Source organism: Podarcis cretensis, assembly GCF_951804945.1.
Source record: "Podarcis cretensis genome assembly, chromosome: 16".
Lineage (NCBI taxonomy): Eukaryota > Metazoa > Chordata > Lepidosauria > Squamata > Lacertidae > Podarcis > Podarcis cretensis.
The window spans coordinates 17,069,398-17,170,752 of NC_137186.1; the positions used below are offsets into that span (position 1 = coordinate 17,069,398).

Sequence of the window (101,355 nt, forward strand, 5' to 3'; positions counted from 1 at the left end):
GGCAGCTTTGAGGGCTTTGCTGTCCCTGAATGTTGTGGCCTCAATGAGCCTTTGTAGCCAACAGTGCAGTTTTAAAGCCACGAACTGGGAGGGCGGACGAGATTTGATGCTACAGAATGGCAGAATTCCAAGGGGAATTTCTCTGGGCCAAGGCACGAACCAGTTCGGCTGCCAAGACTTTGCCCCCGTTGAGTTTCAGGAGAGTAAAAGCCAAGCCCTCAGAGGCATGGGGGCCAAATTGAATTCAAAACACTGAAAACACCAGGAGGGCCCCTTGCCTGCATAGAATCAGAGAGTTGGGTCATCTAGTCCATGCCTGCAATGCAGGAATAGTAGTTAAAGAATCCCTGACACATGACCATCCAATCTCCACTTTAAAATCCCCAGTGAAGTCCACCACCTTCAAGAACACACTTGATAGTTTTGTGCCAGCCTAAATGGCTACCGAGTCCCTGGTGCAAAAAGCCATGAGGACCAGCAGCTTGTTTTCCTTTTTGAAAGACTTGCAGGATTAGCTCAGCCCCTGGGCTTTGCGCATAGGAGGTCCCAGGGTCATTGTCTCCTCGCCAGAGATTCTGGAGAGTCACTGCCAGTCAGTGTAGGCAGGCCAAGGGTTTGAGAGCATCCCCTGCTCCTGTGCCCAGTCCTTGGCCAACCCTTCTATGCTTCCTCCGCTTGTCCCAGTGGGGCCTCAGAAATGGAAGGACATCAGTTGCCGGTTGCCAACACTGCCATGCACCGACTCTGCTTCCTTTGTAAAACGGTGGCATGTTAAATCCATTTTCTGCCCTTCGTGGGACGCAGGGAGTGGCCTTCATTCAGACTGTTACCTGCTCAGCCTTCGTCTTGGGTCAAGGCCTGTCAGAAGGGCATGGTGGAATACCCAGATATTCCTTGCTGCTTGCTTGGGCATGGGGTGTCAGCCACACTCAGCTTACAAGCCCATCTTATTTGTTTTAGGCAAGGCCTGAATCAATACCACAGGTGTGGTTCTGTTTGTGTTCTACCTTGGCCCTTACACCTAGCCTCGATAAGAAAATGGGTGGTGGCGGCGGGGGGAAATCACACCCTGAGTCCATAGCTGCTCCTATGTTGCTCTTTGCAAAGCATCCACACTGTCCTCCCTTGGTTTAACTGGAAAGGGGTGAGTCAGGGTTTGGAAACCTGTCGAGCAACTTCATAAAGGTGCCACTTCCACCCGCCCCTCCCCATTTCAAGGACTTAAGAGCCTTGATGGATCGGGCCAGTGGCCCATCTAGTCCAGCATCCTGTTCTCACAATGGCCGGCCAGATTCTTCCATCATGGGAAACCTGCAAGCAGGACCCAAGCACTCTCCCATCCTGTGGTTTCCAGCAACTGGAACGCAGAAGCAAGCGTTGCTGCCTCCAACTGTGGAGGCAGAGCCCAGCCACTGCGGCAAGTAGTCATTGATAGCCTTCTCTTCCTCCATGAATTTGTATGATCCTCTTTTAAAGCCACCCAAGTTGGTGGCCATCAATGCCTCCTGTGGCAGGGAGTTCCACAGTTTAAATACATACTGTGTGAAGAAGCCTTCCTTTTATCCATCCCTAATGTTGATTCAGCTGCACTGGATGCCCCCAAGATCTAGTTCCATTCTAGAAATGGATCTGTGTCGTTCCTTTCCTTTCCAAAGGCCCTCCCTATGGACACCGCCATCTCTTTTATCCTTTAGGCACAAGGCAAACACATCCGTTTCCCCAGGGGTTAAAGAACTGCTCATGCAGGCATTCTTAAAATGCAAATCAGCTAGACTTCCCCCATCCTATTTAAATATAGTTATTTAATTATTCCATTATTCTTATATTTAAAATTGTACATTGATTTCTCTCTGGCCATCTTGCAAGACAACTCAAAGGAGCAACAGGCCTGCTCCCAACTTGTGCTAATGGGGAAAAAGCAAAGTGAGAAACTTTCACTAGTTTCTGACCTTTCACACACCCCAGGACAAATCAGGGGGCTCCTCTATCTGGCAGGTATATTCTAGGGCAGTGTTTCCCAACCTTGGGCCTTCAGCTGTTTTTGGACTACAATTCCCATCATCTCTAGCTAGCCAGATGAGTGGTCAGGGATTATGGGAATTGTAGTCAGAAAACAGCTGGAGACCCAAGATTGGGAAACACTGTTCTAGGGGAGCTGGAAGCAGCCAGGGGCAAGGGCCATGCTGTGGGGCGTAGAAAGAGGCTGCCTTGTAAGCCAAACTACTATTTGTAACCGCCTTGAGGAGCACAAAAGGAAATGTTGTCCCCTCCTCCTCCTCCTGGCACTGAGGCCTTCCACAGCCCTCCTGCCCCCAAGCACAGACTGGACACTGAAGCTACTAGCACACTTGGGTTTTTAATTCGCGTCTTTGAATGTCACGACGTCTCTCCCTGCTGAGTTGTTTCTAACGGTGGCAGGAGCTCTCACTGCTCCTTCGGAGACTACAACGCCCTTCCTTAGGTCCATGGTTTTGGGAACAGTCCCGCCCCCCTCGCCAGCTCTCTGGCCGCATCACTTGAAGATCTTTCCCTGGTTGAAGGCTTTGCCGACGTGCTTGAACTCGCCCTCCCACAGGAAATACTCCTTCACCATCGTCTTGCACTCCTCGCTCTCCGGGTCCAGCTTCCGCCAAGTGTAGGATTCGTAATCCACCTGCCAGTCGGGGCTCAGCTGAAGGAGACACGGAGGAAGCAGAGTCAGGATGGGCAGGGGGCGAGAGAGAAATAAAGGGGCCACCTCCCTCCCCGCTTCACCCGTTAACTGCAAGGGCAGCTCAGCCCCGGCTGCCGAAGCCCAAAGTGGAAATCACCTTTAAATATTTAAACACTGGCACTGAATCTTGTTAAGGCTGCTTCCGCCAACCTGGTGCCCTCCAAGTTGTTTCTGGACTACAACTCCCATCAGCCCCAGCAAGTATAACCCATATGTCAGGGTTGATCGAGTTGCAGTCCAAACTACCAGGGTGGCACCAGGTTGGCGAAAGATATTCTTCATCAAATCTGACCATTGTGAACAGAAGTCAGTTTGCAATGGTATTCTGCTTCTCTTACGTATAATAAAAATGCTGCAGGGTTGTCACACTGCAATTTGCAGTTCCACCGGTTTGTGGCCAGGCAAACTACAATGTGGATGAGAGGCCCATGTCAGCTGTGGAGGGACAACCAGAGTTGGCTGTTGCTAAGGTGTGCATAGCCTCACACTTTTTCTTCCTTCCATGTGTTGTTGGACTACAACTCCCATCAGCCCCCAGCGAGCACAGGTTGGCAAAGGCTGCTGTAAAGTGTTCCTGGCATGGATGCCCACTTGATCACTCTATCGTGGCTCCTTGATTGTGGGAAAGCAACATAAATCTAGCCTAGGAGGGCCTGACTAAAGATCCAATGAGGAGCCACCTGTTTGAGCTGCAGTGATAATGGCTAATGGCAATGCTGCGTTTCCCTGACCCTCCTGCGAGAGAAATAGCTGGGGAAGCTGCCAAGCTCAGCTCTCCCAAGAGGTCCGGTTCCTCACAGGTCTCCCTGAGGTGCAAACTCACCGGAAAGGCTAGCTCCTGCCCACGGAAGACCCAGATGCCAGAGATGCAGCTGGCGTTGTTGGTGCCAAAGAGGATGACAGAAGCAAAGGCATTCTTGCGCAGCTTGTCTAGGCGCTGGAACATGCCTGCCAGGAAAGAAAAGGGGGGACAAAGAGGTCACTTGACTGTCTGGCCCAGCTCAGAGGCCGCCAGCCCAGAAAACAATGGAGGTGACGGCGACTGGGGTCACGGCAGGCTTACCTGTGATGAGGTTGCAGCTCATGAAGGTCTGAGCGAGCTCCTCGGGGAAGCGATACTCTGCATACCAGATGGACCAACCCTCCTTGTCGAAATGCTCCCAGAAGTGGGGTATTGCCACCGTCAGGGTGTCCTCGTTGGAGTACTTCCTCTTGAACTCGTCCATGACGAAGGAGCTGAAGGGAAAAGGACAGGAAAGGGTCGTAGGGAGCTGCGTTACGTCGGGTTGGACCAGAGGCGCATCTGGCTCAGTACTGCCTGCACTGGGTGGCAGCAGCTCTCCAGGGCTTCAGACAAGGGCCTCCCCCAGCAATACCTGGAGATGCAGGCAGGGACTGACCCTGGGGGGTCCTTCTGAACGCAGAACACATGCTCAGGCACTGAGCCACAGCCCTTCCCCGAAGACACCACTCAGCCTCGGCCGCACAGAGTGAACCTACTCTTGCTAAATTAAAGCGATGCTTTTAAGGCTTACTTTGATACCACAAGAGAAGGGGCCAAATGGAGTTTTAGGGGAGGGAATTCTACCTCTGTGTGTGTGTTGGCAGGGGACACCCAACTGAAAAAGCCCCGTCTTTGGTTCTCTGACACTTGACTTGTTTAACAACAAGCAGCAGCAGCAGCAGCAGCAGCAGGGTCTCTCGAGGCAGGCCTCCAGGTCCAGGCAGGCCCACAGGCCTCCAAACAAACCCCATCCCAAAGCATTTAGTGCTTCTGAAACGTTAGCAGCAGAACTCTGAAATGAGCCTGGAGATAAAGGAGCTAACTGATGCAAAATGCAGTTGACATCCCAATAAGCAGCCTGGCAGGGGAATTAAAAGCCCCAGTCTCTAAAGGCAATTGTGCGTAGAGAGAACAGTAGTCAATCCATCATTCTGCACAAGAAGAATAGAGGGAGGGGCACAGGTGAGCAGCTGCTGTAGGAAAGGTGACTGCCCTAAAGTGGGAGACCAGAAGGTGTGGCTGCTACCCTTGTTTGATAGACATTGCCACAGCTTTTTCCAGAAAGTCGTCCACTTTTGTGTGTTCATCACGGGTTCAGGGGTGGGGGCATCTCAGCAAAACAGGCAGAAATTCTGTAGAAGCCCACTGGGTGACTGGGTCCCAAAGATGCTGATCCCAAACAGCAGCCCACCCACATCCAAGTTCACACTCACTGCAGAAGGGAAAAGCCAGCTGAAAATCTAGAAAAACCTGTTTTCGGGGAGAAGGGAGGGATCGCGTGGATGAATAAAACCAAACCAAAACTCAAGTGGTATTATGACCCATCTGCCTTCAGAATGACGAACGCTATTAATTACGCCTGATACAGAACACATGGGGTAGGGGAGGGGGGGTTCCAAAAACAAGTCAGCTACTGTTTAAGAGTATATTGGCTCAGAGGATGGTTTGTGTTGGTAACAGCTGCAGTGTTGCATCAAGGCCAATAGTAGCGGTGTGATTCCTCTTGTAGAAACACACCATGCTCTGAATACAGCTCGGCAGGGGAACATGTTTTACATGGGGGTTGGGGGGGGGGAGTTGGCTGTCCCACCCAACCCAAGACTGGACAGGCCTCCTCTGCCAGATGCTTCAGGGTGACAACATACATTTGAACATAGAAGGCAGCGTCTACACTGACTGGCAGCAGCTCTCCAGGATTTCAGCCAGGGAGTCTCTCCCAATCCTGGGACCTTCTGCACTCAAGGCAGGTGCTCTGCTTCTGAGCTACGGCCCTTCCCATCTTCCGGGGCCAAGCCAAACCCAGTTTTCTAACCCCAACTTGTTTTGCTCTTTCACGCTTTAAAGTTTTGACACTTTCGCTTTACACTCTGCTGCCAGAGCTATTCAGCCTCCCAACCATTCCAAGAGCTGCAGCTGACAGGGGTGTTGCAGCCCCAAACATCTGGAGGGCACCAGGTTGGCGAACCACCCAAGAAGCAAGGCTCCTTGCCGCCGCCCAGTGTTTCTTCCTCCCAAGCAGGGAATGTGGGCTCAGCCTGGCTGGGGCAAAGCACAAAAGCAGCCCTAGCACGTGGCAAGGCATGGGATGTGGGACAGCCAAAGCACAGCTATGGGCTGCCCCCTAGTGGGTAAACCAGGAGAGGGCGCCCATGTGATTTTAAGGAAGTGTGCAAGTTAAGCTTGTAATTTTAGGGGGCAGGCTATTTTCTTACAGCTGCTGTTAAGCCACTATTAAGCAACTGGGAATCAGAAACACTTGCTGTGGGGGGATTTACTTTCTGAACATATCTGGATTCCTAAGTGTCTAACAAGGGCAGCTAGGGAAACAAGGGAAGCTTGGGTGAGTGGAGAGGCCAGTCCCACTAGCTCTACCAGTTGCATTTACTGCTTTTGGACAGAACTTGAGCTGCTGTGCTTGGCCAAGCCCCACATACAAAGGAGAGAAGCAAGTCCGTTTGCCAAGCCCTACAGTACCTTGCCCTTCTTCACAAGGTCCACTGTGTAGACCACCTGAAAATACTGCTGGCCAGGATCCTTCCTACAGAACCATCTACTATTAACTCAAAAGCCTGCTGCAGCTGAACAATCCTTTCCCAAGGCCAAAAACTGTCCTGTGCATTATAAGGTACATGGTTAGCACCCACAGGCTTTGAAACAGAAGGGAAGCATGCAGCAAGCTACACACTCCCCTTTGGCTTGGAAAGCCATCCCTGCAGTTTTTTTTTTTTTGGGGGGGGGGTCCTTTGCCTGAACACTGCTCTCCCCCTGCCAGGGTTCTGGGGGACGGCTTGCATGCGTAGAACCAGGCCCTCACCACCTGGGAAGCAGCTGAGGGTCATTCAGGAAAGGGCACCTCAACCTTCCTCAACAGAGAACCTCCTTCCCTATCCCATCTCACTCCAAGCAAGCTGCACACAGGGAGCCTGTAAGGGCTGCACACCCTGGGATGCTGCCCGACACTCCCTGCAAGTAATTGAGGCAGAGGTGGATTCTGAGCAGAAGGCCTATGCCAATGGCAGCCTGCCCTGCATGTCTTCTGACACCACCCATAAAACAAGGGTCAGTCACCGGATTTAGGAACAGTCCAGGAACAAAAGCTTGGCTAGAACACAGCTTTTTTTTTTTTTTAAAAAAAAGGAAAACTTCTAGACCTTATTTCAGAGGCAGAACCACTTGAACAATGCACGGGAAAAATTGAGGAGCCTCCAAAACAGCAAAATAAAACATCAAGTGGTTGGGAGAAGGAAGACCTGGTGCCTTGCACAATTCTGGGACTTCCCCATTATCACAAGTTGGGATTTTCTGGGTCTTTTTTTTAAGGTGGAAGGGACTCAGAACTGATTTGCTAAGCTGCCTCCAAGCTTGTACAATGCCCCCCCCCCATTCTCTGGCACTAGGGACGGGCTACATATCGATATGGCATGCAAAAACAGTTTGAGGTACACATCATGAGAATTGCTTCATAATATTTCAGCTGGCAAAGTATCACAAAACACAATGTGTGTAAGGGGCTAGGCGATATCTGGTTTTCAACATCACGATAACTCACCAGCTAAACATCGCAATAACTCACCAGCTAAATGTTGCAATGTTATCACCAGCTAAACCTCTCAATATCACCTGCTAAACATTGCAACAGGAGTCTAAAACAGATAAATGACATTATTAATCATTACACACTCAGTTTCATCAGTAGGCTAGCCAAAATGCATCCCAACAGGACTTTTGGTTTTGCTGGCAGTCCCAAATTATTTGCATTCACTATGACTCATCACCATCCTTTGGATTGTCCTGAATACCACCATTTGGTAGTCAAGCCCCAAACCAAAAGTCTCATATGGATGCATTTTGGCTTGCCTGCTGCTGAAAGTGACCATGAGATGATAATACCATCATCTTATAAGTTTTAGACCCTTAAGTTGTAACAGTTGCCAGGACACTGTCCTGTTCACCTCTGCATAGCTCCTTCCTTATTTCAGATATTATGATATATCAATAGCACAATGTTTAGCTGGTGATATATCACGATATTGAAAACCAGTTATCTGGCACCTGGACTTTTTCCAGCTACCCAGAAACTGACGATTGTCCAAAGGCTTTCCCAATCCATCACCGCCACCCTGAGCAGGGCCTCACCTTTTGGGGAGGTGAGCAAAGGGGTCTTTGGATTTGGGCTCAGAGGCCAAGGCCTCATCGCACTCGTCCATCTCCTCCTCAGGCTCAGGCTTCTTCTCCTCTTTCTTCTCTGACTTCTTATCCTCCTTGGGCTGCTTCTCCTTCTTGGGCACCTCCTTCTTGGGCTGGTTCTCAGCAAACTTTTTGGCTGCACAGAGAGGGAATGAGGAGGAAAACGGTATGTGGGGTGGGGGCACTGTCATATGTTGATCCCAGCCAATCATCTGGCATTATGGGAAATGCAGTCCCAACATTTGGAGAGCCACAGGTTGGCCACACCCACGCCAAGCCACTTACTTCAAGAAGGGACTACTGCATTGCGCTCAGTGTGGGGCTTCCCGCACACTTGATATGGAAAAGCTGCAGCTGGAATGATTGATTGCTGACAGGGGTGAGACCCTGTCTGCATGCACCTGGGCTCAAGGGACCTGCACTCATTGCCAATATGCTACTGGGCCAATTCAAGGTGTTACTATTAGTCTATGAAGCCCTGAACAACTTGGGACTGGTTTACCTGCGAGAGCGCCTTACCCCATATATGCCCATTCAGCCACCTGGATCTGCAAAACTGACACTGTTACAGGGGACACATAATGCCCATTTTGCACCCACAATTTGGAACTCCCTGCCTATTAACATCAGTCAGGCTTCTTTGCTGTACTTTTTTCAGAAAACAGCTAAATGCAGTCGTACCTTGGAAGTCTTGGCTCCCGAACAAATCGGCTCCCAAACGATCAAAACCCGGAAGTGAATGTTCTGGTTTCTGAACGTTCTCAAAACCCTTCCCCTGTCTGATGGCGCTGCCACAGCTTCCGATTAGCTGCAGGTCTGGTTTCCGAATGTTTTGGAAGTTGGGACTTCCTGAACAGATTCCGCTCGACTTCCAAAGTATGACTGTACCCTTTTGCTTAGGCCAACCTGCCTAGATACTTCGTTATCTGGTTTTTCACACTTATTGCAGATTTTAATTTTCAAATGCTTTAAATAGCTGTTTCTAACTGTTTTTACTGATAATTTTATTGCTTTATTATTTCGTGAACTGCTCTTTGAGGAGGGGGGTTTCCCTAGCCATCAAGTGTTATAAATTTTTAATGAAATAAATAAATAAAAATAAGCCAGCACATTGGTACGTACAAATGGCAACTCTGTTGTTAATTCCAAGCAATTTCTTTGGGTAGGCCGGTCATAAATTTGTGGCTGCCAAGCCAAACAGCACCAAGTTTTTCAAAAGCACCTTCTAGTTTTCTACTCTGCTCAAGACTTATTTTAATCTATTTCAGCAAACAGATTTCATTAATTCCTAAGGCCGCAGAGGTGCCAAGTCAGCAGATCTGAAAAAGCATAAGGATGGAAGGTGGATTAATGGTTTAAGAAGCCAAGCTGGGTTGATTCGTCTAAGATCAGGTAGCTGAATCTGCAGATAACACTGGTGAGCTTTTTAAGAACACAGTCACTTGTGATTAAGCATATGCTGCTGCCAGCAGAGGAACACAGTAAGGCAGACCATGCCCTTGGGATTAGAGTAAAGAGGATCTTAAGTTTCTGAACCACCCCACTTTCCAGAAGGAGGGCAGATGGCGTAGGGAAGAGAGATGCCATCTTTCTGTACCCGTGTCTCATTTCTATAGCACAAGGAACAGAACCAGAGAGGGTGAAGACTGCCCAATACAGGGCACCAGTTCTCACAGAGCGCATTTCTCTATATTTATAAATCACCACTTTTTAGCAAGGACAATTCACAAACTATTTAAAGGCATTTTTTACAAACAAAATATGAATTTAAGTAGAGGCCTCTAGTTCCCTTACCATCAAACTGTGCCATCTTCTCGCACAGCTTCACCTCTCCCAAGACAGCCTTGAACTGAGGCTGGTTTATGCAGGTCACAAACCAGCGGTTGACGTTTTCGTACGGCTGGCGGAAGGATGGCTCCAAAACCTGAAGACAGCAAGGGGAACCAGATTGAGTGGCACATGCTCATCTCCCCTGCCCCCGGTTTGGTCTGGGGTAGGTTGCAAAAGACCGTGACTTCTGGATTAAACACGAATGGTTTGTAGCTTGTGTGAATAAACCGCAGGCTTCACATGACAACAAGGAGGATCAGACATCACCCAGCCCAACCATGTGTTCAATGAAGGATGCTAGCTAGGGGTGATGGGAGTTGTAGTCCAACAACATCTGGGGACCCACAGGTTGAGAAAGGCTGGTGTGGCCTCAGCCTTAGCTTAAACACCTCCAATGGAGAGCCCCCCTGAGGCAGACTCTGTCTCACTGCTGCAGTTTCCCCAGCCTGCAGATTACATCTGCTTCCCTGCCATTTCCACCAACCTGTTCCAGTTCTGCCCTCTGGAACAACAAGGAGCAAGCCTGTTCCATCTTACTTCAGTGTGAGAAAGTTCTTCAGCTAACTGGAGACAGCTACCATGTCTCCCCTTCATTTCCATCAGTCTAAAGAAGGTTAGAAGCTTTCACTTTTAAACCAGGGTGGATAAAAATCAATGTTTTTTTAAATTAAAAATTGGATTTTTAAAATTTAAATTGGATTTTTAGAATAAAATGCTTTTGGAGGAAAAATCTTTCTAAAGAGTTTTCTATTTAGGTTATATTATAGTCCAAAGGCTATTCATCAGGAAATAAGGATTTGTTTTAAGTTTTTCATGTGTGCTAAAACCCAGTGTAAGTTCTTTAAAAATTGTTTAACCACATCAGTTAACAAACATGGATACATATGCTATAATGTTATGTAGTTAAATTAGTTATTTAAGTTGTTATTAAGGAAATGATTATTTTTCTCCTTCCAATAAAGTACTGCAGAAAAGCTGATGAAATATAAACAGTTAACTTATTAAACCGCACAATAATTTCATAATTATCTGCCTATGTATTTCTAATAGTATAACCAAATCAGTAATTTTTGATATAACTGTAAAACTACTCTGAAAATTTATTATTCCAAAAATGAAACCTTCATCTGCTTGTAAATATTAAGATTATACCAGCAAGAATGAGTCTTTCTGTAAAGAAATGATTTATATCAAGTCTTACTGACTAGTGATTTAAATCAATTTGATTTAAATCAAATCCACTCTGCTTTATACTAAGTTGCCCACTACAGCTTGGGGGATTTGGTAGTCTGAGCCATGGTTTGGTTCAATCAGTCATGGTCAAACCACTGGTTGTGATCCCGACTTGTCTGAACAAACCATTGTTTTGGATAAAACAGGGAGTTCTTGACATTTTAAATGTGGAAGTGAAAGCCCTCCCCTCATGGCCATGCCAGAGAAAAGGGATGGTGGCAGAGAACTTGAGCCTCCCCACACCTAACAGAAGTAAGATTATGAAGGGAGATGTTTTACATATTGCATAAGGCTCTTCAAGCAACTGTGGAGCATAATCTGGGTTTTTCTTCTCCTGACATTTCAGTTCCATCACAGCAGACCCAACAGCCTGCTCCTTCCATGTTTTTCTACACTCTTTTCTATCCAAACTGCTCTTAACAGCCTCGTTCAAAGCATGCAACCTGCCAAACAGTGAGGATAGGACACTTCACCCCCCGCAATCAGGTCTCGACCCGCCTCAGCTCTGCACTGCTTCTTCCGTGGTTACCCCTGATTCAGAAGAGGTACTGTTTCAACCCTGCCGCCAAAGGACTCCTTGCCCTGGGCACGTTTTGCCCCAGAAGGCAGAACTGCTAATCTGGCCCTCACAAGCTTCAATTACTCTCCCGAGTTGCAACTGGCCAGAGAAGTGGAACCTTGCTGCCCCTCCCCAATACCTACTAGGAGCAAATAGCACATAGGTTTACCGTGCCAGGAAATATGTTTACCACCATGCCCAGACGCTTCTGTCCCATGCTCCTCAGCCAGTTCTCAGGAACTCACCTGCTTATAAAGCCAGAGAAGTGTGCAGACAATCGTGATGTCAGCCAGTGTGATGCATTCCCCCACCAGGAACGTCCTGGTCTTCAAATGGGCATCGAGGAGGGCCAGAATCCGCTTCACTTCCTCCTTGGCATACTCTGTAGCCTGGGGAGAAAGGGGGATGCACAATTTAGAAAGAAATCCTGAAGGGATAGCAGAATCTGCTGCAGCCAAAACAACCCTGAATTAAAGATGGAGTTAGGACACTCAGGAGACAGCAAAAAGGATAAAAAACCCCGGAAAATAGACAGCCAGCCCCGCTATACAAAAATCCACTGCAAAGTGCATTTAACATGAATCAATTAAATATGCAACTTTGAAATAAGATGGGGAGTGCATCTTCTATTTTTAAGTGTCTGTCCTGTCCCTCCAGCTCTACATGAACAAAGAACACCTGCCTAGTGTTCAAGGACATGCATAGCACATGTAAGACCCCTGAGTTCAATCCACAGCACCTCCAGTTTAAAAGACCTCTCAAACAGAGGAGTCTAGCACGGCACGCTAAATGGGGCCTCTGGATTCAGGGGCAGTTTACCACCACTGAGTACCAGTTGTCAAGGGGAGGAGAAATAGCAGCAGGCTACTTGTGGGATTCAAAGAAGCCATCTGCCTGCAGAACATGTTGTGGCTTGATCAGGGCTAGGTAGAGAAATGGATATGTCAACAGGGCCTGTTGAGACACAGCCAACCTTCTGTGGCCCATGTCAATGGGTAGGTGGGGCATGCTGCCTGCCAATCACATGACAGTGCAAACTGGGGTTGCAAAGGAAGAATCGAGGGCGCAGTCTAAGTTGGCTCTGCCGTAAGAATTCAGCATTTTTTCTCCCCAATGTAGTACTTCTTCTTGTCACATGACACTTCCTTTGCAGCTGTGGCTTGAACTTTTTTGTTGCCTGACATAATATGGCACAGGAAAGGTAGGTGTGGTCCAGGAGAACTACCCTTATAGCTGGGAAATAACTGGCCAGAAACCTCACAGAACTAGAGCAAGGGGAACCTGCAGGGGCCCTTGAGATGCTGTTGGGATGCCAGTTTCCAGAAGCCCCAGCAGCCAGGGATGATGGGAGTTATTGTCCAGCAAAACCTGCAGGACCAGAGCCTTCCCAACGCTGCACCAGGTGAGCCAATGGCCTGACTGTGCACAGGCAGCTTCACCTACGTCCAGCACTCACCTGTTTGTTGTAATGCATGATGCCCAGCGTGGGGAAGACCCACGTGCTGGCAGGAGGGACAATGTCGCTGTCCGCAAAGCTCACCCACTGGATGACCTGGGCAGCTGCCTCCTTGGTGGGTCCTCGCAGCTCCTCGTTACTGACTGGAGGAGGAAAGCAACTATTACTGCAAGGGCAAAAACCCGTCTCCCCACCCCATGGCTACCTCCATCTTATCCATCAGACTCTTGTTCTGCCTTTCTGTGCATTTTCCCTAAGGCAAAGACTAAAGCCACCAATTGTAATAAAAAAAATGAAACTATAATAGCCAGGATAAAGTAAATCAGAAACAAAACAACCAGAGGAGTTTTAAACTCAGCTTCCGAAAGTCAAACAAAAGATGTTGACCTGTCTTCAAAAGGATGACCAGGGGGAAGGAGGGTAGGAGAGGAGGGTCACAAGGGCCTCTCAAGGACAGCCTCTAGGCTGCTGTATTCAGAATCTCATCTGTAGTTCTTAAGAAAGCAGGTGAGGCATTTGGAAGAGTGAGCAAGTGCAAAACTCAGGACAGCGAGGGAAGGTGGCATAACAAGAACTGGCAGTTGCCCCAGGCCACCCACAGTTCCCTTGCACCTGCCACTTGCAGTCAACCAACCTCAAACCTTCTGCCTTGCACAGGAGTCCCCAACCAAGGAATTCTTGGTTCAATGCCCACAAACCCTGCTCCCACTTTCTATTAAGTTATCAGAAGCAGACAGAGGTGACTGGGGTTACCATAGTGTGCAATGGCGTTGCTCTCAAACACACAAAATCCATCGTCCCCTTCGAAGGCTGGAACCTATGGAAGAAAAACAGCCTCTCTCAAGCCACTGGCTGGTCAAATGCAAAGGTCCCATTTGAAGCACCCACAACGCTAGGAAGCCAGCTAGTGCCCCCCTGCCAAGACCAATTCAACCCCACTATTGGATGCTTGCAAAATACGCATAAAATTATAGCTTGACATTTGACATCACTACTGCATGTAGAAATCCATGCACAGCACTCCAAAAGTGGTACAATGGCAATACCAAATCCGGATTGTACAAATGGCCCTGTTTGTAACCAGAAGTCAAGAGGTGGGGCTACCTTGTTGCAGGTGCGAGGCTGAATACTTCCCTATTACAAAAACACAACTCCTTGCATATAAGAAAACAAGCGTGTTTCGGAGAGTTCAGCCCAACCTTTTCAACACGCAGTTTCTCCCAGCCCCGCGAGACTTTCAGGATTGTGACTCCTCATCCAGAACAGAGTGGCAGCTCTTGAGGATTGTGCCAAACAAACATCTGGGTGTAACAATATGCTCTACATGACTATATAAACATTGTAGTAAATGTATTTACCATATTGGTCCGAATATCAGCCGTACCCAAATATAAGCCACACCTTTAAAATTCAGCAGCTTGGGGGAGGTGGATGGGCGCCGTTGCCCTGCACTCCCAATGGCCATCATGGGCAGCTGTTTCAGCAGCGATATCGTATGGTCAAGAATATAAGCTGCACTTTAACTTTTCACAGTCAGAATTTGGAAAGAAGTGCTGCTTATATTCAGGCCAATACAGTATATAAATGCCGATACAGTATATAACTTGCCGAGTTGTCATACTTAAGGAGGAATTCCCTGCAGACCAAGTGAGGAGGGATGGAGAGAGCATTGTCCTTCCTCCCTCTCCTGCCTGTCCACAGGACACAGTGTGTTTCTCAGGCTCACAATAATTTGTAGTAACTTTTGCCAACTTATTTACAGAATATACATATTAAGAACATAACAAAGAGCTTGCTGGGTCTATCTGGCCCAGCATCCTGTTCTTATAATGGCCAACCAGATGCCTCTTACAGGAAGCCCACAAGCAGTTCCTGAGCACAAGAGCCCCCTCCCCTCCTGAGGTTTCCTTCACCTGGCATTCAGAAGCATTGCTGTCTCTGTCTGTGGAGGCAGTTCTAATGTAGGGATGCTGATGTTTTTACCAGGCATATCTAGAAAACATTTGCCACTATGCACAGTCACCTCCTGGCAAACTGGGAACAAGCCAAGGTGACCCCAGCAGGCTCGTAGGCAGCTCCCCTTTCACCAACTCTCAGCAAGGAGAGGCAGCTGGAAGACATCAGCCCAAGTGGGGCCAGTCACTCACCTTCCCAGCTGGGAATTTCTTCAGGAACTCCGGGGTCTTGTTAGTCTGCCCAAAGTGGAACTGTGGTGGGGTGGAGAGGACCTTGATCTTGGCGCCACTGTACTGGGCAGCTATGAGGGCTTTGAACGCCCGCCAGTTCTCGGGGTAGGTGTAAAGAGTCTGCGAAAGAAAGGATCAGTGTAAGACACAATGCAGAACACAGCTTTTATATGCAAGAGAAGATTCCTAGCACAGTATACCAGCTCCTGCTCTCTGGAAAACCCCACCCCCCAAAATATATTTTCAAGTGGTGCTATTTTAGAACCAGAGATTTAACTGCTTACAGTTGACTGTACAAGATCTTATGGTTGTAGTATCCTACACTGCCATCATACCTCATCATTTCCTGCCTTGTCACTGCAACTTTGACACTGCAGTACTGTAGGAAATCTTGAGCTTACCACACCCGCAGCATAATGCTATCTCATCACTATGAACTAGAAACCTCAGCAGCCTTCTATTCTTGTATGCACCCTCCCCACTGCCCATATAAACTACTTCCTAGACACTCACTCCACCACAGAGCCACACCCACCAATGAGCAGCCTCCAGGGTCTCCAAAAGGTTGCACTGCAGCCTGCTTTTCCATCAGCCTAGTCTCCCCCTCACAAAAACCCACTCCAACTATACAGGAATCAGCCTTGTAAAGTCAAGTTACTGCTCTATCCAACTCTGCTACCCTGACTGGCAGCTAATCCCCAGGATTTTATCCAGGGGTCTTTCCCAGCCATACCTGAAGGTGCTGAGGATTGAACCTGCAACCTTTTGTATGCAAAGATGCTCTACCCCTGAACTACGCCCTTTAACTCAGCGCCAAGCAGGCTACCCACCTTCTTCTGTATCCCGCTCTGCACTCAAGACTTCCGACCCACAAGCCCCCACTCCCATTTCACAAGCCATTTCCCACCGCTCCCCAGCAGTGCAGCAAGGCACCAGGCCCACCTCTCCTCTGACACACCTAATCAAGGCCTCAGACCAGATCTAGATTTAATCCAGCTTTCTTTTCCCATCACCTGACAGCCAGAAGCAAAGTCTCCCTTCTTCTGCGTAGACTGCTGCTAAACATGGAGGTTTCGCTGCCCCACCATGGTTAAGAATCACTGAGCTATTGCTCTTTAGATTGTTTAAGAGTCCCACTAGTTTACATTTCTCAGCAGCAGCCAGGGATGACCCCAGGAAATGCCAGAAAACCAACAGACCCCATCCTACTTGTTCGCTCTCTAAATCAGCTGCTATTCTGCAGTAGACTGCCCCTACACACAGAGGATCAATGGCATGCAGAACACGCCCCCCCCCCATGATTCCAGCACACACAAAGTCCATTTAATACTCCTGCACCCCATAAATAAGAAACAGCATGGGAACATTACCAATGCCTTTACAAGCCCACCAGGGGCATCAATTTATGGGGAAGCTTAGTGTAAGAGAATCTGCCTTGCATGCAGATCAATCTCCAGTTAGGGCTGGGAGAGACTTCAGACTGAAACGCTGGAGAACCACTGCTGCCAGTCAGTGTAAGCAATACTGAGTTAGATAGACCAATGGCCTTCCCACGGCGAGGTTCATAAATCCCCCATGTGGCTCCCTGGCACAGTTTAGCCACCCCAATGAGGCAGCCTGAACCGAATGACATTAGAATTGGGGAGGGGAGGAAAGAAAGTATCCCTGACACTCCCACCTCGGCCCTTCCTGCCCCTCTTCTCCTACCCCAACCGCCTCTCCCCAGCAATATACCCCCCAAAACAACTGGCTAGGGTCATTTTTTTCTATGTGCCCCACTTCCGGCGCCCAAATGCTACCCCCAAAGTCGGATGCAAACGGATTGCGAGGGGCCCCCAGGTGTAAACGCGAGCTTACCCCGGCCGCCGCCATCTTAGCGAGGAAAGGAAAAGGAGGAGCGTCGCGCGAGGCGGCCGTAAAGCGAGTCGGAACGCGGCCTATCCAGCGAGCGCGACGACAAGGCCACGCGCGCCCCGCCCCCTCTCTCTTATAGTGCGTCACTGGAGAGGGGCGGAGCCTCCTGGTGACAATGCTGGAGGGTATGGACGGCGCCACGTGGGAGGGGGCGGCGACAGCTAGAGCACAGAGATAAAAAAATCAGAAGATACTTCCATTGGTTGGATAGGTTATTTCGTGGTTCCCATTCTTGAAAGTGAGAGTTGCCTTATCGAAATTCATGTGGGGAAATCCAATATGTTGACGTGGTTGTGATTTAGTAATTGAGCATATCTGCACTCAAACGGACGGTATAATAATAATCAGTGTTTTTTTTCTGGGGGGACGCAAGGATACGCATACCCTAAACATTTTGTAAATCTAAGTTTGGCCTCATTGAGGGACAGTATTTCAATATGAGTAGGAAAATGAGAGTACCCCTAAATATTTTTTTAGGAAAAAAGCTCAATAATAATAATAAATTATATATTATAATATTTATTATATAATATACTATTATTATATGGTGGCAACAATGAAAGGTATTTCTGCTCTTTCTAACTTGGATCATATTCCATATGTTTTTAAGTTTGTAACAGAAACTGGCCCTGTCAATGTAAATTCCAATTTATTTATTTTTTTACTGTATTCCTGATTAATCAACTTAACACACCACCCATGCAGGCTGCCCTCGAAATGCCTCAATCATGGGTCTGCATTTGGCAATGGCTGCCCATCTCTCCCTCCAACTCCCCACGTTCAGATGTTGCTCCTGCCACCCTCTCAAAAAGGGTATCTTCCCAGCAGGTCCAAAGTCAGCGCATGATGGCACCCCTGTGAGGGTATTGTGCACCCCCCTCTCCCCCAGCACACACCCTGAGGGGGTGGGGGTGGCAGCCCCAATGCCCCTTGCCCGTCCCCCCCTCACTGCTGGGCATCTTGCAACCATATATTTATCTCAGAAGCAGCCTTCTTCCTTTTTCTCCTCCCACTGTTTATTATATATGCTCAGCCTTGGATGGTGTCTTGGATGGTGATATAAAAAACGGAACGTGCTGAATATCTATGTGTATATACTAAGGTCACCAGACGTCCCCGTTTCCCGGGGACAGTCCCCAGATTTACAAATCAGTCCCCTGACAAAACTGATCTATTTAATAGGTAAAGGTAAAGGGACCCCTGACCATGAGGTCCAGTCGTGACCGACTCTGGGGTTGCGGCGATCATCTCACTTTATTGGCCGAGGGAGCCGGCGTACAGCTTCTGAGTCATGTGGCCAGCATGACTAAGCCGCTTCTAGTGAACCAGAGCAGCGCACAGAAACGCCGTTTACCTTCCCGCCGGAGTGGTACCTATCTATCTACTTGCACTTTGACGTGCTTTCAAACTGCTAGGTTGGCAGGAGCAGGGACCGAGCAACGGGAGCTCACCCAGTCGCAGGGATTCAAATTGCGACCTTCTGATCAGCAAGTTCTAGGCTCTGTGGTTTAACCCACAGCGCCACAGCGCCTTGATCTATTTAATAGGAAGTTGCAAAATGTCCCCGGATTCATTGAAAAAATTCTGGTAACCTTAGCACTTACAGGAATTTAACATTTTTGATGATACTGTTTAATGGCAGAGAGAACCAGAGGCTTAGCGTGGTTGGGGCTGGGGGAACCTTCACCCCAGGTGCTGTTGTGGTTTTTTTTGGGGGGGGGGCATTCCTCACGACACCCTGCCAGCCTGCAGGGTGAACATGGCGTCACGAGCTGTTGCCCCCTTCTCACGCCACCCTCTAGGTGAAGGACTCAACAAGCGTGTGCCCTGCCAGCCCTATGCAGCTTTTGTGAGTCTCACAAAGCAGCGCTGGGCTCGCAGGGAGCCATGACTGTGCCCATCTCTGGTTTGAAGGGTGTATTCCCACCATGGCCACCGCCCTGCCAGCTCCACACCAATTTGCAAAAAAACTAGTGAGTTCTGGGATGTAATCTATACGGAACTTAAAAGAATGTTTAAAGTTTCTTTTTTTAAAAAACCAGAGGCTTTCCTTTTGGGAATCTTAGGCCCTGATATACCCAAGAATTCAAGGGAGTTATTTTTATGTGCCATCGTGGCGGCGAGAATCCTGATAGCCTCCAACTGGAAAGGAGGAAAGGAGGAAAGGTGGCAACAAAAATTAATGGAATATGCAGAGGTGGCTAAATTAACAGGGAAAATGAGAGACCATACAGATCAAATGTTTATTCAAAAATGGGACATGTATAAAAACTATCTTAAGAAGTACTGTAGTAACATAACGTCTGTGGCAGCTTTTGAATAACTTCGGCATTACATTGGATATGTATAGGAAAACATAATCCTCTTGATAATTGGTAGCAAGAACTGAGATAAACGGCGCAATAAGGAAATGAATAATTTAAAATATATGGAGCTGATGTGAAGTCAATGGAACCTCAAGAAGATGATGACAAAATGTAACAAACCTGTATAATTTTGTGTTATCTAGAAATAATTTTTAGGGACGCGGGTGTTGCTGTGGTTTAAACCACTGAGCCTAGGGCCTGCCGATCAGAAGGTTGGCGGTTCAAATCCCTGTGACGGAATGAGTTCCCGTTTCTCGGTCCCAGCTCCTGCTAACCTAGCAGTTTGAAAGCACGTCAAAGTGCAAGTAGATAAATAGGTAAACAGCGTTTCCGTGCGCTGCTCTGGTTTTGCCAGAAGCGGCTTAGTCATGCTGGCCACATGTCCCGGAAAAACTGTCTGCGGACAAATGTCGGCTCCCTTGGCCAGTAAAGCGAGATGATTGCCGCAACCCCAGAGTCGTTTGTGACTGGCCTTAACTGTCAGGGGTCCTTTACCTTTTTTTAAGAAATAATTTTATTTTGGATTCAATGTTACTTTGTGTTAAGTTCAATAAAGCATTAAAAAAAATACTGCCAGGCTGCCAGGCAGCGTCAGCCATGTCAACCCCACTGATATGGTTAGGATATATGGTTTTCTTTGCGCATATAAACAAGCTGAGTCTAGGATGGGGGCGCTCCCAGCATCAGCTCCCTAACAGATCTTGCCTTCCCATTCTCCTTCACAGGAAGAATTGGCATCCAGCCAGGTGAGGTGGGAAAAACCCACCCATTTGTCTCTGTGGCAGCCTCTTAAGACCGTCTCCGTACTTAACAGATTGGAAGATGGCAGGATGCCAAAGGATATGCTCTATGGGGAGCTGGTTTCAGGCACCCGGCCAGTTGACAGACCATCTCTGTGTTACAAAGATGTCTGCAAATGTGACATGAAAGGTGGAAACATCAATCCCGCCATATTGGAATCCCTTTCAGACGACCACAGTGCCTGGAGATGGACATTCGAGTCTTGCATCCATAGCAGTGACCAGAGGAGGAATGACCGCTGGAGGAGCGCAGAGAGAAGGAATGCCACAATGCATCTGCAGCAGCACAAGCGGACGCCTTCGTCTGCCCCAGCTGCAACAAAACATCTCCACCCTTTATCAGTCTCTACAGCCACAGCAGGCGCTGCAACTTTCCAATGGTTTGACTCCACCCACAAAGACAACCTCCTCCATTGTCTCCCAAGACAGATGGATGCCAACCACAAGGGTTGGTTAATGTTTCTAAATTTGCATCTATGCCTGTGCAAATATTTTGTACATCTTTGTCCTTCCTCCCTCCTTTTTAGTGATGCTGGAACGGCCACCCTAACAGGTAAGGGGAGCTGAACTCACACACCACCTTGTGAAGAAAGGAGGAATCTGCCTCCAGCATTCCTCTAAGTCAAGCTGTTATGTCTCTTCCTCCCCATCTCTTCAAATGCAAAAAAGGGAGGCTACTTAAGATGCTTACCTGCAGGACCTGAGCAACTGACTCTGGATCTTATTGGTCAGAAAGATGCAAGGGTCACTCTTCCCAGGAGAGGGGAGAGAGTAATTTAAAAACCTTTTAAAAGCTGAACTGCCCTACACTAGAGCTGACAATATTTGCTGCTTACTTGTGGGCAAACCAGAATGACTATAGCATGGGTAGGCAAACTAAGGCCCAGGGGCTGGATCCAGCCGAAAAGCCTTCTAAATCCGGCCCGTGGACGGTCCAGGAATCAGCATGTTTTTACATGAGCAGAATGTGTCCTTTTATTTAAAATGCATATCTGGGTTATTTGTGGGGCCTGCCTGGTGTTTTTACATGAGGAGAATGTGTGCTTTTCTTTAAAATGCATCTCGGGGTTATTTGTGGGGCATAAGAATTCGTTCATTTCCCCCCCTTCAAAATATAGTCTGCCCGCCCCCGCCCCCCAAGGTTTGAGGGACAGCGGACCGGCCCCCTGCTGAAAAAGTTTGCTGACCCCTGGACTATGGTGTCTAGGATAGGATTAGTTCAGTTTTAGAGCCACAGAGCTCCTTAACTTTGAATTCTGTTTTTACCCACCTGCTTTTTCTCTACCTCTTTCTTTAAAATAAATAAAGTTTATTAATTTGGCATGTGTGTGATTGCCAGCCTCAGGGTTTTAGAATCCTCATGTGCTTAGAGGCTTGGAGTTCATGCTTAGGATCAGGATTGTTAGAGACCAGTGAGGTCTCTCGCACTCTGAGTAAATAACTTGGAAACACAGGAAGTGTTGGTCTCAGAGTTCCTGGGATTTAGGAAGTTTAGTGTGGGTTTGGCAGGGAACAATTCTTTATAACCCAGCTGTTCAAAGGGCGCTCTGGCTTGGAGAAAATACCCTATTGCCCCATCATCAAACAGGGATAAAGACCTAGCAGAGCACTGGCCAAAGTGTCAAGAGGCAGCTCAGGAGGAATGGAATTCTCAACCGGGGCTTGGCTCTGTCCTTGAGGCCACACAGCCGCCAGTTTCATTCCTGGGGAGGCATGGCTGGGTGTGGAGTGCGCTGGCAGTACATTCTTGGGGCTGCGCTCTCCGGAGCCCTGCTGCTTACCGCTGGGATCTTGTTAGGGCACTATGCGATCTACAAAGAACCCCAAACCCCGGAGTGGCTTCACAGCCTCTCTAGAGACCTGGACCCAGCTCTGCTCGAAGACTTCATGAACCAGGTGGAAGCCGCCCGCATTGGACAGAACCTCAAGTAAGGCTGGCGGAGGAAGAGGCAATGTCCTAAAGTTCTCTTTTTGTTCTGGGAGAAATGGGATTCCTTCCCAGGTCAAAGAGTCTAATAGAATGTCTGTACCTATTCATTCTTTCTAAAGATAGATTAGATAGATAGATGATAGATAGATAGATAGATAGATAGATAGATAGATGATAGATAGATAGATAGATAGATAGATAGATAGATGTATTATGGCTTTTGTGGATTAGAGTCCACTTCACCATCCGAGGGGTGAAGTGTGCCAGGGTGCCAGTCTTAAATGGGGCATTCTGGGATCCAAACAGAAAGATGTCCTACTTAAAACAGGAGAGTTGCGGGGTATGGAATGGGAGCTAAAACAAATTAAGCTGAGGTGTGTACATGCTCACATAGCACATGGTTATAATCAGATACTGAATAGGAGTTCAGAGGAGTTGCAAACATAGGGGAACCTGTCAGGTAATGCACATCAGGTGAAGGCATCCCCACATATGTCTGGATTTTCCCAGACATTACTAGGATTTCAAAGGCAGAAATGACGCCCAGGGGTAATTTTTGAAATGTGGCGCTTTGTCCTGGATCTTAGGCAAGTCAATTGAAAAATCACAGGTTCTTTTGTTTTTTGCATTTTTGTGAAAAGAAGCTCAACAATTTTGGGGGTTTCCTAAACAAAGCTCAACCATTTTGCTGGTTTCCTTTTAAAAAGCTCAAAAATTTGGGGGTCTTCCTAAAAAAAACACTCAACAACTTTCAGGGTGTCCTGGTTTTTACTTTTTGAAATATGGCAGCCCTATCTAGGGTGTGCGCAGCAAGGGCCACTTGAAATGTAGTGGGGATAAATGACCTTACTGTGTTTCAAACTGCTAATGTGTACATTCCCTGCCCTCATTGGCTCGCTGGAGGAGTCTTAGACCCCTTGGCAAACTACGGTTCCCAGGATTCTTTGGGGGAAATGAAATGCTTTCAAGGTGCTTCAAATGCACCTTGTGTAGATGGAGCTGGCAACTGTATTGTGTGACGTGAGTGAACGTAGAATCAAAAAACTGAGGAGCTGGAAGGGACCTCAAGAGTCATCTAGTCCAACCCCCTTAAATGCAAGAATCACAGCTGAAGAATCCCTGACATATGGCCAATGATGCACGATAAATAAGGAATAAAATAAGGAGAAGCTTCTTGTTTCAAAAGCTGGGGGGGGGAGGATGCTGTGGTTTTGGGAAGGACTAATTATATGCCAGATTCCAAAATTTGCCCAAACTCCAAAGACCTACCCCACAGCCAAGTCTGTTCCCCATTGCTCCCTCTTGCATTAGGGATCTGTCTTCCAAGCCCCACATGGCTACCACGAAGGGGGACGAAGAACTGGTGCAGCTGATTCTGAAAGCCTGGCGAGACCCCCAAACTGGCCTGGACAGCGCCACGGAAGGCCAGTACGAGGTGTTCCTCTCCTTCCCTGACCCTGAGAAACCCAACTCTGTGGCTGTGGGTGAGTGCTAGGTAATGGGGTGCAATGCAAAATTTATGTTAGGCCCATTATCAGCGAGGGCCGCGCCACATACGCAGGAATGCAACCTGACCACCAAACTGGTAAGAACTGGTCAAAGAGGAACCAAACTGCTCACTGCCAAAGAGAACAGCAACTTCAGATAAGGTACAAGGAGGGTTCCAATTTGTACAGTTAAAAAGATGGGTTGGGTAAATGTTTTCAAAGGTTGTGGTTGGATGAGAGATGGTGGCAGGCTGGGGTGGCAGGAGGCAGTTGGGAAGAAAACAACCAGCTAAGATGATGTATATTTCCTGTATAGTGTGTGGCCTAATCTTAATGCTCTCTTGGACTAAGCAGGGTGTCAGGCTTCGGGAAATTGGCTTCCTCCCCCATGGCAGTAAATAAGCAGATCAAATGAAAGGAAATTCATACCAGTTAGTTTCTTTAATAAACACGGCGAGAGACAACAGAAAGCGTCTCCCTAGAATGGCGGTGCTCCCAATTAAGGCTTCCCCCCTCTCCTCCGTCCCTATTAATCTGCGTCACTCCCAGTGGCGTAGCGTGGGGGGTGCAGGGGGGGCCGGCCGCACCGGGCGCAACATCTGGGGGTTAGGGTTAGGGGGCACAAATCCACGGGTTAGGGGGTGCAAATTACTTGCCTTGCCCCGGGTGCTGACAACCCACGCTACGCCACTGGTCACTCCTATGTCTTGTAATCTGAGCTTGCACTTTCTGTTCTAACACTCTTTGAGCTCCCCATGTCTTTGGGGGTGGGGGTGGGGGGAGGTGGATACTGTCCACAGACTGCAAATCTGTTAACAGAAGAGATCTGTTAATTTCTTCCTGTGTTTCTTCTCCTAGCTGTTCCCCATCCAGTATTTCCCAGCTTCTGCCTTCTGAACTATGACCCTCTGCAAACCACTGTTCCAAATCTATACTGTCCTCCTGCTCCTGGGAAGATTCAGGGTCAGGGGGAGGGGGCGACTCCCACCATCTCTCCTCAGTGCAGTCCTCCTCAGCACGGTCCCTGCCACAGGGTAAAAACCAAAGCCAGCCAATGAGTTTTCAGAGCATATGTTTGGAATTGGGGAACGAAGAAAAATTTGTGGGCCAAAATTTGGACACCAGGAAAAGGTGTGGGAATGAGTGAAGGCTGAGAGAGGAAACCACTGAAGGGAGAGGGTGGGGACACCTGCTACAGATGTTCTGATTAGACCCTCTTCTTCTTCATACCAGTGATGGAAAATGGCAGCCAAGCCTTTATCTCCCAGGAGACAGAGAAGAATCTGACTGCGGACCAGGCTGACAGAGACGTTGTGAAGCCTTATGCAGCTTACGCACCTCCAGGGAACCCCAAGGTGCAAAGCAAGGGCGTGGCCTTTTATCCTCCCTTATCTCTGATATCTTTATCTTATCTTCTGCTTGGAGTTTGCCCTCTTGATGGGCCAATCAAAGACACCACATGATCCTCAGGGGGCCTTGCCCTCCTAGGTGCATTTTGTCTCCAACAGAAAGAGACTTCACACAGACTATATACCTTCGGAGCACATTCAAAGTACGTTTTCCACCTCAAAGAATTCTGGGCCTTGTAGTTTGTTCAGGGTTGTTGGGAATTATGACTATGCGAGGGGGAAACTACAGTGCCCAGAATTCTTTGAGGGAAAGGACATGCTTGGAATGTACTTTATGGTACCGGAGGGAGATCCCAAATCTTCAGCCACCCTTTAAATGTCTGTGATGACAGTTCTGTCTCTTTGTGTAGCAGCGTCAAAGGATGATTTCAAGGTGTAAACCCCTCATATCTCATATCCTCTCCTTTCCAGAGACGGAAAGCGTGGGAAAGTGTGAGTTGGCAGCTAAGATATCCACCTTTTTCAGTGTATGAAATATGTGTGATGCTGCCCAGACAATCTGGAGTAGCAGACATTGGAAGTCTGATTCAGGTCCGTCTAGGGATGGGTGGTTTGAGAGGGTGTGGGGCATTGCCTTGTCTGAGCAAGCAGGGATTTGAAGAAGAATTACAAAATGAGACCATTGTGGTGTTGTATGGTCTCCGTTTATGTGCTTCATTTAAAAAAAAACAAACTGGTAGCTTAGGCTCCCAACAGCACAGGCCTTTGTGTGGTGAGGTCACCTTATTGATGATGATGATTGTTTACCTGCCCTTCACACTAAGATCCCAGGGCAGGTGACATCAATTTAAAAAACAGTATTAAAAACAATTTAAAACAACTTACAATCACAGAAGCAAGGTGGGTCCTAAAAATATGCACCTCAAGTGTCAGAGAAAGAGGCACATATTCAGCATTTTCCAGAACCTTCCAGGCACACTTCTGTGGGGAGGGAGTTGATCAGTTTAGGGGCCACTACAGAGAAGTCCCTCTCTGCGACTCTTACTTCCAAAATGTCCCTTAGTGTGATCTATCTTGTTATGATGCCTGAGAAAGTATATTCCGCTTTCTGTCTTGGTTCTGTGATTCTTTATCGTTTTTCTTGTTTGTGTGGCATTGTTTTCGAAAACTCAATAAGCACTTAAAAACAACAACAACAACCCTCTCTTTTTTAAAAAAACCATTCCAGGGGAAACTGGTCTATGCCAATCAAGGAAAAATGAGCGACTATGAATACCTGGTCCAACAGGGCATTGATCTCAATGGCACCATAGCCATAACTCGCTACGGGGGTGCTGGCCGCGCAGACAAGGTAACTGGGAGGTGTTCCTGTTCCCAAACTTCAGCTTTTGTGGGACATTTTGAAAGAACATCCCTAAAATCCAAAGTAGGGCTATATCTTTCTTAGGCCAACCAAGATGCTGCAGAATAATGAGGAAGTTTTTGAGCTCTCCCTCAGGCAAGATGTTCTGCAAAACTGGGGATGGGGAGGGAAAATGCTGGAGGATGTTGTTATTTATTCTTTTTTTAAAACAACAACAGTCCTGCCCTTCACCCTCCGAACATGCTGCAGCATTTTAAAATTCAGTATCTAAAACAGTTGAAAGCAAATTACGGTAACAGTCCAACTCCTGGAATGTAGGAATCCCAGCTAAATAATCCCTGACATATGGCCAGCCAACCTCTCTTTCAAAGCTTCCAGTGATGGAGAGTTTCTTGAACAGCTTTTACCACCAGAAAGTTATTCCAAATGCTTAGCTGGAATTTCCTTTCTGAGCATTTGAATCCATGGGTTGGGTCTTCTGCTGACATCTGAGCCTCTCAGGTCCCTGATGCACAAACACACCTGTCTGAATCTTGCCTTGACAGGCTATCAACGGCGCCAAATTTGGCGTGGCTGGAGTAGTGGTCTACACCGATCCTGGGGACATCAATGATGGCAAGGCTTCACCAACAGAGACGTACCCCTATTCGTGGTACCTGCCCCCCTCGGGCGTGGAGAGGGGTTCCTACAACAGCCACTTTGGAGACCTGCTGACTCCTTATTTCCCAGCCAAAGGTGAGGAGGTTGGGGTGGAGCAGCAAACACGATTTTAATGTATACACAAGAATCCATGTTTGGGGTGAGGGGGGTGGAGAGAAAACCAAGAGCCCACATGCCAAGCTGTTGTGTTCCAAAAGCAAGGAAGGATTGGACCCTGATTAATAGAATACACACGAGGCTTGACCAGCAAGACTCTGGGAGGAGGTGCCAATAATAATCCTGTCCACCCCTTGGCCCAGGTCGTTTTATTCACAAAAGAACTTTTTACACAGTGTTCGTAAGAACCAATCAGATTTTCTCTGAGCATTTCAAAAAGCCCCACGTGGGACAAAGTCAGATCAGAAGAAATCCTTTTAACTACAAAAGACTACTTTGAGCATGCATACATATCTGAGAGTAAATAAAACAGGACTAAAGGAGGAATGCATTCAGCAAAACCCTGGAGGTCATAAACAGGCAGGAAAGGAAGGAAGGATGGCAAGGGAAGAGTATTTAGCATCTCCTTGTGAACTCTCTTCCTGGCCCTTAAGATCTACCTAAAGTTTAACAAACTACATCAAAGCTACCTTCTATCTTTTTGACCCAGGATGCCTGGTGAAGCAACTGGCCTGTGTATTTAGAATGCTTATACGTGCCTGTCAGGCATAGAGAAAGCAAATGGCAGAGGTGCAGAGACTTGTGGGATTTGATCAGAAATTATTGTCAATGAATCAAGCCCAGACAACACAATGCTTTCATTGCGGACACAATGGCTTGCTCCATATTTCATAATTCCTCATAGCAATCCCACCTGACCCCCACACTCTGGATATTTGCACCCCCACACCAAGCAGACCTTATCCAGCAAGCAAGAAAGAGAGAGAGAGTGTCAAAGTTCTTGTCATGCCAGGTAATCCAACCAGACCCAGCAGGGAAACAGCTTTTAAGCTCCCCACTTTACTTGGTGGGGCAAGGCACTGCTCATCAGGCAGACTCTGTGAATCTAGAGATGCTCGCACGAGAGTTTGCAGGAACTTAGCCCCGCAAGATGTTGTGAGAACATCCCAGAGCCAACACACGGAGCAGGCTTTGCCCCACAAGCAAGTTTAAAAGTTCTTTACGTGCACTGGGTAACCCCAAGTAGACCCATTGCAAAAAGAGCTTTTAAGCTCTCCTCCTTCCTTGGATCTAACTTGTGCAAGTGGAAATAATGGATGAGCCGTAAGATGCGATCGATCGATCGATCATGCTCCTGCCTGATGTCAACAGCCCCAGTGTGGAGTGTGGGAGGGTCCTAACATCATTGGAAACAATCCCATCTTTCTTACCTTCTCCTCCCCGCTTGCAGGTTTCACCTACAGGATTCCAGAGGACCAGATCACAGGGATCCCTCCCATCCCTACCCAGCCCATTGGTTTTGAGGATGCCAAGACGCTTATCTGGTGGGTGGTAGCTGTGGAGGAGGAGGTGCATAAAGGAGAGCGATGATGGGAAAGGAAGGCCAGGGTGTGCAAGGGGAGGGGTGTGTGTGGAAGCTCAGACTTGGAGGGAAGAGCGTAAAATGAAATCCCACACAGATCAGAAGATGCTTAGAAATCTAGGTTTTGAGATTTTAAAATTCACACTTCAGAATTCAGTTTGAGGGACAGTTGGGGGGGGGGCTATGAATCTCAAATCTTGTTGGCTGATCTTTAGGGAGGGAAAGGTTATGTTCCAGTATATCATTCCCCCCCCTCCAAACCCCTCCCCTCATATTCAAGTAAGTTGCCATCTGCACATGCGCAATGGCTGTCTTGAATGTATACACCTCAACTTAACTGCAAAGTGAATGCAGCTTACGTTTTCAAATCAGATAGAAGCTGGTTTCGGGGGGAATGCATCCAACAGGAGCATTTCTTAAGAAATTGCGACTAACATAATTTGTTCCCCATATACACCCATCCGACCGCCTTGATCTGCGGAACTGGCACTGTTCAACATGCCACATAATACCCATTCTGCATTTGTAAGAAATTATTCTTTCAGTGTGGTAGCCCCTACACTTTGGAACTCCCTGCCTATTGATATTGGGCAGGTGCTTTCACTGTATTCTTTCTGGTGCCTGCTAAGAACATTTTTGTTTACACAAGCCTGCCCAGATGTTTAGAAAGCTGATGCGAGTTGTAATCTGTTTTCAGTCTATTGCCATTTTAACTTTTCGAAAGCCTTGAATTATTGTTACTTTTCTCATTGATAATTTTATTGTTTTAGCTTTTTTTTTTAAACCACCTTGAGGTTTCTAAAGCAATGCAGTCAGTCAGTCAGTCAGTCAGTCAGTCAGTCAACACCAGATGTGGGAGCACACTAGAACTAGAATAAGTGGAAATGCACACCCAACCAACAAAATAGAACAGATGTGAGCTGAGGGCTAGGTCTTCTTGGATGGCAATGGAGAAAGCGCAGCATTCTTCACCCTCCCCTCTTCCACTTGCAGTAACCTGGCTGGCAACCCTGTGGCAGAGGCAGCTTGGCAGGGAGCACTGGGCTGTGTCTACCATCTTGGACCAGGATTCAGACAAGACGGGCTGTTCTCCAATACCAGGTGAGGGATGCACAAATTGGCCAGTCTCAGTTTCTCTCTCCCCCACCCAGTATTCAGTTCAGCTTCTACTATACACAATTTTGAATGCAGTTTCACCTGACATCAGTAATTTTCACTAATATATGGATTTGATTGCACACGTTATCCTAGCGTACACATTCCCCCTCCCCCCCCCCGCACATTTTTGGTTAGTCGGAGAACTTCAGCGCAACATTCAGAGAAGGGCAGACTTTGAACGAAAGCTGTGCTTTGGTTCCTGCATTGTTCTGAGACTGTGAATGAGGATAAGTTCCTATTGATATGCAAACTGAACCAAGTTATCCCCTGTGCCTCCATCAGGTATCCATGGAGGGTCGTAGACAATGCAAGGGAGGTTCGTCATTCTACTTTTGTACTGTTTTATTGTTGTTAGCCACCCTGAGCCCGGCTTCGGCTGGGGAGGGCGGGATACAAATAAAATTTATTATTATTATTATCATTATTATATCTTTAGGTGGAAATGTTCCTTTTCAACCAGGCTGATTAATATTATTCAGCCTTTTAAATGTGTTTGTGGGATGAAGGGGTTATTTGTTTTGTTTTTCTTTTAACTATTTATTTGTGCTTTTACTTTGCATTTTTATCTTATCACTGCCCTGAGATCATAGAAATTTAGACTTGTAGAGTTGGAAGGGACACCAGGGGTCATATATTACAACCCGCTGCAGGTAAAAAGGTAAAAGGTAAAGGATCCTTGGACGCTTAAGTCCAGTCAAAGGCGACTATGGGGTTGTGGCGCTCATCTGGCTTTGAGGCTGAGGGAGCCAGCGTTTGTCCACAGACAGCAGGACTAAACTGCTTCTGGAGCAGCAGGACACTGTGAAGGAAACCAGAGCGCACAGAAACACCATTTACCTTCCCAACACAGTGGTACCTATTTATCTACTTGCACTGGCATGCTTTCAAACTGCTAAGTTGATAAGAGCTGGGAAAGAGCAACGGGAGCTCACCCCGTGGCAGGGATTCGAACCCCCGACCTTCTGGTCAGCAAGCCCAAGAGGCTCAGTGGTTTAGACCACAGCGCCACCTACTGCAATGCAGGAATCTCAGCTAAACATCCATGACAGATGACATCCAACCTCTGCTGAAAAACTCTCCAAGGAAGTCCACAACCTCCTAACTTAGGTCCATTAATTTCAATGGGTTTATTCTGAGTCAGACTTGGTTGGAGACAACCCAGGAGGCCTCTCCTCTCTATCCTGCTGCTGCAAAGCGGGAAGCTCCAGTGATGTGAGAAGCCCAGAGCCAAATCACCCGTATAAATGATTTCATTGTGTAATTGAGTGATTGAACCTGGCTCTCTTTTGTTTCCTAGTGAGGTCCAGGTCAACGTCCATAACTACAGAAGGATCAACACATCTTCTAATGTGATGGGACTGATAAGAGGAAGTGTGGAGCCTGGTGAGTTGCCCTGGGCAAACAGATGCCGTGCTTTTCTTCTGGGGGTATTCACAGGCCTAAGTGTGTGGCACTGATAAAGATATACTCTGATCTAATATTCTTAGCTCCCACCCAGTTAGTCCCCATGTCCCCTAGGGGGCGCTCCTGCCCACTTTGGGAGCTGCAGATCCATCCCTTTTCAGGCTCCTGTCCAACATGTGCTCTTCTATAAGTTCCTACTCCTTCTTCCGCTAGACCGATACGTCCTCTATGGTAACCACCGGGACAGCTGGGTGCATGGCGCTATCGACCCCAGCAGCGGAACAGCTGTCATGCTGGAGATCAGCCGAGTCCTGGGGAAGATGGTGAAAGAAGGTGAGCTTAGGGCGGGGTGTGGGGTGTGGATTTTCTTTTCTTTGGTGAGGTGTGAAACATGGCAACTCCAGGGGAAGGTCTGGTAGGTCCGGGCAGAGATGAAGATGCAATCCACAGCAGCCAGTGAGTGAGCAGAAGTAGGTGGAGATTCTTATGTTTGCAAACTAGGCAGCATCCCAGCTAGTCATTTTATTTATTCCATGTATATCCTACCTTTTTCTCCAAGGGGCTCCATGTGACACACATGATTCCCCACTCCTCATTTAATCCTCACAACAACCCTGCAAGGTAGGTTAGGCTAGGAGGTGTGGGATGAGTTTTAATAGGTAGGAGAGGATATATTAACTGCTCTCTATCTCTCCAGGCACCCATGTGTGTGGGTTGAACAGAGTTTCAAAATCCCATCCCTGGCAGCAAAATTTAAAGCATAGGAGTTAGGCTGTAAAACCTTGCTTTGAGCAAATCCAGCTATGAAGTAAGCTGGCTCTCCCTTTCTTACCCCACTTAACAAAGATTCAGGCAACAACTTGGGAAGTACTGTAAGTTAAAAAATATAGTTTACATATAATCTTGCATTAGTTCACAGCAAAGGCAGCAGTAAAAACTATGCAGGCAAAATACTTATATTTACAGGGCCTAAACCTTGAGCAGATGGAGGGATGTTTCCATCCTATGCTGGCAAAAGGAAGAGAGCGAGAGAAACAGGAAATACCAATGTACTCCTTCCTCTCAAGGAGAGGAGGGGAAGTGACATCACACAGAGCCCTCTCCGTCAATTCTATTTCTATGGTCTTGGGTATCTGTCTAGGAATGTCTAGGAATAATGTGTCCGTTTCTTCTCAGGGAAGTGGCGCCCACGAAGGTCCATTATTTTTGGTAGCTGGGGTGCTGAAGAGTTTGGTCTCATTGGTTCTACAGAGTATACAGAGGTAAGAGGAAAGGAGGTTGAATGGATGGATGGAGTAGGTGAGAGAGAGACCGAAGAACAGGTGGTTCTGCACTGTGCATTTAATAAAAAGAATAATAATTTAATTATTTGTACCCCACCCATCTGGCTGGGTTGCCCTAGCCATATTCAAAACACAATCCTACCAATTTAAGTAGTCATAGCTTCCCCCAAAGAATCCTGGGAAATGTAGCTTGTTTATCGTGCTGATGTTAGGAGACCATTGTTCCCTTACAGAGCCAGAGTTGCCAGAGTAGTTTAACAATCAACCCCTCTCCCTAAGTAACTCGGGAAACTGTAGCTCTCTGAGGGGAATACAGGTCTCCTTTCAGCATCTTAACAAACTACACTTCCCAGGAGTCTTTGGGGGAAGCGGTATCTTCTTAAAGTGGCGTGATTCTGCTTTAAATATATAGTGCAGATGGGGCTGAGTAGAGGTTGGAAAGGGATCATAGCTTGGTTGGGTGTTTTGTTGTTTACATTTGTGTTCGGGGGCTTATGTACTTCAGTTCCCAAAACGTCTGACCTCAGAGTCAGGAATCAGGCTGATGCAAAGCAACCACCTTTTATTCTTACTATAGGAATGGGGGAAAGGCAGACTGGAATCTGTCAGGTGACTTGTAGCTGATTGCCAAAGGTTCGACTCCCAATAGTTTAATGCTAATATAGCAAAAAGCAAACAAACACCCACACATTTCCCGCAACTGCCCCTTCCCTCTGGCAAATTAGGCTGCTGAAAGGAAGCTTGGGGTTGAAACCAGGAGTGGATTTGGGGGCGAAAGGATCTGGTCCCGAAAACAAATCCCTGATAGGAGCAGAGAGCCTCTCCCTTTTGTAACTCCAAGCGCTCAGGATGACTTTGTGGTGCAGAGGTCTTTGACATGCACCATGGGGGTTGTCAGGGGGTGGGCTGGAGACCTCACACTTTCGCAGAAGTTTCTTTGCTTATCACATCTCTCCACCGCACAGGAATTTTATAGCAAGCTGCAACAGCGCAGCGTGGCCTACATCAATGTGGACATTGCAGTCTTTGGTAAGCTCACCTCACCTTTCCACACTTTCTAGCTGCACTGACTGACTTATAAATTTGTTGTAGTTATAATACCTGGGAGAGTGTGGTCTGAGAGGAGGGTCCTTGATGCAGCCCCCTGGCTGAAATGAAGCAGGTTTGGGTCTGGTCAGTGCCTGGATGGGGGACCCTGGATGTGAACATCCCACCTCATTTATTTTTTGTGGGATTTGGGTATGTTTAGCCTGGAGAAGAGAAAAGAGAAGAGAAGAGAAAAGAGAAGAGAAGAGAAGAGAAGAGAAGAGAAGAGAGAAGAGTGAGAGGTGATATCAGAGCCATCTTCAAATACCTGAAGGGCTGTCCCATGGAAGATGGAACAAGCTTGTCTTCTGCTGCTCCGGAGGGGAGGGCCCAGACTGATGGATTCAAACAATAAGAAAGGAGATTCCAGCTAAACATTAGGAAGCGTTTTCTGAGGGTTAGAGCTGTTCAACAGAGACATGGACTCCCTTGGAAGGTGGTGGACTCCCCTTTACTGGAGGTTTCCTCATTTTTCCTCATTTTGTTCTCTCATTCCAGATACAATGGTTCTGGCAGATAACATTGATGTTCATTCTAGTGTACTGATGTCAAGGAGTCTATAAAAAGACTTAAGAGGGAAAGAGAGAGGGCACTGGGGAGGAAATCAATGCAAAAATGTATATGCTAAACTGTTTGCAAGAGGCTCAGATAAGGGGCTGTAGATTATGCTTGTTTTCCAACATGATAATAAGAACATTTGGATCATTTTTTTAATGGTGCTTCTGAAGGGAAAGAGTAAAACATGAACTCTGTTTTCGCAGTGCTTGACTGCGGTATGAAGGAGCAAAATGGCTCAACTTGATATCCAAACTGCATTTCTTAAGGATTTTAGGTTGAGATGCTGCTGATATACCAACGGTTATATACTGAGATTGCCATCTCAGCAAATTCCATCATCTTCATAAGCCAGTCTTAATTTGTTGCGACTTCTTCTTTCCATTCTCACTTGTAGGCTATCCTTGCCGCCATCATAGAATTTTAGGGCCACAAAAGCTCTGGTCCAACTATACCCAACAGAAAGGCCTGTGCTATCAGATTTTCAATGTCTGATAGTCGTTTACAACTCCATCATTTCCTGCCTGCCCTTGTCTCTTGGCCCCCTCCCAGGTATTCCCCCCCCCCCAGGACATCCTACCCACTTTGGGAACCAATGGTCTACATACTGGCAAAAAAACTGAACGTACCCCTATCACACAAGGCACAGGAGCCTTACCAGGCAACAAAGGGGGAGCTCCCCCGTAATGCTTCTCTTTCTCCTTTGACAGCCAACGCCACCTTGAGGGCTCAAGGGACACCACCTGCGCAGAGTGTCATCTTTGCAGCTGCCCAGCAGGTAACTTGAAGAGAATGGAAAGTCAACTCCAAAATAACAGTCTCTGTGTAGGAGACACGTTCTCGGTTTATTTTTCAGGGAAACAAAGGCTATAGGGGGTCACTGGCCTTAACATTTGCAAAACTGGAGGAACGATCATGAGCACCGCACTCATTTTATTAGGGGGAAAGGGACGACAGCGGTCAGTCACACCTGCAGCAGCTTGCAAATCAAAATAATGAAGTCAGTCTAGCTTTGCAGCCTGAAAGGGGTCTTGGGCTTCAGAGCATCCTTGCAGAAGTGAGACCCCTAAAGACCAGCCTCCTTCCTAAGATGGGTTGTCATGAAACCTGCTCCATTTCTGATGTTAGGGGGCCTTGTTTCCCTCGTAGGTGAAAACCGCAGCTTCAGATTCTTCCCCGTCAGTCTATGAGAACTGGAAGCAACACTTCAGCCGAAACAGTTCAGTCTATGGCGTCATCCCCAGGTAAAACGATGCTGTGAATGTTTCCCTTTCTTAACAGCCCGTGGACTCCCTCACATTCGCAGAGACCAGGTGTGTGGATGGGAATCACTGGCTCTCCAGAAGTGGCTGAACTACAACACCCATCATCCCTGCCCATTGGCCATGCTTGCTGGGAGCTGTACTTTTTCTCTTTTGTCAATCACTTTAATGTATATATACTAATATTTATTTACAAAGGTGGTCTATTTTAGTGTATCATTTTTACAAAAAAAATTACATGGGTTGTACCCAGCTAAGTTTTACTCAGCTTACTGATATAATAGACTTAAATTCATCAAGCCGATTGATTTTGAGTAGGATTTCACGGGGGACAACTCGCGGTTAGGGTGTGTATATGATATATTCTCTGGTATTTATTTATAAAGGAGGAATCTTTTAAAAAAATTGAATTTTATATATATATATATATATATATATATATATATATATATATATATGCATTGCTGTTTATAACTGACCAACCTGCAGTGGGGAGGGATTTGTGGATTTGTTTCTGAGGGTTCTGTGTTCGAGTCTCTGCTTCAAAAGATGCTCCCCCGACTTACTGTCTTCCTCCTCCATTCAGCTTAGGGTCTCTGGGTGCTGGAAGCGATTATGCCTCTTTCATTCATTACCTGGGCATCACATCCATGGATATTGCTTACACCTACGACCGGGTAAATTGTAGCCCTGCACTAGTTGGAATGGCCAATGGGCAAGGGGCAAGGGGCAAAGGGAGCTGGGAGATCCAGCAACAGCCCTAGGGGCACAGATTTCCCCTCTCCCTGATCAGTTTTTTAAATTTATTGATTCAAAGTATTTTTCTCCTGCTGTTCAATAGGATCTTCTTGTAAAGCAGCAACTGCAATTAATCAACTTAATCAACAAACAGTAACAATGCAAAAATAAATAAATTGCAATGGATCGCTTTAAATTTTAAAACACCCGAAACCTTTTTTAAAAAATCAGTTCCTAAATAACAGCAGTCGGCTGGTACAATCTATAAACACTGTCCAATAAATACTTCTCATATATCAGATATGCCCAGTGAGGCTGCAGCAATGGACCCATTCATCTAATCAAAACATCAAACCCCAAACCTATTATGGCTTGTCTGTTCGCTATGAGTTTAGACACCTCTTAAGATATCGCAACCAAATTTTGTGTGATTGTTTCCAAGATCAAGGAGCAGCTTTTCATCTATGTTTCGATGCCATTTTGAATCAAGATGGCGGACTGAACCTTTCAATACTGCTGTGATTGTATCCAAATTTTGTATGATGGTTCCTGAGATTAAGGACCAGGATTTCCTCTATGGTTTGAATCCAATGGACGCCATCTTGGATCAAGAAGGCTGACTAAGCCTTTCAAAACTGCCCTGACTTTAACCACGGATTTGAAAACTGAGCTGATTTCTTAGAATTCCTAAGCAATGCTGGGGGGCAAGGCTCCTGCTAACCACATGATTTGACCTTCCCTTCTTTCCTTTGTCTAGTCCAAGACTTCAGCCCGCATCTATCCAGCTTATCACACAGCCTTTGACACTTTTCACTATGCAGAGACATTCATTGACCCAGGTGAGGGGTGAGGGTGGAGCATAGAGAGTCAGCAAGAGAGTAAATCAGGGTTTGTTAAGGGTGCTGGGAATTGTAGCTCGGGGGTGGGGGCAAACCACAGTTCCCAGGATGCCTTGAGGAAATTCCTGTGCTGTAAAGGTATGTTGTCTACGCAGCCTAGAATTTCTGAGGTTGCCTTTGCTTCTCTCTTGGACTGCTGGGGTAATGGTTGGCAGCCATGAGAGCTACCTCATGTTTATCTGTTGCCTTAGCTGAATTTAAAGTACAGTGGTACCTTGGTAGTTGAACTTAATCCATTCCGGCAGTCTGTTTAACTCCCAAAACCGTTCAGAAACAAAGGCACAGCTTCCGATTGGCTGCAGGAGCTTCTGGCACTCAATTGGAAGCTGTGGAAGCCATGTCAGACGTTTGGCTTCCGAAAAACGTTCACAAACCGGGTTTGCGGCATTCGGGAGCTGATTTGTTTCGTTCAATTACCAAGGCACCACTGTATTCAATTCCAGCATGCTTAGGAGCATAACGTTCGCATCTTAAAGGGTCAATAGCTGGCCAGAATGTACTATCTGTTTCTGTGGAGAGCAGGAGCCTATCCTCTTTTGCAAAACAGCGTAAATGTTGTTTGACAGTGAGGAGGCAGGACTGAAGATTTGGAGATATGCTTCAGAGGTCCCGACTATGGGGAGCCCGGAAAAATTAATAATTAAAATTTGGATTACAATTTGGTCTTTTTTATTTTAGTTTTTTGTTTTTAATTAGATTATGATGTGGGCATGCTGATTGGCTGTCTTCATTGGAAAATCAATAAAAATGATTTTTAAAAAGTTGTTTGACAGTGGAACGGTCTCCCTTGGGAGGTGGTGGACTCTCCTTCCTTGGAGAAGTTTCTAGGCAGAAGTTGGGTGGCCGTCTGTCATGGATCCTTTAGCTGAGATTCGTGCATTGCAAGGGGGTTGGACTAGATGACCCTTGGGTCCCTTCCAACTATATGCTTTTATGAGAGAGAGAAATTACTGGGACTGTACTAGCCAAGTCTGCTAAGGTTGGGCACAGGCCAGTTTGTGGTGCTGCTGCTGCATCTGGGGAAATTCTCCTGCCCCTTCCCAGGGTTCACCAGCCACCAGACTGTGGCACGGACAGCTGGCAACGTGCTGATGCGCCTGGCGGATGCCTTGATCCTGCCGCTCAACGTGAGCGATTACGGCGAGACGCTGCAACAGATGTACAGTGTTGCCAGAGAGGCGTTCCAGGCAGACCTGACCCATCACAACATCTCGCTTGGTGAGACGGGTGGGAATGTGTGGGATTACAGGCTGGGTTAGTGGGCAGGTGGCCTGCAGGTAGGATCGCCAGGTACAAAAGAGAATAAGGGGCCCGCCAGCCTTTCCTCCCCTTCATTAGGGGCTGGGTGTGTGGCAATTAGGGGTCATTAACTTGGATAAGGACTGGGGTTTACCCATGTGGGGTAATTAATAAAAGAATTGGCTGGATCCCTAGATCAGGCATAGGCAAACTCGGCCCTCCAGATGTTTTGGGACTACAGCTCCCATCATCCCAGTGGTCAGGGATGATGGGAATTGTAGTCTCAAAACATCTGGAGGGCTGAGTTTGCCTATGCCTCCCCTAGATCCAAAGTGTGGGGCTAAGCCAGGGGTCTGCAACCTTTAAGACAAAAAGAGCCACTTGGACCCGTTTCCAAAGAAAAAAAAACTGGGAGCCACAAAACCATTGTGACATTTAAAACAAATATAACACTGCATATATTGTTTCTTACCTTAATGTCCGATCTGACAGCGGGCGGGAAGGTGACGTCAGGACGGTGCGTGACTGATGCACGCACCGCCCCCATGCGACGTCACAGCCAGTACAGCGCCCGCCACAGTGGGGAGTGTCAGGGCGCACAATGCGCCTCCTCCCCTCGCTAGTATCCGCCCCGGAGCCGCGGCAAAGGTGTAAAAGAGCCACATGCGGCTCCAGAGCGCACACTTCAGCATGAGACAGATCCCCAGCAGCAGAGTTTTAAGGCCATAAAAGTAAGCAGCAGTGTGAAACATGAGGAATATAGTCTGTTAGTCCTTTTAGATATCTTGCTTAGTCCACTTACAGTGCTTCCCCTCTCTGCTCCTCTCGCAATGAACGGACCACACCATTAGTAAGTTTAAATGCTTTACTTACAAAGCTCCAAAGGGTCGGATTCATGTGTTGTTCCATGTAGCAGCATGAAGAACACAGGTAGAAATATTGGGATGTGAAATACCTCTAAGCACACGGTCTGAGCTAGTAAAGGGCAAGCTCAGGCACATCCTGTCTCCTTGGTGCGTTCACATGGTGAAAGGAGAGCGAACAAAGGAGGAAACTTAACTCCCTTCCTTCCAGGTGAGGGTTTACAGTTCTGTGTTCTTAACTCCTTCATGCATTAATGAGCCCCAGGCTTGCTAGTTATATTTGACTGCAATTTCCCACAGTTTATAGGGCTGAAGTTTAGCCACTAAACTGAACACCACTGCTTAGGAATAATAGGCTGCAAATGAAACTATGGGCTTGTCTACTCAGGGTAGAAGCTAAACCTGACCCTTAGCTAAACCCTTAAAGGCACTGATCTGTTTTGCTCTTTTGCCCTTCAGACCCACTCTGGGCCGCAATAGACCGTTTCCAGGCCGCTGCTGCTGGTCTTAACCAGCGCATAGCAAACCTGAGGGAGGAAGCAAACCCCAGGTGAGAGTCTCCTCTTCTGGGGAACTTTGTACTATACATGCATATAGAAGTATTTGAATAAGGCAGATTTATATAGTAATCTAGAGTGTACAAGTTGTCTCATATCCACCCATCTGAATAACCCAGTGATGCTGCCCTCTGGCCAGTCAGTGAGAGATGTTATGGGGCAGGGGCTTACTGGTAGTGTCTCCGCATTTGTGAAATTTGCACTCCAGGAAATGTGATTCACCTCTTGAGATTTTTTTATGTGTGTTTCAGTGTGCATTTGATTTAGTTGGTGATCTGATTACTCATTCTTAGGGGAATATTAATTTGGTGTTTCATACCTTTTTGTAAAAAACAAAACAAATGTTTGCAACAACTCTGGAAGGTAGGTTAGTATTGTTATTTTATTTGCTTGTTTATGACAATATTTATAGACCGTTATTTCATAAAGAATATCAAAGTGGTTTACAACAAAAATACACAAAACTATATAGTAAACACCATATAAAAAGTTTTTGAAGAGACATCGATTAACCATTGGGGATGGATGTCTTCTTAATTGTCTGCATAGGCCTGGCAGATTAGAAAAGTTTTCAGCAGGCATTTAAAAGTTGGCCCAAAAGGTGCCTGCTGAATGTCTAGTGGCAGAGAGTTCCACAGGACTGAGCCAATGACACTAAAGGCTCGGTTTCTTGTTGTTGTCAAATGAGCCTCACCAACTTGGGGAATGACCAGCGACGCCCCTGCAGATGATCTCTGTGACTGAGCTGGGACAGAAGATTCAGGCGGTCGCTGAGGAACCCTCAACCTTAGTCTGCTCAGGGCTTTGTTGTATTACTATTATTATTATTATTATTATTATTATTATTATTATTACCCCGCCCATCTGGCTGGGTCTCCCCAGCCACGCTGGGCGGCTTCCAACAAAGTATTAAAATACAGTGGTCTGTTATATATTAAAAGCTTCCCTAAACAGGGCTGCCTTCAGATGTCTTCTAAAAGTCTGGTAGTTGTTGTTCTCTTTGACATCTGGTGGGAGGACATTCCACAGGGCGGGTGCCACTACCGAGAAGGCCCTCTGCCTGGTTCCCTGTAACATGGCTTATCGCAGTGAGGGAACCGCCAGAAGGCCCTCGGTGCTGGACCTCAGTGTCCGGGCAGAACAATGGGGGTGGAGACACTCCTTCTGTACGTCAATACAAGTACCTTTATCCTGGCTTGGTGGTAGGTGAGCAGCCAATGCAGCTGTTTTAACAAGGATGCCATGTGCTCCCATCAGGTCAGGGGCTCCCATCAGCAGTCTGGTTGCTGCATTCTGCACCATCTGGAACTTCCAAACCAGGCCCAAGGGCAGCCCCACACAGAGCACATAGCAGTAGTCCTGCCTCAATGGATGGATTACAGTGCATCAGGCTATCCCTGTCCAGGAACAGATGTAGCTGGCAAACCAAACAAAGTTGGTAAACAGGACTCCGGGGTAGTGCTTGTTTCTGAGCAAATTTGGCTTTCACATAGCAAACCAGGTTTGTGAAATTTTGCTGTGGGGCTGACACATTCTATGGTTGGCCCCAAGACAGCTCTGAGACCAGCCCTCTTTCTCCTTCCTCTCCCCCCCCCCCCATATCCTGAAAGACCCCTGGACGTGCGGATGGTGAATGACCAGCTGATGTTGTTAGAAAGGGCCTTCCTGAACCCCAGAGCCTTTCCGGAGAAGTATTACTACAGGTAAGCAATACCAGTGGACTGGCTTTCTGGCTTTTGATGTGCGATTCTCTTGTGGAATTCACTGCCACAAGATGGCAGTGATGCATAACCATTGAGATTTTGTGTTTTAACTTGCTTGCTTGTTTTTTTTTAAAGGATGGGCTAACTGGGGCCTCCATTGTCAGATAAAATGGACTTATCAATGTCAGGCAAGGACCAAAGAGCAGGAGAGGACTTTCTCATGGCTTTCTGGAGCAGTGGTGGGAAACTTGTAGCTCCCTGCATCACTTCAAAAGCCCTTTGCAAGCGATCAGTTACTATCTGTGGCAAGAGCAGTCTGCCCTCACCCTCCTGGTCACCTGCTGGGTGGGTGTGGGGGGAGAGAGAGAGAGAGAGAAGGGGCTGGGTCCAACCAGTTTTTGCCCTGCCTCCTATTGGCTGCAGTCCCACCCCCCACCAGCATGCTACCCCTGATAGTTGCTCCCAAGGTGTTTTACATAAACTGTAAGGTAAAGGTACCCCTGACCATTAGGTCCAGTCGCGGACGACTCTGGGTTTGCGCGCTCATCTCGCTCTATAGGCTGAGGGAGACAGCGTTTGTCCGCAGACAGCTTCCAGGTCATGTGGCCAGCATGACTAAGCCACTTCTGGCAAACCAGAGCGGCGCACGGAAACACTGTTTACCTTCCCGCCTGAGCGGTACCTATTTATCTACTTGCACTTTGACGTGCTTCCGAACTGCTAGGTTGGCAGGAGCAGGGACCGCGCAATGGGAGCTCACCCTGCCATGGGAATTCGAACTGCCGACCTTCTGATTGGCAAGTCCTAGGTTCTGTGGTTTAGACCACAGCGCCACCCGCGTCCCACATAAACTGTAAAGCCATGTAATAAAAACCATATTTTAAAAAAATTAAAATCAGAAATCAGCTAACTTGTTATGGAAAAATGCATACCTCATTGCCTGCGTAGACCTGGCAGGATAGAAGAGTTTTAGGCAGGTGTTTTAAAAGTTGGCACAGAAGGCGGCTGCTGAATGTCTAGTGGCAGAGAGTTCCACAGGGCTGGACCGATGACTCTAAAGCCTCAGTTTCTTGTTGCTTTTCCTCATCCAGCCACGTCATCATGGCCTCTCGGTCATCTTCTCTGGCCACCTTCCCAGGACTTGCTGATGCCTACGATAACGCCAAGGAGGACGGCCAGTGGGGTGAGGTTCACAAGCAGCTCACCATTGTAATCCAAGCGATAGAGAATGCCGCCTCCATCCTGGAGCCTGTGGCTGAATAACAGGGATGATAAAATACAAATAGTAAGAGAAGCAGTGTGTTCTATTCCTCGCTGACTTGCTTTTTCCACCCTATTTTTAAAGTAGTTTTGTGGGTCATGGGTTTGTCTTATCATTGTTTTGTTTTTCTTCCATGCCTGTAAGCTACTCAGGGGATGCTGGGAATGGGGCAGCTTGAAAATTGTACCAATAAACAAATGCTTGGAATTTGCACAACATTTTGAACAATGTTGTAACTGGTTCACTTACATAGTCTCTGCAATACTTATGACAGGGGTGGCTTTATAGTTCAAAAACAGCACTTTGAATTGGACCCGGAAACTAATTGGCAGTCAGTACAGTCGGGCCTGGATCCGTGTAATATGCTCAAACTGTCTTGCTCCGGTGAGCGATCTGGCCGCTGAATTCTGCACCAGCTGAAGTTTTAGAACCGTCTTCAGAGGTGGCCCCATGTATAACATGTTGCAGTAATCTAACCAGGGCCGGATTTAGGTTTGATGAGGCTCTAAGCTACTGAAGGTAATGGGACTCTTTATATGTCCAGCTGCCCTTTGTCAACAACAAATTGTCGCTTTTTTATACACAATATACAATATAGTGATTTATGGACCTTATAGGTATATCTCAAGCCATTTACACACACACAAAAATGTATTTTATCAAAGTAATTGTTGAACTGAAATACAATTAAGAAGAAGTATATTAATAGTGAAACACAATTAAGAAGTATATATACTTTATCTCATATTTTGGAAATGTACATCCAGTTTTATTTCTTTTAAATTTTTTGGGCCCCCCCCAAGAGAGGGGTCCTTTACGTTTTTTTTGTGGTAAAGGCCTATTTATCAATCAGGGAAAGCCTGTCAGAACAAAATTGCTTTGGATTGTTTCTGGAAAGGGATGCTCTTCCACAGACCGGGGCAACCACCCAGAAGGCCCTGCTCTGAATCATTACACTGGGGCGAACAGAGCCCTGACAAAGCTGCAAATCACCCCTCTCCTCTCATCAGATCAATCATCTGATGAACACAGAGGAGGCGACAACCCTGCCACTCTGCTCCCCATTACTGGATCTGTGGCTGGAGAGGGCAAAGTGCCCTCTGTGTATATAGAGTTTGTGGGGTACCCCCATCCACACACCTTTGACTGCACCCAGCACTGGCATGCAGCCCCTGGAGAGTTAACCAAAGGTGAGAAGGGTGGGGCAGATTGATTAGCTGCCTTTGCCTTACAATAAACCTGTGAGGTCGGCTTGAATTATTATCCTGCTGAGGAGGGAGAAAACAACAGCCTGCCTAACTTGGAGTTTTGCAGTGGATGGCTCATTCTTAGCCACTACACATTAACTGTAGGATTTGGGAGGAAATAGGAAGCCATAAGTGTCCAGCATCCCCAACCGGAGGGCAGCTGTGTGCACACATCCAGAGACTGGGCAATGCTAGCAAATAATAATAATAATAATAATAATAATAATAATAACAACAATAAATAAATAAATAAATAAATAAATTATTCATACATACATACATACCTACATACATACCCTGCCCTCCCCAGCCAGAGCCAGAGCCAGGCTCAGGGCAGCTAACAACAGTAAAATTACAGTAAAAACATAATGGGGGACGGGACCAATTTAAAATACAGGTTAAAATGCAATTTAAAATGCAGCCTCATCAAAACCATAAGGGGAAGGAAACATAAGGGTCAGACGGAGTCCGAACTGAAGGCCAGGCGGAACAGCTGTTTTGCAGGCCCTGTGGAAAGGTGTCAAGTTCCGCAGGGCCCTAGTCTCTTGTGACAGAGCATTCCACCAAGTCGGGGCCAGTACTGAAAAGGCCCTGGCCCTAGCTGCGACCAGTAGATAGAATTGTAGAGGTGAAAAAGGCCCCAAAGCATTGTCTAGTCCAACCCCTGCAATGCAGGAATCTCAACTAGTCCCCAGAAGCTGGTGGTGATCCCAGGGTTCCTCCCCCCAACTCACCCTGCCCCTCATCCAGCAAGAGTCCTCTCTGCTCCCCTCGCTTCATCCCTCAACCCTGTGTCCTCTTCCTAGCCAGCTCCCTGGCCCCCCAGTCCCCTGCCTCTGGCCACACAGCTCCTGCCAAGGTCAGCTACTGCCATAAGTGCAAAACACAGGGGAAGTCAAGCACTATTAAAAAAAGACCATGGAAGAATATCAACAACCTAGTCACCGGAATGGAAATGAGGTTGGTGATAACAATGTTGTTTTTATAGACTTTTAAACAATTGATAGAAAGGTCCCATTCTGAAAGGGTAAGTTTATCAGGGTTTTAGTTGGCAAGGACTTTGTACAGGGCGTTATTTAAATGCTTCAGAAGTACCTGCTTAGCAAACAACTCAGGGACCAGGTGAGAGCTCAGGTGATCTCGAGAGATGGGCCAGCTTTGGATTGTTATTTTTTAATGTCCCAATAAACTAATAATATTGGCACCTTTTGGTTTCATTTGAGCTCTTGAAAAGGTGATTGCTTTATTAAGTGGCAGCTTCGCTGAGATGGCAGATCTGTAAACTGGACCTCACCTTTCATCATCCACCTGATTTCATCTCTCTGTGGGGCTTGGGGAAAGTGCATCAAACTTCATTTTGAATCCTCACCAATTCTCAACCATGAACCTCACTGGCTGACCTTGGGCCAGTCACTTTCTCTAAGCCTAACCTACTTGCAAGGTTGTCGTTGTGGAGATTAAATGAGGAGGGGGAGAATCATGCAACTCACTTAAATGAGTTTAAATGAGGAGGGGGAGAATCATGCCACTGTATTCTGCTCTGGTCAGACCTCACCTGGAGTACTGTGTCCAGTTCTGGGCACCACAGTTCAAGAAGGACACTGAGAAACTGGAACGTGTCCAGAGGAGGGCAACCAAAATGGTCAAAGGCCTGGAAATGATGCCTTATGAGGAACGGCTAAGGGAGCTGGGCATGTTTAGCCTGGAGAAGAGGAGGTTAAGGGGTGATATGATAGCCATGTTCAAATATATAAAAGGATGTCACATAGAGGAGGGAGAAAGGTTGTTTTCTGCTGCTCCAGAGAAGCGGACACGGAGCAATGGTTCCAAACTACAAGAAAGAAGATTCCACCTAAACATTAGGAAGAACTTCCTGACAGTAAGAGGTGTTCGACAGTGGAATTTGCTGCCAAGGAGTGTGGTAGAGTCTCCTTCTTTGGAGGTCTTTAAGCAGAGGCTTGACAACCATATGTCAGGAGTGCTCTGATGGTGTTTCCTGCTTGGCAGGGGGTTGGACTCGATGGCCCTTGTGGTCTCTTCCAACTCTATGATTCTATGATTCTATGACTTGGAGATCTTTAGAGGAAAAGGTGTGATATAAACAATAGGTAAATAAAGTTGTGCAAATATGTTCTAACAGGCGTAACCACAGATTGCCAATAAGGCGAGATAACAGCTAGATATGGTGATTTTTAAAAGGGCAAACCTGTTGCAATCTTCTTGTAACTTCCAGTCTCTTTGAGGGAAAGACCCATGGCCTTGCTGTGTGCCAACTTCTGTGTAAATATTTTGCACTTTGCGCAAAGTTCAGACCACCCATGGCATTGATGGGCAACGTGACTCTCCTGATATGCGCATATCAGAAAATAAAGTGAGATCGCTGGGATACGTTTCAGATGATGGCTTCCTTCCAAGTCTATGACTTTTTGATCATCTTGTGGTCTGATACCCACAATAGGCATAAAAGGTAAAGGTAAAGGGACCCCTGACCATTAGGTCCAGTCATGACTGACTCTGGGATTGTGGCGCTCATCTCGCTTTATTGGCCGAGGGAGCCGGCGTACAGCTTCTGGGTTATGTGGCCAGCATGACTAAGCTGCTTTTGGCGAACCAGAGCAGTGCACGGAAACGATGTTTACCTTCCCACCGGAGTGGTACCTATTTATCTACTTGCACTTTGATGTGCTTTTGAACTGCTAGGTGGGCAGGAGCTGGGACCAAGCAACGGGAGCTCACCCCGTCACGGGGATTCAAACCGCCGACCTTCTGATCAGCAAGTCCTAGGCTCTGTGGTTTAACCTACAGTGCCACCCGCGTCCCCTTCAATAGGCATAAGTCTACTTAAAAGAGATGGTTCATCTAGGAATCTCAGAAAGACTACCTCTGGACCTGGAGGTTCCATAAGAAGAGCCCTGCTGGATCAGGCCAATGGCCCTATTGCAGCATCACAGTGGCCGACCAGATGCTGGTGGGAAAACAGAAAGTAGGACCTGAACACAAGATCCCTCTCCCCTCCTGTGACTTCTAGAAACTGGGATTCAGAAGAATTGCTGCCTCTGACTGTGGAGGCAGAGCCGAGCCATCATGACTAGTAGCCATCAATAACCCTCTCCTCCATGAATTGGTCCAGTGCTCCAAGTGGTGGCCATCACTGCCTCCTGTGGCAGTGAGTTCCATAGTTTAATTTCAGTGGGTCTTTGCTGGGGAAGCAGAAGTTGAATACAAGCCAAAGTGGGGCACCTGAACACTGCACCTTCTTTTTCTTGTTAGTCTTTCAAAACGTCTCACTTTTATGCTCAAAGCCTCATGAGCTCACAATGAAATTAATTCTGTGTTGCATGAAACGAGAGGCCTTAAGGAAGGATAGTGGAGAAATTTGGTTCAGCTCACATTTTAATGCAAACCTGCTTAATTCACACTTCCTGAAGCAGGACATGACGTCCCCAAAAGACAACCATTTTGAAATTCATACTTCTCCAAATTTTGCAATGCAGCTTTCTAATAAAAAATATGTAGGAAAAGGTATGTGCTTAGAAGAAAGTGGGCATGATAAGGCATAAAGGTAAAGGTAAAGGGACCCCTGACCATTAGGTCCAGTCATGCCCAACTCTGGGGTTGCGGCGCTCATCTTGCTTCATTGGCTGGGGGAGCCGGTGTACAGCTTCTGGGTCATGACTAAGCCGCTTTTGGCGAACCAGAGCAGCGCACGGAAACGCCGTTTACCTTCCCGCTGGAGCGGTACCTATTTATCTACTTGCACTTTGACCTTCTGATCGGCAAGTCCTAGGCTCTGTGGCTTAACTCTATCCAAGTGATACCCCCTTCCTTCCTTCCTTCCTTCCTTCCTTCCTTCCTTCCTTCCTTCCCAGCTGCTTAAAGCAGTTAATATTTCCTTCCTTGTGGCACATGGGGGTGGAGGAAGCTATTTTAAGATGCTCCCAGGAAGTGGCTGCAGGTCATAACAAGCTGCCCCTACCTGGGAAACTGCATGGGGAACAAGATGGCTGCCCCTGTCCAATGTCCTTGTAAGGATATGAGGGAGATTGTGAGAGATAGAGATGGCTGCCCCCTGCCCTGATACAGCCTTCAGACAGCCCTTCTTTTCTCTGTACGATTTCCCAGGAAGGGGCTGCACATTATAAAACAGCAGTATGTTATTGTTGTTGTTCATCTATGAGGGAGGTATCAGCTGCTCTAAGCAGGCCGTAAAATGTGAAAAAAGAGCAGCCCTCAGCCAACCTTGTAAGTACAGAACAGATCTTGCATGGGTCAGTTTGCGGGTTACTCAGCTTAATCCACAAATCCACGTTCTGGGCAGTGCATGGGGTTGGTGTCTGTGTGTGAATGCGATGGGCACATTCACTCCAGACTGTGGACAAAACCAGAATCCTCCCTACAGTGGATGCTTGCCTGCCCCACCCCACTTGTGTGGGCATCCTTTTGGGGCATCTGGTTGGCCCCTATAAGAACATGATGCTGCACTACGTGTGCCCCCTTTGGCCTGATCCAGCAGGCACTTCTTATGTCCTTATGCATCTCCCCCAGCTTCTCTTTCCTCCCTTCAGCTACACCGTCATGATGACTTTCAGTTCATCCACTGGGTCCAGGTCTGGTCAATGCCAAAAACAGGGCAGAGGCACCGGAAGAACTTCCACAGCTGCCCATGTGGCAGAGCCAGGCTGCTCCACTTGTGACACCTTTGGCAGAATATTTCGCCATGTTGGGACTGTCCCACTTCAGCATCCCACCCAGTGGTCCTGCCTTGGAAAAGTCCCCTGTGCCGACAGCCCCTTGCACATATGAAATCTATCATGTCGGGGAGGTGGAGTTGAAGAGGTTTTTTATTTCCTCTGCCCTCATCAGCTTCCTTCCTTTTAGAGGGGGAAATATTCAATGGTCCGATTTCTCCACACTGATTCTGCTGATTGTGTGGCAGGGCTCCTAGCTACCATGAAGGGAGATTTCTTAGCTGTGATTATAGAGGGGCATCCCTTCCAACTCTACGATTCCATGAAGACACAGGTGTTTAAACTGGATAAACAGACAGAGCTGTCAAGTCACATGGCAATGCTTGTGCAAGTTAATTTTATTCTCCTATTTCAGAACAGTGGAAAACAGAGGCGGGGGGGGGGGAGAGATCTATCAGAGTGTCTACGGAGAGGAGGGGACTGCGCTGGACTTGGACACCAGGTTTGCTTCTAAGTGATTATGTTGCAGCCGTGGAAGGAAAGGAGTGGACCAATCGGGGGGGGGATTTCTCCTTCCCCCACCCCACAATTGGCTGGCGGCAGCATCTGGGAAGGAGGCAGAGGCTTCAATCTTCACTTTCTTCAACAATTTTCACATCTCTGCAGCGATGACCAACGACATGGTGTCGTCTCCCTTCGCCTTGTCCTCCAAGATACATTGAAAACGTGCATTTCTGGATCTGAAAGCAGAAGGAGAAGAAGGCAGAAATGAAAGGAAGAAAGATGTCAGTCCGGGAGGGCCTGTTTTTATTCATTTCAATATGTCTCCACTCTTCTCTTAAAGACAAGCCCTATCAGGGCTCTCCCTGAGAACATGGCAGAAAGGGTTGCCTAGATTTGGGCTCCCTTGGGAGATGGAGGACTCCCCTTCGTTGGAGTTTTGAAAGCAGAGGTCAGATGGCCACTTGTCAGGGATTCTTCAGTTGTGATTCCTGCATTGCAGGGAGTTGGACTAGATGACCCTTGGGGAACCCTTCCAACTCTATGATTCATGACTACACACAGCAAACACACGCAGGGATCCTGGGTGCAGCATTTGGCACCTGGGAAATGTGTACTCTGGTTTTTAAAAGAAGCGTTCTGGCTTATATACGTTTAAGAGTTGCAAAAAGCAAACATATGAAACAAACCCAGCAGTGTGAATATTTGCAGAGCAATGGCCGGTTGAGTCCCAGGAATCAGAGGGAGGAGAGGACATCATTCTCCAGCCATGGCTCAAGGGTCCTTAATCCTCTCAACAAATAGTCGGATCAATAAAGCTGACCTGGGCCAGCCTTAACATTAGGCAGAGGGAGCTGGGCTCCAGCAACAGCTGATTTTTTCAGTGCAACCATTGAGTAGCATTTGGTCAGTTATAATTTGGTATTAAGCAGAGTGTTTGCCACCAGGAAGAGGTGCTTTGGGGGAGTTTCCAGTCTCAGATTTTCAAAAAATCTCAGCCTAGCCTTCCTCGCAAGGTTGTTGTGAAAATAAAATGAGGAGCAGCAGAACCACATATGCCACTTGCAGCTGCTTGGAGGAAAGGGTGGGATAAAGAATGCAATGAATGTAATATTTAAAAACTAAAAACAACAAAATAGGGCAGGGGGAGTGGAAACTTGCCACATGCCAGACCATTTCAGCCTATATAAGGCTTCAGCTGGTTCATGGAGGAGAAGGCTACTGATAGCTACTAGCCAGAATGGCTCTGCCCTGCCTCTATGGTGGGAGGCAGCAATGCTTCTGAATACCGGATGCTGGAATTTGCTCTTGTCTTGCTTGTGGGTTTCCCTTTGGGGAATCTGGTTGGCCTCTGTGAGAACAGGATGCTGGACTAGGTGGGCCACTGGCCTGATTCAGCAGGCTCTACTGCATGGGTAGGCAAACTAAGGCCCAGGGGCCGGATCTGGCCCAATCGCCTTCCAAATCTGGCCCATGGACAGTCCAGGAATCAGGGTGTTTTTACATGAGTAGAAAGTATCCTTTTATTTAAAATACATCTCTGGGTTACTGTATTTGTGGGGCCTGCCTGGTGTTTTTGCATGAGTAAAAGGACCCTCGTACCGCCTCCCTTGGTGTGTCCCACAGAGGAACTTACGGTCTTCAAATAAAAACATCCTGAAGGTCCCAGGCCTCAGAGAGGTTAGGCTGGCCTCAACTAGAGCCAGGGCTCTTTCAGCTGCGGTTCCAGTCTGGTGGAACGCTCTGTCACAATAGACTAGGGCCCTGCGGGACTTGACATCTTTCCGCAGGGCCTGCAAGACAGAGCTGTTCCACCAGGCTTTTGGTCAGGGCGCAGCCTGACTCCCTCCTTTGGCAATTTCCACAGAATTTTAGCTTAATGGTTGCCAACAATTTGATTTTAATTAATTTTTATAATGAAATGTTTTTAGAATCTTGTACTATTTTTATTGTTGTTAGCCGCTCTGAGCCCGGCTTCGGCTGGGGAGGGCGGGATATAAATAAAATTTATTATTATTATTATTGAGTAGAATGTGTGCTTTTATTTAAAATGCATCTCTGGGTTATTTGTGGGGCATAGGAATTCATTCATTCATTTTTCCCCAAATATAGTCCGGCCCCCACAAGGTCTGAGGGACAGTGGACTGGCCCCCTGCTGAAAAAGTTTGCTGACCCCTGCTCTACTGCCGGCAAAGGTTAACATCTTTATTGTGAAAACAAAATAATTTTTTTTCCTTCCAGTAGCACCTTAAAGACCAACTAAGTTAGTACTTGGTATGAGCTTTCGTGTGCATGCACACTTCTTCAGATCTTTATTGTGCTTCCCTTAGCCTCTCGGACCTGTCCAGGGTCCTGAATCATAGCTGATCTGTGACTGTACCCTGCTGGGCATTCCTGGCAATCAACTGCCTGCAGAGGCAGAAAAAATAACGGTCTCTGGGAACTCCAAAACCTGATGAAGAAGCCTCATCCCAACTTAGTAGCCATTAGCTACAATGGCTGTTTTCCCTGCTCTGTACATCGGCTGCTGGGAACCATAAGTGGGACAGTGCTGTGGTGCTCAGGTCTTCCTGCCTTGTCGGCTTCCCAGAAGAAACATCCAGTAGGCCACTGTAGGAATAGGCTGCTGGCCTAGATGGGGCCCCTTTGGCAGAGCAAAACCACTGTGACTAGTAGCCACTGACAGCCTGTTCCTCCACAAATTCGTCTAATCCTCTTTTATAGCCTTCCAAGATGGTGGCCATCATTGAGACTAATGTGGGAGGGAGTTCCCCAGTTTAACAAGTGTTTTCTTCTCTCTGTCCCAAATCTTTCAACGTTCAGCTTCATGGGATGTCCATGAGTTCTAGTGTTAGGAGAGAGGGAGAGAAGCTTTTTTCTTCCCCCAGAGAATTCTGGGAATTGTAGTTTCCTTTTCACAGAGGCACCCATTTCCAGCACCCTTAAGGAACTACAGTTCCTGGGACACTTGGGGGAGGGGAGGGCAAGTTGTGCTCTTTCAATGTGCATCAAATATGCTTCGAATAAACAGTGGTGCCTCAGGTTAAGAACTTAATTCGTTCCGGAGGTCCATTCTTAACCTGAAACTGTTCTTAACCTGAGGTACCACTTTAGCTAATGGGGCCTCCCGCTGCCACCGTGCAATTTCTGTTCTCATCCTGAGGCAAAGTTCTTAACCTGAGGTACTATTTCTGGGTTAGCAGAGTCTGTAACCTGAAGCATATGTAACCCAAGGTACCACTGTACAGAGTGCCTCTGCCCAAAATCGAGTCAAAGTCTCCACATAACTTCAATGAAACATAGAACAGGGAAAGAGACTCTGTGTTTTGAAGTTCGCAAGGAATCATGGTCCGCCTCCCCTGACTTTGTGGGCTGGTTTCATTGGCATTGTTTAGAGCTTGCCAGATGGTTGTCCTTCAAAACCATGGATGGTGGAGTGGAAACGCTGTGGTGGAAATGGAAACTTATACAGCAATGCAATCTGGACAGGCAATGGATATGGGGAAAGGGGAAGGATAGATCCAGACTTTACACACAAGCAAGATTAAGAGAAAGAAATAGTAGAGAAACAACAAGTAATGATTTAAGGTGGGGATGGCAAAGGGTTGGGTAACCTCATTTGTTGTTTTTTGTTTTTGTTTTTAAGGGAATAAGAAAATATACAAGCTGGAATGGATAAATAGACAGCTGAGAGAAAGGAGGGAAATTAAATTTTAAAATGTGGAATTTAATGTTAAATATAAGTAATGGAATGTGAATTGGAAAGAAATATGCAATATAAAGCAGTAAATAGGGGAAAGAAGGGACACATCTACGAAGAAGAGTGGGAAGGCAGTGGAAAAATTGCATTACATTTGATGTCATTTAACACTGACATGTTAAAAACTTGGAAAACTAATAAAAATTATTCGAAAGAAAAGAGAAAGAAATGCGGAACAAAACTGGTTGTTCTCTCACCTCCTCATCTTCATCAGACAGAGGATGGCAGTCCGACAGATCTTCTGCTGACGACGACTCACCCATGTAGTCATAATGTCTGATGCGGCCGCGTGGCGACGGTCTAAGAAGCTCCTCGTCATCCCTCGTGCAATTGGTCTTCACCATATACACTGTGAATTCCATTATGAACCCGTCGGCGTCCTGAAGCCAAGAAGGAGAGACATTTCATTATTACTTTTTTAAAATTCTTCTTTATTGATTTAAAATATCATCTTACATATGTATTACAGTTACATCAAAATTAAACATATAATAGAATTAAAAAGATAATAGAAAAAAGATAAATAAAATAAAAATAAAAAGCAAAAAAGAGTTAACAATCAGAAATAAATATTGGTTAGAACATCCTGTCTTTTCTAATAAAGTCTTCTGAAAGAAACTTCCAGTCGTTCTCGTTGTACTTTTTTCTATTGTCTTAATTTTATCGCACAGTTTGTTTTGTAACTTTTCCTGTATATTCATCCAGTATATTTATTCCATTTGTTTATTATAGACAAGTATCATTCAGTTCTGCTAGGATAATGTCATTATTCCAATATAATCTTATATATTCTTTGAATAGTCTCCATTCTCTGAATATTTTTTGATTTGGGGCTCCTCTGACTTTTCCAGTCAGCTTTGCTAATTGAAAGTACTCTTTGTTGTTTAGTCGTTTAGTCGTGTCCGACTCTTTGTGACCCCATGGACCAAAGCACGCCAGGCACTTCTGTCCTCCACTGCCTCCCGCAGTTTGATCAAACTCATGCTGGTAACTTCAAGAACACCATCCAACCATCTCATCCTCTGTCGTCCCCTTCTCCTTGTGTGAAAGTACTCTACTCTAGCATGAGTGATTGCCAGTCTATTATTGTAGGTGTTGTTTCACATTTCCAACTTCCAAGAAAGGGAGACATTTCAAGCCTTCCTGTTCTCAGTGTGAAATGTTGCATTAAGCCAGGGCTAGTTCAACCGAATCCCAGTAGCTGTTTCAAAGGTGAGGGCCCAAGCCTGAGAACATACATAATTAAGGAAGGGCTCCTCAAAGCACATGAAAAGCTTTTCTTTTGCCTTAATGTTGTCTCACCCAGCTCTTCACAACAGCCTTCACCTTTCAGCCTGTGGCTTATGGGGGCCAGGTCAGAAGATGTAGGTTCTCAGGCATGGTCCCCTCAGGAGGCCCTTCCCTTTTAGAAACTGGGAGCAAGGCCTTCCCCCTCCCCATCCCACCCCCACTTCCTGGGCCTGTTCCTCCGTGGCCCACCAGCCTAGTGGGTAGAGGCAGGAGAGATTTTTGCACAAGTCCCTCAAATCCTATGGAGAGAAAGCCAAAAGCTGAAGGTTGCAATTTAGAAAAACAAAACAAAAAACTCACTTGATGTTCTCAGATGGCGGGGGATGGGGGATGACTCCTGGAGCTGCCCAGTCATGGTTCTCTATTATTAAGCCCACCCATGAAATTGCAGTTCCCTTTCCACAGAATTGGGACCATTGCACCATCTATCTATCTATCTATCTATCTATCTATCTATCTATCTATCTATCATCTATCTATCTATCATCTACTATATCTATCTACCATCTGATATGTTTCATTTGCACAAAAGTAATATTTTATTTTTTTTAAATCACTCCAAATACCTGTAAAAATATTTCTAAAACTACTGTTGTTGGGGTTTTTTTGTTTTGTTTTTTGTTAATTGGTATTTGAGCAAGCAGAGGGAGGAGACCAAGGCAGGGCGGGTGCATCAGGACTAGAGAGAGACCTACCAAGGAATCAAAAAAGAGGAGTGGGGAATATCAGTGGCCCTCGAGATGTTTTTGGACACCAGCAGATTCAGTAGCCAGAATGGCTAATGGTCATCAATGCTGGGCATTTAGCAACATCTGCAGATGTTCTGAGACTGGGAGCTGAAGGGAACCCCATGAACCCCAGAACATATACAAGTCAGACCAGCTGTATTCCCAGCTGAAGGTAGCCTCGGTGGCTGGAAGTGCCTTTTACCAGCTGTGACTGTGGTCCAGCTACAACCATTTCTGGACCAGGAAAGCCTGACAGTAGTTCGTGCACTGGTGACTTCGAGACTGGATTACTGCAATGCACTCTGTGTGGGGCTCCTCTTTCACTTGATCCAGAAGTTGCAGTTAGCGCAGAATACTGCAGCACGATTGCTGACACGAGTGAGGCCCTGTCACCACAACACTGGTGCTCAGATATTTGCACTAGTTGCTGATTTCTCTACTGTTAATGGTGTGACTGGGGTCAGTTTACTTGCGAGATCGCCTTACCCCATATGTGCCCGCTTGGCTGCTTCAGTTGGTACCACATAGTGCTCATTCCCCATCTGTAAGAATGAGTGGCAGCACCTACACTATGGAACTCCCTGCCTATTAATCTCAAGCTGCATTCTCTTTGCGGCATTCTTTCTGGCGCATGCTAAAAGCCTTTTTTGTTTAGGCAAGCCTGTCCAGATATAGAACATTGATGTGTATTTTAATCTGGACAAACTTTTTTTTTTTTGCGGGAAGGCAAGAAGAAAGAGCCCACACACACACCCCTCCCTGGGGCTTCCCAGCCACCTGCTCCTCTTACCTTGATTTTAAACTCTGCATCCTCATATAGCTTATAGAAATGTTTGGGGTTCTGTGCATTAAAGTAATCTGTAATCTTTCTCTTGAAGTAATCCCTGAGAAAGTGAGAATGCTCTTCATCTTTCAACGTAAGCCGATCGTGTTTCGCCCTTTCCTCGTACTCTTCCTCCGACGTGAGCGGCCGTGCTGCTGCCCCTCGACAACAGTGCCACTGTCTTCCCTCCCCTGATTCCGGCTGATTCTCTTCTTCCTGTGCCCCCCATGCCGGCTGACCCAAGAGCAGGACTCCCAAGAGGAGCAGCGGCAAACACAGCCAGGATCTGGTCATTGTGGCAAGGAAAGGCTGGGAACTCAGAGGCTACCCGGCTGAAGGCAAGGAGCCTACAGATATAAGGATGGAGGAGGCTCCGCCCCCTAGTGGCTCCGCCCACCCCAACTGGAAGGACCCCGCCTCCTCCAAGACACATCTGCCAGATCAGTGACAAGAAAAGTGAGTTGAGTCTGAGAAGCCAGCACAGGCTTCTGACCTCAGCCCCAGCCTCTGGGAGGTCCCTTTCGCTCCTCTGATTCAAATACCTCTCATAACAAGCTACTGTCTACTAATCAAAACAGGCGCTAGGAGATTTATTTCTTTGGCCCTCTGTTCTCCCCAGTGAGCCCTCCGGGATGCTACAGTCTACTTCCTTGGGATGCCGTGAGGCGAGAGGGCATCCCAAGGATGAACACCCAGAAGAGGGTCTTGAAGCTGGATTTTTATTTTATTTTATTTTGAATATTTCATTCTTTTCACCAGTGCTTTTTTCTGGGGAGGACGCAGGGGTAAACATTTTATGAATCTTTGTACTTTTGTCCATTTACTGTATTTATTTTTCCTGATTTGTACTATAAAATGGTGATTTTCTGGAGTCAAAATGAGAGCACCCCTAAACATGTTTTAAAAAGAAAAAAAAGCACTGGTTTTCACTGACTTCTACAAGGAGGAACAGTCAATACTCAACAATAGACAACAGATGTCTATTTAATTACATTTAACTTTTAAGTCATTTCTGTTTTTAAACTAAGGTACCATTTCACAAATCGCCGTGTATCCTTGGAGGCCTATTACCATGCTCTATCAAGGTTGCATAGGCTATAAAACTATGCCAGGTAGATCAAAAAGTAGTGGGGGTTTTACGTCTTGGTCACTTGTTGTCAGTTTGTTCATTAACATCAAGTGCCAGAGTTGTTTTATCCAGATCTCAGACAGTCTTCAATCTTAAATTAACTTTTTGCAGTAATTTGTGCGTGTTTTTTTAGCCCTCATGAAAATTATTCAGTATTTTTGCATGAATTTCTCTTAATAAATGCATTTTTGTCTGCAGTCAGGGCCAGGGAATAGGGAGAAATGGGATGGGCTGTGCATTTAAAAGCCAGACTGATCAAACCCACAAATATAATATCAGCCTTCAAATCTCTTGCCTGTGACTCTGATATCTTTCAACCTGAAGTTTTGGAAACCTCTGATTCCAGTGATGCCCAAGTGCCTTTTGCCAACAGCTGCAGAGACCACCAAATGAGCCGCAAAACACGGGCATTGACCCCCTCTGTCTTCAAGGAAACTGACACAGAATCAAACAATTGTAGAGTTGGAAGGGAACCCAAAAATTCATATGGCCCAGCCCCATGCTGGATGGCAGAGTATTCTTTTTCCTGAGGAAAGAGGGCCCAGCTCCCTAAGGACAGGGAACCCAGAGGTGCAAATCTGAGTTGAGGCTTAGCTTGAAAGTCAGTGCCCAGCAATGTGGCACTGTATTAGCGAGCACTGTGGAGCTTGTGCATATTCTTTCAGACAGCCTTGGCATTTACAAGATGGCTCAAAACTCACCACTGTTCCCAGTGGCGTAGCGTGGGTTGTCAGCACCCGGGGCAAGGCAAGTAATTTGCGCCCCCTAACCCATGGATTTGCGCCCCCTAACCCGTGGATTTGCGCCCCCTAACCCTAACCCCCAGATGTTGCGCCCGGTGCAGCCGGCCCCCCCTGCACCCCCCACGCTACGCCACTGGGTGTTCCTCCTCATTAAAGGAAACGATTTGGGGCCATGTTGGCAGAATCTGGACACACAAAGGTCTCCTCTCCCCTCTTCCCACCTTTCCAAGATTAGGGTGAAGACCTCTTGGGTCCTCCTCAAACTGACACCCTCCACACAGCATCACACACACTCCCACAAACTGGTTACCCTCACGGTCATTTATAGAGTGACAATTCTGTTGCAAGTGATAAAACCTGGTAGCAGAAACTGAAGTGATTTCGAAGTGGTTGTTGTTGTTTATTGAATTTATATAACTCCCTATTCCTGGGAGTCTCAGGGCGGTTCACAGAATAAAATCAAGATATAAAATCACAAAATACATAATAAAAAATAAAAACAACAACCCAATAGCCCCCCCCCCCAACAACACAATTTAAAAGGGCATAGGATGTAAATTGGATCAACCGAAGTCCTGGTTTAAAAGGAACGTTTTTGCTTGGCACCTAAAGGTGTATAATGAATGCACCAGGCGAACATCCCTGGGGAGAGCATTCCACAGATGGGCAGCGGCGGAGCAAGCTGATCGGGCGCCTGGGGTGGCGCATGTGCCCTGCACCCAGGGGCAGGGCCAGCTGGGGCAGGACACTCTATGGGGCCTCCAGAGTCTGCCTGCCTCCTCCCACTCAGTCGCCCTACAGCCGCCGTTTGGCAGACCATTTGGGCAGTGTGGAGCCTCCAGGCGCCCAAGCCACCACGTCACTCCCAGGAGAGACGTGTGGCTCGGGTGCGCTGCAGGCCCCGCTGTGAGTGCCGCTTAGCATTTTGTCAGCCCCTTCAGTGGTGACACCTGGGGCGGCCCGCTCCCACCGCACCCCCCTTCATCTGCCCCTGCAGATGGGGAGCCACTGCAGAGAAGGCCCTTTCTCATGTTGCCACCCTCCGGACCTCTCAAGGAGGTAGCACATGAAGGAGGGCCTCAGAAGACGATCTCAGGGTCCAGGTAGGTTCATATGGGAAGAGGTGGTCCTTGAGGTACTGCGGTCCTGAGCCATTTAGGGATGTGTAGATCAGTTGTGGGTGAGACAAGCCAAGAAGATCTGAGTAGTTAAACTTTTGTACAGTGATACCTCGGGTTACAAACACCTCGGGTTACAAACACTTCAGGTTACAGACTCCGCTAACCTGGAAGTAGTACCTCAGGTTAAGAACTTTACCTCAGGATGAGAACAGAAATTGTGCAGCAGCAGTGGGAGGCCTCGTTAGCTAAAGTGGTACCTCAGGTTAAGAACGGTTTCAGGTTAAGAACGGACCTTCGGAACGAATTAAGTTCGTAACCAGAGGTACCACTGTATACAGCCTTGTAGCCGCAGCCTACTGCTAAGTAAAGTTTGTTCCTTCTAATGCAACCACATGGTGAGAGCAGTAGGATAGCTGTAGTTCAAAGTGCCACCAAGACGCCAGAGAAGATTATGGACTCTGATTCGCCTGTGACTGTATCACAGGAGGCGGAGTGACCCGGTACTCTGGATCACTTGTAATCTTGTAGATGCTACCATAATTGCAAATCCTGCATCTAGGTCAGGATAGACTCCAAATCTCATCCCCCCCCCATGTCCTTCCGGCTGAGTAGGTGGGAGTCCAACAACCTCAAAGGGGCGGCCATCACAGCTTCCTTATCCCTTCTCTGAGGACTCCCCCAAACCTCTTATTCTCCTCTCTGTACCCATGGAATCATAGCATTGTAGAGTTGGAAGGGACCTCCAAGGCTCATTGAGTCCAACCCCCTGGAGTGCAGGAATGGAAGCTCAGTTTTTTCTTTAACTTGCCCCTCTGCTGTCCTGCTCCAGGCAGCAACCCCCTCTTCTCCTCTCACTTCATCCCCTCTTCCTAACCAGCTCCCTGGCCAACCCAGTTCCCTGTCTCTGCCCTCACTGCCAAGGTCAGCAAAAGAGAAAACAGCATACGAAGCACGGGGGAAATAAAGCGCTATTTAAAAAAGGAGCAAGGGCATCATATTGCCATTCTCCTGGATGCAATTATGTCACCAGAAACTGTATTATTTCATTGTGCTTCCGGACATCTTACAAGGAACTGCCATTCTGAAAGAGCTCACTCACCAGGGTTTTCTTTGGCAAGGTCCAGCCTGAAGCATTATCCACGTGGAATGATGGTACCCAGTTCTCAAACACCCCATGGGCCAAGAAAAATGTCAGGTGGTGTATGAAAAGAGGCCAGCTTTGGATTATTGCCACAATAAGCCTGACATTTCCGTTGTTTTGATGGAAACGGTTCTAAATGTCACTGAGCAGTGTGACACGGCGCTCCTTGAGCCTTAATTGCAAGATTAGAATGTGATTTGGCCAGGACACACGCTTGGCTTGCAGAATGCCTCACTTTCAGGCATCTCCAGGTGAAAGCAAAGCAAACTTTCCTGAGGCTGATTCTGGAAATGGAATCAGCACGTCACATTAAGATCCTGGGCGCTCGGGGGCCAGAGCTTGCAAACAGGGATAAGGATTGCTGGAGGAGACTAAAAGAGTGAGCTTGTGGCTATTGGAGCCTGAGGGCGTGTGTGGCTGATTGCTCTGTGGGGACACGGGATCTGAAGGGCAGGACTTATAGCTGAGAGGAAGCCAGGCTGAGGGATGTTAGGGACTGGACTGAAGAGGAGGGCTGGGGATCGCCCCCTCCTTCTCCTCTGCTTCCCTTGGAGGAGGAGGGGAAGTGGGGGGTCGCCCCACCTTCTCCAGCAGTTTCAAGAGAAAAGGGAGACAGGTTTGAATTGCAGCAGAACTCAGAATATTATTGGCACAAAAATGGAAGCAAGAAGAATTACCAACAAAAGAAGAACGGCAGATGAAATTGATGGACTATGCAGAATTAGATAAACTAACAGGAAGGATTCGAAACCTACGGGACCAGAGATTCTTAGAAGACTGGAGTAAATATATGAACTATTTGAAAAGTAACTGTAATGAACAGTTTACGCAAGTAGTACTGCAAGAAGTTTTGTAAGGAGAACTATTTGAAATATTGCAAGAAAGGCTATGAGGAGAATTATTAGTTAATGATAATTAAGAGTAATAGAGAAATTAAGAAATGAAGAATAAGTGATAAAAAATGGAAAATCATCAGAGGTGTTGACGGAAGTCTAAAATATTGTATAAGATAAGAAGTTATGTTATATGATTGTTGGAAATGGTATGTTAAAAAAAACCAAAAAATATGTGTGTGTGTGTGTATAGAGAGAGAGACAATTACAGCAAAACTCAGGGCTGCCAAGTTATGAGGTGTTAGGAGAAGGACAAGGAGAGGGAGAACTGCCAGCAGAGACGTCCTTGCAAAGCATGGAAGAGCCACCATCCCCATGTACATGCCGCTCAATTAGAATTCAAGAGCAAAGGGCCCAACAACATTTGACTCCTGAGGCCCCCCATAGAGCCACAGGCTGTTGCTGGGGAAAGAAGGGAAGGAGTTCAGAGTGAGCATCCAGTCCTATGGAGTTAAGGACTGGATTCGTTGTCTTGCACCACGATGACTGAATGAAACCATAAATACGAACTTTCTTGTTTCTCCCTTGATCCTTGATGCTACCGGGAGAGAATTCCCCCAAGCCTGACAAGGGAGGAGTTAGCAACCAGCAGCAGTCAAACTTAGCTCAGTGCAGATCCTGGGAGCTTGCAAACTGGGGCGTTTACGAAGGCGTTTAGTGGGGGAGTTTAAGGGGGAGTTTAAGGGGGAGACCTTCTGTCTCTTGGTGTGCATAGGACCAGAGACATGGAGGGCGAGGGAGCTGGTGCAGTGACCTATAACACCTGTGCCATGTTTGTCATTCTGCCAGAGGACAAGCAACAGGACACTTGTAGCAATGGCAGGCTGGTTGAGGCCCGCCTAGCCACACCTCAAGCAACAGGGCAACATGCAGAGTTTCTTGATAGAGCCGGGTTGGCTGAGACTGAGCACCAAGAGAGATGGGGTGCCTCCAGGGAGGAGAAAGATTGCCCGTTGCAAGAGTCTAACCCCTGGAGGAATGTGGTGCACAGACGTAGGACAGTCACAAACCACACTTTGTCATTGGAGTTGCAAAATTGCTTCCATGCCCTCACCTTAGACACTGATTCTGGGTCAGAGGAGCTAGGACAGCAGTTGCCAACCTCAGAAGACACAAAGGCAGCTGTGAAAGGTACAGTGCACAGTATGATTGTTGCCCCCCTCCAGAGGCGAAAGAGACAGGAGGAGATGGATTCAGAAGGGTCTTTTTCCATTCTTGATCTAACCCCGTCAGATCCAAGGCTACTGACCCGTGGATGAGTATGCTGATAGCGTCCTTGCTGTCTTCTGTGGAGTCGATGTTGGAGAAAGGGAATTGCAGCCTAGAGATGACAAGCTGGGAGGAAGGGGGCGGAGCACGCGTTCTGGGGGCGGGGCGTCCAGCGTGGTGGTGGTGGGCAGCCGCGATGGAACCCCACTGGGATTGCGCTGCCAGGGGCGGTGCGCTCCCCCCGCCCCCTCTTCCTCCGCCAGTGGTCCTGGGGTGCTTTATGCTCCTGTGAGGAGAGGGCGAGAGCCCTTTGCATGCCTCCAAGTGGACTGTGAGAAGGAGTTGTTTTAAATATCCCACATAGAGAAAATACTTTGTAGATAATCCGGATTGTCTGTGGAGCCTGTTGCTTCACCCTTCCAAAACACACCCACACTGAGAGAGAGAGAGAGAGAGAGAGAGAGAGAGAGAGAGAGAGAAATGGTCAATTTCTCTATTTGAGGATGAGAAAGAAGTCTAGACTCACAACTGTTGTTAAAGGTTTAGGCAGGGTGGGTGAGCGGGTGTTAGTCTGGATACCTCTTGTGGATCTCTTCCAAACCTGTGATCCTGTGTGTATGTGAGGCTAGAAGATGAAAGATGAAAGTTTCAGGACAAAGGAAAGGACTTCTTCACTGAGTGCGTCATTTATACAAGTATATAACCTTCATCCCATTTTAGGCTGTACCTCCATGGTGAGAAGCTGAGGCACACAAGTGGAGCACTCAAGTTCTCCTTTGGGCTTCTCAGAGAGTCAGAGTGGTTAGAGTATTGGACTAGGCCCTGGGAGACCAGGGTTCAAATCCCCGCTTGGCTGTGAAGCTCCTGTGGTTTCATTGGGCCAGTGCTTGGGCATGTTTCCTGCCTCAGATATCACAAATCTCTCAACTGACCTCACAGGGTTGTGGGAATTAAAGGTGGAGGCAAAAATCCATGAACGTCTTGAAGAAAAAGGTGGGATATAAATGCAATAGATAGATCAATAGATTCTATAGGAGGAAGTTTCCTGAAACTGCCAGGCAAGTTCCTTTGTCAAGCTAATGACCTACCATCTGCCATGCATATCTTAAGGAGTGAGTTCTGTTGCCATAGAAACAAATAGGTGGGCCTTTCCTGCCTCATTTGGCTGGAGACATCATCCTAGCCATTATCCAGGGGTCAGCAACCTTTTTCAGCAGGGGCTGGTCCACCGTCCCTCAGACCATGTGGTGGGCTGGACTATATTTTTTGGGGGGAAATGAACGAATTCCTATGCCCCACAAATAACCCAGAGATGCATTTTAAATAAAAGCACACATTCTACTCAAGTAAAAACATGCTGATTCCCAGACTGTCCGTGGGCCAGATTGAGAAGGCGATTGGGCCGCATCCGGCCCACAGGTCTTAGGTTGCCTACCCCTGCCATAGTCCAAAAAGAAATTGTGTGTGAGAGAGAGAAAATTTTTGGATGGCACTGGAAGCTGGCTACACAGAGTCTTGGTTCACTCTGTGCTAGACCCAAAGCTGTGACCTGGGGCTCCCCTGGAAACCTAATAGAGAAGTAACATCTGTTGGGGTATTGTGAGCCCCTCCATCCTATGCTCAGGCTGAATATATGTTTAAACTAAACCATATATCCAAAAGACACCCATCTCTTTTGACCTTCATTCCACAGAAACCAAACCCTGGGTAAAGCATCGCTGGAGTCTCTCGTTGCCGGACAATTGGGTTGAGCACAACATTTATTGCAGGGGTGAAAGAGAGGTTGCTAAGAGGGGCACCTTCTGCTTCAAGGTCAAATAAAGTCAGGAGGAGGCCAAAAAAGACCCCGACTCATAAATGAATGTCTGTTACTCACACAACACAGCAGTCAAGTGGTGCAGCTCCTAGAGGACCATACCATGAAGGCAATGGGGGGGGGATGGAGAATTGAGATTGGACCTTTCCATTTCCCCTTATATGAAAAATATCCTTGCACTTAGAAAACTAGCCTGTTGAAGAAGATGGGTTCCGGCAGCCCTCACATTCTGTGTGTTGTATTCAAGCATGCATATCTTTCACCCGAACAGGTAAAGTTCAGCGAGGGTTGCGCTATCCATTTCTGATTATCGTGCTTCTCTATCCAGCCCACCCTCCAGAGCGGCCATGATGGCTTAAGGGGACACTCAGGAGAAAAGCCTGATGAGGAATGATTGAGGGAGTTGGTGGTACGAGAGCCACCTTCAAGTATCTGAAGGGCTGTCAAACAGAATATGAGGCAAGCTCATTTTCTTCTTCTCCAGAGGGGAGGATCTGAAGCAATGGATTTGATTTACAAGAACAGACAACTAAACATTGGAAAGAAATTTCTGATAGTAAGAGCTGTTCGACAGTGGAGCAGACTCCCTCAGAAGGTGGCGGACTCTCCTTTCTTGCATATTTTTAAGCAGAGGTTGGGTGGCCAATAGTCAGGGATTCTTTAGCTGTGATTATTATTATTATTTTGGCCAAATAATACTTATTTGTTTTCCAAATTTTTAACAAATCAGTAAAAAATTACATCAAATTTAATATATTTTCCCTCAAATTTAATACATTTTCTCTCAAATTTAATACATTTTTTTCTTAATTTTTTGTTTAGCCGTGATTTCTGCATCGCAGGGGTTGGGCTTGATGACCCTTGGGGGAACCTTCTGACTCTTTTGTTTCTATGAAAACACACAGTAATGCTTGTGCAAGTCAATTTTATTATCCTACTTTGGAACAGTGGGAAGAGAGCGATTCTGGGGTGCGGAGGGGACTGTGGTGGATTCCAACGCCTCCTTTTAGTGGGAGAGTTTTCTGGCTTATATCTAAGTGATTACATTGCAGGTGCGGAAGGAAGGAAAGGGGTAAATGAAGCGGGGGCTTCTCTCCCACCGCTGCCAGCAAAAGTGGGCATCAGCATTCAGAGAGGAGGCCAAATCTTCAATACTCTTCAAGGGGTGTTTCAAACATTTCTTGCTCCTCCTCCACCTCCGCCTCTTCAGAGATTCCTTCAGTTCTTCCAGGAACATGTTCGCAATACTCATCAATCACAGTTGCCCCTCCATATTCCTCATCTAGAAATATTTTAAACGTGCAGTCGTATTTCTAAAAACGGAGGTAAGATGGGGGGGGGAGAACAAGAGACACATGCAAATTAAGAAAACAAAAGACGAGAAATCCCATGTATTGAAGACAATCTGGCAACACACTTATTAGGAAACACACTTATTGGTTCCAGTGGTTTGCCTCGGGTTAGACACAGCCATGGACTCAGGCTGCAGCATTCAGCATCCTGAAAAGGCCAGCTCTTTATGTTGGGGAAACAGTCAGAGACAGACGGCAACTGCTTGGTTGTCCAGGGAATACAAGCAAAGGAAGGCTGAGCTGGATCTAACATAAGGAGAGGCTGCTGGATCAGGCCAATGGCTCATCTAGTCCAGCAACCGGTTCTCACAGGAGACAACCAGGTACCTGTGGGGAGCCAGCAAACATGGCCTGAGCACAAGAGCATCTCCCCCCTCCTGCGGTTTCTTCCAGCATTATTTCCTCTGAGTGTGCAGGGACAGCACAGTCACCATGGCTAGGAGCCATCAATAGCCTTCTCCCTCATGAATTTGTCTAATCCTCCTTTAAAGCCACCGTGGTTGGTGGCAATCACTGCCTCCTGCAGGGGAGAGTTCCAAAGATTAACGCTGCTTAACTATTATCCTTTCCCGCCCTGCTGAGCTCCACAAGGGCAACCCAGAGACTGAGGGTGGGGGAAGCCGATAGGCAGGCCCACCCCTTGTAAGAAAATGGGACTGTGGGCAGGGGGGGGGGACAGGCTGAGGTTGGTAGGGCAGCGCCCCATTCCCCCTAAAGGGCCAGCCTCCCTGTTGCTCCCAGGACGTGTTAAGACATCTGACATAATCTGGCAGTCCGGACTGAAAAACAACACCGATTCTGTTATCTTACCTCCTGTTCGGATTCAGGTAGTAGCACACAACCCTGGCTCTCCAAGTACAGATCGGAGTACCGCGGGACGGAATCCTCCTGGTTGCTCACGTCATCCTTTGTGCAGTTGGTTTTCGCCAACGTCATCTCAAAGGTGAGTATTATCCCTTGCGCCTTCTGGAAGCAGAGAACGAGAAAGACTTTCGAGCTGAAGGTGACGCACGGCTCTGCTTGGCCAAGTCGTCTCCAGAGGTGTAGGTTTGCATTAAGGCAGGGCTTAGCTTGGAATGTGCTAAGTGCATAAAATGCAAAAAAAGGGTATCGAAGCATGTGCAGAGTGCCTTTCGCTCGCCACCAGGGAATTGCTCCCAACCCTTTGACCGCTTGGCATGTCAGGCCAAGTCAGGCTGTTGTCGTTCTTGCATTTGTATCTCACCTTTTCTTCAAGAAGCTCAAGGTGGAGAACATGCTTCTGCACACACACACCCTCCGTTCTATCCTCACAAGAACCCTGCGAGGTAGACTAGGCTAGGAGAGAGTGACTGGCCCAAGGTCACCCTATGGGCTTCACAGGTGAGTGGGAATTCAAACCCTTGTCCTCCAGGTCCTATTCCAGCGCTCTAACCACTACACCATGCTGGCTCTCTGAGTCCCTCCAGTCTAGGGTTGCTTTGTGTCTGGAATTTTGAAAATTCAACAAAATGTATGGGTTTTTGCCAGCAGAACCAGGAAGTGACTTTTTAAAGGGGGTGGTGGGAAGATTCTTGCTCTTGGATTCCAAACACACACACACACACACACACACACACACACACACACACACACACAAACCGGTGTTCTCTGACTACAGAACCAAACTTCATACTGTTGCAGATTAAGGAACCTAACCCTTGCCATTTACAGAAATCATCATCATCATTATTTTTGATAGGTAATTGGGATTTGGAGAAATGTAGAAAATAGGAAAAGGGGTTTGTGTATTGTTTATTAGTTAATTGTTTTATGTAGCCTCTACTCCATATATTGAAAGCACTCTTAAACCTCTTTAAACATTCATGGTTCTCCCCGCTACCGCAAGAAAAATAATTGTCAGAAATGTAGTTTCTTAAGGGTGCTGACTTCACAGAGTTCCAAGCTTTCCTAACAAGCTACAATGCAGTTTTCCAACCAACCAATGTTTACAAAAATGCATGTACTGGGGCAAAAGTGTGCCTAAGAATGTACTGTAAGTAACATGCAGAAATGCATTGTGTTTGGGAAAAGATGCCTGCAAAAAATGTGAGACAAAACTGCATGCAAAAATTTTTGTTTATTAGGAGAAATCTGCACTCAGGCGGTAAGGGATTTTCATGAGGATTTTTAAAAAGAAATAAATCTGTGGATTGCTGGGATAGCTCAACTGGTAGAGCATGATAATTTTAATCTCTGGGATGTGGGTTCGAGTCCTATGTTGGGTGAAGGATTTCTACATTGCAGGGAGTTGGACTGGATGACCTTTGTGGTTCCTTCCAACACTACAGTTCTATGATTCTAAGCTGGATTACTGAATTTCAGACTGGGAAAATGAGGGACCATCAGGTTGGGAAGTCCTGGTGCAGAGGGAGGGCAGGGGGCTCAGTTGCACCCATAAGCCGCACCACCTGAATGCTAGAGGACCCTCCACCCTATACAAGGGGAATCTCAACAGAACAATATTTTCTACTCCCCCACTTTATGCGCCTTTTCTCAGCCTCAGGAGAGAGGATGGGCCTTCTCTGTAGTGGCTCCCCATTTGTGGAATGCTCTCCCCAGGGAGGTTTGCCAGGCACCTTCATTATATATATTTTAGGCACCAGGCAAAAAACCTGGTTCCTTTTCAACCAGGCCTTTAGCTGATTAATATCCAACAGCCTTTTAAATATATCTGCAAGAAAGGTGGGGGTTATTATTTTACTGCTTTGTTTTCACTATTGGCTTGTTTTTAATCCTGTATTGTATTCTGTGAACTGCCCTGAGAGCTTATGATGAAGGGTGGTTTTTAAATCTAATAAACAACAGTAATGAAGGTCCCCAGGTGTCTTACACCCAAAGGGTAGGAACCGTACCAATGGATTCAAGTGCCAAGAATGGAGATTCCGACTAAACATTAGGAAGGACTTTCTGAGGGCAAGAGCTGTTCAACAGTGGAACGAACAGTCCCTCAGAAAATGGCGGGCTCTCCTTCGTGGAGGTTTCCGCACAGAGGTTGAATGACTATCTGAAAGGCATTCAGCAGTGATTCCTGCATCGAAGGGGATTCAGCTAGATGATCTTTGAGGTGCCTGCCAGTTCTACAATTCTAGGATTCTATGGTCCCATTGTCCACACCCACACCCACCCACACACACACACTTGGGGAACCTTTCACAACCTCTGCTTTGCTCACCTCGACATCCATATGGCTGCTCTCATAGTGCTTGTAGTAATTGCCATATCTGCTTTGCCAATTATATTTGTTATAGTGAGCCACCGCCATATGCTTCATGAAGTCATGCACTGGCCGTGCGCTGTATGCTGCCTCCTCCTCCATAAACCTTCTACGCGCTTGAACCATCATCCTCTCATGGTCCTCAATGCTGCGTGGCCTCCAGTAGTCTGAATCTTCCGGGCTTTCCTCCTCTTCCCAATCCCCCTCTTCTTCTTCTTCAGCCGAAGGTGGCACCATCTGCTCCTCAGGCTCCTCTGGGACAGGCTCATTGGACTCTCCCCAGGAGGGCTGCTCTTCTTCTTCTTCTTGCCCCCATGCCGGCTGCCCCAGGAGCAGGGCTCCCACGAGGAGCAACGATAAACACAGCCAGGATCTGGTCATTGTGGCAAGGAAAGGCTGGGAACTCAGAGGCTGCCCGGCTGGAGGCGAAAGCTCTGCAGATATAGGGATGGAGGAGGCTCCACCCACTGTGGCTCCGCCCACCCCAACTGGAAGGACCTCGCCTCCTCCAAGACATGTCCACATCACAGAGGAGAAAAGTGAGCTGAATCTGACAAGCCAGCACAGACTCGTGGCTCCAGGCTCAGCCTTTGGGAGATCACTTTTGCTCCTGCAGTTCAATTACCTCTCATGAAAAGCTGTTGTTTACTAAGGTGCTCGGACAGAGGTTTCCCAAATTGTGGTCCATGAACTTCATGCTAGTGGTCCATGGCATGCCTGCATTAAATAGTATTATTATTATTATTATTATTATTATTATTATTATTGGATTCCTTTAATAAGATCTGCAAATACAATAAGCAAAAACAAAACATCATGCTAGAAATAATAATTAAACAGTTGTAAGAGTAAGAGGAATAAGAATACACTAGAAGAAGAAGAAGAAGAAGAAGAAGAAGAAGAAGAAGAAGAAGAAGGAGAGAAGAAGTGTCACAAAATATATTCCATAGTGGAATGTAAGGTTCATATTTATGCAAAACTTATCAAATAATCATGAATCCATTATTGATTTCTAATTGCATTTTTACTACAGTGGTACCTCGGGTTACATACGTTTCAGGTTACAGACGCTTCAGGTTACAGACTCCACTAACCCAGAAATAGTACCTCGGGTTAAGAACTTTGCTTCAGGATGAGAACAAAAATCGTGCTCCGGCGGCACGGCAGCAGCAGGAGGCCCCGTTAGCTAAAGTGGTGCTTCAGGTTAAGAACAGTTTCAGGTTAAGAACGGACCTCCGGAATGAATTAAGTACCCGAGGTACCACTGTACTTATTTTATTCCATATACTGTGTTTTCTTTCATAACCCTTTGAATTCCAGGGAATCCATACCAAATTCTATGGAATTTGTACCAAAACACCATCACAAGCTATTCCTCGCAGAAATGTTTAGCAACAAAAATGGTGAGGTTGAATTGCATCGGCGCTTATAGCCCTCGCTTTATCGCACTCCCGGCTGTGTGGCAGTTCCAGCTGCCACGTGCAATCTATAGCACCATACTGTACAATTTTGTAAAGTGCCAAAGGTTCTCACCTTCTCCTCTTTTGCACTGTGCATAGTAAAACTGCTCCAATCAAACAAGAACACCTCTTTTTGTTTAATTCCCCCTGCTGAATTTAGCTTAGTGCTTAATTTTCCTATTGGCACTAATTACCAGGCTGTGTGGTCAATGTTTTACTCTCTAAGAATTTTGAAAATCTGGCTATTACGGGCCGGTAAGATGCTTAAAATGAAGCCTTATATTGTTCTCTAGGTCAAGATTAAGCAAGGCCAACTCTGAGCCTTTGACTGTGTTTCCTGCAGTTATCTCTCTGATTACTTGGAAGACTTCCTTGCAGAATGTAGCCACCTTGTCACAGGTCCACCACATGTGGAGATGTGGAACCCAACATTGCACATCTGCCCCCAAGTGAGCACCACTAATGTGGGGCAGGTGGACTGGAGTGAGGTGCCACTTCTGCAGAATTTCCCATGCCATTTCTTTGGGATTTCCCCTTTGTTAATATTGTTTTAAGCAACAGCAAGAAACCTAAGAGCACAATAAGAGCCTGCAGGATCGGGCCAATGGCCCATCTAGTCCAGCATCTTGTTCTCACAGTGGCCAACCAGGTGCCCGTGGGAAACCTGCAACCAGGACTCAAGCACAAAAGCCCTCTCCCCTCCCAGGTTTTCCAGCAATCCTGCCTCCAGCTGCCTCCATCTATTTTCTTGTTGACATGCTCAATGGCATCTAATAGGTTCATGAGTACTGGACCATGCTGGTGCTTCTTCATTAACAACAACAACAACAACAACAACATATTATTTATACCCCACCCATCTGGCAGGGTTTCTGTATGCTTGGTCATTTTATCTTTAACAATACTTCCCACCGCTTTTCCAGGCGAAAGCGAACCGCTCTGTGATTTCCAGGATCTCCCCTGGATCCCTTTTAAACATGTATAATCAGAAGAAAAATCAGGTGACACAAAGATTCTCATTCCCAACTTTCTGCACTATAGAATCATAGAACTGTAGAGTCAGAAGGGACCAGAAGAGTCATCTAGTCCAGACCCCCGCAAAACAGGAATCTTTTTGCCCTATGAGGGACTTGAACCCGCAACCCTGAGATTAAGCTCATGCTCTACTGACAGAGGTATCTCTCTCCACACATCTATGATTACAGTGGTACCTCGGGTTAAGTACTTAATTCATTCCGGAGGTCCGTTCTTAACCTGAAACTGTTCTTAACCTGAAGCACCACTTTAGCTAATGGGGCTTCCTGCTGCCGCTGAGCCGCCGGAGCACGATTTCTGTTCTCATCCTGAAGCAAAGTTCTTAACCCGAGGTACTATTTCTGGGTTAGCGAAGTCTGTAACCTGAAGCGTATGTAACCTGAAGCGTATGTAACCTGAAGCGTATATAACCCAAGGTACCACTGTACTGGGGAAAGCTTTCAATAATAAAACTGGGCTGTTGCAAATCCAAGGAACATTCATAGATGCATTATATGGAGAGTCAGGCCATGGGACAATCAAACTTAGCATTGTTGACATCCAGGAGATAGCCAACCAAATGCTTTTCAGATGGTGCAGGATTCCAGCTCCCATCATCCCGGACTATTGGCCATGCTGGCCGCAGGGGCTGCTGGGAGCATCTCGAAGGACACGGGTCCTACTCCCTGGTTTAATCTAAACTTACTGGCAACAGCTCTCCAAGCTTTCAGAGAAGACACAGACCTCATTTGTCCACAGGCTTGCTTTGCCTCAGTGTTGACAGTGTGTGCAGAAGCAGGAGCTCCCTCTACCCTCTCCAGTCCAACCAGTCACCCTCACTGGGCCCTCTTCCTGGCCCAGAGCACCACCTGGCCCTGCCAAGGTCAGCAGTGGAGATAATGGAATATAAAGCACAGGGGAGATGAAGCGTTATTATTTTTAAAAGATGACCAAGGAAGAATATCAAAATGCAACCGAGCTGAATGGAAATGGCATCAATGATAACGATGATATTTTTGTATGCTTTTCACACAAGGAACAGGGAGCTCCCGTTCTGAAAGGGGCAATTCAGCAGGGTTTTTGTTGGCAAGAACTTGGTCCAGGGCGCTATTCAAATATTTTGGAGGTACATGATTAACCAACAGTCCAGGTGAAGCCTCAGGTGACCACAAGAGATGGGCCAGCTTTGGGTTTGTTTTAATGTCCCAATAAACTAATAATCCTCACAACTTTTGCTTTGATTTGAGTCCCTGAAAAGATCACTGCCAATGCATCAAGAATCTTTATCAGATGTCCTTATCAATATATCTGACAAGAAGGGCTTTTGGGGTTTGCTTGTCTGTTTGTTCTACGTTTTAAACCTCTTAATCTCTCTTTGCCTCATTTCACCTCATTTGGGGGCCTGAAGAACGTTTGTTCAGCTTCATTTCTCTTTGCGTTCATCCAGAATTAAAAACGTAACTGCAAAAGATTTCTTTGGTGAATCAGAATACAGTGGTACCTCTGGTCACGTACTTAATTCTTTCCGGAGGTCCTTTCTTAACCTGAAACTGTTCTTAACCTAGAAAAATTTATATAATGAAGAAATACAATAAACATTAGAAGCTGTTTGCAAAACTGTGTATGCTGGTGACTATCAATTGCACCTATCATTTGTCAGTTCACTTAGTACCTCATTTTCCTAGTCTTAAATTCAATTCCCCACATTTTTGCAGCAACTCATGACAATTCTCTAGAGTTAAAGCACAAATTTCTCTGAAGCAGCACGTGTTTGTTGCAGTTCTGACTAATGTACCCATTTTTGCGAGAAATTCCCCTAATTTTGGGAAACATCGTTAGTTGGAGAGTAGCATTGCAAAATTCAGATAAACACGAATTTCAAAGAATGGCTGTGTTTTGCTTCTCATAAAGTATGGATCTGAGTGATTCCTTTTTAAATGCAAACTGAATCATATTTCTCTCCATTCCCTGGCCAGAACTGCATACACAAAAAAATATGCTTATTTATGGAAAAACACTGAAGAATTCTCATGAGGACTTTTTTTTAAAAAAAACCCTAAAACTAAAATGAGAAACTGAAGCTGAATTTAAGATTGAAAAGAAGAGAGGGAACCGGTATTGACACATTCTTCCATTCCCAGGTGGAAGTGAGAAATCCAGCTTCTGGGCATTTGTACCAGCTTGGGACGCCCCTCACCTCACGGCATCCCAGAGAACTGAACTGCAGCATCCTGGAGGGCTCACTGGGGAGAAAAGAGGGCCGAAGAAATAAATCTCTTAGTGCCTGTTTTGATTAGTAAACGATAGCTTGTTATGAGAGGTATCTGAATCAGAGGAGCGCGAGGGACCTCCCAGAGCCTGAGCGTGAAGTCACAAGTCTGTGCTGGGTTCTCGGACTCGACTCACTTTTCTTCTCTCTGATCTGGTTGCCTTGTGGACGTGTCTTGGAGGAGGTGGGGTCCCTCCCGTTGGGGTGGGCAGAGACACCAGGGGGCGGAGCCTCCTCCATCCCTATATCTGCAGGGCTCTCGCCTCCAGCCAGGCAGCCTCTGAGTTCCCAGCCTTTCCTTGCCACAATGACCGGATCCTGGCTGTGTTTGCCACTGCTCCTCGTGGGAGCCCTGCTCCTAGGTCAGCCGGCGTGGGGGCAAGAAGAAGAAGAAGAGCAGCCCTCCTGGGAAGAGTCAGGAGAGCCACTTGCCACAGAAGCGTCTGAGGAGCAGATGGAGCCGACTTCGTATGAAGAACGGGAGGCAATGGAAAACTTTGAAGAAGGAGAACCGCTGGATTTGGCGTCCCTGGCTGTGGACTATTTTAACAAGCTTCCATATTATGATGGTATTTACAGCAGCGTGGAGGCCAAACCTCCAACATTCAAGGTAAAGGAAACAGGCACCCCAAGGGCTCCCGGGTGGTGGAATGTCCCCCATTTGGAGCACCCTCTCTCTTTTGCCCCTAGGCAGACACCCAAAAGCCATCAGACCACCATAGCGGTGTTTGAGGGCAGGGATAAGAGCCACTCAGCACTGCTCCCCTCCTCTTGTGGTTCTGGAGCATACCACCCCCCCCCCTTTGTAAGTTGTCCACAAGATGACATGGAAGTGGGTGGGTGAAGATTTGGAAGAATAAGGTTCCTAGTCCTTGTGATGGTAAAGAAGAAGAAGGCAGTCTTAGTGTGTGCTTTCCCATGTCTTGTGGGGCTTTTGCAGGCAAGGACTTCCCCCTAGCTGGCTCCCATCTCCTGCCCTGACAACTGTTCTTTCTTTTCTTCTCTCCTTCTTATGCTTGTCCAAATACCAATTACTTCCATCAGTTAATAGCCTATAGCAGAGGTTTTCAAACATTTTGAGTCCAGGGCTCTCTTGAAAAGCTACATTCTTTCTGTGGCTCCCCTGTGGGGCTCAGGAGCCCAGTTCTGTCACCCCTTGCCTGCGGAGCCTGCAGCCCCTCACCCCTTTTTGAACACCCATGTGGAGTGTTCCCTCAGCCTCATCTCCTTTCCCCTCTCTTTGGGAGTCCTCCGGGCAGCCACCACTGCCCCTGTCTCTGAGCTGCCACTTCCTCCCCCCCCCGCCACCCCAAAGAGAGGTGCCTGCTCACGCCTATGCACAGGGGCCTGGGAAGAGGATGCCCCCCAGAGACTGGCCAAAGGTGAATGTGAGGCCAGCACCTTGCTCACCTTGGGAGACAGCAGTTGCAGCAGTGGGCACTGCTGGGCCTGCATGGTGGAAAGGATCTCCTTCAGCTCTCAGGCTGGATTGCCTACTCTGATGCCACCTCAGCTCCTGGCAACCAGCAGCCCCTGGCCAGCGCCAGAGGCACCATTCGCCTGGGGAGCTTGTAGCCAGGGCTGCTGCAACAAACAGCTATGCAAGACTTTGGGAGGCAGAGATGCTAGATGGCATCAGAGGGAGGGAGGGAAGGAGAGAGGGACAGAGGCCAGTGTTGCCCGTGGCACCCCTGACCGTCATTCAAGGCACCCCACTGAAAACCACTGCCCTCAATTCCATGGTTTGGTTTTATGGCTGCACAATGCTGGCACCTTAGGTGGACAAAATGGTGCCTCCTTTACCACCAGGGAAAAAGGGGTGGGGGGAAGATCTACATGAGGGAAAAAGTGGGGGGGGGAGAAAGAGAATCATCGGGCTCTGCTGGTCCTGTGGAACCTGCTGGCTGAGGCAATCGCCTCACCTTGCCTCATGGGTGGGCAGGCCCTGTTGCTATAGACAAGGGTGACAACTTGTCTTCGCTTGTCCCAGCCCCCTCCCATCTCTTGGGTGGGGGCTGAAGCAACCCCCCAGGGGTGATGGGGGTTGTCAGCCCCCTCAATATTGGGGGGGGGGGTGACTGGACCCCCTGATTGAAAATGTTGAGGAGTCTGGAGCCCCTAGCACCCCCTATACCTGGCACCAATGGCTGTAGAATTCTGGGATTGCATGAGAACTAAGAGCAAAAATTTCCTCTCTCTTCTGCCAGCTGGTGCTGGAGAAGAAAAAGTGTGGAGGGGGGGAGCCAGAGATCGCATGGAGGGGAGGGGTGTGTGCAAAGTGCTTAATTTCAAAGAAGAAAAGGGGGTCGGAGAGATTTCACCCTCACATCTCTGAATTTGCCCTATAAGCCACACATTGTAAGGGCTGGGTGTGGTTCCCTAATAGCCATGAAAAGGCACTCTGCACATGCTTTGACACCCTTTCTTACACCTTTCACACTTAGGGCAGATCGGCACCGTACATACAATGCACATTCGATACACATTTAAAGCACATGGCTCCCCCCCCCCAAAAAAAATCCTGGGAACTGTAGCTTGTTAAGTCTATTGCCAACTGCAGCTAGTTGTGGCACCAAGGAAACAAATGTGGTAGTTAGGCGGGCGCAGAGGGATAAAGTATATTTCTAGGTGGGTGAGTTGCATCCCATACATCAATATCTCTCAAAGAAAAATAGCAATATGTGGTGATAACAGAGTCCAGCCATGGGGCAGGGAGTAAAGGGGGTGGGCTCTTTGGGATGGGCACTTGCCCCTCTGTCCCACCCCCTTTGGTGTCTGTGTTGGTGGGAACTATGATGGGGGGGTCACCAGGCTTCAATGTGCTTTAACTGAACAGTGTAGACATTTGAAAGCTTGAGCCTTGTCCCTGAAATCAGATTTCAGGGCTGAAATTAAGACTGACTTGATGCAAAACCCTTACTGTATTCCCTGAAAAATTGCCTCTGGGGACACACATGCACAATGCCAGGCCAGGAGCTGGTTGGCAGCACAGAAGCTGGGAGCTTGAAGCAGCTCTTATTCTCTGCTTCCAGGATGCCATCGGAACAATAGTGCACATGAAGATGTTACTGGCGAAGACCGACTGCAGAAAGGAGGACCTGAGGGAGCGTCGTGAAATGTTTGAACATTTGGTGCATTTTATGCACTCTTCAAAGAAGGAGCCATTGCCGGAGCTGAAAGGTTGCAACCTGCCACCTCCAGACGAACAGGAGGTGAGCTAACAGCGTCCATTTAGTCACAGCATCATAGCATTGTAAGGTTGGAAGAGACACCCCAAAGGACATCAAGGCCAAGCCCCTGCAGATTAGAATCTTATTATTATGGTCACAGACCAGTTCCGGCTCACTTACAATATCGGGAAAATCATAAAACGCAACAGGAATACATTGAATTGCAATTGGGTATAACAGAGACAATTCAGATATAGCGGCAGTTAAAAAAATATATTAAATCTTGATCACTAAAATATAACCTAAAATTATCATTTAAAACTTTAATCATTTTGGTAGTACAGTGGTACCTCGGGTTAAGTACTTAATTCGTTCCGGAGGTCCGTTCTTAACCTGAAACTGTTTTTAACCTGAAGCACCACTTTAGCTAATGGGTTCTCCTGCTGCCGCTGCACTGCTGGAGCCCGATTTCTGTTCTTATCCTGAAGCAAAGTTCTTAACCTGAAGCATTATTTCTGGGTTAGTGGAGTGTGTAACCTGAAGCGTATGTAACCCGAGGTACCACTGTACAGCTTGTCCCCTAAGTTTTATGGCACTCACACAGAATTTGGCCACCCTTAGCGTGATCTCTATATCCATGTCCTCTACCAGGAGTTTTAGACATTGGAAGTTCAGACCCATTTGGAGATTTTTGTATAACAGGAGTGATAAATACCGAGCGTATATCCCCGTAGAAATGGCTGCATAACAAGACATGAGAGACAGTTTCTACTTCCATCAAGCCACAGAGGCAGACTCGTTCCATGTATGGTTTACTCTCAAATCTGTCCTGCAATAAGGCAGATGGCAGCACGTTGAATCTATGGATGCCCATATGGAGGACGCGAGAGAGCGGCAGTCCGTACAGTTGCCATGCAAGAGGCGCCCATACTGACTGCACCTTCGGCCTCTCTACACCTGGGAGGCAGGGGCCATCTTGTCAACCGCTCCCCCAGAGTGTCACCCAGGGTGGACCGCCCCTCTGCCCCTGAAGGGAATGGCGGGGGGTGGGGACCCCTTGCTGCAAGCAGAGGAGAGAGAAAGGTGGAAAACCTTTGCCAGCTACATCCAGTTCTGCCAAGGCAGGATGGGGGAGAGCAAGGCGGCTTGGCAGTGTGGTGTCTTAACTCACAACTCACTTCTGCTGTTGAGATAAGGGAGGCGAGGCCAGACTGCAGGGTTGGTTACAGTGGACTGGGGAGAATCAAAGGAGGCCAGAACAGAATCAGAAAGACAGGAGTGTCAAGCAGCAGTTATGTAGCAGGAGGAGAAGCAGACAGTCCACTACAAATTGACACTGAATGTGTAAATGTTTGTTGGGGCGTAGGGCAGCTGTCTGGTGGCACCCCAAGAGATGGTCACGAGACCCAAATTATTGCTCCAGGTTGTGCCCCATGGTTTCTAGGTTTTTGAGGGGAAATGTTTGCATCACTGAGAGAGGGCTTTCCATAGTACTGTGCTGTCTTTATTATTTTTCTTTTAACCAATTCAGTTTTTCTTTTCGTTCTGTTGAATTCCGTTAGAGTTCAATAACTTTTCAATGGCCTTTTTATATGTTTTTAGCTTTTTTGAATTTTATCTGCATTGTTTAAAGCTATCTGAACAATGAAGCAATACATAATAATGAAGAAAACTGATTGAAAGGCGGGCTTTGTTTTTACATTTCTGGAATGACAATGGAAATGATATTTTTAAATTTTATTCATGGTACTATAGAGTTTTTGTTATGTTTTGTGGATGTGTCCCCCCCCCCCTTTCATATGTCATTTTCTTTTTTCTTCCTTTCCCCTCCTCTCCCCCCCTCCTCATTTTTTTCCATTTTCTGCATGAGAAGCAAGGCTGCTGGATGCATAATGGCTTTGGCTACATTCTGTTTAAATATATAATATTATCTGTAAGCCGCCTCGAATCCTGTCAGAGGAAAAGGCAGAGTATAAATATGCAATAAAAATAATATATATATTTTTAAAAAGTTTAAAACAACTTAGCATCACAGAAAGAATGTGGGTGCTGAACATATACTCCTCAAAAGCCAGAATATAGTGGTGAGGCTCAGCTATATAGCTGCAAATATAACAGTTTAAGTGTGTTTTAGGTGCATTATACAAATGTGGCACTAGATGGTGCTAGTGAGCTAATGGCAAACGCCATATATTGTTAAAACTTTTTTTTTTTTAAAAGGGATTTGCACAGTGTTTTTCAAATACGTCTTGATTCAGCCATGTTCCTCCATTGAAATAAGGTTCTTTATTAATGAGAGCAGATCTGCTCATGAGGCAGAAAGTTGAAGGCAGGATCCAACCCTGCTCTTACTCAAGGCCTCCACAGAATTCACTGGGAAACTTTCCATTTGCTATTAAGGAGAATTGCTGTGGCCACAGTTTTTCATCGTCATATTTGATGGCATGGTCAAACTCCCACATTCTAACTTGTTTCTTTCGTCTCCCCCCCTCTCCTCCCCCCCCCCACTGCCACACTTGTTCACAGAATCTGAACTGCAACTTCAGAATATATATGGATGCAAGAGAAGGCTCGATATCTGTGGTTCACCACAAATGCAAACCGCTGCATGTTCGAGAGTTGTGGTGAAGACCCTGCCTAACCCCTGGATGCTGCCGCCAGTCAACTGCGGTGGGGGCAGGAGGAGGAGAAGCCCCCACCTTGGTCTGTTCCTCTTCCTCCACAGCTGCAAAATAATCACGTAGATGCACGCCTAGAAACTCTCCCACTAAAAGGGGGTGTCTGAATCCACTGTGCCCCCTCCTCATCCTAGACACTCTGGTCGCTCTCCATCTCTGTCTCTTTTTGTTCCGAAATAGGGGTAATAAAATTAACTTGCACAAGCATTGCCATGAAGTTGAATGGCTTTGTAAACTTTGTGTGTGTGTCTTGTCCACCCTCTCTGCCAGTAGTAACTAGTGCTTATTGGGATAGGTAGGGGAGAAGGCAGGGAGCTGAACAGCAGGTGGCGTACAGTGGTACCTTGGTTCTCAAACTTAATCCGTTCTGGAAGTCCATTCCAAAACCAAGGCGTGCTTTCCCATAGAAAGTAATGCATAATGGATTAATCCGTTCCAGGCTTTTAAAAACAACCCCAAAACAGTATTTTAACATGAATTTTACTCTTTAACGAGACCACTGATTTATAAAATGAAAGCAATCAACAATGTACTACAGCATGGGGTAGGCAAATTAAGGCCTGGGGGCCGGATGTGGCCCAATCGCCTTCTAAATCCGGCCTGCAGACATTCTGGGAATCAGCGTGTTTTTACATGAGCAGAATGTATGCTTTTATTTAAAATGCATCTCTGGGTTATTTGTGGAGCCTGCCTGGTGTTTTTACATGAGCAGAATGTGTGCTTTTATTTAAAATGCATCTCTGGGTTATTTTTGGGGCATAGGAATGTGTTCCTTTTTTTTCTTTTCAAAGTATAGTCCAGCCCCCCACATGGTCTGAGGGACAGTGGACCGGCCCCCTGCTGAGAGTTTACTGACCCCAGTACTAAAGTCACACAATCAATCAATCAATCAGTAGCTGAACTGGGTTCCACGCAGTCACAAAAACAAAACAAAAAGAGCCACCAAAACAAAAAGGCAAGATAAATAGCAAAAACAGACAGAGCTCAGCGTAACACTCAAAACGGAAGTGTGGCACTCAAATTGGAAATCTAACACTTAAAACAGAGCATGTTCGGTTTCCGAAAAAAAGTTCACAAACCGGAACACTTACTTCCGGGTTTGCAGTGTTTGGGTTCCAAGTTGTTTTGAGTACCAAGGCATTTGAGAACCAAGGTACCGCTGTACTAGGACTTCCCTCGAACTAGACACTCTGCTTCGGTTGACGCAGCCTTGAATTCCATTACTGTTGTTTGTTTTGTTTTGCTGCAGCATCACACTGTTGACTCATGTTCAGCAGCGGTTAAAGCAGCATTTCTCAACTTTGGGACTCCTGATTGTTATTAAGACTACAACGCCAAACATGGCTGGTGGTCAGGGATGATGGGAGATTTAATTCCACCAACCTCTGGGGACCCAAGTTTGAGAAAGGCTGGGTTCCGGCATCCGATGAGGACCTGGGAAAGACCAGGGTTCAAATCCCCACTCAACAATGATGCTTACTAGGTGCCCATAGGCCAGTCATTGCCTCTGAGCCTAACCTACTTCACTGGGTTGTTGTGGGACGGGGAAGAACTATGTTTGGCACCGTCAGTTCCTTGGGTCAAAAAGTGGGAAGCAAATGAACTCAAACAAACAAACAGGACTGGGGGGAGAGCTCATACAACGGCAATGTTCAACCTTGGCATGTATTGCAAACTCAAAACACTGTCTGGTGACCCACTTCCAAGAATTTAATTTCATTCCCCTCGAGGTAGATAACAGAAACAAGGTGGAATTATTTCAATACAATGGATGGAGTCCTTTAGGTGGTGGAATTCTGTGCAGGAAAGTGAGAATGAGCTCGTGAAAAGGAAAAAAGCAATAACACCCGAACACTGACCAAGTGATATCTTTATTGGAATGAATCACCAAGTTACAAAGGAAAAAAAGAGGTTTGCAAGACCATCAAAACAAAGAGAGAGAGAGAGTATATTTGGAGGCATGGTAGGAAAGCCCCAGTGCAATTTTAGAAATGTGGGAAATGTGATTTCAGAATTAAAATAGTGATTTTCCATTCTTGAGATAGGAGTGGAGTAGATAGTTTCAAGCTTGCACTGGCCCCCCAGGAATGATGCTTTGGCCTGAGTTCATCCAGGCAGCAGGGAAGCCGATGTCCATCCGATTCACCCCCAGGCGTGACGTTCAGGAACTGGCTGCGCTGCAGCTCATGTGTGTCAGTCGCGTGTCACTGAGCCATGGACGGGACCAGACTTCGAACTCACAGATTTGTTTCTGGAAAGAGGGGAAAGGAGAGAGAAAGAAAAATATCCAGACAATTAGAGCTAAGTGTGGGGGGATTATTATAATTGATTCATTAATCACCTTCTAAACCACCTTCAAGGCAATTTGCATTATAGGTAAAGGTAAAGGTACCCCTGCCCGTACGGGCCAGTCTTGACAGACTCTAGGGTTGTGCGCTCATCTCACTCTAGAGGCCAGGAGCCGGCGTCGTCCGAAGACACTTCCGGGTCACGTGGCCAGCATGATGAAGCTGCTCTGGCGAGCCAGCACCAGCGCAGCACACGGAACGCCGTTCACCTTCCCACTATAAAGCGGTACCTATTTATCTACTTGCACTTTAAGGGTGCTTTCGAACTGCTAGGTGGGCAGGAGCTGGGACTGAGAGACGGGAGCTCACCCCGCTGTGGGGATTCGAACCGCACGATCATCAAGTCTTAGGCACTGAGGTTTTACCCACAGTGCCACCCGCGTCCCTTTCAATTTGCATTATAAAAAACAGTTAAAAAACGCAAAACAGCTAATGCATTTAATGCAAAATTAAAACCCTAACAAATGAACACATGTGGCAAAGATCCTTTATCCAGCTGGGAAAGCCTGGCAGAAAAAAAATATCTCCAGTTGTTTCCAGAAAGTGCAGGTCGTGGGTGCCCTGTTATATCTGTGGATGCTATTCCACAGAAGAGGGGCAGGGTAAAAGGTAAAGGTAAAGGTACCCCTGCCCGTACGGGCCAGTCTTGACAGACTCTGGGGTTGTGTGCCCATCTCACTTAAGAGGCCAGGGGCCAGCGCTGTCCGGAGACACTTCCGGGTCACGTGGCCAGCGTGACATCGCTGCTCTGGCAAGCCAGAGCCACACACGGAAACGCCGTTTACCTTCCTGCTGGTAAGCGGTCCCTATTTATCTACTTGCACCTGGAGGTGCTTTCAAACTGCTAGGTTGGCAGGCGCTGGGACCGAGCAGCGGGAGCGCACCCCGCCGCAGGGATTCGAACCGCCGACCTTTCGATCGGCAAGCCCTAGGCGCTGAGGCTTTAACCCACAGCGCCACCTGCGTAGGGCAGGGTAGCCACCATAAAAGCCCTGCACTCTGAGTTACTACAGCTCAGGCTTCCAATACTTTAAGAACTTGCAAGAGAAACTCTCCCACAGACACAGCCCAGTCACAGTTGCCAAACATTTCTGGTGGGGGAATAGGAGAGAGGCCTGGAACAGGAGCAGTCTATCTGAAATACGGAAGCATCGACAATCAACAGCATAGGCCTCAAAGAGAGCAAGGAAGGCATTATTGCGAACTCGGAGCAGGAGCAGGAGAGTGGCATAGAATTGGGAACCAGCCCCGGTGTGGAAATGGCTCATCATGGGAATATGGATTCTAGACAACCTTGTTCTAGCAAGAGCCTCATGAATAAAGAGAACAGCTAAAAAAAAAAGTTGGTCAAGGAAGGCAGAAGCTCTGGAGGGTTTTTGTGCGATGACGTGTCCTCACTAAACAGGAGTGCAATGCGCAGGGCTGCTTCCTTCCTGCTCTCAGGAAGAACCTTCCCTGGAGAGGTCACAGGGATTTCTTCTGAAATCTCAGAAACTGCACAGGCAACATTTCCAAGACAAGCAGAACCTGTTTCAGGATAGACCTGCCAGTGCCTTCAGTGCATCTTGAGACATGCCACGTTCCACTCCCACGTTTTTTCCAGTTTTGGGAACGTGAGGAGGAGGCAGGAAAGAGGTCAGTGCAAGACGGGCAGCCAGCACACAAAAAGGAACTGGATGACGGCTTGGGATTCTTTGGGAGTTTCACCCCTGGATGCCTCAAACCCCAATTATGCCGTAGTCAGCTGGGCCTGCTCAGTGGTGAGTCAAATGAACTTCATACACACTCACGAGATTCGCATCTCTGTTGCTTCGTCAATAAATACACAGGGTTAAGGCAGAGGGAGCCTCGGCTCAGATTCAACACAGTGCCAACAGGCTGAAACAAAATGACACATTTTGAACCAATACAACTATAGCTGGTGACCCTGCTTCCATCTGGGGTTAACTGGAGTCAACCTCAGAACATATTTGCAGCGAGAGAGCACCTGCCTCTTTGCCTGGCCTGCACACATTCAAGCTGCCACTCATCAGAGGCCCAGTTGTGGGGGGAAAAGACACCAAACTGTCCTTGTTGTCTCCCCTAGTGCAGCAGGCTTGGAGAGTCCATCTCATTGCCCCATTGCAGATTTTCAGACCAACCAAGAACATTTCCCCAAACATTCCAGCTTCGTACAGAGGTGATTCTCAGGCACAGCAATGCGGATTCACTGGGAAACTCCAAACTGAAAATGATTCCTAATTGAGCCGATTTGCATCAGAACGGTTTCTGATGCCCTGGAGCATGATCTAATTTAGCAATGTTTCTTTTCCTTGTATCGAATAAGCAAAGCTGGTTCCCTAATCTTGCACCTGTAATTAATTGCATCCTTTAATTGTCCCTCTTGAGCCAACGAAATGTCAAATTTTCCATGGAAAAATTAAGCACTGCCATTTAATGCTGTATTGTTTTTAACACTTGATTGGAAGCCGCCCAGAGTGGCTGGGGAAACTCAGCCAGATGGGCGGGGTATAAATAATAAATTATTATTATATTATTATTATTATTTGGGGGCAGAAGTGGAATTCTGATGGTATGGGGGCAAGAGGCTTTGGGAACCATTAGGGGACACAGATCTGGAGACAGCTCTCCTTCACAAATGAACAGAAGCTTATTCAAGGACAACACAGCAGTGTTGTTGTGAAGGAGAACTTGCTGGTGACTTGACTTGGGCCCTGGGCTTTATTAGCAGAAAGTGATGTAGGGTTGCAATTTGCTAATACAGCCCCCAGAACATCTTCAGTCAGCCCAGCTGGTGAACTATTTACCAGACCATATTTGGGGGCATCACCCAAAAACATGTACCAAGACCCATTTTTTCTTTACCGGCATTTGAGCTACTGGCCTTGTAAAATCCTCATCTCCCCCTTGTCTGAGCTATATTTGCCAGCCATTATGTGTTTAGCTCATTACGATTAAAATATAAATGACAAAATAGATTACAGTGGTACCTTGGGTTACATACGCTTCAGGTTACATACGCTTCAGGTTACAGACTCCGCTAAGCCAGAAATAGTGCTTCAGGTTAAGAACTTTGCTTCAGAATGAGAACAGAAATCATGCTCCGGCAGCGGGAGGCCCCATTAGCTAAAGTGGTGCTTCAGGTTAAGAACGGTTTCAGGTTAAGAACGGACCTCCAGAACGAATTAAGTACTTAACCCGAGGTACCACTGTATATTACAAAACATGATATTCTACTATGTTAGCCGCTGAACTTTTTTTATAAACTGAAAGGTAAAATACAATGCTTTTTATCGCTAAATTACAACACAAAAACGATTTCATCTATAAACTATAAAATTATTTATCACAACCAAAACAGCAAACTCTGATTTCTTTAATTATTTTAAAAGCATGGCTTTGTTGCCCATTAGGCATAATTGGCCACTTTTATGATTTAAATGCAAAATGTCAGACTGTAAGAATGAATTTGTATTGGAATTTAAAATTCTAGTAACAAGCAAGCTCCATTTTTTTAAAAAAATAAACATTTCACACACATCCTTCAATGTCTCATTGGCAACAGGAAAGGTTTGTTAACAAAGCTACATCCTCACACTTCCTTGTGCCATTGCAATATGCCAAGTGAAATGTCAGATTTCCAATTGTTTGCTATTACTAGTCTAGCCACCATTAGCTGTCACAAGTTTCAGGTCACCCTTGGGAGGTGAAATATAAAGGTATAACACTTTATCCAGACATAATGTTTGGACAGTTAAAATAATCTTCAGGTTGTATCCCGTTTTAATTATACTCTGAGTAAACCCATTGAAGTAGACAGACATGACTAACTTGACACCATTAATCTCAATGGGCTCATATGACTAATGTCATATGAGCCCATTGAGATTAATGTCCTATGAGCCCATTGAGATTAATGATGTCAAGCATCACAAGATATACAAGATGTGGCAATAGCCACTGGCCTGGATAGCTTTCCTAAAGGAATTGTGTGGGGGAGACATGTCAACTAACGGCTATTCAGCTAACAGCAAAACAAAACCTCCTTATACAGAAGCAGTCTACCCAGAGTGTGAACCAAAGAACAACCAGCATATTCATGTCCTATCTGTAAGTGTCCACAGATGGTCAGCTGGTTACTGATGAGCAAAACTACTATTGCTTTCTTTAAATAAATAAAACCCATGCCAAACCCTAGCAAAATAGTGAATGAGGAAGCCCCATGGAAATCCCATTTTTGCTCGGGTTTCCAACTGTGGTCCTGCAGATGTTGCTGGACTCCACCTGACACCAGCCAGAGACTACTGAGGTGGGAAGTCCATCAACACCTGGAGAGCCACAATTGGTTTTCATCCACAAAGGCTGCTCTGATTTACTTCTGTGCAAGAATGGCAGGTCAACAAGGTGTGGTGGTAGGAAATACTCACTGGCCAAGAGACTACACATTTCAAGAGTTTGTGGCTTTCAACAGCTCAAGTCCAAGCTTTTCTGAAAAACCGCACTCTCTCATACAAACCTGCTCAGGTTTTGAGGTCTTTTAGGGAGGCCTTTCTCTTGGTCCCACTACCCTTACAGACCCACTTGGTGGGGATGTGAGAGAGGGCCTTCTCAGTGACAGCTCCCAAAATTTGGAGCTCCTTCCCTAGAGAAGTTCGACTGGCTCCCTCCTTGCCTTAGTTCCTCTGGCAAGCAAAAACTTTCTGGTTCCAACAGGCTTTGAGAAACGGACCGCTTTTAATGAAAGGGTTGGTGCCATGCTCTTCTTGTTGTAATTGTCTGGCTTTAATAGATTTTATATATGGTCATAGTTTTCACTCCACCAATGTTTACTTTTTTAATGATTGCTTTTTCTATATTCTTAGAGGTTCTTATTTTTATCTGTAAGCTGCCTTGAGTTCCATCAGGGGAAAAGGCAGGGTGTGAACAAATATAGTAACTGTGGAAATGACAAGAAGATTAAACGGCTGGCTGGCTGCCAGTTTCAACAAGAGAAGCTGTCTCTTGCTTATTTACAATGATTAGTCATTAAACACAGGAAGGAGTTCCTCAGAACATTCTTAGGACATGATAAACACTACTTATATAATGCTCTAATCCGACAACAGCCAGGCAGGTGAAAGAGGCCTAAGATTACATTCTGCACAAGGAAGGCTGCAGCTCAGTGCCAGAACATCTGCACTGCATGCAGAAAGTTCCCTGGTTAGATTCTTCAGCATCCCCAGGCAGGACTAGGAAATATCCCCTCCCATCTGAAAAACCTGGAGAGCTGTTGCCACTCAGAATCAACAGCAATGGGGCACCCGGACCAAAGGTCTGATTCTGCTTAAGGCAGATTCCCATGCGCTTGCTGGCAGTGGGGAATGCTAGGCACAGACTGGCTGCAATGTGGGGCTTCCCTTACACTTGAACCAGAAGCTGCAGTTAGTGCAGAATGCTGCAGCACAATTTCTAACAGGAGTTGACCCTGTCAGCTTATTAATACCTATGCTCAGAGACCCACACTGCTTGCCGATTTGCTACCGGACCAGGTTCAAGGTGTTACTAGGAGTATATAAAGCCCTGAACAGCTTAGGACCAGTTACAGATAGGTAGCCATGACAAAGCCATTTTTCACCTTGTCACCCCTTGCTTTTTCCTGTAAGACCTATTGCAGTCATTAAGAGTCGTCAACAGGCTCATCACAGCTACCTGCCAATCACCCATTCCCACCACCCTTCTGAGTAATACCCCTCCCCACCTTCTCACTATATAGAAGGGTCTCGAAACTTCTGTTTCAGTGTATCTGAAGAAGTGTGCATGCACACGAAAGCTCATACCAAGAACTAACTTAGTTGGTCTTTAAGGTGCTACTGGAAGGAATTTTTTTTTTGTTTTGAGCTTAGGACCAGTTTACCTGTGAGATTGCTTCACCCCATATATGCCCAGTCAACTACTTTGATCTGTGGAACTGGCACTGTTACAGGTGACACAGAATACTCATTTTGCATTCCTAATAAATCAATATTTTAGTGTGGTAGTGTAACACTTTGGAAATCCCTGCCCAATGGCATCAGCAGAGGCTATCACCATATCCCTTTTGGTGCCTGCTAAAAACAGCTTTGTTCAGGCAAGCTTACCCAGTTAGGTAGAATATTGTCTTTTACCCTGGGAACTAAGGATGAAAGGTGGGCAATTAATAATTATAACAATTATGCTCTCATCAGCTCTGGCATCCCACAGCTGACTGTGGCTGATGGAAGCTGTAGTCCAGATCACCAGATGAGCACCAGGCCGTTCAGGGAATCATTATTGTATCTTGGGATTACTCAACAAAACTGAGGATATTCACAAATTCCTAAGGCTGTATGAAGGGCTGGAAAGTCGCATCATCAAAGCTGCTCCATCTACGGCAGTTTTAAACTGTGTTGTACAGGGAACACCCAGCCTTTCTTATCACTGAATAAACACAAAGAAGCTGTGAGGTCCCCGGTCAACACATCTGGTTCCTAGTCTCACCTGCTGTTCTCCTTCCAAGGGCAGGCTGCAGCGCTGGAGGTCCTCAGCACTCAGGTTTAACCCTCCCTTCTTCTCACACAGGGTATTCACCAACTTGACAGCCAAGTAGTATTTCACACCCTCCACCACCTGGAAAACAAATTAGGCATTTGACATTTAGCAGAGTAATGCAAGATATATATATATATATCTTGAGAGAGAGATACGGAGGCAGGAACTAGATTGATGTAAACAGATGCAATTAAAGGTTAGTGTCATTAAATGAACCATGTGCTCAGTTCTACATGAAAAGAGTCCTGCTGGATCAGGCCGATAGCCCATGCAATCCACCATCCTCACAGTGGTCAGCCAGATGCCCCAGATGCAAGCAAGGACCCAATTACAAGAGCACTCTCCCTTCGTGAAGTTTCCAGCAAACAGTGTCCAGAAGTATTACAGTGGTACCTCGGCTTACATACGCTTCAGGTTATAGACTCCACTAACCCAGAAATGGGACACAGGTGGCACTGTGGGTTAAACCACAGAGCCTAGGACTTGAGGATCAGAAGGTTGGCAGTTCGAATCCCCGCGACGGGGTGAGCTCCTGTTGCTCGGTCCCTGCTCCTGCCAACCTAGCAATTCAAAAGCACATCAAAGTGCAAGTAGATAAATAGGTACTGCTCTGGTGGGAAGGTAAACGGAGGCGTTTCTGTGCGCTGCTCTGGTTCACCAGAAGCGGCTTAGTCATGCTGGCCACATGACCCGGAAGCTGTACGCCAGCTCCCTCGGCCAATAAAGGAAAATGAGTACCACAACCCCAGAGTCAGTCACGACTGGACTTAATGGTCAGGGGTCCCTTTACCTTTACCCCAGAAATAGTACCTCGGGTTAAGAGGTACAGAAGAGGTAGAGAATAGCCATCATGACAAATAGCCATTGACAGCCTTCTGCATCTGTGAATTGGTCCAATCCTCTTTCAAAGCCATCAAAATGGGTGGCCATCACTTCCTTTTCTATCACCAACTCGGAACCCAATGGCTTTTTAATATGCTAATATGAGTTTGTATTTTCTGGGAATGTATTTGCAAGCCACCTGGGGGGGGGGGGTATCCTGAAAGGCAGGACAGGAGTTGCCATAAATAAGTAATGTTACCTCTGAATCTTTTTCAGTACCTCTCACTTCCTGCTCTGCAAACACACACTGCACCTCCACAATCCTCACCCTCAATGAGGACTACCTTGTTCCTTTTTGTCTCCGGACCCTAGACTTCTACATCCCAGTGCCATTTCCCCCCAGGGATGGTGGGGGAAAGAAAGCCCAGTCTACTTACCTAGATATTTTAGCCTTTCTAGCGGGGGGGGGGGGGGGGGCTGAGTGTTTAACCTTTTGCTTGACTTAAGTTCACACTGAAGCATTTAAGAAAACTGAATTTAAAATGAGCGTTTGTATGTACACATCATTAGTCTACAGCAGGTGCCAGAACATCATGCATTTATTCAGCTTGCCACTTGGCCTGGGGGCATTTAGCAGTCCGTGACAGCTCTTAAGGAGCCATGATTTCCAATCCTGTCCTTTTGTTAGGACTCCTCCCCCCTACAAAAAACCATCACACACACACTCTCTCTCTCCTACTGTGTCAACCCATCTCAATTCTCTTCCCTCCACCCCCAGCTTCCAGGAACTTAAGAAGTTGCCTTTAAACCGACAGACCGTTCATCCATCTTGCCCATTATTGTCTACACTGACTGGCAGCAATGACTCTCCAGCATTTCAGGCGGGGGGGGGGGGGGGAGGCGGTGTCTCTCCCAGCCCTACCTAGGGATGCCAGGGACTGAACCTGGGATCTTCTGCATTCAAGGCAGATAAATGACAACTTGCACTCTGCTTTTCAATTTGGGACATAGCTGTCAACTTTCGGATTTGAAAATAAGGGATCAGCATCCTCGAAAATAAGGGATCAGCAGCCTCACCTGTCCCGGGGACAGTCTACGGGATATCTAACAATCCGGGATAGCAGCGGGAAACGGCGTTGGAATAAGGGAATTTCCCGCAAAAAAAAAGGAAGGTTGACAGCTATGATCTGGGACCTTCTACACGCAAGACAGATGCTCTACGGCTGAGTTACAGCCCTTCCATTCCCCTCTCCACCCCCCGAGGCCCTCCTTCCTTCAACGACTAGGCTACTTCTCTATGTCAGCCTGCGCCCTTTCGGATGCTTTGGGCTGTGGGCTGGAGGCTAATGACAGGCCAAGACAGCAGGAGGGCACCAGGCTGGGGAAGGCTGGTGTGAAGAGAGAGGTTAAGTGGTTTTTTAAAAAAATAGTTTTAGGGATGGAGAGTGGAAAAGGGGCCCAAGAATTTCTTGCAAGCCCCCCCCCGCGTCCTTACCTGGCTCTCCGCCTTGAGGATGCTCAGCTGCCGGCAATAGAACATGTTGTTGCTGGCCTGGTTGTAGGCGGACACGGCGAAGGCAGCGGCCTTCTGCACGTCGGGATCCGAGACGGAGCGAGGCGTCAGGCCTCCGGGCATCCCGATGCTTCCCGCAAACAGCGCCGGGAGGAAAAGCAGCAGCAGCCCAAGGCAAGAGGATATGCGCATCGCGACAGGTGAACACAACTGCGCCATTGCTGAGAATGAGCTGGAAGTGAGCGCGGCCATAGGCTGATATAAAGGCCGAAGCCACGCCCACGCCGCGGAGCCGGCCAATCAACGACGCGGGAGGCGGAAGCCTGAAAGGAGAGGTAAGGCGCGGAGCCACGCCCACTCCTGGGGAGGGCTGCTCCCGCTGGAGGGAAGACGTAGGCGCAGCCTGGGAATGTTCGCGCCTTTACCTGGGAGTAAATCCCACTAAGCAGCGTGGGGCTTCCTTTTGCGTAGGCACTGCAGAGGACGGCGTGGATCTTTCGCTGGTGGGTCACCTCTGGGTTGCAGCCTGACCGGAGGTGACCGATTCAGATTCAAAGCAGCGCAAATATAAAGGATCCTTCCTCAACCAGGTGCCCTCCAGATATTTGGACTCTGGTGGGACTTGTAGTCCGCTAGAGGGCACTAGGCTTGGGAAAGGCAGCTGTTGCTGAAAGATCCTGTGCTGTATATGGACAAATGCACACCAGACATGTAAAACACATCCAATGTGCATGGTGGCGCTGTGGATTAAACCACAGAGCCTAGGACTTGCTGATCAGAAGGTCGGCGGTTCGAATCCCCGCAACGGGGTGAGCTCCTGTTGCTCGGTCCCTGCTCCTGCCAACCTAGCAAGTTCGAAAGCACATCAAAGTGCAAGTAGATAAATAGGTACCGCTCCGGCGGGAAGGTAAACGGTGTTTCCGTGCACTGCTCTGGTTGACCAGAAGTGGCTTAGTCATGCTGGCCACATGACCTGGAAGCTGTACTCCGGCTCCCTCCGCCAATAAAGCGAGATGAGCACTGCAACCCCAGAGTCGGCCACGATTGGACCTAATGGTCAGAGGGTCCCTTTACCTTCACCTTTTACCTCCCCCAAAATCCTGGCAACTGTAGTTTCACATTCAGATTGTTCCTCAGCAGCCTGAACAAGCTATTATTCCCAATATTCTGTGTTTTAAATGTGTACTGCATGTGCTTTAAATCTTCCACTTGGATCTGACCTGTGTCACTACAGCAGCACTCAGACCAGGCAAATATTGAGCGCAACAGATTTGTAGAAAAGACTCTACAACCTGAAATTAGAGACAATGCATGTACTTTTGTAACCCAATAAAATCTTTAATAAAAATTATTTTTTAAAATTGAGAAGTGGGTCCTAAAATGCCTATTTAGGAAAATGGTAGGATCCTGCTCTGAAAAGATTGGAGACTCACGGCTTTAAGGCACTTAAAAATAAGTATTGTTTTTCATTCCTTTTAAATTTGTTACCAATGTTATTACCTTATAATTTAAATACCTTATTGTTCCATGTATAAAGACAATGTTTTTGCTAAATACTAGAAAAATACAGTATTTCCTTGATCTTCCCGCGGCTGCTTCCGCCACCATACAAGTGTTACCTCCTTCTCCTTCCCTCCTCCCCTGCTGCATGTGCCACTCTTTCTCGTGCGTGCACCCACAGGTGCAAGGTGCCACAAACTGTGCAAGGTTAAGGGCACCAACGGAGCACTGTGAGTAAAAGTGCATCCGGGGCCTTCTTAATTTCTCAGTTTTGGATACAAAAAAATAGGGGTCATCTTATACATGGAAAAATGCAGTAATATCCTTTTGAACTGGGCCTGCACATATTTTACAGAACCTGACGCAGGTCAAACAATGCCATTTGTTTCTGTTCAGTGCTCCCACTTGAAAACATGCTGGTGCCAATGCCTTTCCACCCATCTGGTGCCCTAAAGATGTTTTGAACGACAACTCCTCCCTTCCCACTGGCACCAGAGGTAGGAGAAGGCCTGCTTTTGTGCTAAGGGAAGAGAAAAGAAATCACAGCAGATTCAAAGTTTGTGTTTTATTTTCCATGATAAAAAAACACACACGCACACCATTCTGAGGCACAACAGATTTCTCTGACAGATTATCTAATTCTTCACGCTTAGGGCTCTGATATTTCCCCTTCCTTCCAGTGCCCTCCTGTGGCCAAGAAGAGCAGATTTGACGTGGAGAAGGAAGAGGGGTGGAACCTCCGTCACTGAGGCTGGACGGATCCCTCAGCAGAATGGCTAGGAGGGTTGGCAGAAAATACGGGGCCTGTTTTAATTCACTGATGGGTTGGTTTTTCTTTTTACGGCAGCTGTTTCTTGAAGAGCAACACCCCAGTTTGTTTGGAAACGCTGGCTGCTCTGCTGTCGCTCCCGAGTACCCCTAGAACCGCAGAGGGGAACACAATCCACCTGGCGCAGCTCAGTTCTTCTTGCTCTTGGGGGTGTCATACTTCCTTTTGCTCGAGTACCAGAGGAGCAGAGGGATGCCGATGGAGGGGAGCGTCATGACCCCAAAGGCTGCCCAATCCAGCTTTATAAAAGAAAAGGAGGTGAAGGGGAAATAATTAGTCGTTTCAATTCAACAAGTTCATTGTGCTGGTCCAGTGGTTTCCAAAGTGTGGGGGGAGGCAGCACCCCCTGGGAAGCAGTGGGATTACAGAGGTAAGGGGGGCAGCTGGAGGTGTAAATGGCTATTAGACTTTGAAAAGCTGGCATCACAGAATCAAGTTCATCAACTCTGTTGAGGTCATTTAACTAAATAGTTTAAACTAGATTTTGAACAGATGTGCAACTAACTGTTAGCAACACATCTTCCTTAGTGGGTTGTGCACACCACTATTCTGAATAGTGCTTTTTATAGAGTGATGGACACTGGGGATTTAGTTTATGGAACCAAGGGGATGGCGGCCTGAAAAAGTCTGGGGAAAACTGTGCTAGTCAAAAGCTGTGACTGTGATGATTATATTATAGTGTTCCAAAACACAAGCATAGTGATAATATAACAAACATAAATAATACAGTGCTACCCCCAGTTACGAACAGGATCCGTTCCAGAGGCCCAGCTGCATCCCGAAAACTTCATATCTGGAGGCGCCTTTCCGCACATGCACGCAATGTGATTGAGCGCTTCTGCGCATGCGGTGAAACCCAGAAGTATATACAGTGGTACCTTGGGTTACATACTGTCAGAGCTGCCTCTAGGTCCCAGCTCACAGAGGGCCAACGCTAGGCTGTCGTAATGTACAAAAGTCTTTATTGAAGTTCAATTTCCATTTCAAAGCCACAGCGCGCAGCCCTACCTCTTAAACCCTAGATCGGCGAAGTCCCATCTGAATCTCCTCCCCTCTGACACCAGTTTAAGATCCTAGCCCTGCTCCACCTTTTCCGCTGCTCTCTTCTCCTCTGGGTCCTCCTGCCCGCTGGGGCATCCCCCTTTCTGGACTCCTCTGATGCTGAGTCGCTCAGCTCCTCCCCCTGCTTCCGGCGGGCTTTAGGACCCGGTTCCCAATCCTCATTCTCTGCTGTCCCACGCTCCTGTACATTTGAACTTGCCTCTCGCGCCAACCCAGTGACCTTCCTCCTGACCGTTACACTACTTCTGTCACTGCTTCCCTCTTCCGGGATACTGGCCGGATCGGACCTCCCCTCCGTTGTCTGACTCTCCGATGGAGGCGTGGTCAGCCCTGACTCCTCTCCTCTCCCTGCTGGGGGAGACGCTACTCCCGATACCTGTGACTCTTCCCCCCCACTATGCTCTGGTGGGGAAGCTGGTCCTGATTTCCAACTGCTGCTCTGGGAGTCCCCGCTGGCCCCTTGCTTCTGGGGTGTTCCCCTTGGGACCCCCCTACCCCTGGCCACTGGCGCCCCCTTCTGTGAATCTTCTGATTCGCTGGAGAGGCTCATGGAATCCCTCGGTCCACTGTCCTCTTCTTCTACGCTCCCCTCGGATTCTTCCCCTTCGCTCTCCATCTCCTCTCTTCCCTGTGCCTCTGCTCTTGAGCCCCTGACACATATGCTTTAGGTTACAGACTCCGCTAACGCAGAAACCGTGCTTCAGGTTAAGAACTTTGCTTCAGGATGAGAACAGAAATCGTGCTCTGGCAGCACGGCAGCAGCAGGAGGCCCCATTAGCTAAAGTGGTTGTCAGGGACTCAGTGGGAGCGCAGGGAGGAGAAGAGATGGAGAGCGAGAGGGAGCAATCCGAGGGCAGCGTAGGAGAATATGACAGCAGCCCGAGAGATTCCATGAGCCTCTCCAGCGAATCGGAAGATTCACAGAAGGGGGCGCCGATGGGCAGGGCAAGGGGCGACCCAAGGGGGACACCCCAGAAGCAAGGGGCCAGCGGGGACTCCCAGAGCAGCAGTTGGAAATCAGGAACAGCTTCCCCACCAGAGCGCAGTGGGGGGGAGGAGTTCCAGGTGTCAGAGCCCACATATGCACCACCAGCGAGAGAAGATGAGTCAGGGTTGACCACGCCTCCATCGGAGAGCGAGTTAACGGTCAAGAGGAAAGTTGCAGGCTGGGCGCGCGCGCCAAGTTCAAAGGTACAGGCGAGCGGCACAGAAGGTAGCCCGGATAGGGAACCAGGTCCTAAAGCCCGCCGGAAGGAGGGGCAAGAATCGTCAGGGTCAGCGTCAGAGGAGTCCAGGAAGGATGAGACCCTAGCGGGCAGGAGGGCCCAGAGGAGAAAGGAACTTAGAAAGAGGTGGAGCAAAGCGAGAGTCTTAAACTGGTGTGGAAGGGGAGGAGACTCAGACGGGACTTCGCCGGTCTAAGGTCGGGACGTAGAGCTGCACGCTGCGGCTTTAAAATGGAAACTGAATCTCAATAAAGACTTTTGTACATAACTACAGCCTAGCGTTGGTCCTCTGTGAGCTGGGACCTGGAGGCAGCTCTGACAGTGGTGCTTCAGGTTAAGAACAGTTTCAGGTTAAGAACGGACCTCCGGAATGAATTAAGTACTTAACCTGAGGTACCACTGTACTTCTGAAGACGTGTGCATGCACACGAAAACTCATACCAATAACAAAATTAGTTGGTCTTTAAGGTGCTACTGGAAGGAATTTTGTTATTTTGTTTCGACTACGGCAGACCAACACGGCTACTAAAACCTGTTCTTAATGGCTGCTAGCCATAATGGCTAAGCTCTGCCACCGCAGTCAGAGGCAGCAATGCTTCTGAATGGAAGCTACCGGAAGCCACAGGAGGGGGAAGTGCCCTTGTGCTCCAGTCCTGCTTACAAGTTTCCCACTTGGGCACCTGGTTGGCCACTGTGAGATCAGGATGCTGGACTAAATGAGCCATTGGCCGGATCCATCAGGCTCTTATGTTTTTAATGCCCCCAGTGTTGTATTGGAGCAGGCTGACAGCACTGCTTTATTTACTTACAAAGTGTGGCGAAAACCTCCGGTCAAATTCACGCTGGGCGAGGATCCCCCCTTGCCCTGGAGCGCTGGTGAAGCCCACCTGAAAAGAAAGAAAATTGAGGGGGTTTGTGTTTGTTATTATTATATATTTATTTATACCCCGCCTTTTCTCCTGAAGGGCCATGGTGCTTGCGGTCATGCGAGGTCTCCTTGTCAAACAACCACCACAAAACTCTAAGCCAGGGTTTCCCAGACTTGGGTCTCTAGCTGCTTTTGGACTACAATTCCCATCACACACACCCTTCCCAAATTTCCCTGCACAAGTCATAGGACTCAAGAAAGGCAGGGGTCAGTGGTAACTACAAAGAATGCCTTTGCTTGTGAGCCGAGCCAAAGCCTGTGGGCCCCCACAGACCCCGGGCTCCACCCATGGCGCTTGCTACTTACCACCACCTGGGCCCCCTCCTGCGCCAGGTATGTGATGGTGGCCGAGGTGAAGTTGAAGTAGCCGGCTTTCAGGGGTCTCAGGACCACCGTGTGGGACACATTGCTGGCACTGAGCGACAGTGGCTAAGGAAGCAGACTGTGTCGCAGGAGCAGAAAGTAAAGGAAGAGAGGGGGTTTTTGGGAGAAGAGACCAGGGGGTGGTTTGGGTCTTACTGCTCATGCGTGTAACAAGTTTACTTGCTCAGTGCTTCAAGATAAATAAGGGACAATCCCGAGGGCTTGCTGAGGCTTATGATCTAAACCTAAACGTTTTGGGGGGCCCTGCCCCGATAGTGCCGCAAACGTATTCCCAATGTCCCTTCTCTATCCCTTCTCTATCCTAGAGAAGTCGCATTACAGGCGACTCAATTTATGCAGGGGTTGTGTTCCAGTGATAACACAAGAAAGTCAAAGTTGATTCTAGTCCAAACACCTTGAGTGCAATGGTGGGTGGGAATGACAAAGTCCCGTCCCCCCCCCCGATGCCTGCCCCCTTTTTATTTTTGTCAAATGCATAAAGCTGAATGCACACAAGTTAAAGGTGATTTAAGTGGTGAGTTACCTGCATTCAGAATAGTGGTTTGCACGACCCAGTAAGGAAGGTAATAACACAACAAAACTCAACACAGTAATATTTAACTGCACATTTATTCAAAGTCCAATTAAAACTATTGAGTTTGATTAATTGGATGGGTCATTGGTCTGATCCAGCAGGCTGCTCTACTGTTCTTATGACTCTAAAGGGTCTAAAAAGAGCCACTGTCACCCCTACACACACACACACACCCCGCCACACTCTGTGCAAAAAAAAGGATACGGTGCGATCCTGTCCCACTTGACATTGAGCATCCCAGAAACAATGCCAAAGTCTTCAGGAGGAAATGAGTCGTCCGACAACTCCACCTCTAAGGCAGCACTTGACGCCAACAGATAAAAGGATTGGGATAACAGTATTAGGAACAAGACACCACTTGAAGGCAGGGTGTGTGGGGTGGTGGGACCCTTACCTAGATCCCTTCCAATCTGGCTTCCAACTTGAGTTTGGAACTAAAACTACCTTGATCACCCTGGCAGATGATTTGTATTGTGAGATGGGAAGGTTGAGTGAAATCTTATGGATTCTGCGGAATTTCTTATCAGCCATTGACCATGGTGTCCTGTCCTTCCCAGAGGGTAGGTCCCTGAAGTCTGGTGTGTAGGTGCCATAGCAATCCATCTTATTCCCAAATGCTATTCTTTAACACCTACATTATGGACCAATGGCAGGAGGTACCTGGAGATAAGGGCTAGGGTGCCATCAATATGCAGCTGACAGCGGCTTAATTTTTGATTAGCCAAGTAACCTTAATGATTACCAGTATTTTTAAAAAACTGAAAGTAACTTTTTTTAAAAAAAGTTATATGATGGTAAAGAAATATTGAGAATGATGATTTAATGCATTTGTACTCAATTTTTCTCCCAAAGTAAGTAAGTAAGTAATTTTATTTACGGCCATAGGCCCATACAGGTAAAAACGACACATAAATAACAACTTGTGCACGTGGGGAAAACAGCCACTAAAGCACCACTATAGCAATAAAATACTATAGAATAGAATGGCATACTACGCCTTAGTTAGCTTGTAGTGCCCCTTGGCGTCGCTTTTGGGTAAGGACAGCGACCAGGAACCTTGCCACTTTCAGGGTCGTATGAGTATCCTTATCCTGCAAGATTTGGGCAAGGTGGAATTTTGATGGGGTGCCCTCTAGTTTCTGTATGATTGATCCCAACAAATTCGCCCGTGGCACATTAAACAGGGGGCAAGTGAACATAATGTGCTGGAGCGACTCCGGTGTCTCCTTATCACATTCGCACATGGCGGGGGCTTGGCCCTTTGAGAATCTATGTCTCAGGACGTTGGAGGGAAAAACGTTGAACCTCGCTTTGGTGAAGGCCAGTCTATGGGCAACAGTCGAAAGGGAGGAGAGGTATGATGGAACGCAGTAAGTTAATGTGATACCAATGTTCTGAGGCGAACAAACACCTCCCCCCAGCATATAATTTCACTGTAGATCGATGTCATCCAGTCTTTGGCGGATCAGTCTTTGAGCAGTAATTTGGTCTAGTTTTAGGGAATCTGAAGGAGAGATTCCATAACTCAGGAGTTTGGCATGAATTCTACTAGTCCAAGGGCTAGAGAATTCATCTCGCCATAAGCATTGGACAAGGTAATGGTTTGGTAGTCTATGCCACAATGATAACCAATAATTGAAGACTTGCTTCCACAGGCAAGTTTCTAAGGATGAGATCTTCAATTCTAGTCGCATGGCTGCGTTGCTTACGCACAGAGGGAGCATTAGGAGCCGACGTAGAAATTGATTTTGCAGTGTCTCGAGAGGAGCAAGATCTGTCATCACAGCCCAAAGCGGGGCAGCATAAGCAAGCACGGCAACCACTTTTGCCTTGAACACCTTTAGGGCCGAGGGAACGTTTGTACTTAATTTTTCTCCCAAATTGGAATTCAAGACAGCTTCCAACATTTAAAAAAGTTACAAAATACAATGGAATAAAGACAACCTAAAAACAATAATTAAAAATACAACAAAACACATTTAGAACCAGCAATTAAAAGTACAGTTTGCCCCGAGAGCAGCCCAGTGGTCACCATTGTCTGTGCCTTAGTTTCCAAAGGTCCGACTGAACAGGAAAATTGTAGCCTGCCGGCCAAAGGATAACAAAAAGGAAACTAGTCTAACCTTTCTTGAGATGGAATTACACAATCTGGAAGCAGCCACACAGAAGCCTCTCTCTTGGGTCACCACCAGCCATGCATCTGATGTTGAAGGTGCACTCCCAAGGTTCATATAGGGAGATGGCCTGGGCCAAAGCCCTAGAGGGCTTTATAGGTTATAACCAACACTTTGAATTTTGCCCAGAAACAGACTAGTAGTCAGTGGCAAGAGAATAACATGCTTCCTGCAACCCGCTCCAGTCTGCAGTCTAGTCACAGCATTCTGCACCAGCTGCAGCTTCTAAAAACTTTTCAAAGGCATAATGAATGATTTTAGAGTGTTGTTTGTGCTGTACTTTTGTACTGTTTTATTGTTGTTAGCCGCCCTGAGCCCGGCTTCGGCTGGGGAGGGCGGAATATAAATAAAAATTATTATTATTATTATTATTATTATTATTATTATTATTATCATCTCCATGAAAGAGCATTAAGATACCACCAGTCTTTCCTATGAGAGATTTACCTAGAGCCAACATTGTAGATGTTGTACTGCAAAGTGAGATCCCGGCCCTCAACGGCATATCTGTTCAACAGAGACTTGGAGGCCAAGAGCCTGGCCCCTTCCTCACAGTAGACTGAGGAGGTGGCAACCAGCACGGCAAGAATCAACAGCTTCATCTGGAATGGAGAAGAGGATGGGCTTGTAATTGCACCTGAAGAAGAATATCATTTGGTAGAGAAAAAGTGAAGTACAGAATGGTGAATCTGTTTAAAGTGTGAGGAAGGGAAACAGTATCAGCACAGCAATTAAATGTGTGTTTATTTTTAAAAACCTGCTGCCAAATTAATCAAATTGAAATTTTGTTTTAATTGGTTAGCCTAACTGATTCACCAATTAAAACACTGCCATCTTACTAAACAGAGATTAGAACCCCTACTTTGCCTCTAAACGAATATGGTTTTGGGATGGCTAAAGAGTGTATAACCCTAATCTATGATAAATGATCTTTGAGCATCCATGCTCAAACATGAATGAAATATGGCCATGCCTCCAAAGTTAAACAGGTGACTTAAAATAAATCAGTAAAAATACAATTAAGAACCATACAAAATCTTAGCACAGTGGATTACAATTGCTACAACAGGAATAAAACTGATTTACACAGTTTGCCAAGACCCTCAGTAATTTTCATCTGGCCCGTGGAGGAAAATGTTTGGGAACTGCTGAGCTAGAGAAGGGAATGCTGGGCAAAGTGAATTTTATTTATTAACTTTGTCCATATAATGCTGCTTCCTGTAATCCAACACCACAAGTTTATCCTATAGTTGAGATCCCCTCAAATGAATGCCAAATGCTCTGATTTTTTTCTCTACCGTGATCCCGTCCTCTTTTTTTCTTCTGTCAGGACCCTTCCCCAATTACTCAGAAATTGCCCCATAATAAGATTCCATCAAGAGCCAGTGTGATGTAGTGGTTAGAGCATCAGTCTAGTAGGATCTGGGACAGACATGGGTTCAAATACCCACTTGGCCATCATGAAGTTCAGTGGGTGACCTTGGGCCAGTCAACATCCCTCTTAGCCTAGCCTACCTCACAGCATTGTTGTGGGGATTAAATTAGGAGAGAGATAACGGTGTGCGCCACCTTGAACATCACAGAGCAAAAGGTGGGATAAAAATGCAATAAACAGTAGTAGTAATAGTAGTAGTTCATCTCGCCAAGTGGTCATTCTGACTGCCAGCTGCTCTCCAGAATCTCACTCCATGAAAAGAGGCAATATTGTGTAGCAGAGTGTTTGACCCGAGAGAGACCAGGGTTCGAATCCCCACCCGGCCAGGAAGCTCACTAAGGGAATGACCCTGAGCTTAGCCCCTGCCGCTCAGCCTAACAGACCTAACACGGTTGTGGTGGAGATTAAATATGGACTAGGATTTAGGAGACCAGGGTTCAAAACCTCCACTTGGCCATGAAACTACTTGGGGGGGGGCTCACTGTCCTCTCAGCCTAACCAACCTCAAAGGGTTGTTGTGGGGATAAAACGGGGGGACGGGGACCCACGTGCACCACCTCGAGCTTCTTGGAGGAAAGAAGATGAGACACAACTGCTGTCAATGAATGAATGAAACTTTCTCTGCCAAACCTCCTTGCACCCAGCACCCAGTTCCAATCGCCCTCCTTTTCCCCGGGCAGAATAGACCCCCCTCCTCCAATCAACCTGCATTTCCCCGACTGGAAACCCCTCTCTTTCCTTTTCTCATCCAAAGCTGTCCTCCAATCAGACACCCAAACCCGGTTTTGCCTGCCAAGACCACCTGCCCTCCCCTCCTGCCCTCGCCCACCTCGGCTCCTGCAGCTGCCAGCAGAACGGAAGGGAGAGTCAGCACTCCCCGCGGCCGGAAACCCGCCTCTCTCTTTCGCGCGCGCGCATTGCGTACTTTCCTGGCGTTGCCGCTAAGCTCGCTGGGAAATGTAGTCCTCAGCCCCTGCTTAAGAACCTATGTGGAGACAAGCTGGAGGATGCCAGTGGCCCATTTGGCTCAGCATCCTGTTCTCCCAGATGAACCAGAGGGATGCCCATAGGAAGGTCCCGAGCACAACAACAAACCTCCTCTCTTGTGGCTGCCGGAGACCAGCACCTGACCTGGCATTTACCGCCTGCTCTCAGGTTATTTTGGTGCATAGCTGTCAACTCA

General features: G+C 47.1%; 7 protein-coding genes and 1 long non-coding RNA gene across 11 annotated transcripts; 2 read left to right on the forward strand and 6 right to left on the reverse strand.

Annotated features, from left to right (window-relative positions):
- Window positions 1-2,337: 2,337 nt before the first annotated feature.
- Window positions 2,338-17,182, reverse strand: EEF1G (eukaryotic translation elongation factor 1 gamma). Its single transcript, XM_079956896.1, has 10 exons — window positions 17,026-17,182; window positions 15,130-15,288; window positions 13,736-13,799; window positions 12,983-13,125; window positions 11,772-11,915; window positions 9,699-9,828; window positions 7,854-8,040; window positions 3,777-3,949; window positions 3,537-3,661; window positions 2,338-2,671 (listed from the first exon to the last, which is right to left on the reverse strand). The coding sequence occupies exons 1-10, from the start codon at window positions 17,038-17,040 to the stop codon at window positions 2,513-2,515; spliced, it is 1,299 nt and encodes a 432-aa protein (XP_079813022.1). The 5' UTR covers window positions 17,041-17,182; the 3' UTR covers window positions 2,338-2,512.
- Window positions 17,183-17,301: 119 nt separating this feature from the next.
- NAALADL1 (N-acetylated alpha-linked acidic dipeptidase like 1) lies at window positions 17,302-43,126 on the forward strand. 3 transcript variants are annotated; one of them, XM_079956647.1, is made up of 20 exons: window positions 17,302-17,320; window positions 22,047-22,176; window positions 23,490-23,662; window positions 24,899-25,020; window positions 26,243-26,365; window positions 26,923-27,112; window positions 28,425-28,518; window positions 29,550-29,657; window positions 31,012-31,097; window positions 31,332-31,451; window positions 32,295-32,380; window positions 33,367-33,430; window positions 34,753-34,820; window positions 35,192-35,286; window positions 35,891-35,981; window positions 36,800-36,881; window positions 37,986-38,159; window positions 39,503-39,593; window positions 41,211-41,303; window positions 42,395-42,767. In XM_079956647.1, the coding sequence occupies exons 2-20, from the start codon at window positions 22,136-22,138 to the stop codon at window positions 42,564-42,566; spliced, it is 2,073 nt and encodes a 690-aa protein (XP_079812773.1). In that variant the 5' UTR covers window positions 17,302-17,320; window positions 22,047-22,135; the 3' UTR covers window positions 42,567-42,767. The 3 variants fall into 3 exon arrangements, with proteins under 3 accessions (XP_079812773.1, XP_079812772.1, XP_079812774.1); XM_079956646.1 differs by lacking the exon at window positions 17,302-17,320 and having other exon boundaries at window positions 21,685-22,176; window positions 42,395-43,126; XM_079956648.1 differs by lacking the exons at window positions 17,302-17,320; window positions 37,986-38,159 and having other exon boundaries at window positions 21,685-22,176; window positions 42,395-43,126.
- LOC307205135 lies at window positions 34,869-42,398 on the reverse strand. Its single transcript, XR_013833901.1, has 2 exons — window positions 42,236-42,398; window positions 34,869-35,235 (listed from the first exon to the last, which is right to left on the reverse strand). It is a non-coding gene; the product is annotated as an uncharacterized lncRNA (long non-coding RNA).
- A 5,753-nt stretch (window positions 43,127-48,879) lies between the features above and the next one.
- On the reverse strand, window positions 48,880-55,920 carry LOC307204995 (uncharacterized protein). The gene is made up of 3 exons (XM_079957251.1): window positions 55,569-55,920; window positions 52,958-53,140; window positions 48,880-49,239 (listed from the first exon to the last, which is right to left on the reverse strand). The coding sequence occupies exons 1-3, from the start codon at window positions 55,893-55,895 to the stop codon at window positions 49,126-49,128; spliced, it is 624 nt and encodes a 207-aa protein (XP_079813377.1). The 5' UTR covers window positions 55,896-55,920; the 3' UTR covers window positions 48,880-49,125.
- An 8,641-nt stretch (window positions 55,921-64,561) lies between these two features.
- On the reverse strand, window positions 64,562-68,667 carry LOC307205256 (uncharacterized protein). Its single transcript, XM_079957441.1, has 3 exons — window positions 68,199-68,667; window positions 65,816-65,971; window positions 64,562-64,966 (listed from the first exon to the last, which is right to left on the reverse strand). Exons 1-3 carry the CDS (start codon window positions 68,619-68,621, stop codon window positions 64,802-64,804), a joined length of 744 nt encoding a protein of 247 aa, XP_079813567.1. The 5' UTR covers window positions 68,622-68,667; the 3' UTR covers window positions 64,562-64,801.
- Window positions 68,668-73,243: 4,576 nt separating this feature from the next.
- On the forward strand, window positions 73,244-79,048 carry LOC307205005 (uncharacterized protein). Its single transcript, XM_079957268.1, has 3 exons — window positions 73,244-73,593; window positions 76,016-76,195; window positions 78,680-79,048. The coding sequence occupies exons 1-3, from the start codon at window positions 73,291-73,293 to the stop codon at window positions 78,779-78,781; spliced, it is 585 nt and encodes a 194-aa protein (XP_079813394.1). The 5' UTR covers window positions 73,244-73,290; the 3' UTR covers window positions 78,782-79,048.
- A 1,635-nt stretch (window positions 79,049-80,683) lies between these two features.
- CST6 (cystatin E/M) lies at window positions 80,684-90,327 on the reverse strand. The gene is made up of 3 exons (XM_079957301.1): window positions 90,043-90,327; window positions 87,675-87,803; window positions 80,684-81,082 (listed from the first exon to the last, which is right to left on the reverse strand). Exons 1-3 carry the CDS (start codon window positions 90,310-90,312, stop codon window positions 80,993-80,995), a joined length of 489 nt encoding a protein of 162 aa, XP_079813427.1. The 5' UTR covers window positions 90,313-90,327; the 3' UTR covers window positions 80,684-80,992.
- A 1,783-nt stretch (window positions 90,328-92,110) lies between these two features.
- SSR2 (signal sequence receptor subunit 2) lies at window positions 92,111-101,067 on the reverse strand. Of its 2 annotated transcripts, none has more exons than XM_079957283.1 (6): window positions 101,002-101,067; window positions 99,185-99,339; window positions 96,768-96,866; window positions 95,912-96,020; window positions 95,487-95,564; window positions 92,111-92,628 (listed from the first exon to the last, which is right to left on the reverse strand). In XM_079957283.1, exons 2-6 carry the CDS (start codon window positions 99,337-99,339, stop codon window positions 92,518-92,520), a joined length of 552 nt encoding a protein of 183 aa, XP_079813409.1. In that variant the 5' UTR covers window positions 101,002-101,067; the 3' UTR covers window positions 92,111-92,517. The 2 variants fall into 2 exon arrangements, with proteins under 2 accessions (XP_079813409.1, XP_079813408.1); XM_079957282.1 differs by having other exon boundaries at window positions 99,185-99,374; window positions 101,002-101,059.
- Between the last annotated feature and the right edge of the window lie 288 nt (window positions 101,068-101,355).

Coding starts and splice junctions, on each gene's coding strand:
- EEF1G (XM_079956896.1), bottom strand. Junction 13,126..13,735: donor CAACGCCATTGCACACTATG/GTAACCCCAGTC, acceptor TTCCTCCTCCAG/TCAGTAACGAGGAGCTGCGA. Junction 9,829..11,771: donor TTCTCTGGCTTTATAAGCAG/GTGAGTTCCTGA, acceptor TGCTGTCTTCAG/GTTTTGGAGCCATCCTTCCG.
- NAALADL1 (XM_079956646.1), top strand. CDS start 21,962: ATGGCTGGGTGTGGAGTGCGCTGGCAGTACATTCTTGGGGCTGCGCTC. Junction 35,982..36,799: donor TTGCTTACACCTACGACCGG/GTAAATTGTAGC, acceptor TCCTTTGTCTAG/TCCAAGACTTCAGCCCGCAT. Junction 39,594..41,210: donor AGGGAGGAAGCAAACCCCAG/GTGAGAGTCTCC, acceptor ATATCCTGAAAG/ACCCCTGGACGTGCGGATGG.
- LOC307204995 (XM_079957251.1), bottom strand. CDS start 55,895: ATGACCAGATCCTGGCTGTGTTTGCCGCTGCTCCTCTTGGGAGTCCTG. Junction 53,141..55,568: donor ATGCAGAGTTTAAAATCAAG/GTAAGAGGAGCA, acceptor TCTTGGCTTCAG/GACGCCGACGGGTTCATAAT. Junction 49,240..52,957: donor TGTCTGATGAAGATGAGGAG/GTGAGAGAACAA, acceptor TTCTGCTTTCAG/ATCCAGAAATGCACGTTTTC.
- LOC307205256 (XM_079957441.1), bottom strand. CDS start 68,621: ATGACCAGATCCTGGCTGTGTTTATCGTTGCTCCTCGTGGGAGCCCTG. Junction 65,972..68,198: donor GCAGCCATATGGATGTCGAG/GTGAGCAAAGCA, acceptor CTCTGCTTCCAG/AAGGCGCAAGGGATAATACT. Junction 64,967..65,815: donor TACCTGAATCCGAACAGGAG/GTAAGATAACAG, acceptor CTCCGTTTTTAG/AAATACGACTGCACGTTTAA.
- LOC307205005 (XM_079957268.1), top strand. CDS start 73,291: ATGACCGGATCCTGGCTGTGTTTGCCACTGCTCCTCGTGGGAGCCCTG. Junction 73,594..76,015: donor CCAAACCTCCAACATTCAAG/GTAAAGGAAACA, acceptor CTCTGCTTCCAG/GATGCCATCGGAACAATAGT. Junction 76,196..78,679: donor CACCTCCAGACGAACAGGAG/GTGAGCTAACAG, acceptor ACTTGTTCACAG/AATCTGAACTGCAACTTCAG.
- CST6 (XM_079957301.1), bottom strand. CDS start 90,312: ATGGCCGCGCTCACTTCCAGCTCATTCTCAGCAATGGCGCAGTTGTGT. Junction 87,804..90,042: donor TCCTCAAGGCGGAGAGCCAG/GTAAGGACGCGG, acceptor TTTGTTTTCCAG/GTGGTGGAGGGTGTGAAATA. Junction 81,083..87,674: donor CCTTGGAAGGAGAACAGCAG/GTGAGACTAGGA, acceptor CCCTCTTTCCAG/AAACAAATCTGTGAGTTCGA.
- SSR2 (XM_079957283.1), bottom strand. CDS start 99,339: ATGAAGCTGTTGATTCTTGCCGTGCTGGTTGCCACCTCCTCAGTCTAC. Junction 96,021..96,767: donor AAGTGGGACAGGATCGCACC/GTATCCTTTTTT, acceptor ACTGTCGCTCAG/TGCCAGCAATGTGTCCCACA. Junction 95,565..95,911: donor AGGAGGGGGCCCAGGTGGTG/GTAAGTAGCAAG, acceptor CTTTCTTTTCAG/GTGGGCTTCACCAGCGCTCC.